The 144,179-nt window shown below is 35.4% G+C and overlaps 1 protein-coding gene across 5 annotated transcripts; it reads left to right on the top strand.

Annotated features, from left to right (window-relative positions):
• The first annotated feature begins 53,674 nt into the window (after positions 1-53,674).
• Positions 53,675-100,896, top strand: LOC131156986 (nuclear pore complex protein NUP98A). Of its 5 annotated transcripts, XM_058110781.1 has the most exons (14): positions 53,675-53,793; positions 53,896-54,036; positions 60,243-60,361; positions 61,484-61,555; positions 62,528-62,836; positions 65,211-65,795; positions 65,963-66,190; positions 66,265-66,914; positions 70,834-70,921; positions 71,019-71,079; positions 71,581-71,719; positions 71,968-72,084; positions 86,895-87,072; positions 99,790-100,896. In XM_058110781.1, the coding sequence occupies exons 4-14, from the start codon at positions 61,537-61,539 to the stop codon at positions 100,476-100,478; spliced, it is 3,063 nt and encodes a 1,020-aa protein (XP_057966764.1). In that variant the 5' UTR covers positions 53,675-53,793; positions 53,896-54,036; positions 60,243-60,361; positions 61,484-61,536; the 3' UTR covers positions 100,479-100,896. The 5 variants fall into 5 exon arrangements, with proteins under 5 accessions (XP_057966764.1, XP_057966765.1, XP_057966766.1 ...); XM_058110782.1 differs by having other exon boundaries at positions 53,683-54,036; XM_058110783.1 differs by lacking the exon at positions 53,896-54,036 and having other exon boundaries at positions 53,692-53,895.
• The last annotated feature ends 43,283 nt before the right edge of the window (positions 100,897-144,179 follow it).

Genomic DNA, 144,179 nt, shown 5'->3' with positions numbered 1-144,179 from the left:
ACCTATAATTTGATCTTGAGGTGATCTTTTACATACTTCCATTCTCTTGGTGATTCATGATTTTATATAGGTTTATCTTTTGAGGTTTCTTCATTTTCGTCTTTTTCTTCCTTGATTTCTAGATCATCTTCCTTTTGAAAATATCATCATTTTCTTCTTTTTTGACTTCTTTTGAAAAAGGATTTGATTCATCAAAGTTTACATGAATTGATTCAATGATGGTGAGTGTTCTTTTTTTATAGATCCTATAGGCCTTAGTATTTGTAGAGTATCCTAGGAAAATTCCTTCATCCGATTTAGCATCAAATTTTCCTAAGTTATCTTTGTTATTAAGAAAAAAATACTTACACCCAAAAACATGAAAGTAAGTTATGTTAGGTCTTCTTCCTTTCCATAATTCATAAGGTGTCTTGTTTAGACTTGATCTAATAAAAACCCTATTAATTACATATTAAGCTGTATTTACAGCTTTAACCCAAAAATACTTGGGTAAGTTATTTTCACTAAACATAGTTCTTGCAATTTCTTGAAGAGTTCTATTTTTCCTCTCCACAACTCCATTTTGTTGTGGGGTTCTAGGTGTTGAAAAGTTATGACTTATACCATGATCATTGCAAAAAATTTTAACATCTTGATTCTTAAATTATCTTCCTTGGTCACTTCTTAGGTTTGAAACATTGTACCCTTTCTCATTTTGAAGCTTTATTGCATAGAATGATTAACAAATTATAAGCTTCATCTTTGTTAGCTAAAAACAATACCCATGTGTATCTAAAGTAATCGTCAACAATTACGAAGATGTATTATTTTCCTTCTAATCTTTGAGTTCTAGTAAGACTAAACAAGTCTAAGTGTATGAGTTCTTGGGGTCTACTACTTGATATATTTTTCTTCCTTTTGAAGCTAGTCTTGATTTTTTTCCTAGTTGACAGGCATCACAAATTTTATCTTTGATAAACTTGGTATTAGGAAAGCCTTTAACTATATTCTTTTTGGTGAGTTTAGATATGAGATCCATGCTGGCATGTCCTAATCTTCTATGCCAAAGCCAACTATTTTCACTCATGGCAGCCAAGCAAGTTATATCTTGAGGGATCAGGCTATCAAGGTTCATACAATACACATTATTCATTCTATGTGTAGTGAATAGTATCTTATGATCCTTAGAATTATGTATTATGCATTTGTCTTTCTTAAACATTATTTCAAATCCTTTGGCACTAAATTGACTAATGCTTAATAGATTATGCTTTAGACCATTTACTAACAAGACATCATCAATATTGAGTGAAGAGTCTTTACATATTTTACCAATTCTGATGATCTTGCCTTTTGCATTGTCACCAAAGGTTACATATCCTCCATCCTTTTGAGTGAAAGAAATGAACTTTGATTCATCTCCTGTCATATGTCTTGAACTTTCACTGTCCAAATACCATTTTTCTTTAGACGGAGTGGACTTAAAGAAAACCTACAATAGAGGATTCATGTGGTTACTTTTGGAACCTAAACTTTCTTAACTTTCTTTAAGTCTTATCTAGTTTTTGTGTTTATCTTCCATTCATTTTTCACTTTGATGTACTTTTTCTTGAGTGGACAATTAAACATTATATGTCCTTTATTTTTACACATGTAGCAAGTAGTGTGCTCATAAATGTTTGTGGATGAAGTACTTGCATAGTGTTTAGATTGCTTTACAAAATACCCCATAAACAATTGTTTTTTTCTTTTGGTTGGTGTTCCATTGTAACCTACTCCTTCTTTATTGTTAGCCGTCTTTTGTTATCCTACCATTTTTTCAAAGTTTACTTTACCTCTAGAGAAGTTGTAAATAATTTTTTCCTTGTCTTGAATTGTGTTTTTAAGATCAATTTTTTCTAGCTCTCTTTTGCCATCTTCATTCACTTGAGACTTAGCTAATTTCTGAGACATGTCATTTACTTTCTTCTCAAGCTCATCAATTTTTAGGTCTTTTTCTTCTTCAACAATTTTCAAAGAATCAAGCTGATTTCTAAGTGTTTCATTTTGTTGTTTCAAGATTATGTTCCATTTTGAGACCTTGATGATATTGTTATGAAGAGAGAATAATTCAGCTTGAAGTTCTTTATAAGAAGGCATACTTTCATATGAATCATTACATGATTCATTACACAAATCTATGGAAAAAGAGTAGCAAGAGTTTAGCTCTTCGTTGTGCCCCATGAAGCACATATTTGCTACTGCTTGTTCGCTGGATTCACTCTCTGATTCACTTGATCTTGTGTCGTCTCATGTTGCCTTCATTGTAGGCCTCTTTTTCTTCTTTTCTTTCTTGAGTTGAGGGCAGTTCGGCTTGATGTGTCCAATCTTTTTATAGTGATAACAAGTGGGTGGTTCATTTTTGCTCTTGTATTCCTTTTTACTATTTTCACCTTTTTCAATTCTTGACCCTCTGAATTTTCTAATGAACTTCTTGTTTCTTTTAAAGAATTTTCCAAGTCTTTTAGTTATGAAAGCTAATTCTTCATCTTCTAATTCACTAGAGTCATCATCTTATTCACTTGAATTATCATTCGAGGCTTTTAGAGCTATAGACTTCTTATTTTTATTTTCAGTGCTTCTTTCTTTTATAGTCATTTCATAGGTTAGAAGTGATTCTATGAGTTCATCTAATGAAGTTTTTGAGGTTTCTACCTTCTGTTATTGCTGTGGCTTTTGGTTCCCAAATAGGTGGAAGTGCTCTTAGAATTTTGCGAATCATCTCATTGGTGGAATATGTTTTCCCTAAGGCTCTTAGTGAGTTTATGATATGTGTGAACCTAGTATACATGCTTGTGATGGTTTCCTCGAAGTTCATCCTAAAAGCTTCATACTACTGGTTAACATATCAATTCTACTGTCTCTAACATCTACAGTGCCTTCGTAGGTTACTTCTAATTTATCCCAAATTTCCTTTGCTGTGTTACACGCCATTACTCTATTGAATTCATTCGCATCAAGTGCACAATATAGGGCGTTTATTGCACTTGAGTTAATTTGCAGCATTTTGTAATCTGATTCGATTAGTTCTAATTCTTCTTTAGGTACTTCTTTTCCATCCACTAGTTTAGTAGGGATCAGATTACCATTTTTGACAACATTCCATGCCTTCCAATCCATTGTTTGAAGGTAGATTCTTATTCTTTATTTCCAAAAGGTCTAATTGAGTCCACAAAAAATGGGTGGTCTAATTGAGGATTGATCCTCACTAAAGGGAGCTACTCCTATTTGTGTCATCTAGATTTTTATACAGCTACTTGTTAGGATTTACTATAATCTCGCTCTGATACCAATTGAAACCTAAGGTGCAGTCTCAAGAGGGAGGTGAATTGGGTTATTTAAAATTTTTCTTTTAAGTCCCCTTTTGAAATCTTAACCTTTTACAATTCTTTTTAAAGACTTCTTATTTTCTTGTTGATTAGGCAATCCACATGAAAAACTTATGTATTCTATTCAATCCACATCCACAACATAAACAACCAAATAATAAACTATTCAAACCAATCAAACATAATACAAGCAATCAATTAATGTATGCCTTGCAGTATTCAGCTTAATTATTAGCAGCCCTTTATATAAATATGCAAGTCCTATATTTGGCCTTTGAACTGAAAATTAAAATAACATCCAATCACTCTTTTCAATAACTCGGATTTTAAATAAACCCTTAGTTAAAAGAATTTAGAAGTTGATCAACCAACATACTCCCTTTTGGTTTCCGCAATCAATAAAAATCAACTCAATCAATTTTAATCTTAGGTTTATTTAATATCCAAGGTTGTTTGTAAGATTAACACATCCACGCAGTTTATATTATTGCTGGAATTTAAAGAGAATAAAAGAAGAGAGTGACACGATGTTTTTATGAGGCTCGGCTTACCCCAGCCTACGTCCTCGCCTTAGGTTAACCACCTAAGGATTCCATTATAGCTTGTTCCTTCTGAGTGGAACAAAAACCTTTATAATAACCAACCTCTTTTTCAGGAAAAGAAACCTCTCCAAGCAACAACCTATGCTTGGTGCAACGATCCAACTATACCTTGAATCGTCAAAGATCTAATAGAAATGAACGGATATTTGCGTACAAAACCACTCTCAAACATAGAGCAATTTGTACAAGTTAAATCACTAATCGTACTTCAAAACCAAAACTAAATAGAAAATATGAATCTCAAGGTTTAGAAGTTACCTATGGTTCTTTCTTATTAATATTGAAATCTTAGTTGCAAATCAGAACCAAAGCTTTTTAATCAACCAGCAATTTCGTAGAGTTTCCCCCAACAAGAGTGTGAGCAGTATGAGCTTTAGGAGAGTTTTAGCGTAAAAATCATGTATTGCTTAAGCGTATGTTTTCATTGAGTAAGAGAGGTATTTATAGACTTCTTAGAGAAAAGTTTCCTCATTTAACAAGTTGACATGGAGTATTTAGGTAACTTTTCAAAAGATATTAAATCATAGAATTAATTTTGAAAAACTTCCCGTATATTTCAAAATTCAAAATCTCCGTAGACTCAGTCGGCTGACTCACTCAATTGGGTCACTTTTGTACTAGTCAGTCGGCTGGACAGGCGGCTGACAATATTTTGTCTCTCAAAAAATTAATTCTGATAAATTGTCAGTCGGCTAACTCAATTATGTTCAAAATAGTCAGTTGGATGGACAAACTAGGGAGTTAGTCGGCTGAATGATCCCAATTCAAAAATGGTCAGTCGGTTGTCCAGTCCTCTCTTTTTCATTTTTGATTTTTAAACTCTAGTTCATTTTGAAAAGCTCAAGTACCACTATTTCAAAATCATTTTCAAGGATTTTAGAAGAAATGGTTTCTAAGTCTTCTTATCCTAAAAAGCTTCACATATTTAAATAGTAATGAATTTGAAGTACTTACAAACATTCTTCTAAGCATAATCATCTTAATCACTAAGTTTTGCTACCTATTGAGGTTTAGTCTTTACTTCAAGTCCTGCTTAGCCTTTAAGCTCTTCATTTTTCATTCATTGCTTCAATATATTGAGAAACTTTCACTTGATTGACTTTGATTTCCAGCTTACTTTCATGATTAACCATGAGTGTCTTTTTACTTAGACCTGAAATAAAGTCATTCAACAAATCATGTTAAAACATCCTTTATTTGTTATCATCAAAATAAGATTGAAAATCCCAGTTAGGCCAACAGTATCCTTTAAATATGATCATAATTTGGAACAAGGATACAAACCAAGAAAAGGATGAATCTTTACCTGGTGTGATCATGGTTTGGTAAAGAGTCCTATGGATGGGATGGTGAACCAAAATAGAAGATTTTACATTTTAAGCATAAAGGGAACATTTTGATTCCCTCGCTAATTTCCTAAAATTTTGATTACGAGGGATGTCTTTTTAAACAAGGACTTGTGTAATAGGCATTTGTGATCATTAGTGCTTAAGCCTAGAGTAATGACTGCTACTTGTTCAAGGCTTTAAAGTTCAAGGATGGGTTTAGGATTAAATGATATATAGTGTGAGGTGAATCCCCTAAACCACACGTTTGTGCTATGGACAACAGTGGCTTAACTTAAGATGATTTATCTTTAAGCATGAGTTAAGCATTTGAATTATTTACCAAGCAAAAATACTAGTCCATTTTGAAGTGGATTTTCATTCAAGTATGCTACAGCCAATGTTTTCATATTTTGTCAAATCATCATTATTTTTCTTCATTAAGTGATTAGATTTGATATTTTACTTGACTTTTCATATTGGCTTAATTATCTAGGATTCTTAGTGTTCAATATAGTGTATAGTGAATGCATCTACTAAGAATTTTCATTTTAAGCACCAACCACTTCCCAAGCCTACACTCATCACTACCCTTAAACCTAGGAACTAAGGAAGAATTAAATAATTATGCAATATTAATTTTGATCAATTTTACCTTAGGTCCTACAGGGTTTGCTTTGTTGATTATCCATTTCATTTCTTTTTCCATGCCTCTAGCACCTCTAGCTAAACAATTAAACCTGCTATGCCCTTTTCTTTTATGTTGTAAACAAGTTTTGAATTTTCATAGAAGGCTATGTTTACTAATCTTATATTTCCATGATGAGCCATGTTTATGGGATTTATATGATGACCCTGAATCCTTTTCACAAAGATTTTTCTTTTTAATTCCTAAGGATTTATCATCTCCCATTTCTCCCTCCTAGTAGATTATTTCTAATATTTTCCTCAACTTTTTCTTCTCTAAGGTGGCATGATAATCTTTTAATTCCAGATCATTTAAACTTGACACTCCTGAAGTGGTGGTCACCTTTTCCTGGAACTCTCCATATTTCCTTTCCAGCTCATCCCAAATTTCTTTCGCACTCTTACATGCCATAATCTCAATAAAGATGTTAGAATCTAAAGCGCAATATAATAATTCCATGGCATATGAATTTGCATGCATATTAGTATCATTTTCATTAACGAGCATACAAATTCCCTTATCAATCACCTGCCAGACCCTCTAATTCATAGATTTTACAAATATGCTCATTCGAATTTTCCAAGTAGTGTAATCTACACCACAAAACAATGGAGGACTAGAAGGTGATCTTCCCTCAATGAATGAGGATACACCAATGTGAGTCATCTTGATCTTTTAGCAAAAACATTTAAGTCAATGCCACGAGACTCTGATACCAATTGTTGACATTGGTGTATCCCCAAGAGGGGGTAAATTGGCTATTTAAAATTTATTCCTAAGTTTAACTAATTCAACAGTAGTATTTCACAACCTAGGGTCTTTCTATTTACACATAAACCCAAATGCGCAGATAATATGCGAAAATTAAATCATGTGCTATAACATACACGTACAGGAATATAAAGTGCTGAGAATATAAAGTACACGCACGATATGTTATCGAGGTTCGGCCAATTGTGCCAACATCCTTGCCTCTTGCTCGCAAGCCTCAGAATTCCACTAATGCTCACTTAACGGGTGGAGCGGCACCGGTTACAATTAGGCCAATTCACGGGGCTGACCTCAACCTACACCTTACCAGGATGGTGCATCTAACTTTCTTAACCGGATCTAAGCCAATTTGGGACTATTTACCAGGGCTAGTCTCCCTCTTCAAGCTCATGCCTGGAATACAAAAAATGTGAAATACAATTTTTGCGTACACGAAAATATGTTTCATACACTAAGCAAATTATGTACCACTAGGTACAGTATAATCAATCAATCAATGCACATCAATAATATAGGAACTATAAGCTCAGTGCAAATAATACTACAACTCTCAAGATAATGTCACTAGGCAATTAAAGTGTGAGAGTGTGTTTGCAATCTATCTTTGAAATAATATATAAATATATATCAACCATAAATAGGGTTTCAAAGATTTTCAGAGAATGTAATCACAATATCTCTAAAATGATTTTCTCAAGATTCTAACACAAGAGATATTTAAAATCAAGCTTGTTAAAAAAATATTTCACAAAGCACAAGAACAAGCCTTTGAATACTTGCAACAACAATGCAACATTCACAAGCTTAAATGAGTTATCCCAAGATAATATTTATCAATGAAATAATTTGGGATCAACTCAAGCTAACTGTCTAAAAATGATTTCAACAATAATAAATGAGAGAGTCTACTAGCTTTAGAGTAATGTATGAAAACACAAATACATTCACTCTTCAAGTTGCAACAATAATGCAAATGAAGAGAATACAATAAACGCTCTCTTTATCAAAGATGGTTTTGCAAAGAAGAATCAAAAAGAGTGTGAAAATTTTTCTTGGAATGTTGAGTATATAGCAAAAGGGGTATAAAATATTTTAGAGAAATTTTCCAAATCGCTTTTGCTAATATCATACTAATCCTTACAAATGAGGAGGTATATATAGAGTTCTCCAAAATTATAACCGTTGAGGACATGTAGGGTATTTTAAGGATTGTTGTAAAACATATTAGCAAAGTTAACCTCGTTTAAAAAACTTTTAACCTTGGTAAAAAATTATCCAACCCGAGAGCACCGGTCGACCAAACATAAGGTTCGGTTGACCAAGTGACAGAGTTCAATCGACCGTCCAAAAAATAAACTAAGAGTTCAATCGACCGTACTGAGGGTCTTAAAGGCGATTTTCCTAAATCAGCGCAATTCGGTCGACCAGGTCATTTTGAACTAGGAGATTCGGTTGATTGGACAGTTGGGGCTTCTCCTGAGGATGTTCGGTCAACTAGAGCATTGGAGTTTATTTTCTGGTCGGTCAACCGAAGAGTCAATTGTTGACCCCTGGGAGGTTCGGTCGACTGAGCGGTCAACATGTTGACTCGGTGGAGGTTCGGTCTACCGAACATGTCATCCTTGGGCATTTCGGTCTTTTTCTTTTTATTGAATTGTCCCTATTTATATGATGTTTAACTTATTTTAATAGGATACTCTTTTATATATGCATAGAGACCTAAGGTAAGTCTAGGTCTTTTTTAGGACACCAAAAAAATCCGGCATCGGTCGACTAAGGTCATTTGATTTTTAAGTGATGTGTAAGGACCTAGAATCGTTCTAAGGCAGCTTGTAGTTCCTACATGCATGATATGCATTAAATATTACAGACCTTTTTCTCCTAATTACTATTACAGACCCAAATTGAATAATAATGAAATACAATAAAAATGATCTTCAGGGTCTTTATGCTTCACTTCATGTGCCATTAGTGTATCGGCGAATATAAACCTGCACATAAACTAGATAGCCATCAAATACTTGAGTATTTGCCATTTTCAAAATCGGGTGTGACTTATGAGGTCAACACTTCTGTAGTACGATTGGCCCCCTCAACCTAGTCCTGACTGTTAGGGAGCTCCTCGTCTCTCCTCTGGGCACAATCGACCGTCATTCCATACTCTATTTGAGATGTGTGGTTGCACTATCTGTACTGTATTAGCTACGCTACCGTGCTCTGTAATCTATTCTGGTCCATCAAGGATCTAATACTATATAATACTATGTCTATATATTACTATTTTACCATGATTCTGTATAATAACTGCAAATCATAGCTCTGTAATAATTGCATATCTGGTTCTGTAATAACTATAAATCATGGTTCTATAATAACTGTAAATCATGGTTTCGTACAAACTATAATATCATGGTTCTGTAAAAGTTGTAAAAATTTATGTATTAAATCTCTGTACTATATCTGCTATTTCTCATGCCACACAATTGAAATGAAACTTTTATACTATAATATGTATGGCAAAATTGTATTTTCCTTCTATATAAAAAATAATATATATCATTTGTAAAACTTTCCTATATTCCATAATTTCTGAATTTTCACAAACATATAACATATGTAAAATTCAAATCCCATAAACACATGTTATACTTTAAGTGATAAAATTTCCAAAATTAACTGGCTTAACTAATTCCCCTTAACTGATTATAGAGAGGCCTGCAAAAAAAACATGTTGTGATATGGATTGAATAATGAAGATGCACAGCAGAATAAATAACAAGTAAATAACATACAACCAGAACAAGAACAACACAAAAATTTACGTGGTTTGGCAAAGCCTACATCTACGGAAGCAATGACACACAAATTTCACAATGGAAATCATAATGTACACAATACATTTCTAAAAAATGATCACTCTCTCCTCAATAAATGCCTGCCCATAATAACATATATAGAAGTTCCTCGGAGGTCTCCCTCCATTTACCCAACCACCCAACGTTCAAAAATTCAAAATTCAGAAAAACTGCTGGTAGCCCAGGCACCTTTCGTCGACGAGTACATGGCTTCGTCAATGATCCACAAAAGATACTTCGTTGACGAGTATAGGGAGTCATCGACGATCCACAGATGATACTTCATCGACGAGAATCAGCTTTTGTCGACGAATCTAGGACTCTAAAATTTCCTGCTCTCGGTACTTTCTCATCGACGATTTCAAAACCTTCGTCGATGACTCATTGTTGTCCACTCATTGACGAAAACAAGGATTTTGTTGATGACCTCTACTGTCCTGCCCTTTATGTTTCTCCCTTTTCCTTATTTGCTTACAAAAACAAAGTATAAGAGTCACAAACAACAATATCCACCTTGGCGATTATATGCCCCTTAGGAGAATCCCGAAAAACATGAACTACTCCATCTTGAACTTGAAAACGCTTGGTTGGGAATATCTCCCTTCTATCACTTGGAGACATGGAGTAAGTCCAAGCAATGCTTGAACTTCTCTGAAGTAGCTGATTTAGTCAAAATTTCATTGTATTTTTAGAAGTGTGAACCTTCTCTAACACAATTTCACCTGAAGCAATCAATTCCCAAAACTTATGGAACCTCACATCAATGTGCTTGGTTCTAGCATGGTATACCCGATTCTTCGCCAAGTAAATGGCACTCTGACCATCACAATGCAGCACCACTCCATCTTTCTATAATCCCAACTCTCAGACTAAATCGGTAAGCTACAAGGCTTCCTTTGCAAGTTCAGAAACTAACATATATTCCATCTTAGTGGTGGACAATGCTACTAGAGATTGTAATATGGATCTCCAACATACCGGTCCTCCTACAAGGGTAAACACATATCCCGTTGTAGACCTTCTGTCATCCATATCTCTAGCATAATCAGCATCAATAAACCCTATAACTGAAAGACAACCTTGTTGCTTACTGAACAAGATGCCATATCTCGATGTACCCCGTAAGTATCTAAGTATCCATTTGACAGCTTCCTAATGTTGCCTTCCTGGATTAGAAAGAAACTTACTTACCACACTCACCGCATGAGCCAAATCTAGCCTTGTACATACCATGGCATAAATCAAACTCCCCACAGCACTAGCATAGGAGACTTTTGACATGTCCCGAATTTCCTCATCCGAACTTGGGCAATTTGCAGTAGACAACTTAAAATGATTCGCCAAAGGTATGTACTCACCGGTCTTGCGTCAAACATGCTAAACCGCTCTAACACCTTATGTAATAACCCAAAAAAAGGTTATACAAGATTAGTGGGGTGATTTCAAAAATAAATAAATAAATAAATAAATAATTAGTTAATTAATTAATTTAATTTAATTTTAAAAAATAATAATTAAATTTTAATTTTTTTATTAATTAAATAAATTATTATTATGAATTATATATTATATTATTATTATTATTTTATATTATATATATACATATAACACCTCTTGAAGCAAAAGCTTCAGGAGGATTCAATTTCAATTCACAAGCTGCACACCCCCAGAGTCTCTCGTCTCTCCTCCGTCATTCTCTCCCTCTCTCCTCATTTTCTCGACAGATACTCATCCGAACAAAAATTAAAAAATCCCGCTAGACTCCATCTTTCGCTGCCGTCATTTCTACCAAAACGGATTGGTCGTAGGAGCAGTGTAAGTGTATCTCCTGGGGTAGGCTAAATTTTCACTTTTACCTCAATTTCTTGTAAATCTTAAGTCTAGTTGACGATCAAACACCACCACAAGAATTTAGGGATAATTTTCTACAAGTCTAGCGAAACAAATTTCTCGTGGGGTCGTATTAGGCATAACTTCAAAAATTGGGATACGGGGGTTATTAAGGGGCTAATTATTATTTAACTAATGTAGATTTAAAAATGCTAGAATATTAGGCATTCTGAGGTTGAATTTGGGTTATTGAATTCAGGGTTCGGGTAAGCGCTACGGGTGTAATTTCGAGACCCTGTAGAAATAATTTATGAAATCAGGTAAGGGTGTTAAATATTAGTTTAAATGTTAATTGGGAGTATATGCAGCTTAGGGAAGGTTATATGTGTATTATTTTGGGAAATGAGTTAATTAATCTAGGGATAACGCAAATTGCAGGATTTGAGTTTCGGGCGCCAGGGGCGTAGGATCTGGGTTTTAACAAGACTCTCAGTGACTCAGGTAAGGGGAAAATTATAGTAGTACTTTGATATTATTGATTGAATAAATATGTGGAAAATAATGTTATGGTATTTTTCCTAATGAAATTAATAAGTTATGAATATTAGATGAAAACTGTGTGGCATATGACGCATATTGAAAAATGTGAAATATAATGATAAGTAATTTCTGAGAAAATAATGAAATGAGAATTATTGATATGTTAGTGGAAAAAAAAAATAAATGCGGTATTTATATGTGAATATAAATGATTTCTATAAAAATGAGATTGCGTAAATTACTGATATGGGTATTTTGAGAAATGTTGAAATTCGTGAAACACGATATATACTGTTATGAGGTGATGAAATGTGCACAGAAAATGATGAGAATATTTTTATTGAGATGAATTGAGATATACTGATATGAGATTAATGGTGTATATTGATATGAAAATATTGAAATGTGAAAATGAAAATGTGAATTCTGAAGTGTATATACTAGAATACTAGGGAAATATGAACATGGCAAAGTGTAAAAGCTGCAATGGGATCTTTGAAATATGATTAATGAAATGCCAATACCGCATAATGACTGTGGGTATGTGATAATGATAACCCTGATGGATGGTTATGGATAACCCTAATGATGGGTTGTGATATTGAGTACGGTACCGTCGTTAGTCGTGTGGTGCAACTACACAGACTCTTGGAGCGTGTGGTGTGATAGTCAACTGAGCTGTTTAGTAGAGTTGTTGTGCCCCCTGAGTTCGGATAAGGGCTATAGGTTGGTCAGTCATACTATAGATGCGAGATATGTGATATGATATTTTTATCTAACCGGGTTGACCAACCGCGGTTAGATCGAGCCTTCGGGCCGCACTACCTTGACCATGGGGGGAAGCATGGCGTGGAAAGAAAGATCCTCAGGGTAGCCATGAATTACAAATGTGATGTTGGTACTAGATACCAAGGATACTCATGAGCTGGATAGTGAAATGGAAATGGAAAGTACAAGAATGATAAAAATGGGTTAAAATGATAAATGAAAGAAATAATGGAAAATGAGAAATGGAGAACGATAAAATTGAGAAATGGATTTGTGTGAGTTAATAATATAAACAATTGAGGCGAAGTGAAACTCTCATCTTGAGGGCTTATTGAGTAAGGTGAGTGCCCTGATAGGTATCTGATGTGGCCATACCTGACTGCATAACTTGTTAAGGCAGAGGGAAGCTACCCATATGGGTGGGTAATCTTCCCTATTCTCAGGAACTTCACGGGTAAATATGTGTTGGAAATAAATGAACTTGGAAAATGGTTTTAAAGCTTATAAAAGCTTGTGTTGTATATCTATATGATTATGAGAATATGTATATCAGTGTATTTTCTCAGATGAAATGATAATTTGAAAAGTAAAGTGTGATATAACTGAACTCATATAACCACACACTATAAATAATTTATTCCTTCTTACTGAGATGTGTCTCACCCAAATTATCTAAATTTTTTAGGGAATAGAGATAGGCCTGGTGATAGAGCTCCAAGACCATAGGAGCTGAGACCCTGATACATAGGGTGAGTTCTTGGACTAGGGAGGTGTAATTCCCCTAGGGTTGTCTTGTTTTTGGGTATGTGATGGTAATGTATATATATGTATGTTGATACTCTAAGTATTGTATTCTGATTATTATGTATATATTGTCTTCCGCTGTTAAGTTGTATAAATGAAATAACTATTTACCTGGTACCCAATGTGGGTCGAGTCATGTGGGTGGTAACCAGGTTGTTGACGTGGCCGATTTGTGAATATTGTTGATGATGTGTGAATATTTGTTATTTTTTTTCTAAAACAAATTTGGTACGAAAATTGGGGTGTCATAGTTTGGTATTAGAGCGTAGGTTGCTAAGTTTTACAAACTTTAGTAGATAGTGGAATATAATACCTGAGTATAGTAATGGATTTTGAGGAAAATAGGAGATGGGTAGATTGGAATGTGAGTTAGTGATTGTTAGAGGATGAGGTGAGAATTTAGGATTCTATCTTGCGGCCTAGAGACAGGAGTACCAGGGTTGTTTCTATGTTTTTCTTGGGGTGACGATTTCAGGAAAACCATAGATACCATTGCTGGGTCTTGTTTCTGAGTGGTAGGACTGAATCTTAAATGGGGATTAAGGATGTAGAGATAAATGGTCGTAGAAGAGTAATTTATGAATTATAGCAGTGTATTGGTTGTGTGATAGTAATTGTATGTTAAGATTAATTGCTTTCTTTGCAGGATAGATCTAGGGAACAGTAACACAAGTGCGGGTGGTGATGGAGTAGGACCTTCCAGTATAGGTGATGAAGACCCTAATGTAGTATTACGTAGGGTTGGCTAGGAGCTCGGGGGAGTAGAGTTGCACGATCAAGTAGCTCACGCGTATGCAACCCCCATCTTTTGCTGGAGGAGTGGACCCCCTAATAGCAGTAATGGTATTAGAGCAAAGGGTGTTATTTGCCACATTTAAATTGACTGGGGAAGCAAAGCGCTGGTGGAGGTCGATGAGATTACTAGAGGAGTAGAGGTCTGACCTTATAGCAATGACGTGGAGTCGATTCAGGGAAATTTTCTTCGATGGTACTTTCCCGCTACGGTCAGGAGTGCAAGGCATTAGAGTTTTTTTATTTGACATAGGGGCCTTTGACGGTGCAGCAGTATGCCGCGAAATTCATTGAGCTATCCCAATTCACCTCCTATCTGGTTCCAAATGAGGAAAGGAAGGCGAGGAAGATTGAGGAGGGCCTGAGGCAGAATCTGTATGAGCAAGTGGTAGGTTTCCGAGCTCAGACCTTCTCAGAGATAGTAGACAGGGCTGTAATGATTGAAAGGGGCCTACAGAGAGACACAGCAGCACAGAGCCAGAGGTAGAGGCCAGTGCCTCCTAATTTTTAGGCAAGGTCCAGTCGAGGGTCATGGAGGAGATATGATAGTAGAGGTGTAAGAACCCGAACTGTAAAAATGGGTTAATATATATAAGAGAGGGAAATTTTGGTAAAGGAGCAGGTTCATCGACGAAGCTGGATTTTATCAACGAGGCCTTTGTTATTCTCGTTGATGAAATTCAGAGCCTCGTCGACGAGAAAAAGCCGAGGGGTTCAGGAAAATTTAAATATCAAGGTTCGTCGATGAAATCGCTATCTCGTCGACGAAATCTCTGAAGACCTCGTCGACGAGGACACCAACTCGTCGATGAAATCCTCCGGGTCAAAGGCTTATAAAAGATCTTTTGGGGGTTTACTTCTTGGCTAAGTTTTGGAAAAGCTCTCTCTCTCTCTCTAGAAATCTCCCTACACACTCTCTCTCTAGTTATCTTTGTCGTTTGTTGACGGATTTGTAAATCCAACGATACTGCGAGGATCAGTGAAGGATTCTCTACGTTTCTATTGGATTGAAATCTCATTTCGAAGGATTTCGGGTTTCGGGCCAAAGTTGAGGTAAGTCTCGATTTTCATTTTTGATTTAGTATATGTGTAGTAGTACGGATTATAAGTATGTTTTGTACTATGGTTTGTAGGTTTCGGAGTCTCGGTTCGTAGTTTTGAGGACCGTAGAGTTCATAGTTGGATTTCGGGTTAAGGTAAGGGGATTCTGTTTATATTAGTTCATTTTTTAAATCGGGATCAGTAAGCCTATAGAGTACGATCGTATGTATGTTTTGACTACTTATTTGGGAATATCTATCAAGTAAAAACACGGGATTTTCGGGTTACAATTTTTGGGAAAATTGGGGATTTCGGGTATCATCTCTATTTTGTTTGGAAAACTGTTGGTTGCATTAAAACTGTATTATTGAGGTGACCGTAATCCATATTTGCATAAACTGTATCCTTAAATTTGTAAATGATATGATTTGCCGTAAACCAAATAAGTGTGGTATGTTTGTATGTATGTATTTTGTTCCAGATATTTGTGAAACAGCTATATGGCGGCTAATTACCGTACGCTGAAATGTATAGGAACGTGAGTTCCAAAATGATTCCAGCAGTTTGTAAAATAGCCAGGTATCGATTAACTACCATGGGCGAGAGTGGCTGGCTCTATATCCGAGGTGTGAAATATCACCAGTATGTTTCGGCTGGTCACCGAAGGGTGTGTTCTACACCGTATGTAGCAATGGATTCACAGTGGGCCTAGGTCATCGCAGCATAGTTTGGCACGTGGCAATGTAATTGGGGTGAGACTAAGTGACCTTGTGTAGTTGCGTATGTAGCAATGGATTTACTATTGGGCTTGAGTCATAGATCTTCGTAGTTGCATGTGTAGAAATGTAATCGCTGTGAGATTAGGTGACCTTGTGTAGTTGCGTATGTAGCAATGGATTCACCATTGGGCCTTGATCGTCGCAGCATAGTTGCGTATGTAGCAATGTAATTGCTGTGAGACGAGGTGACTTGGTGTAGTTGCGAACTAGTGTGACGACACTGACCCTATGTATGTATGTATGTATGTTGGTATGTACTGGAATGGTTTTCTAAAAATACTGGAACTGTATGGAATTGTTTGAAAATGTACGAATTGTTTCAAACTGTATCGTATGTATAGTGTTATGAAGTACGTAAAATGACACTAGTATGCCACACACTGATATAAACAGTTTTCTTCCTTACTGAGAGGTGTCTCACCCCAAATGTACGTACAATATTTTTTAGGGCCTTCAGGTAGCGGTAAGTAGCATCCTAGCGTCTGGGAGTAGGGGTGTCGTAGCTACTGCTAGTACCTTTTAGGTACGAGTTTTGGTATCCAGGTTGTCGGGATAGTTTTGTAGACACCTGGGTATGTCTTGTATTGTGGGTATGTTATCCTAGTTTGTATAGACTCTGGTATGATACTAGTTGTCTATAAAAGACCGTATTCCGCTGCATATTTTGATGAGTATGGACGTTTGTATGTATGTATATCGGGCATCCGTTCATCCCACGGGGTCGGACCCTCTTTGTATGTGGTATCATGTATGTTTAAATTGATACAAAGACAGGTTAGGTTACTTAAATTCACCCTCAGGTCCCATTTTCAAGTTTGGGCCATGACAAGAGGGGGACGACAATAGGGAGGAGGATATCGAGCAATACAGGGCAGACAGATGCCCCCTCCTTATCCCAGATGTTTCAGGAAGCACCCAGGAGAGTGTCGAGTGAGGGAGGTTGTCTGTTATCAGTGCCACCAACCTGGACATATCATGAGAAACTATCAGGCACTGCCAGTGGTAACGGCTGCTCCTCGACCATATAGAGGGGGCTATCAGGCACCTTGAGGCGGACAGTAGAGGAATACTACTCCGGCGTGAGTTTATGCACCGACACTGGGAGATGCTGAGGTAGCAGGAGATGTGGTGACAGGTATTATTTGAATACTGTCATTTAAAGCCACTGCCTTGTTTGATTCAGGGGCGACCTATTCTTTCATCGCCTGGGAATATGTTAAGTTGTGTGAGTTTGAAGCTCAGCATTATATATTAGTCTGTCTATTGCTACACTGACTAGGGCTATGGGGATATGTAGAAAGGTATTCAGGGACTGTCTAGTGGGTATTCAAGGGAGGTCTTTGTCAGCTAATCTGGTGGTTTTAGAGATGCATGAGTTTGAGGTAATCTTGGGAATGGACTGGCTAGCTGCCCACTATGCCAGCATTGATTGCCATAAGAGAGAGGTAGTGTTCATACCTTTATAGGGACATAAGTACAGATTCGTGAGATCATGTGTGCGCACCCCACCTCAGTTACTATCCGTTATTCAGGCGCGTAGATTGCTATTAGAAGGCTGTTATGGATATTTAGCCTATGTGAAGGCAATATTAGAAAGGGAGCTGAGGGTAGAGGATATCCCGGTGGTGAGGGATTTTCCTGATGTATTCCCTGAGAATTTGCTGAGACTACCTCTTGATCGTGAGGTAGAGTTTGTTATTGATCTGGTTCCGGGTACAGCATCGATTTCGAAGGCGCCGTATAGAATGGCACCGGTAGAGCTGAAAGAATTAAAAGAACAGTTACAAGAACTGTTAGATAAGGGGTTTATTCAACCCAGTGTATCGCCCTAGGGAGCACCGATTTTATTTATGAGGAATAAGGATGGGTCAATGAGGTTGTGCATTGACTACAGGAAAATAAATAAAGTAACTATCAAGAATAAATACCCACTCCCGTGTGTCGATGATTTGTTTGACCAATTACAAGGGACACAAATCTTTTCGAAGATAGACTTATGCTTTGGGTACCATCAGGTGAAAGTCAAGGCGAAATATGGTCTGAAGATGGCATTTAGAACACATTATGGCCACTATGAATTTTTGGTTATACCGTTTGGTTTGACGAATGCTCCGACAGTGTTTATGGACTTGATGAACAAGGTCTTCCACCAGTATTTAGACTAGTTTGTGGTAGTATTTATTGATGATATACTGGTGTATTCAAAGATCCCAATGGAGCATAAGGTACATCTAAGGATAGTGCTTCAGGTGTTGAGAGAAAAGAAGTTGTACACGAAGCTCAAAAAGTGCGAGTTCTGACTGGAACAGGTTACCTTCCTTAGACACATTATATCCAAGGGTGGTATTTCTGTTGATCCGAGTAAGATTAAGGCGGTAGTAGATTGGGTACGACCAAAGAATGTACACGAGACCAGGAGTTTCTTGGGATTAGCTGGGCACTATTGCAGGTTTGTTGAGGGCTTCTCTAAATTGTCAGGCCCATTGACCAGATTGATCAGGAAATGAGTGGATTTTGAGTGGTCTGACGAATGTGAACAAAGCTTCCAGGAGTTGAAGCATCGACTCATCATTGCGCCTGTATTGAAGATTCCTTTAGGAGAAGCGAGATTCGTAATTTACAGTGATGCGTCCCATAAAAGGCTCGAATGCGTGTTGATGCAGCGAGGAAGAGTGATAGCCTATGCCTTACGACAGTTGAAAGAATATGAGAAGAACTACCCTACACATGATCTGGAGTTGGCAGCGGTTGTTTACACGTTGAAGATTTGGGGGCACTATCTATATAGGGGTAGGTTTGAGATCTTTACTGACCATAAGAGCTTAAAGTATTTCTTCATGCAGAAGGAGTTAAATATGAGGTAGGGGAGATGACTGGAGCTAATAAAGGATTACGACTGCACTATCAGCTACCACTCGGGAAAGGCTAATGTGGTCGCTGATGCTTTGAGTTGGAAATTAGTGGATTCATTTGTATCTGAAGTGGAGATTCAGCATCCGATCCAAATGGATCTAGAAAGGCTTGGTGTGGAGCTGGTAAAGGGTGATCGCTAGGCATTTATCGCTAACTTGGTTTTTGCAGCCAACTCTATAGGAGATAATTAAAGTAACTCGGAGGAATGATGCAAAACTAGTAGAGCTTATGGGGAAGGTACAAGATGGTCAGGGAACAAAGTTTAGCATCTCAGATGATGGAGTCTTAAGATTCCGTACCAGGTTATGCGTTCCTGCCGACCCTGAGATTAAGAAGGTTATTCTGGAGGAAGCACATTGGTCCCTGTATACTGTACATCTAGGTAGCACTAAAATGTGTATCAATGTTTGACGTGCTAACAAGTGAAAGTTGAGCATTAGAGACCGACGAGATCATTGCAGTCACTCCACATTCTTGAGTGGAAGTGGGAGCATATAGCGATGGATTTCGTCACAAGATTACCGTCGGCGTTACGTGGACAGGACGCTATTTGGGTAATGGTGGACCTACTGACAAAGACTGACCACTTTTTACCGATCAAAGTTAACTACTCCATAGACAGATTAGCTGAGTTATATATCCAGAAGATAGTTAGGCTCCATGGCGTCCCAATGTCCATAGTTTCAGATAGAGACCCACGGTTCACATCTCGTTTTTGGAAGAGTCTACAAGAGGCCATGGGTTCTCAACTGTCATTCAGCACAACTTTTCATCCTCGGACAGATGGGCAAACGGAAAGGATAATACATATTCTGGAGGATATGTTTCGAGCATGTGTGCTGGACTTTGGAGGTCGTTGGATACAGTATTTGCCACTGGTTGAGTTTGCGTATAACAACAGCTACCAGGCTAGCATTGAGATGGCACCGTATAAGGCGTTGTATGGCAGGAGGTGCCGATCCTCATTATACTGGGATGAGATTGGGGAGAGACAGATATTAGGGCCAAAGTTGATACAGAAGACTCATGATAAAGTCAGACACATCAGATACAGGATCAGGGCAGCACAGAATCGGCAGAAGAGTTATGCAGATACTTGCCAGCGAAAATTAGAGTTTAACGCAGGAGATCACGTGTTCTTGAAGGTGGCACCCGTAAAAGGGGTTATGAGGTTCGAGAAGAAGGGTAAGCTGAGCCTTAGGTATATTGGACCAATCGAGATTTTGGAAAGAGTGGGTCCAGTTGCCTATCGGTTGGCATTACCGCCGGTCCTATCTAGGATCCATAACGTATTTTACGTTTCTATACTAAGAAAATACGTCACAAACCCCTCTCATGTGATCAGTTATGAAGCACTGGAGTTGGGTGATATCTTGACTTATGAGGAAGTGCTAGTGCAGATTCTTAATTGGAAGAAACAGGAGCTACGCATGAAGAAGATTCCACTGGTAAAAGTTTTATAGCGCAATCATGCCGTTAAGAGGCTTCCTAAGAATTAGAGGATCAGATGCGCTAGAGATATTGATATTTATTTAGTGGAGTTCAAAGCTGAGCCAGTTAGAGAAAAGGTAAATAATGATGTATGTTTGTAATTTGATTTGTATAGTGTAGCGTATGATATATAAAGTTTTTAGTTTTGGAATATGAATGGTTTTGGGAGAATTTTGAATAGTTGTAATCTCCCAAAATCCTCTTTGTAACTACGGTGTTCCTCCACCATAAATGAGGGTAATTAATAAAATTGGAAGTGTTTTCTCTAAGGATGGGAAGCAGACGAATAGCAAATTTTGAGGATGGAATTTTTATAAGGCGGGAAGAATATAATAACTCTAAAAATGGTTATACAAGATTAGTGAGGTGATTTCAAAAAAAATTAAAAAATTAAAAAAATAAATATAAATATTAGTTAGTTAATTAATTAATTTAAAAATAATTAATTTTAAATTTATTTTTATTTGATTAAATAAATTGTTATTAATAATTAAATATTATATTATATTATATTATTATTATTATTATTATTATTATTATTATTATTATTATTATTATACATATACATATAACACCTCCCGAAGTAGAAGCTTCAGGAGGATTCAATTTTAATTCACAAGTTGCGCCCCCCTAGAGTCTCTCGTCTCTCTTCTGTTTCTCTCCCTCTCTCCTCATTTTCTCGACTGATACTCGCCCGATCAAAAATTAGAAAATACTGCTGGACTTTATTTTTCGCCGCCGTCATTTCTACCGGAGCAGATTGGTCGTAGGAGCGGGGTGGGTGTATCTCCTAGGGTAAGCTAATTTTCTATTTTTACCTCAATTTCTTATAAATCTTAAGCCTAGTTAACGATTACACACCACCATGAGAATCTAGGGATAATTCTCTACAAGTCTAGCGAAACAGATTTCTCGTGGGGTCGTCGTAGGCATAACCCCAAAATTGGGATAAGGGGGTTATTAAGGGGCTAATTATTATTTAATTAATGTAGATTTAGAAATGCTAGAATATTAGGCATTCTGAGGTTGAATTTGGGTTTTTGAATTCAAGGCTCTGGTAAGCGGCGCAGGTATAATTTCGGGACCTTGCATGCATAATTTAGGAAACCAGGTAAAGGTGTTAAGTATTAGTTTAAATGTTAATTGGGAGTATATGGAGCCTAGGGAAGGTTATACGTGTATTATTTTGGGAAATGAGTTAATTAATCTGGGGATAACGCAAATTGTAGGATTTGAGTTTCGGGCGCTAGGGGCGTAGGATCTAGGTTTTAACAAGACTCTCAGTGAGTAAGGTAAGGGAATAAATTATAGTAGTACTTTGATATTATTGATTGAATAAATATGTGGAAAATAATGTTATGGTATTTTTCCTAGTGAAATTAATAAGTTATGAATATTAGATGAAAATTGTGTGGCATATGATGCATACTCAAAAATGTAAAATATAATGATGAGTACTTTCTGAGAAAATAATGAAATGAAAATTATTGATATGTTAGTGGAAAATAAAGACATGTGGTATTATAAGTGAATATAAATGATTTCTATAAAATTAGATTGCATAAATTATTGATATGGGTATTTTGAGAACTGTTGAAATATGTGAAACAGGATATATACTATTATGAGGTGATGAAATGTGCACAAAAAATGATGAGAAGATTTTTATTCAGATGAATTGAGATATATTAATATGAGATTAATTGTGTATATTGATATGAAAATATTGAAAACGTGAAAATGAAAATGCGAATTCTGAAACGTATATACTGGAATGTGAATACTAGGGAAATGTGAACTTGCAAAGTGCGAAAGCTGCAATGGGATCATTGAAATATGATTGATGAAATGCCAATACCGCATAATGATTACGGGTATGTGGTAATGATAACCCTGATGGATGGTTATGGAGAACCCTAATGATGGGTTGTGATATTAAGCATGGTACTGTTGCTAGTGGTGTAGTGTAACCACATGGACTCTTGGAGCGTGTGGCATGACAGTCGATTGAGCTGTTTAGTAGAGTTGTTGTGTCCCCTGAGTCCGAATCAGGGCTATAGGTCGGTCAGTCATACTACAGATGCGAGATATGTGATATGATATTTTGATCTAACTGGGTCGGCCAACCGTGGTTAGATCCAGCCTTCGGGCCGCACAACCTTAACCATGGGGGGAAGCATGGCATGGAAAGAAAGATCCTTAGGGTAGCCATGAGCTATAAATGCGATGTTGGTACTAGATACCAAGGATACTCATGAGTTGGATAGTGAAATGGAAATGGAAACTAAAAGAATGATAAAAATGGGCTAAAATGAGAAATGAAAGAAATAATGGAAAATGAGAAATAGAGAATGATAAAATTGAGAAATGGATTCATGTGAGTTAATAATATAAACAATTAAGGTGAATTGAAACTCTCCGCCTAAGGGTTTACTCAGTAAGGTGAGTGCACTGATAGGTATCAGATGTGATTATACCTGGCTGCATAACGTGTTAGGGTTGAGGGAAGTTACTCATTTGGGTGGCAAATCTTCCCTATTCTCAGGAACTTCACGGGTAAATATGTGTTGTAAATAAATGAACTTGGGAAATGGTTTTAAAGCTTATAAAAGCTTGTGTTGTATATCTATATGATTATGAGAATATGTATATCAGTGTATTTTCTCAGATGAAATGATGATTTGAAAAGTAAAATGTGATATAACTGAACTCATATGGCCACATACTGTAAATAATTTATTTCTTCTTACTGAAATGTGTCTCACCTAAATTATCTAAATTTTTCAGGGAACTGAGATAGGCCAGGTGATAGAGCTCCGAGACCATAGGGAGCTGAGACCCTGATACACAGGGTGAGTTCTTGGACTAGGAAGGTGTAATTCTCTTAGGGTTGTGTTGTTTTTAGGAATGTGATGGTAATGTATATATATGAATATTGATACTCTAAGTATTGTATTCTGATTGTTATGTATATACCGTCTTCCACTGTTAGGTTATATAAATGAAATGACTATTTACCTAGTGCCTAATGTGGGTCGGGTCATATGGGTGGTAATCGGGTTGTTGACATGACCGATTTGTGAATATTGTTGATGATGTGTGAATATTTATTATTTTTTTATAAAAAAAAATTGGTACGGAAATTGGGGGGTCACACCTTATGCACATAGGTGCCTTGAGATAGCAATAATCTCCCTGCAGTCATGTCTCGGCGAATCTCAATCCCAAGTATTTTCTTGGCTGAATCAAGATCTTTCATGTCAAATTCCTTATGCAATAGGTCCTTTAACTGATTCACCTCATTAAATCTCTTGCAGCTATCAACATATTATCGACATACAATAACAAGAAAATAAGTGAGCCATCATCAAGTTTGTTCACATATATGTAGCAGTCATACTCACACCTTTTGTAGCCAATTTTGATCATGTAGGAATAAAACCACATATACCATTGCCTTGGAGATTGTTTCATCTCATAAGGAGATTTCATCAACCTATAAACTAAATTTTCGTTTCCCGGTTCAATGAATCCCTCCAGCTACACCATATAGATTTTTTCCTCCAAGTCACCACGAAGAAACGCCGTCTTCACATCCATTTGTTCAAAATGAAGATCATAATGAGTTACTAACCCCAACACAACTCTGATAAAAGTATGTTGGACCAATGGAGAAAAGATCTCATCATAATCTATCCCCTTTTTCTGTAAGTATCCTTTTGTCACCAACCGTGCCTTGAACTTTTCACCTTCTTTTTCTGATATTGTTTCCTTCTTTCTGTACACCCATTTGCACCTAATCTATTTTTTTCTATCTGGAAGTTTCACCAACTCCCAAGTTTGATTTTTATGTAGTGACTCCATCTCCTCAATCATCTATCTTTCTCCTGGACATGCACTGCCTCTTGAAATGTAGTTGGATCATTGCATTTAGTAAGAAAAGCATAAGACATTAACTCTTCAAACCCATACCTCAGCGGAGGCCGAATAGTGCATCTGGATCTTCTTAACAGAATATCATCGACTTGCTAGCTTTCCAAGCTAAAGCTCCCTACAACCATGGGACCATGATCATTTCCATTGCCCTGAGCTTCCAACTCCACTTGCACGATATGTTCATCACTGCCCTAGTTTTCTAGCTCCTATTTTTGTTCATCACATTCTTGAGTACGCTTCACTATAGCCTTCTCATCAAAGACTACATCCCCACTGATCACCACCTTGTTTGCCACTGGGTTCCATAGCTTGTACCTCTTTACACCTATTGGATACCCCAAAAAGATGCAACGACAAGACTTCAGGTCAAACTTAGACCTCTCCTCACTAGACATATGGACATAGGCTGGACACCTGAATACTTTCAATGTGGAAAAGTCTACTGCATCTTCTGCCACTTTACTCTCTAGTGATGCTTTTGGTGATCTGTTTACCAGAAAACAAATCATACTAACTGCCTTGGCCCAGAACTTCTTTGGTAGTCCTGTATTCAATCTGAGACACTGAGCCCTATCAGCAAGAGTCTGGTTCATCTGTTTTGCCACACCATTTTGTTGAGGTGTCTAATGAACTGTAAAATGTCTCTTGATGCTCTACTCTGCACAAAACTCCATAAACCAAGAATCAGCGTACTTGATCCCATTATCCAACCATAAACATTTGATTCTCCTCCCTGTCTGGTTCTCCACTTTACCCTTCCAAATCTTAAACTTGGCAAACGTACTTGATTTGTGACGCATAAACCCAAACCTTTCGTGAGTAATCATCAATGAAACTCACATAATACACATGTCCACCCTTTAATGCAACTCTAACTGAGCCCCAAACATTTGAATGTACATATTCAAGACTAGCCTTTGTATTGTGAATAGTTGGTCTAAATTTTGCCCTATTCTTTTTTCCAAGAACACATATCCTATAAAATTCCAGCTGACATGATTTCAAACCCTTCAAGAGTTTCCTCTTGTGTAGTTCCTTCATGCCATGTTCCCCCATATGCCCAAGGCGCATATGCCATAAGACGGTCTCATCTGATTCAGCGTTCACAGTTACAACTCCACCTACAACAGTATTTCCCTGCAACATGTAAATATTCCCATCCAGTTTCTACCCTTTCATTATAGTCAGTTTACCTTTCCATACCATCAAGACTCCACATTTGGACTTGCAATTGAAGCCATTACAATCCAAAGTGCCAAGATATATTAAACTCTTTCTCAACTCAGGTATATGTCTTACATTACACAATGTTCATACAGCACCATCAAACATCTTAATCTTTACATTTCATATGCGAACGATCTTGCAAGAAGCATCATTACCCATAAGAACTGATCCAGAATTCACTAACATGTAAGTGCTAAACCACTCCTTGTTCGGAGTCATGTGATAAGAACATGTTGAGTCAAGTATCCACGAGTCCGTTAGATTATCCAACCCTGCTGAAATTGATAGAACGTCACCATCCACTGAATCTTCTTCTTGAACAACATTCATAGATTTTGAAATCCTCTCATGCTTTTCAACATTTCCCTTCTTCTAATTTAGACATTTCGGTTTCACACGCCCCTTTTTACCACATTTATAACACCAAAATTTCCTTCTTCTTCTTGGATTGATTTCGGGTTGATTTCTGACTAGACCCATTCTTCAACTTTCCTTTGCCTCACTCATTGCTACCCTTTACCACAAGTCCTTCTCATTCATCACATATCTTCAACCTTTGATGAAAATTTAATAAGACACTTGTTACCTGTTCCAGATCAAGAGTTTTTTTTCCCCACGTAAGAGTGGTCATAAGATTTTTTTAGGTATGAGTCGAGGGCAAAGAATTTAACAACATCAAAGCCTTATCATCATCATCAAACTTCACATCAACCCTCATCAAATCACTTGTGATTTGGTTAAAAACATTGATGTGTTGATCCAAACTTAATCCTTCAACCATCTTAAGCCAATATAAACGCTGCTTAAGAAAAATTTTGTTATTGAGGGATTTAGACATGTACCGACTTTCTAACTTTTGCTAGATAGCCATTGGAGAATCGTCCTCCATCACCCAATAGTGAACTTTGTCAACCAAACATAAGCGTATTATATACGCTGCCTTTGCTTTCAAATCTTCCTATGTTACCTCATCCATTCCTTCCCGTTGAGTATCAAGAAAAGCCTTAGTCATTCCTTGTTGCACAAGAATATCCTTCACTCTCCTCTGCCATAAACCAAAGTTTCCGATTCCATCGAATTTGACAACGTCAAATCTTGCAGAAGATGATCCCAATGTCATAACAACTTTGCCCTGATACCAATTTATTGTGATATGGATCGAATATAAAGACACACAGCGGAATAAACAACAACAAGTAAATAACACACAACCAGAACAAGAACAACACAAAGATTAACGTGATTCGGCAAAGCCTACATCCACGGAAGCAATGACACACAAATTTCACTATGGAAATCACAATGTACACAATACGCTTGTAAAAAATGATCACTCTCTCTTCAATATATGCCTAGAATAACATATATAGAAATTCCTTGTAGGTCTCCCTTCGTTTACCCAACCACCCAACGTTCAAAAATTTAAAATTCAGAAAAACTACATGTAGCCCTGGCACCTTTCGTCAACGAGTATAGTGCTTCGTCGACGATCCACGGAAGATACTTCATCAACGAGAACAGGCTTTCGTCGACGAATCCAGGACTTTAAAATTTCCTGCTCTCGGTACTTTCTCGTCAACAATTTTAGAACCTTCGTTGACAACTCATTGTCGTCCACTTGTTAACGAACACAGGGCTTTCATTGACGAGCTTTGTTGTGCTGACCCTTCATGTTTTTTCCTCTTCCTTATTTGCTTATAAAAACAAAGTATAAGATCCACAAACAACAAAACATTATACTCTCGCCCGCAGCGTTCGGAACTCAAAAACCCTAAAATCATGTATCCCCTCGAATAATATCACATTCATATTTTCCCAGACCCACATACTTCATTTAATCAATGAAACATCAAACAATCAACTATTTATTACTCTTACCTCATTCCCTGAGGAAACACCCGTAGGGATCCTAATCTACGCCTGCGGCATATGCGCAACACCCTTGTATTTATAAATCCTAATCCAGTCACATTAACCCCAAAAAAAATTCTTTATTTAAAATTCTTTAACCCATATTCCTTAAATAATTAGCAAAACTCAAAAATAGCTTACTTACCCTAATTTTGGAGTGGTGCCCAAGTACCCCAAATCAACAATCTGCTCTGGTCAAATCACCCCTAGAACATCGTGGTGGTTCCTAATCGTCGAAACTGGCTAATACGGAGCCGAAATCGAAGAGAGAAGGGGATTGGGCCGAAACCTAGAGAGAGAGAGAGAGAGAGAGAGGAAAGGAGAGAAATTTTTTTTGCTGAAAAAATGATTTTAAGCCTATATATAGTCAGCTGTCCACATGGCCTCGTTGACGAGACATGTGTACTCGTTGATGAACCACAGAAGAGAGTTCGTCAACGAAGATTATAAGTTCGTCGATGAATAATTAATGGTTTGAAATTCCTGCTCTTGGTATCTCCTCATCGACGAGACACGTGTACTCGTCGATGAGTCCCTATTGATGCCCCTTTTTAAATTTCTTTTCTACTTTTCTTTCTCTTACTTTTCTTTTCCCTTTCCTTTATCGTTTTCATTATTATTATTTTTCCGGGTCTTTACATTCTCTCCTCCTTATAAAATTTCATACTTGAAATTTTCTATCTATCGCATTTCCAACTTAAGGGAAAAAATTGCAATTTTATTAATTACCCTCACTTATGGTGGATGAATACTGTGGTTACAAGGGAGGGTTTTAGGAGATTACAATATCCAAACAAAACTCTTCCAGAACCATCAAAATATAAAACTATTACATTTCACCAATTAACATGCACAAAATTATCTATATACATAATTTCTTACTTGAACCACTGCCTTCCTTTGACTGATGCGAAATCCCACTAAAACAGGTGTGGGTACTTCTGACGCATTTCCTCCTCTAAGATGGTTCTTTTAATTTTGGTATCTGCAGGCACGCACAATCTGGTACAAAACCTCAGAGCACCATCATTAGAAATAGTAAAATCGGCTCCCTATCCACTCTGTACTTTATCTCTGATCTTTACTAATTCTGTATCTTATATCTAAGCGATTTTAATTTTCTCCAGCAAAGTTGGTTAAGGTACTAGACTAGCAAAAAATGCCTAGTGATCTCCCTCTACCAGCTCCACCCGAAGCCTTTCCAAATCCATTCTGATCTGATATTGCATCACCACTGCTAACATAGAGGCATTCCCTGTTTTCCGACTCAAGGCATCAGCTACCACATTTGCTTTCCCTGCGTGGTAACTAATGGTACATTCAAAATTTTTAATTAACTCTATTCAACTCTTTCTATGTGAAGAAATATTTCAAACTCTTATGATCTGTAAAGATCTCATATTTCCCACCATATAGATAATGCCCCCAGATCTTTAAGGCGTACACCACTACAACCAACTCTAAATCATGTGTCTGATAATTCTTTTTATATTTCTTGAGTTATCGAGAAGGATATGCCATAACTTTTCCTTGTTGCATCAATACACATCCAAGTCCTCTCAGAGATGCATCACAGTAGATCACAAAATCTTCATCCCCTAATGGGATGGTCAAAACTGGTGCGGTAAGTGGATTTTTAGGTATTTCCAGTATTAACAGTTTTATCTGAGCTCAAATTTTGTATTGTAAGAGTATATACAAGTGTTTTGTGGAATAAAATTAGGGTGTTATATTTTCAATCTTAGGGTGTTTTGGGACCATGCAGGCATGGGTTGAGGACCCCAGCAGATATTTTTTCAAGAGTCAAGTATATTAAAGTTTAAAAAATTGTGAATAGGCAGGTTCAGGAAATATGAGTGAGATGATCTTTTGGGAAATTCAGTGATTTATTGACAAATTTTTATAAATGTATTATTTCAGGATTTTGAGGATAGTGCGCCGTAAGCGTGAAAATAGAGTTGGAGGCGAGCCTCCCAGCCAATTAGGTAAGGGAAATATGCTATGTAAGGAATTTTAGTATGGTTGTCAATAAATTATATGTTTTATCAGATTATTATACAGTACACAAATTATTAGTATATCAGAAAATACAGATTTTATAGCATGGGAATTTATTTAGTTAGTTGTGTAGCATGAGCTCGTAACAGATATGTACAAAATTTATACATCTTTTAGATATCATGTTTTACAGTATATTAGCAAAAAAATATCATTATATAGTTTTTAGACTATCATAATTTACAATATAAACAAATTACCATGATTTCCAAAACTTTAAAGTCATAACACTATGATATTACAGTTCATACAGTTCAAATATTACAAGCCAACTATTATAAATATTTCAGTTCAGTTATTACAGTATTTTCATATCAGTTTACGGTGTTAAGGTTATTTTGAAATCATGATGAAACAGTAAGATAATACATATATACAGTATTAGACCCTGATGAATTAGATCAGTTATCAGCAGAGTACGGTACCATTGCTATTTCAGATCAGTTTACTAGCTATCGTGCCACGGAGTTTGTGTCAAGGCTAGGCTAAGGATTGGCGAAGTGCAGTTTACCAGCTACCATGCCACGAAGTTTGTGTCAGGGCTAGGCTGAGGAGTGGTAGAAGTTAAATCATGATGTACAGTTTTCCAGGGTATTATCACAGTTACTTTTATGTATATAGATTTACAAAACAACAGCAGATATTCTATAGTACTAGAATTGTGAATAAATAGTACTCAGAGATGTTAGTTGTATTTTAAACTATATGAGTTTACGATGTACTATGAGATGTTTTGCTAGCTAAATTTAGTTTCAGTTCTTTGTCAGTATCTTATGTTTGTAAGCTTAGTTGCCACACACTAGTAATAATATATTTCCTTTTATTGGGAGTTGTCTCATCCTAATGATTTAATATTTTTCAAGTGATCCAGTTGGGCGAGCGAATCAGGCTCGCAGATAGAGAGGGTGAGTACACTACCCTATTTGTAGGGTAAGTTTTAATAGGAGATTGTATTATTGGGTAGTAACCAGGAGTTTTGGGTATATGATACTGGGATGATGTGTAATTATGTAATTATGTTTTTGAAAAAAACTGGATTCTGGTATTGTAAATATGGATGTATGTTTTTTATGTTTTCCACTACTTAGGTATGTAATATGAGCAGGGTTTCCTCAGTGCTCATATGGGGCCTGGGAGTTTATAGCAGATAATTCAGGGGTATCAGAATAAATAGGTAAGAAAAAAAATGGTATAATTTTTGGGTCGTTACACAATTGGCCTCCTCAACCTGGTCCTAACTGTAACAACTCGAATAATAATGGAATTTAAATAAAAGAGGAGGGGAAATGAAAACGGTAACAGAAGGAGGAAGTCGACTTCGTCGATGACATCGCATTTTGGAGGGAAAAACTAAAGGGAGTCAACGGGGATTCATCGACGAAAACTGAATTTCGTCGACGAAGAAATACCAAGAGGCGTTTTGAGCCGACTGAATTTCGTCGATGAGGACTGAATTTCGTCAACGAAATTAATGAAGGATTCATCGACGAATGACGTGGCTCATCGATGAATCCAGTTCTATAAATATGAAAAATTCGGATTTTACTTCATTGTTAAGCAAACAACTCATTTCTCTCTCGCCTCTTCGGTGCTCTCTTTCTCTCTCATCAGTTTTGGGTCATATTTACGCCAGATCGACAATCCGAAGTCACCACGACGCTCCTTGGGAAGTTATCTCCAAATCTGCTGGAGCGGATCGTTGGTGAAAGTAAGTTGGAAATCATCCCTAAGTTGAGGTAGGGCTTTTTAAGCCAAATTTGGTCTTATGACAGTTATAGGAAGTGATGTACACGTAAAAATACTGAAGTTTAATACTGAAAGTTTTCAGTTTCAGGGTATTGATCAGGAAACCCTATGGGTGTGAGATTAGAGTTTATAGGGGCTTTTCTCAGTAGCCAGGTAAGGGAATAAACTAAAGCAGTTACTTTCTTGCAAATTATTGTTATTTATGAGAAAAGTTATGTTCAATTAAAGCATATATTTTATCTGTATATTACGAAAGAAATGTATGTTTGAGAAAAATACTGTTATTATGTCGAAATGTATATATATGTATGAGATGCCAGAAACTATGATTTTAGAATACAATGCATGAGTTTTATACAACAAATGTGTGGCATGAATATTAATTTAAGTGGAAAAATATTATGATATGATAATGATACGAATGCAGTATGATTTGAGAAGTTATGAAAGTGTACAGTACATTATGATTCTGACAAATATATGATTAAATGATTATTTTCAGAATGACGTATATATGTATGATACCAGTGCAAGGCCATGTGTATGTATGATTTTGGCACAAGGCCGTATTGGCGCAAGGCAGTATGTATGTATAATTTTGGCGCAAGGCCGTATTTATGTATAATTTTGGCGTAAGGCCATATTTATGAAATGTTCGGCACAATACCGTGATTATGAAAAATGCTATATTATCATGTACTATATGTTATCAGAACTCGGATGTTAGTTTAGTTTAATTCAGGAGCTCGGTACCGTAACTAGTTATAGATCAGATATCTATGTTCAGACTTATACTAACCACCTCACGAGGGGGTAGGAGATAGATAGTTGGTGTGACTTTCAGTGTAGAGTTGTAGACGTCCACCTGGCAGTTCGGACTAGAGTGTAGTGGGTCCATCGTACTTATAGACATATTTGACTCGGCAATGGTCGGCCAACCATTGTCGGGTCCCACCTTTGGGCTGCACAACCTGTCATGGGGGGTAATACATGACATTAGCTAGCTATTCATCCTGGGTATATTTTCAGTATTACAATTATAGGAGATGTTTTATGTACGTTATGAGTGATTAGCAAATATGAAAATGTATGATTATTCAGTATGATATGATGAATGTTTTCCGATTTATGAAATATACTATATATGTATAAATGCATTAAATGTTCATGTTGCCACACAGCTGTATTTAATTTATTTTCACTTACTAAGAAGTGTCTCATCCCCAAACTAAATATATTTTTTAGGAGACCCTGAGTGACCGGCGGATCGTGGCCACCGTTAAGTTAGGGATATTACCCCGTTAAGAGGGTAAGATTTTTGTACTAGGGTCAGAATTATTTTGTGTTTGACCCTAGAGTTATTTTGATGTTTATGGGGATGTATAAAAATACAGTTTTATGATGTGTAGTAAACTCTGGTATTATGTTTGATAGATGGATGATTTAAATTTTGTGATTGCTGCTGCTTAGGTTTCCGCTATGATTGACAGGTGTCCCCGTTGACTTTCCCATTTATTATATTACATTTTATATTAAGAAATTGAGGGTCGTTTCACTAACTGCCAGGGAGCTCCTCGTCTCTCCTCTAGGCACAATCGACTGTCATTCCAAACTCTATCTGAGATGTGTGGTTGCACTATCTATACTGTATTAGCTAAGGTACCGTGCTCTGTAATTTGTTCTGGTCCATCAGGGATCTGATACTATATAATACTATGTCTATATATTACTATTTTACCTTGATTCTGTAGAAACTAAAATAACCATGATTCTGTATAATAACTGTAAATCATAGCTTTGTAATAACTGCATATCATGGTTCTATAATAACTATAAATCACGGTTCTGTAATAACTGTAAATCATGGTTCTGTACAAACTATAATATCATGGTTTTGTAAAAGCTGTAAAAATTTCTATCTTAAATCTCTGTACTATATCTGTTATTTCTCATGTCACACAATTTAAATGAAACTCTTATACTATAATCTATAGGGGAAAAATTGTATTTTCCTTCTATATAAAAAAAATGTATATCATTTGTAAAACTTTCCTGTATCCCATAATTTCTGAATTTTCACAAACATATAACATATGTAAAATTCAAATCCCATAAACACATGTTATACTTTAATTGATAAAATTCCCAAAATTAACTAGCTTAATTTATTCCGCTTACTTGATTATTGAGAGGCCTACAAAAAAACACTTTACTCACACCCACGGCGTTCGAAACTCAAAAACCCTAAAATCATGTATCCCCTAGAATAATATCACGTTCACATTTTCCTGGACCCACATACTTCATTTAATCAATGAAACATCAAACAATAAACTATTTATTGCTCTTACCTCATTATCTAAGGAAACGCCCGCATGGATCCTAATTTGCGCCTGCAGCGTATGCGCAATACCCCTATATTTATAAATCCTAATCCAGTCACATTAACCCCAAAAACATTCTCTATTTAACATTCGTTAACCCATATCCCTTAAATAATTAGTAAAACTCAAAAATAGTTTCCTTACCCTAATTTTGGAGTGGTGTCCAAGTACCCCAAATCAACAATCTGCTCCGGTCAACTTGCAGAGAATTACCCCTAGATCATCGTGGTAGTTCCTAATCGTCGAAACGGGCTAAAACGGAGTCAAAATCGAAGAGAGAAGGGGGTTGGGCCGAAACCCAGAGAGACAGAGTGAACGAGAGAAATTTTTTTCGCTAAAAAATGATTTTAAGCCAATATATAGTCAGTTGTCCATGTGGCCTCGTCGATGAGACACGTGTACTCATCGACGAACCACAGAAGGGAGTTCGTCAACGAAGATTATAGGTTCTTTGATGAATAATTAATGGTCTGAAATTCCTGCTCTCGATATCTCCTCGTCGATGAGACACGTGTACTAGTAGACATGTCCCTACTGATGCCCATTTTTAAATTTCTTTTCTACTTTTCTTTCTCTTTTTTTTCTTTTCCCTTTTCCTTTATCATTTAATTGTTATTATTTTTTTGGGTCTTTACAAGTTATGTGTGAAACGATTTAACAATTTCCAACTTTGAACCATAGGTTCTACGAAATGAGTCAAAAATGGGGTTCTAAATATGCATGTTTAGGACAAAAACCAACTATCACCACCATACTTTTAAGTAAAACGACATTTGGGGACTAGTCCTGCATGAAAAGTGCTAAAGGTTTCCAAGTTTACATCATAAGACCTTCAAAACAAGTCAAAAATGGGGTTCTATGCCCCTCGAAACGTGAAATATGCATGTTTAGGTCAAAAATCAACTACAACCACCATGCTTTTAAGTAAAATGACTTGCAGGAACTAGTCTTGTATTAAACGAGCCAAAGGTTTCCTTTGAATCGTAAGTCTTACAAAACAAGTCAAAAATGGAGTTTTAGGCCCTTAAAACATGAAATATGCATGTTGAGGTAAAAAATCAACTACTAACACAACTCTTGTGAGTAAAATGACCCACACGAACAAGCCTTGCATCAAACGAGCCAACCGTTCCCACATTTGATCAATAGGATCTACAAAACGAGCCAAAATTGGGGTTTTAGGAACCTAAAACATGAAATATGCATGTTTTGATAAAAAAAAACCAACTACTGCCATCACGATTTTAAGTAAAATGACTTGTAAGAACTAGTCATGTGTCAAGCAGGTTGATGGTTCCCAAGTTTGAACCATAAGACCTATAAAAAAAAAGTTTAAAATGGGGTTCTAGGCACTCGAAACATGAGATATGCATGTTTAGGTCAAAAACCAACCACTAACACCATGCTCGTGAGTAAAATGACCCATAATGTTAACTCTATGAGTTCGATCCCATTTTGATAATGACAAATCACGTTATTTCTTACTTGTGCACTGAGCTTATGAACAGGGTTAATTCTTAGCACGCACGGATGGTAAGGACACAAGGAAGCCATAAGGACTACAAAGATCATATAACATGATTGACACTTGAAGAGCAAAAGGGAATGAAGACCAATTTTCTTTATTGTAATTGCAATTCAATTTTTGGTATGTCATATTTATGGTCTGTAATAATGCACTGCATGAATGATAGGATCTTCTGCTCAAAAGACCATAGAATGACCATAGGAATCAAAACCCGTTAAGTTAAAATGCTATAACTTATTCACACATGGTTGAATAAGTTCAAAGACAAAAATAGGGCACAATATGCAAATTCAAAAAGCCCCGATCGACTGAACTTTTTAAGTTCAAATCACCTCGGCCGACCAACATTATTTATTAAATATTTTTTAAGGGGCTCAGGCGACGATCCTATTTATCACACATCTTCCTCAGCCGCCCGAACGAAGATCCCAATCTAACTCGTCTGCCTCGGCATACGGGCCCTCAAGGTTTAAAATTGACCGACTCACTGAGCTTAACCATTATGGTAACCAAACCTTAGGCTAGGTGACCGAACCTACGAAGGTTTGGAAAAGTGCCTTGGCTCGGCCTACCAACACAGTGATCGGTCAACCGAACCCTTAAGTTCTTTCAAAATTACTATGTTTGTTTGGGCAATTGGCCCATAGCCCTAGGCGACCGAACCTCTCGGATTTGCGTATTTTTACCGCGTTAAATAGGGGTTAATTTTAATTAAACTTTTCCAAAAATTCCCTCCATGTCCCTAACGATCTAAAATTAAGGGAATTTTATATATACCCCTCATTTGTCAAGATTAGCACATAATTAGCATTACAATTAGCAAAAATTCTCTTTGAATTTTCTTGATCTCCCATTGGCTATACTTCACATTTTCAAGCCGATATTTGATACCCTCTCATATTCTTGCCTGACAGAATCTTTTAAAACAGAGAGTATTATTTTCTTATACTCCTCATTTGCAAATTAATTACAAGTTGAAGTAAGTGTGTTTTTTTTTTTAGAATTGGTGTATTCCTAAGAGGGGGGTGAATTGGGTATTTAAAAATTTTCTTTCCTAGGTCAACTAACCAACAACAGGATAACACAACCTAGGGTCGTCTAAGCATTCCCCAATAACACAAATGAACTATTGAGCAAATATTTAATCTAATAAACCAATCTCAGTATTATCAATCATTCAATGCATATTAGTAAAACTATCAGAGCAATAAATAATAACATGTAGGTGCAGAAAATAAATTGCAAAAAAATAAAAGTTACACCAAATATGTTATCGTGGTTCGGCCAATACTGCCTACGTCCCTGCCTCAAGCTCACAAGTAAAAGGATTCTACTATGGCTCACTTAACGAGTGGAGCGACACCTAATACAATACTTTACAGGATGGTGCACCTAGTTCTCCTAACTGGGTCTGAACCAGTCCGAGACTTTTCACAGGGCAAGTCTCCCTCTTCCGACCACACGTCGGGAATACAACTAATAAAATATTTGTGTACAAATAAATTGCTTCTAAAACAAGCTGATGTGTACACCAATAAGCTTCATATGCACTCACGTATGATATAAAAATAAGCTCAATGTGAGTATGGTGGTTTTCTCATAAAATAACCTTTGTATAAAGATGTTTATGATAAGTGCTCAAAGATTTTAACCCAAATAAGAAATCCCTCCAAAAAATATTTTTCTTAATAAAGTGCTGGAGAATCTAGGGTTTATGACTTAAAAAAAATTTTGTAAGCACAAGCAAGTGAACCTTTGAATCTTGCAATGGATTTGCAAGATTCACAAGCAAGAAATAGTTTTTTTCCAAAGATGTTTATCAATGAAAATATATGGAGAAAACTTAGGATTTACTCTCAAGATAAAGATTTTAAAAAGAATGAGATATGAGAGGATAAGCAATATGATTTGTAAAAAATAAAATAAATAAGATAAAGAATACCCTCTTGAAAATGATTTTTCGAATAAATAACAAAGAGATGATGAAAAACTAGCTTAGGAAGATGAAAATATGATATAGAAATTTCAGAAGATTTTCTAACTAATCATCTTGCTAATTTTGAGTTATGATGGGGTATTTATAGACTTGGGTGAAAATATGATTGTGGACACGAAGGTCATTTTAGAGAAAGATTAATGATGTTTAATTAAAATTAACCTCGCTTACCTGCAATAAAAAATTGACCAACCCGAGAGGTTCAATAGACCATATTTAGGATTCAGTCGACCATATTACTATGTTTAGTCAACCGTGACCATTTTGAACAGGAGATATAGTCGATCGTATTAAGGCAATTTTGAACCGTTCGAGGTTCGGTCGACTAACAAAGAGGTTTTGGTCAGCTACTCATACAATTCGGTCGACAGTGGCCTAATAGAACTAATGATTTGGTCGATCGAGTGTATGGGGTATCAAGCACGTGGCAGTTCGGTCAACCGAGGACACTGTGTTCAAAATTGGACGGTCAACCGTAAAAAGTCAAAATGTTGACTTTTGTACGGTTCGGTCGACCGTATCATTTATACTGCGCAAGTTCGGTCGACCTAGGCTTAATCTCCTTAGCCAATAGTGGTCAAATCGACCATCATAGTATAACTAGACTGGTTCAGTCGACCGAGACTTTTTCAATGGTCATTTTAAGTCCTGATTTTTATTTGAAGTCACCCTTGTTCACATAATTATAACTTTTGAGTTAAAGGGGATTTGTTATGAGGTGCTTGGGGACCTAAGGTTAGTCTATGGCCTAGGTTTTTAAATTAAGTCCAAAAATCTGTCTACGGTCATTACTGAACTTTCATTCATACCATGCATGAGATGCATTATTACGCATGAAATAGAAAGACTAAATGCAATACAAATTGAATTTAAATATCTTCAATCTTCTTTGCTCTTGTGACTTCCTTGGAATGCGCCAGATGATGTACATGTTCTTCAAGTTTCTTCTGACTTCCATTTTCAGTCTCCTTATGTGTGTGTTCTGAAATAGTATATGTTCAAGCACTAAATATACACATAAAGTATTGGTGGTTTGTCAACATCAAAATAGAGGTCGGACTCAAAAAGTTAACAGTTTCTCATTATTGTGTGCATACATATATTATTTTGAAGCTTATTACTCTTATATTCTTGTATTGTCTAATATTTTCTTGAGAGTAAGCTAAAGTTCTTCTCATTATATTTGATTGATAAATATCATTTGGGAAGAACTCATATTAGCTTCTGAGTCTTGGTATCCTTATTTCCAAATTCGAAAGCTTGCTCGTGCTATTTGATAAAATACGTTTTTGCAAACTTGAACCCTAAATCTCTGTTGTGCTTAATACTTGAAAATTATTTTGTTGAGATATTCACTTAGAGTTTCAAAGTTCCTTTGATTATATACTGATTACATTATTTGAATCAAAGGTTATCACTCTCACATATATACAAATATATACACATTTATTGAGAGCTGAAATTCTGCGTAACCAAATCTCACTTGAGCATAAAATATTATCATCTGTGAGTGTATTGATTGTATTGATTTAGGTGTAATCCCAAGAGGGGGGTGAATTGGATATTTTAAAAATTCTTTGAAACTTATTCACCACTTAATCCCTATGTTTAAATGTAACCAGTTACTTATTAAGTTCGTGTGAGATTATTCAACAAACATACATGCTAGTTAGATATTGAAATGTAATGCGGAAAATAAGGAGATGAAGGAAGAGAGAATGCAAACATAGTTTTTACAAGGTTCAGCTAACCCGACCTACGTCCTTCCCTTGAGCAACCCACTCAAGGATTCCACTATAATCCCTACTCCTTAAATTGGGACGAAGCTTCCCTTACAATCCGTTGCTTACAAGAGGTAGAGCTTCCTCCTACTCCGCTGCTTACAAGAGATACAACTCCCTCCTCAAACCCAGTTCACAACCTAAACCGTGAATACAATGAAATCTGTAAAACACTCAAAATTGCTTCCAATAAAGCTCGTGAGTACAATTCAAATTCCTAATATATAATCACATGATGAAACTTGAAGTTCAAAATGAATAAAAAAAAATACAATCGTTTATGAATGATATGCTTCAACACGCAAATTCTCTTTTATCAAATCTTCCAAAATATTTGTATGAGTAATAACCTCGAAGACAAGATGCATAAATATCAAATATGATCTTGTTAAAAAAATTGTCTTGAATATTGTAAAGATCTAAATCAAAAATCTTTCTTTCAACTATTCAATTACACCACGATCTTTGTAATATGCATATATATATATATATACAATATGTATACCAAAGATAAAAAACCCAATGTAATATCTTTCAGAAAATATCCCTTAAATAATATATCGTTATGAACTCCAATGATATTTAATCAAGTGTTTTAATATCTAAAATATAGATCCTTTAATAGAACACACACTTAAATCACATCTATTTAACCAATGATGAAAACCTTTATTAAGTAGTGAGATTATCTAAATAATATATATATGAAGTATACTCAATATCTATTACTCGGCCTATTTCAACAATAGATTTTTAAATGAGTAGTTCTTTGAAAAAAATATATCAATGGCAAAATAAAACTTTCTCAAGTAACAAACTTGTCAAGAAAAACAATCTCTTTATAGTTAGGAACACTTAAGATCAAACTCTCAAGCGATATTCAATAACAGATGATGATATGAGAATCTCTTGAAAAACACTAAACGGTTTTACCAAACCCCAATACCAAGTTGAAATCAAGATGTGTAAATAGATTCCCTTTGATTTTCTGAGTTGATTTGCCCAAGCTTGATGATTGTTAGTTGAAGTGCAGGCAATTGTATATCAAGACGTTCAAGTTTCTCAACTCTCTATTCAACAAGATGTTCTCTTCTTTTCTCGTTTGTCTTAGCTACCACACTAGGGTTTAGATGTTCAATATATAGGTGCATAACCCTTAGAATCAATCTTGATCGTTGAATTAAAAAAATATCTAGCGAGTTCTCTTAATAAAAATTAAAATTTTAAGTTTTCTCGCAAGTTCAGGCAACTGAGGTCGAGTGCCCAGGCGATTGAAGTTTTGTAATGTTTCGAAAAATCAACTTGAATACAAGGTCAGGCGACTGAAGTTGAGTTCAAGCTCCTGAAGTGACAACTTCAAGCAACCGAAGTCTCAGGTTCAGGCGACCGAAGTGCCTCAGCCAGATTCTGTGTTTCACCATTAATTTTTCAAGCAACTGAACTTAATATTCAGGCTTCTAAAGAAATTCTTCAGGCGAATGAGGTTGAGTTCAGGCTACCGAAGTTCCCATTTTCTGAATTTTCTCTTTCTATTTTAAAAATATGTTTTGCTCTCTTTCTTGGCTCTTTTATAAAAATATTTTCCAGGGTTTTAAAAATATTTCTAAGTCCATGAATGTCCCCTAATAATATTCATGAAATGCATGAGTCCTAGAGTCATTCTAGGGTATATGTTGAGCCTCAAATTAAATCATATGAAAATGTAAATACATGAGCTCTAAATACGCATTCCCATGACATTCTTGAACTTGATGCTTGCATCTTCATTCTTGTACTCTTTGAGTTCCATGGATCTGCCAAGTTGTGTATACTTTATTCTTTATGGTTTTCATGACTTGTTATCCTTCCATGCATGCTTAAACATAATTCTTGTTCACAATCTCAATGCACATATCAAATACCAAGTGATTTGTCATTATCAAAACAGGATTGGACTCATAGAGTCAACAAATTATATTGTGCTTATTGGTGTACGTATCTTCTTTGCTTAGAAGCATCTGTGTTGTACACGAAATTTATATTGATTGATTGTATTCTAGGTGTGGCCTGAGGTGGGTCTTCTTCGCCCCTTTAAGGAGAAGTTGTGAAGGTTCATGTCAACCCTTTTAATCTGACTTGGAGTTTTCCTTGCCCAGTAAGGGAAGGGTGTTGTAACCAGTGCCACTCCATCCGCAAGTGAGCTTTAGCGGAATTCTCGGGCTTGTGAGCTCGAGTTAGTGGAATCCTCGGGTTTGCGAGCTAGAGGCAGGGACGTTGGCACAGTTGCTGAACCTCAATAACACATCTGGTGTCATTTTTACTTTATCTGCTTTACTATCTTTTGCCTACTTGATTAAATTTATCTAGAACAAATTATTTGTGAATTCATCTATCTGTTTATTTCATACAAGCTTTAGATTGACTCTAGGTTTGTGAAATACTGTTTTCTGAAAGTTTGACTTAGAATTTTTAAAATCTCCAATTCACTCCCCTCTTGGGATTACACTAAAAACAACACATAAGAACAAGCCTCGGATCAAACGAGCCAATGTTTACCAAGTTTTAACCATAAGACCTACAAAACAAGTTTAAAATGGGGTTCCAAACACCCAAAACTTGAAATATGCATGTTTAGGTCAAAAATCAACTATCGCCACCATGCTCTTTAGTAAAATGACCCATGGGAACTAGTCCTACATCAAATGGGTTGATGGTTCCCAAGTTTGTACCATAGGACCTACAAAACAAGTCAAAAATGGGTTTTAGGCATCTTAAAAGTAAAATATTCATATTTAGGTAAAAAAGCATTTAGTAACACCATGCTCGTGAGTAAAATGACCTATAAGAACAAGCCCTGCATCAAACGAGCGAACAATTCACAAGTTTGAACTGTAGGATCTACAAAACAAGTCAAAAATGGGGTTCTAGATACCCAAACCATGAAATATGTATGTTTATGTCATAAACCAACTTCCACCACCATGCTCTTGAGTAAAGTGACCTGTAGGAACTAGTCTTGCATAAAATAAGCCAATGATTCCCAAATTTGAGTTGTAGGACCTACAAAATAAGCCAAATGGGGTTTTAGGAGCCTAAAGCGTGAAATATGCATGTTTAGGTAAAAAATCAACCATTGACACCGCACTTATGAGTAAAATGACTTGTAGGAATTAATCTTGCGAAACTGGTCGTGTAGAAATAAGTCTTGTGCAAAACAAACAAAAAGTTTCCAAGGTTATAAACAAATCAAATTGATTTATTATTGATTTTTAGTTATTTTATTTATAATTTTAGTTTCTTCATTATGTTACTTCTCATATTTTTTTTGGTTTTTCCCCTTTGCAGATATGTTCAAGTAATTCGATTGGAGCCATGGACGTTTTTTGGATATATGTTAATACAATTATATTTTTGGGCATTCATGCTAATATTTTGGATGATTTGATGTAATAATATTTTGGATGTTTCATTTGGTATTTGGACCTTCTTTTTGAACATTGATTGTGTTTTTGAATGAAATATCAAATGCATTTTGGTCTTTTTAGTAGCAAGTTTTAAATATTTAAAGGTTTTTCATTATTGAAATCGTACATTAACTACATTTCATTTGAAAACAAAAAACAAAAAAAGAAGGAAAAAATAAGACTAATTTTCGTGGTAAAATATTATTGTTGCTAAAAGAATTGTCACTAAAAGTTACTATTACCAACAACTTTTGGGAACATTTTTTTGTCATCCCTAAAGATCTTTGGGGATGAAAATATTTTTTCACTAATTTATGTATAATGATAATTACCAATAACTTTCTTCCCTTCCCTATGTTATCTAGGGACGACTTTATTTCATTACCAATACTTTTACCATTTTTTTAAAGGGACAACATTTTTTCTTGCAAAAAATAGAGATAATAGCCGTTAGAATATTTGGGGACGAAATAATTTTGCCATCAAAGAATAATTTTGTGCAAAGAATTTTAGTATTAGTCTCCAAAAATATTTAGTGACACCCTTTTAGGAACAAAGATGCGATGCAATATTTTTGTCCCTAAAAGCCTTTAGCAACGTTTTTTTTTTTTTTTGACTTTTAGGGACAAATTTGGTTGTCGCTAAAAAACATTTTCTTTGTAGTGTAGCTCTATTGAGGTTAGACTAGTGTAGAAATAGATTTTCTTTTTGAGTTTGGTAGATATTCCATAATAATTCTCAATCTTTTATAATGACCCAACTTGTATGCCTTGTGTAGAGAGAGAGAGAGAGAGAGAGAGAGAGAGAGAGAGAGAGGAAACTGAAAAAGAGCTATGCAGGAGAGGATTATTATAAAAGGAAGTAGGAAACGATCGATAAAGATTTTAGAAGCTTGCCAGTTTGGGGCAAAAGCCCTAGCTTTGTGTTTGGGAAGGGGAACGAGGTAGGGAAAGATATGAAGAATGCTTGGTACTTGTCGTGTGTTCCTATGGATTTTTGTTGGACCATTCATTCTTTCAATCTCTCACAAGCATTTCATCAAACATTATACATACATTTCTCCATAAATTTTAAAATATACACATAATTATATTAATTGTTAAAACCCATAGTTAATGAATTGTAAATTATATATGCAGTCATGTGGAGTAGCATAAAAAGCCTTAAAAGCCTTACTTTGTATGGATGAAATTTATGATAAACCAAAAAATGCTAACACATTATTAAACATATATATAGGATTTTTAGTAAATGCATTTGAATGGATGAAATTTTAGGTTGAACAGATATGCTATTTGTTATCGGTGTGCAAATGAGATTTTATCGATTGTTCTGTTCTTCATTGAGGGAATTGATTAAAGAGGAAGTGTTGTTGAAGATCTGAGTGGGATGATCATTGTTAGGGGGGGGGGGCATTTAGAGGAGAACACAACAAAAAATGCAAGACCAACAAAGCTTGTCAGGCACATGACATAGATAACATTATGACAGTGCAAATCCAACAAAGAAGTTTTATGGCATAATGACCGTCGCAGAAGACATAACTAGAATAAGTGGAGGACAATGGGAGGTTGTTTGAGCAATTATAGGTGTTAGAGGGGTATAAGGATATATCGATCATTGGAAGAGAACGAATTAGACTATGATAACAAGAGGAAGAATACGGATTGGGTCACTAGATGACAATATAAGAAGATTCACTTTTGACATGAAATATAACTAATACGTAAAGAATAAAATTGATATTTTAATTTTTATCTTAAAATTATCTCAATTTTTCCTTTCTTATTTTGGAGGTTGTTTTAATATACTATTTGTCACCATGTCTGAGCATTCCTCCTTTTTTTTTTTAATTCTGGCTTTGATACCAGATATGCCCAGATCACTCTTAAAGCAAAGAAAAGTTTAAACAATTGGCAAGCAAAAGGATATAAGCATCGTAAACAGCATAAATTGAAAGTTAAGTATCTTCTTAAGATTTAAGGGATGACTAAGAGTCCGCTGGGGGGACTGGCTATTATGTCTGTTTAACTGATCAGGTCAGGCTTAACAGACAACCCTTGAGCAACCTTTGAGAATAAAACAATTAAATAATTAAAACAGTTTTTCTGATGCACAAGATCGAACAGAGTCGCAAGTGCAGAGCATACTTATTGGATAAATTGATAATTCTGAAATTCAAAGGCTTGTATTAAATATTGTAAAAATTTACAAAACAGAATGGACTTACAGAAGTTGAGAGGGATGGGAGAAGAGAAGAGTTGAGTGGAGCTCTAAGACTCAGGCTTTCTCTAAGAGAAATTAAACCCTCAACTTGGTGCGAGAAACAAATGAAGCTAAGCTTCTTATTTATAGGCAAACTGGCTCGGACTTGAAACGTTTTGGAGTCCGGGAAAATAAGTACGGGTGCTCTTTGGGCCCCATCATCCACTTAAAAGACACGGAATCCATACAGGACAAACGAGCCGACGCAACAAAGCAAAATACTTTAAATAAAGGTGACAGCACATGGACGGCTGCATTTGTGTGGGAACCCATCACCTTTAAATAAAATATTAACTCTGACAAATAAAAATACAACCCTGACCCCAAGTGGTGGATAGGTGTAAAACACTCAGACCTTGCACACTCATAATTTACAATAATAAAAGCTGGAATGAGTGGAATGCCAGTTGGGGAATCATGATAAATGACAGGATGGCCTGTCGCAGCTTTGGGAGATGCCAAAGAGGTCTTTGTCTTGATAAACAGTCTACTTCGAGGAAGTTTCCTCAGGATCATTCATAAACTTGTACCAGGATTCAATGTCGGATCCTAGTAGATTGAAGTTTGGAGTAGGTGGCGAGTCGGGTTCGGATCTGGACTCATCAGAAGCAAGTTGAGCAATCATCTTGAGTAAATTTGACTTTGTAGAAGATTTTGACTTTCTCGAAGAAAGTGAGACTGTAGACATCGTATCGTCTTCATCTTCAAGAATAACCTTCTTTTTCTGAATAATGGGAATTTCTGGACAAGATGACTTTGAAAGCCAAGCACGAACCTTTCCTTCTGGCATAATAAATTTGTCCCACCAACGAATTTTGAAGATCCTTCGTAAAGTTTTTGAGTGACCAAAAGAAGTGTCTGCTAGAGAAACCAAAACATAATCCCAGCAGAATATCCAGGTGATCATAAAAAACGAACAAAAGAAGAGGAGGCTTGTAGTCTCTTCAAGACGTCCTTTGGAATAATCAAGAGGAAGTTAAAAATTTTTTCTAAATAATTCAAAATCATTTTGAATTTCTTTTGGGAAGATACGAGCTTCTGCTCCGAAGTAAGAAAACCAGGTAAGAAACCATTTTGGAAAATTTTTTATAATTTTTTGATCAAAATGAACGAACTAGGAGTGAGTAAAATTTCTTACATAAAAAACATAATACCAGGCTTTCTGGTAATCTTGATAATAATAAGTTTGAGGAATAAAAACTCCTTTAAATTCTTTTGAAGTTCGAGGATGTTGTCCCCAAATGGAAGGAGAAATTACTTTAATAATTTTTAATTTTGAAAAATTTATTTTCTGAGGCTCTTGAAGATCATATGTATGATCAATGATAACTGAATTTATTTTAATAAGGATTAATTCGTAAAACCTTCTGTCTTTGATAATGTCAGAAGTGTCAAAATGACATCCTCTAAAAAAGCATTTTTTGACAACTTCGAATGGTTGAGAGGCATCCCATTCGATTTCAACGGGAAATAGGTCTTCAAATACATTTTTAGTAAAGTAACCCTTTGGAGAATCTTTTGATGGAGAAAGTCGAGGGGAAGACACTCTCCCTTCCATAATATCTTTGAAACTGGGGGCTTGAGGTTTTGAAGGTCTCTCAAGTGAAGAAAATCTATTTGTTAATGGGATTCTTTCTAGGGCCTTTGAAGAAGAGGCTTTGGAGTAAAGATCACTTGCAGTTTGTCTTCTGGCCATGATTTCCCTGTAGGAATTCTCTTAAGAAATCAGGTATTGAGTTTGAAGTCCCTTGGATAAATTCAATTTGAAAATAAAAAACCGAAAGAATTGCTTGCCATCTTGCAAAAATCTGTTTTGAAACAAGGTTTTTAACATCTTTTTCAATAATATTTTTTGTACTAGCGCAATCAATTCGAAGTAAAAATTCTTTGTTAATTAAATCATCTTGGAATTTTTGAATACATAAAACGATTGAAAGCATTTCCTTTTTAATGGTGGAGTAATTAACTTAAGGGCCTAACCAAGCTCCTGAGTGAAATCTGACTAAGGTATCTTTTGAATCAATTTTTTGTTTAAGGATACCTCCAAATCCATCATTAGTGGCATCGGTTTCAACAATCATAAAAGCTTCAGGGTCAGGAAGACTAAGGCATGGTAATGATTTAACAAGGGTTTTAACTTTAATGATAATTTGAGTACATTCTTCATTCCAAATTGGAGGATTTTTCTTAAGTCTTTTAAATAGTGGTTTGATTAAGACTCTAATATTTGGAATAAAATCCGCAACATAATTTAGGCATCCTAAGAACCTTTGTAATTGATTTTTATTGGTAATTTCATTCGGGAATTTGTCAGTAAATTCTAAGGATCTTTGGATTGGGGTGATTTTATTTTGATAAATTTGATGTCCAAGAAATCTAATATTTGTTTGGAATAACCTGATTTTTGGTTTAAAAACGACCAAACCATTTTTCTTAACAATATTGTAAAAAATGTTAAGATGCTTAAAATGTTGACTTATTGACTCAGAGTATATAAGGACATCGTCGATCTATACAATAGTGAAATTTGTATAATTATTAAAAATTTCGTTCATAATATTTTGGAATTCTAAAAGGGCATTCTTAAGCCCAAAAGGCATTACATTCCATTCGTAATGTCCGATAGTACTGTAAATGCTGTTTTATACTTATCCTCTTCAGCAATCTGTATTTGCCAAAATCCTGACTTCATATCAAATTTTGAATATATTAAGGCAGTATTAAGTCTGTTGAGTAAATCTCTTTTGTTAGGTATTGGGTAACTAATCCATTGTAAAGCTTTATTTAAAAGTTTATAATTAATAACAAGTCTTGGGGCTCCTCTTTCTATTTCAACTTGATTCTGAACATAGAAAGCTGCACAGCTCCAAGGAGATTTGCTTTTTCTAATTAGTTTCTTATTGAGTAATTCTTGAATTTCTTTTTTACAATACTCAAGTAATTCTTTATTCATTTGTATTGGCCTTGCTTTTGTAGGTATTTTTTCTTCATCAAAATTTTTAACATAAGGTAATTTGATAGAATGTTTCTTTCTATCCCAAAAAGCATTTGGGAGATCTGAACATACTTCCTTTTCAAGTTTTTCTTTGAATAAATTAATTTGTTTTTTGATTTTTGGGTTTTGAATTTGTTCTTCAATCTTTTTATGATAAATTTCTCTTGATAAAGATTTAATATGTTTTTGTTTATTTTGAATAAGATTTAATTTACTTATTTCTAAATCCTTAAGTGTATTAATTTCTTTTTCATGCATTTTGTCAATGAATTCAAACGTAATTTCTTGACTACTGATTGAAGTAAAAATTCCTCTTTCATTTACTGTGAAAGGGTATATCATTGTAAAGAAGGGTGTTCCAAGAATAATTTCTTGTTGCATATTTTTGACAAGTACAAAAGTAGTCTTGAGACAAATGTTATCTTTACAAATATGAGCGTTAGAAATTTTGTATTGTGTTTTGAGTGTAGAGTTTATTGAACTAAATAATTGTACTTTGGTTTTTTCGTAATAGCAGGTAGGAATAAGTCCTTCTTGGATACAGTTCAAATTTGCTCCCGTATCTAAAAGGGCACATCCTTTAAGAATAAAATCTTTGTTAATAACAATCTTAACCTCTGAGTACCATTTATGAATATTGACCTTTGATAAATAATGAAGAAATCCTTAATTTATTTGAAAATCATCTTCATCTTCTGAATTGATTTTCTCTTTTCCTTTATTATTGAATCTTTCAACTTTTGAATTCAAAAGAAGCATTTCTTGTTTAAATTCTTCATTTTGTTCTTTTAACTTCTTTATTTCTTCTTTAGTTTGGTTAACTTCTTTTTGTTAGTCTTGTATGGTTAAATCTTCTTTTGGTAAGATTTCTTTATCTCTAAATCTATTGAATATTTCTTCAAGATTATAACCTTCATCAATTTTAGGAAGTTTATCTTTTTCTAAATTTCTTTTTAATTTTTGTAAATACTTATTTTTGATTTCTGGTTCTTGAATGTGTTCAATCATTTCAAGAATAATTTTATTCGTTTTTTAAATAACATTAATAGATTTTGAGCATTTATTACATGAGCAAAATCCTAGATCTTCTTGACAAGATTCCTCTGAAGATTCCGTTTGATTTGACGAATCAGAACTTGTATTAATTTTATTGATAAATTCTTTATCAGATGAGCTTGAGCAAGACGTTTCAAAGTCTTCTGATTCACTATTAATGATTAAGTTAAGCATTTGTCTTTTTAATTTTTTCCCAATGTTAAGTTCTTTTATTTCTTGCTTAACTCTACAGTCTCTTGCATAATGTCCCTTTTTACTACATTTGAAACATGTTTTTTGATTCTTAAATTTTTGAGGTTTTGACGTTCCTTCAGACTTTTTCTTCTTCTTGTAATATTTTTTATCATAATTTTTGTAATATTTTTTGGATAGTTTATATTTTTTATGAACTTTCTTAAGATATTTTCTTGAAGGTGCTTGAATCTTTTCATACCCATATTGGGCACAGAAATCTCCAAGTTCGCCTTTGTTTCTTTTGAACTCAAATTTCATCTGAGATTGTATCTTAAGTTCATTACATAATTTAAGACCTTCGTGATTTATTGTGCAAACAATTTGGCCATAAGTGATTGATTCATAATTTGTTCCTAAAGTTTTTTTAACATGATCTCTCACTCTTTGAGCAAAGAGTTTTGGTAATCCACTAATGAATTTTTCTTTCCAGAATCCAGACCTTCCATCTGGTCTACTCATGACCTTGGCAATAAAGATATCTTTGTACCATTGAAAGTCTGATAATTTTGGGCAAGTAAGGTTGAGAAGAATAACACTATTCTTTTCATGTTGACTACTTTGTTCACCAATGAATTGTCTGAAAATTGACCAAATGAGTGCTGCAACAGCATCACTTTCTTGCGTAGGAATTCCATTCTCTTCCTTAACTTTCTTTTATTCGTAAATTTGTCTTTTTTCAAAGGGAGTGAGATAATGATCCCACCATTCTCTGAGGGTTCCAGTGAAACCATGAGAAAGAAGAGAAACAATTTGTTCCTCACTGGCTCTGTTTGAATGAAGTCTGTAGGCAATTGCTGCCATAGCCATTTGATGTAAAAAGGAATGAAGTTGATGTTCTGTTAAGCCATCAATTCTCCATTCATGGATTTCATTTCCTTGAAAGTTTCTTTGGGGAAGAAGATCATTTGATTCTTTTAATAAAAGACTTGGTGGTGTAGGTTTTTTGTAACAAGTTCTTTGACTTTGACTTTTTCAGTCTTTGATTTTATTTATGTCAAAGCTTTCTTCCGTAAAATTTGACTCAAGAGCATTAATTGCTTCTTCTTTGGTTATTGTATTGATTTTGAGGTTTGAAGTTTGACTAACCAATTCATCAATTCTTTTGATAAGTAATTCATTTTGTTTGTCGAAGTTAAAATTCTTCAGATTATGATCAACTATGTTAAATTTAATTGGTTCCTTAAGTCTTTCTTTTGATTTACTTGATTCACCTTTTTCATAAGTACTATTGATTTTAATTTCAACAAGATTTTCAAGTTTCTCTTCAATCCTTGTTGATTGGGTGGCTATTGATCTTAACATTTGATTTGTATAATTATTTTGACTAATTAATTGGTCAACTTCACCTTTACCTTTTGATTTTTTAAAGGGTGAGGCTAAGATTTCGTTTCCTTTGTAATTAAACTTGATTGAGTTTTCTGGGGGATGGATTGATTTGATAAAGTAATTGTAAGTAGTTTTCCAGTTTTTCTTAGGATTTTGAACTACATTAATCGTTTATATTTCTTTGACAAATTTGAAGAAAGGAATGTTTTCTTTAATTTGTTCCATCCTTTTAAACCATTCTGTCTTAATTTGTTCTTTTTCTTCATGATTAAATTTTTTGAAAAATATCCTTCTATTCTTTTCATTAAGTTCATGATAATAATCTCTTTTAATCATTTCCATATTTGGTTTGAATTCTTTATTGATAACCATAACATTCTTCCTTTGACTTTCTTCATAAAGATTTTCTCTTTGTTCTTCTGTTAAAATTTGTGATTCAGTTGGAGAACTTGATTCAGGAATTTCTTGATAATATCCTTGAGGTATTTCAGGACCAAAATCAACTCCTTTTAACTTAAGATTTGTTTGATGTGGGTCAACATAAGTGTAGAGGCTTGAAATACTCTTTCTTCCTAAATCGATTGGTTGTCTAGAAGTCTGTCTAAAGCTATGACTTTTTGTGAGTAAGGGTTGAAAGTTGATTTTAACATTTCCTTCTTGATCTTAAATAATTTTTTTGGCAACTGTCTTTTGTGTTTCAGGAATAATTTGATGATCTGTTTCATTTAAGTTTGTGAATTCCCACTCTCCCCTCGCCTGAATCTCATTCCATAGAAGTTTCTTGGGATGAGAGGCAAATGATTTTCTATTATAATTAGCTTGTAACATAAGAGTTTCTCCTTTTTCACTTGTTTGAATTGAATTTGGTAATATTGTTGAAGTTGTTGCTTTATAATAAATTTGATAAATAAGTTCAAGATTTGAACTTCTTGAATCCATATCATAACCTTTAGTTTGAATGTCTAATGTTAATAGTTTGTATAATGATTCATCATTAAGATTTGCCCTAATATTTGGATAACATTCAATATAAATCGAACCTTCAGCAATATTGGATTCTAACATTCCTAAAAGGGAGTCATTAAATTCATGATGCCTGGCATCACGAAGAATAACCCAAACTGGTTTGTTAAGTCCTGCTCTTGTTAAAAGGAATAATCCGACTTGAACCATTCCAATATGAAGTTTATCATATTTTGATCTAAGGGATTCTAGATCATCAAGACTAAAAAGTCTTTTCTGTTGTCTTGCTTCACTGGTTGTTAATGAGATTGATTTGTTAATAATTTTAATAAAGTATTCTTCGTCTTTTTCAATTGATCCTTTATGCTTAATAATTTGGCTTTCGGACTTTGTCATCTTCCAAATTTTATTTGAATCTTGACTTGGTAAACTTTTACCATTCCAATTTGATAATCTTCTTTCAATTTTACCAAGTGATATTTGTAATTCTTTCTTGTCAGATCTTTTGCTTGTTGCTTCTTGTTTATTCTTAACTTCTTTTAAGAATTTTCCTTTGTTCATGATACTTTAAACTAGTTTATCCATCTTCTTTCTTGGTTTTCAATTAAAATAATATGTTTTGAGGTTTTCCTAATAGGGAACGGCACCGAGACCACCCTAAACGCACTTTTGGCTTCAGTGGGTTGACCAACGGATTTTCACTGCCTTACCAACGCTTAGCGAAAATCAAAACATATAATTTTAATTGAAAACCAAGAAAGAAGATGGATAAACTAGTTCAAAGTATCATGAACAAAGGAAAATTAATAAACAAGAAGAAACAAGCAAAAAATAGAGATAATAGTTGTTAGAATATTTGGGGACAAAATAATTTTGTCATCAAAGATTAATTTTGTGCGAAGAATTTTAGTATTAGTCTCCAAAAATATTTAGTGACACCCTTTTAGGAACAAAGATGCGATGCAATATTTTTGTCCCTAAAAGCCTTTAGCAACGTTTTTTTTTTTTTACTTTTAGGGACAAATTTGGTTGTCGCTAAAAACCATTTTCTCTGTAGTGTAGCTTTATTGAGGTTAGACTAGTGTAGAAATAGATTTTCTTTTTGAGTTTGGCAGATATTCCATAATAATTCTCAATCTTTTATAATGACCCAACTTGTATGCCTTGTGTAGAGAGAGAAAGAGAGAGAGGAAACTGAAAAAGAGCTATGCAGGAGAGGATTATTATAAAAGGAAGTAGGAAATGATCAATAAAGATTTTAGAAGCTTGCCAGTTTGGGGCAAAAGCCCTAGCTTTGTGTTTGGGAAGGGGAACGAGGTAGGGAAAGATATGAAGAATGCTTGGTACTTGTCGTGTGTTCCTATGGATTTTTGTTGGACCATTCATTCTTTCAATCTCTCACAAACATTTCATCAAACATTATACATACATTTCTCCATAAATTTTAAAATATACACATAATTATATTAATTGTTAAAACCCATAGTTAATGAATTGTAAATTATATATGCAGTCATGTAGAGTAGCATAAAAAGCCTTAAAAGCCTTACTTTGTATGGATGAAATTTATGATAAACCAAAAAATGCTAACACATTATTAAACATATATATAGGATTTTTAGTAAATGCATTTGAATGGATGAAATTTTAGGTTGAACAGATATGCTATTTGTTATCGGTGTGCAAATGAGATTTTATCGATTGTTCTGTTCTTCATTGAGGGAATTGATTAAAGAGGAAGTGTTGTTGAAGGTTTGAGTGGGATGATCATTGTTAGGGGGGGGGGCATTTAGAGAACACAACAAAAAATGCAAGACCAACAAAGCTTGTCAGGCACATAACATAGATAACATTATGACAGTGCAAATCCAACGAATAAGTTTTATGGCATAATGACCGTCGCAGAAGACATAACTAGAATAGGTGGAGGACAATGGGAGGTTGTTTGAGCAATTATATGTGTTAGAGGGGTATAAGGATATATCGATCATTGGAAGAGAACGAATTAGACTATAATAACAAGAGGAAGAATAGCGATTGGGTCACTAGATGACAATATAAGAAGATTCACTTTTGACATGAAATATAACTAATACGTAAAGAATAAAATTGATATTTTAATTTTTATCTTAAAATTATCACAATTTTTCCTTTCTTATTTTAGAGGTTGTTTTAATATACTATTTGTCACCATGTCTGAGCATTCCTCCTTTTTTTTTTTTTAATTCTTAAAATACAAAGACAAAAAAACCCTTCTACAAATTGTATAATTCCGTACCCATGTCTCAGGCAACCCCCATTGGGTCACTAGTACGCCATTTTCCTTCTTTCTTTCTCTAGCTCTCATCTCTCCCGATGGCTTAGCCATTCTTCTCCGCAATCTGAGAGTTCATTCCAGGTGTATATTAAATCTCCACTCTCATTCTCTTTTTGATGCAAGATTTTCCCTCCTGTCTAGCTATCTTCATCTCCCCTCTCATTCTCCTCTGCACATCAACAGGTACTGCCAGCCCTAGCTCTGAAACTGGCTTCCCCTCTCGTTCTCTTCTACTTTCCCTCTTGTTCTCTGCTAAGTTAAAAGCATCGTTGGCCTATTTTTCCCAACGATAGAGGTCGAACCAGGATTAGCAAGGAACCCTGGGTATGTTCACCGAAAAGAAATCCTAAATATGCCTTACAAAAGATTTTTTTTGGCGTAGGTTTTGATTTATTCTTGTCTCGTGCTTTGATTTATTGAGTTACCTTGTTTATTATCTTGTATTGTATTTTTGGTGAATGAATCAATCAATTGGAGTTTCTACTTTTAACTGGTATTGAAGAGCATATTTTTTTCCTAAAAGATCTTGATACTAGTATTTTTAATAAGTTAAACGAATCACAACAACTAAAATCTCTTCATTTGAAGAGATCCATCCACTTTGGCTGGAGTGAGGAATTTTGAAAGCTTTTTCAGCTTCATATGTTAGAAGAGGAAGAATGCTATTTAGGCATGGTGTGCGCATTCAGTCAGTTATGAACTCTTGCCTTGTTGTTATTAGATCATCATAGTGGTTCGCATTAATGTAATATGTCTGCAGTTTTTGTTAGTTCATCATGGGATTGATATAATTCCTTACTGTGAAGATGTCAAATGAACTTTCCAGCCACTGCATTACATTTGGGTATATTGAACTCTATATAATTCCTTAGGAAAGGAATGCTATTTAGATTTGGTGGGCAATTGAATTGGATCTCCATAATAGGATTGTAGATGAAGGTGGAAATTTCTAAAATAGCTGTAAATATATATATATTTTCTGAATTGACAGTTGGGTATGTCTATTAACAGTTTTTTGTATATATTTTTATTTATTTTTTATTTTTTATAATCTGCACAAATTTTTATTTCTTGCATTGAAAATTTGAATAAATTAACAGAGCCTTTTTTTGGTGTGTATAGAGACATTGAATGTTTTTCAGCAATTTCTATTACACAGTGGCTATGTTATGTTATTCTTTTTATTTTCCTTAAAAACTAGCTGTGATTCTGTTACACAATGCAGGTACATGAAAGTCAGCCCTGTTCTTTTTACGAAAAAAAAATAAAAAATAAAAAACCTGGTTGTTTTTGAGTCTAGTAATTAATGATGGAAAAATATCCATTGGATGTTGGCATTTCTGTGCAAACTTAGAATTGTTGTAAAATAAACAGGGCAGTGCCCAATTCTTGTCTTGGCAGTTGTATGTAACATAGATTGTAATAAACTAGGAATTGATGGCTTATTTTGTTAGGTGGGCATTTGTGAGATTAGTCCTACATAGAAAGGTCACCATTAAGGGGGTTATAGTACGTGTTTTGGTGCATGTGTATGTGTGCGCTTGTTGCAGTATGACCAAGATTGAATTTTTCTAAGGGCCAGATGTTGGGTCAAAGAGGTTTCAAGGCAGCGTGAATTTGTATTAATTTGGTTGGTGGTTTCATATAGCATGATGTTGATAAACCATGATGTTCTTATTGCTTTTTTATACACCTTGAAATTTGTAACATTAAAGAAAGATGGGCTTTGCACAGGAGAAATGCGAGGAAATTTCATAGAAGGTTAGCTTCAAAATTGAAATCGACCTTCAGCTATCCTGAATAAGATCTTTCAGCTGTACCATTTTGTGTATCTCAGATAGTATTATTGTCCTGGAATGTGATTACTATGTAGCTGCATGAAATTAGGCTCCTCTTGGTGCTGATTTTTTCTGGGTTTTAGCCATATTGTTAGCCATGATGTTTCTGTTGCTCTTGAAAGATGAAATGTATTGTATTTGTTCCTGCAATTCCATTCCAGCTTCAGCAAGAAGAAATCTCATATCCAATGTACTTAATTTTGTGCTTTGTGCAAAGATATAATATATTGCTTTGGGCCCAGAGCTTCCCAAAAGCAATTAGAGAATCATTATTGAACTCCCTGAATAGTGACAGTAAAAAAAAAAAAAAAAAAAAAAAAAAGGAAAAGGAAAAATCCTTCATTGGGTTTCCAATGCTGATGTTCCCCCTTATTACTCCATTTTGTAGCCTTCTAAAGTTAATTGCATGTGAACTAGATTGTTCATTTTCCCAACTTGAATTCTCACATCAGAAATGAAACTTCTCTGTGATATGCATTAAGTCCAAATAGAGTATGAAAACAATCAAAGTGTAAAGCATCAAGTCCAAGTAGAGTATGAAAACAATCAAAGTGTAAAAATTTAAAAACAAAAACAGTAAACTAAATCGATGTCAGACTGTGTTTGTTTTGTTTATTTTGTTTTTTTTTATAATTATTTAGGGATTAATGAGTCACTGTATTTTAGTATGTTGTGGGAGTAGTTATCACTTTACAATTGTATTAAAATTTCTCTCTTTTATTCTCCTCTTCCCTTTCTACTCTTTCCTTTCTTCTCCTTTTCCTTCCCTTCATATTTCTTTCTCTCTTCTTCCTTTTCTTATTCTTGTTTCCCTTTCCCTACTATTTGGTATCAAAGTAGAATTCAAACCACACCCGCAATTGTTGAACACACTCGCAAACCAAATAGTATCTTTTATTGCTAGGAAAAAATACTTAATGCCTCTTCTTCAAACACCACATCACCAGAAATATTTTGTGACACCACCCCATCATCATAAAGCCTTCAACAAGTCTAATCCCAAAGTATGTTCATTGTTTGAAATCCTCTTACACACTAGCAAAAAAGATTTTTGGTTGTCACCCCTTGAACATGTCCCACTTGCTAGAATTTTGTCATCATGGTGGTGGCTCTCACCCCTTCAAAATGTTCCCCCTGCTAGAGTTTTCTCATTGCACCACCAGTAGCAATGGAGTGACATTCCAAAACCCATAGCAGGAAAGTCATCATCGGTGGATCATGTGCCAGCAACGCATCTAATTGCCTCTTACACTACTTCCGCTGCTGCAAAAAATTGCCTTCCTTGCAATATTTGATTTTCTTCACAAAATTTTAAAATGGTCTAGGTGAAACTTGAACTGTCTATGTTTGATCCACATTTTGGCGGATCAATTAATTATATCAACAACAAAGACCATGTATTATTGTTGTATTTTGTGGGTTATTTGAAAGAAATAGTTGGAATTTTGCAATGCAATAAAAAATACTGTGAGAAATTGAAGAATGTTTTCAGGAAATTCAATTTTTTGTCAAAAATTGGAAGCAAAGCTTGAGGATTTTGTAGGAATAGCTGTGATTGATTGCAAGTTTGTTTTAGCATAGTTGCTAAGGCAAGCATTAGACTTGATTAATGTTTATGTGATTAGGAAATTTAGTAAGATTGTATAGTTTCAAGTTTCTTGTTTCCTTTTAAAAGAAGACAAAAAAAAGGGAAAAATGTTATTGCCCCTTCATGCAAATACCTTTGATTAATTGTTTGGTTGCATCTTCCTTCATATCATTAATCACTTATTTGTTGCATCATGTAGGACTATGTCAAATCATGTATAATAAGATCATTAGAAGTGTGTATGCACTATTATAATTTTTAATATCATGTTAATTTGTAGTAACGTTTGTTCATCCTCATCATCGCTTGTTCAATTGCAATTTCAAATTTTTCACTGTCATTAATAGACAATGAGCACATCCCATGGAACTTACACAAATCAACACTCAAACTTTGTCTATCCATTTAAACACACTCCAAAACTTTGTAGAGTGAAAGCTTGAGCAACTCACTAAATAATTTTCAGAAGTTCTAAAGTTGTTGAGTGAGCTCCCAACAGTGAGACCTAGATGAGTCAATTAGGCAACCCAATGAGTCTCCATATTCCATAGGGTCAACCTACGGTATTCTTCCAACTCACGAGTTCATGAAACTCCCAACAGGATGAGTTAGGCCCCTAAACTACTTGGTAGATGTACTCAACCTTTCCAGCCTTGAGCCAATCTAGAGTTTAGGTTTGAAGAGAGTAGTCTTGATGAGATTGATTACGCAAAGTTATTTAGTATATCGTTTATGTAAGGAGCTTATGCTTTGCAGCAATGTTATAGATTACAGGTCACACAATTTTCAATGATCTTAAAGACAAAATTAGGAAAATAAAAGTTTTGGGTTGCATTATCTCAAGACAATTAAGGATGCCTATTAAAAGGCCCTTGCCATTGGCAACCTCTCATAGGAGATCCATTCAGGAGAATGAATCATGACACACTTAAACTTGTACATTGTTTAGACCTATTTCACAATCTAGAGTCATTTCTGAATTTGCTTCTAAGGAGAGCATTTATAGCACTGTAGAGCAACACCATTCTGTCACTTGTCTGGTTCATCTTTTACTGATCCTTAAGCTAATAATTTTTCAGTTCATTGTCATAGCTGTCGCCCTAGAGGGTATGTAGCTATTTGATGTCCTAAGTGAACTTTAACTTTGGAGAGTGAGCTAATTGATCCATATGAAAGTGAGGATCAAGTTATAAATGCCATTGAGTACTTTGATACATGAGAACTAATCATGAACCTGAATTTCTGTGCAAATTAATTTCAATTCCAAAAACCAAAGTTCTACTTGGTCAAAAAGCTCATTACCTGAATTCAGGAGTCCCATTAATTATTAAAATATCCAAGTTTGGGAGTGTCTTAAGCTTAACCTGAATTCAATGTTTAAAAATGCAAGCCTCCCATTGTGTTTCTCTTTTCCTTCTTCCTCTGATTTGTTCCCCTTTTAATGGGCTGCTATAATTGTTTATTGGGAGATTTTGGGGCAAAAGGGGGTTTGGGTTAGGTGTGACCTTGCATCTACAGAAGAGGCTATCTATGTGAGAATTTGCTACATTGACAGATAGCCTATTCACTAGTAAACACTAAACAGTGTTTACTGGGACCCATCCTTCCACCAGGTGTTGCACTAGTCCATATTCAACCACCTCCACTTAAGCTTGTCACGACAACTGAGAATCTATATATCACATGTCTGCGTCATCTGAACATCATATTCCTTGTCCTCTAGTGATAGCCTCTGGTGCAAAAGCGGAAACAGAGCATGTCCCAACAGGTACAACCACCAAAGAAACAGAGTGGGAATCTGAGATGAAACAGAAGTTTGAATTGATTGAGGAGAGACTCCATGCCATAGAGGGGACCAGGCAATTTGGGTTGGTTGATTCATTCAGCCTTTGTTTAACTCCCAATGTAGTTATTCCTCCAAATTTCAAAATGCCGGAGTACGATAAATTTAATGGCATGAAGCATCTGAATAGTCACATATTGACGTTGTGTAGAATAATGGCAGGGTATGCTCAAAATGATAAGCTACTCATCCATTCCTTTCAGGACAGTTTGACTGGAGCACCTCTGCGTTGGTACCTATAGTTAGACAAGACTAAGATCAAGACATGGGTAGATTTGGCTAATGCTTTCTTGGCACAATATAAGCATGTAAATGAAATTGCTCCTGATAGAATGTCTATTCGGAGTATGAAAAGAAAGTGAATGAGACTTTTTAGGAATATATCTATCGAGACATGGGTAGATTTGGCTAATGCTTTCTTGGCACAATATAAGCATGTAAATGAAATGGCTCCTGATAGAATGTCTATTCAGAGTATGAAAAGAAAATGAATGAGAGTTTTAAGGAATATACCTATCGATGGAAAGAAATGTCTACCTTGGTCCATCTGCCCATTGATGATTAGGAGATTTCATCATTGTTCATCAGCATTCTCTCTGACCCTTACTATGACTGTTTATTAGTGTAGGGTTATTTTGCCCCCTGGATTGTTCTTTTTTTGTGGTGTCTGCTGCATTGTGGAAGGTAGGCTCACTCCTCTCATAGTTTCTTCTTTTCTTGCCGATGGGGTTTGTTTCTCCTCTGGGTTATATTCTATTGTCTGTGTTACTGTCAGTATTTTTCTTTACTTTCAATTAAGTTGGTCTTTTATCTTTGATTTAATTTGATCTATGAATTTATATTCCCATTTACCATGATATCTAAATATGTTAAACAAAATTTTAATTATTATTTAATGTTCTTCATGTTTCTTTTGGGCTGAAATGTATTTGAGATGCCAGCCTATTCTTTAATTTCTGTATTTCTATTGTTATTAACAATCAAGTTAAGTTAGCTTGGTTTGCATATTTCTCAAAATTTGTTGGCTACATTGGAAATGTTATTTTTTACCTGGTTATTTGTTGTCGTGTGAGCTTTCTCTGTCAAAGTTTTGTTCTTGCCTATTTATAGTGCTTTTCTTAGTATATGGTAAAATAGTCAATATTACTGAAGCTTTGAAACAGAAGATCTTGCGAGCATAGAGTGTTAGTCAGAAAAAAGAGATTTAATTTTATGGCTAATCAAGAATTATTTTTGTTTACTATCATCATTGTTTTTGCAGAAACAAGATCCATAGCCATCTTTCCCCTTGGAGATTGGAGTTGATAGAGTCTAATACAAGCAACGTGTGGAGTACCATCTTCAAGTCTATTGATTTTTAATGCCTCGTGTAATTAAAAGGTAGCTACTTCACTATAATAAATAGCAGTTGTTATCAATTTTTGCTAAGCTATAGGTGATGAAATCAAATTAAGTGTTGTAATTTAGGTTTCTACTGGTAAAAAAAAAATGTGGATGACCCAAATACATAGAGTATGCAGCCAAAATTTCGATTAAATTGTATATACTTAGGTGACATCTAAATTTAGCAATTCAATACAAATTTGGACATTTACAATTTTTAAAATGAGATTTATAATTAAATGTATATTTTAATCCTATTTATTAGATCATATCCTGTGAATGATCATTCAATTTAATTTCATTTTATGCAAATATTTACTCATATTTATGTATTTCATAATGTGTTACTTATTTTTAGATTAAATTTCACATTCCAAATTACCTTGCGGCTTAGCATGGGCAAATTTACTAGTTTTACTAAAATATTACATTTTGACACATAAAGGCATTATGGTACTAAATTTTATGTAAATATAATTTTATGATATACATTAATGTCTATTTTGATAATCCATGCATTTAGATGTTTGTAATAATAAGGGTATTATGGTAAATATAAGGACATTATTTATTGAATATTATATTTGGCACATAAGGGCATTACAGTAAATTTATGTAAAAATAATTTGATAATATGCATTCATGTTCATTTTGATTATCCATGCATTTGGATATTTGTAATAGTAAGTGTATTATGGTACTTTCATTTAAATATGATTCCATAATATACAAAAAATGTTCATTTTTGTTTATCTATGCATTTTGATGTTTGTAATAGTAAGGGGAATATGGTAAATACAAATACATTATTACTAAGCATTATAGTAAGCTTAATATAAATAAAATTCCATTCCGCCAGTTTTATTGCACATAACAAACAATGGAATGGAATTTGCATTCCATTTCTATCTTGATTATAGAACCAAACATTGTGATGGAATGTGTCATTCCATTCCATTCCTACAAGGATTCTATTCTGTGAACCAAACATGTCGTTCATGGCAATGAGCTTCCCTCATATTTCGTTTTTTTTTTTTCATTTTATAGTATGTAAATATTAATCCATCTACCCTTACTGTATGGACTTTTTTTTTTTAATCATGTCCTCATGTCTTTCAGCTTGAGATTAAAGAGTTGTTACTGAACTTCTGACCAGAAGATTTGAAGGAAAAATGTTTTCAGGTGGTAATCGTAAGTGTATCTTACCCTGATCTTTGTATTTGCTTTTTTTCTGTAAGAATGCATATTCTCGAATGTTATCCTTTTTCTAACTCCTATATATATATATATATATATATATATATATATATATTTTGATTTATGGAAGGCTTTTAGCAAATTTAAACCTAGGATTATTTTAGTACGTATCTCTGTTTGGGTCATTGATGTCATATTTTCATTTTTATTTATTTATCTTCATTTTAATCTTGGAGATTTGCTACTCTGAGTGGTTTTTGTAGCTTCAATATTGTTGTCCATATTATTTCTTCTTGGTAAGAAGGCTTTTAGCATATGGAAACCTAGGATTATTTTAGTATGTATGTCATTGATGTCATATTTTCATTTTTATTTATTTATCTTCATTTTGATCGTGGAGATTTGCTACTATGAGTGGTTTTTGTAGCTTCAAAATTGGTTGTCCATATTATTTCTTCTTGGTATTTTTTCCCTACTTGATCTTTTCATTTCTTTTGATATAAGAAATTAAGAATTAAAATTTCATTATATATATATATATATATATATTGTAATTTCAGATTTCTTGCATTCTTATGTTGTTTTTCGCTCTTAAGTGTGTTCTGAAATTTTATGTGCCCTCCCATAAAAGAAGGATTTGGTATCATGTTTTATTTATCGTGATGAAAACTTCATTGCTGACTGTGTTTCTCATACTGAGCCTTGTGTGAAGGCAACTGAAGTTGTTTTTGTGGTTTTTGAAGTCGCAGTTGCAATGAAATGATTGTTCATGAATCATTTTATTAAGCTCTTTGTTTGGCAAAACAGTAGCATCTGTTTTCAGTTTGTAGTAGTATGGGAATGACATGCATTTGCTAATGTTTTTTAATGGGCAATGGCTGTTTATATGTAGTAGCCTGTTTGGTGTTTTTTTTTTTTTTTTTTGGGATGTGTATTGCGAATAATTGATGTTGAACCATTGAACAGCTTTTGGCCAGTCATCTAGTGGCCCATTTGCATCCCAATCAGTCTTTGGACAGACCAGCAACGCAAGCAACAATCCCTTCGCTCCCAAGCCCTTTGGCAGTACTACACCTTTTGGTTCACAGACGGGAGGTTCCATATTTGGCGGCACCTCAACTGGCGTTTTTGGTACAAACCAATCTTCTTCAGCTTTAGCTTCCACACCAACATTTGGTGCTTCATCTTCACAAGCTTTTGGAAGTTCAATGCCTACTTTTGGAGCTTCTTCAACTCCTGCTTTTGGAAGTTCATCATCATCATCATCATTTGGTGGTAAGAATATTGGGCGGTGTCGATAATTTTCTTGTAGTCATCTTTCATTGTTTAAGATGTTCTCTACTCTCTTCTCTCAGTCAATGATTTATTCTTTTCCTATCAAATAACATTTATATTATAGAAAGATGGCTACATGACATGCTTATGGACATAAAAAAAAATTCTTATGAGGCATGACCTTTTGGTGTTTTGGAGAGGTACTAGCATTTTAAAATCTTTCAAGCAATATTAGATAACTTTCTAATTACAAATTTGTACAAAGCAATAATTTTAAACACCAAGGAGCATATTTGGTGCACTTGTTGAGGTGAGGTCGTTTAACTTCCAATGAATAGAAAATTGGAAAGTAAAATGTCATTTTTTTAATAGCAAAAAAGAGATTCATTAAGAGATAAAGAATTTGCAAAAAGGAGGATAATAGATCTCCTTTTAAAGGCTGGGACGAACTAGAACCAAAAAAAAAAAAAAAAACAAGTAAACAATCAAAACCACAACTCCCAAAAATCAAACCAACAGGTTATGCCAATCTTCCTGAACGTCCAAAATGCTCATTCCCTTGAAATACCCAAAACAAACTCACCACAACAATGCCAAGGAATGAATCTTTTGCCAAAAGAATTACTAATTCAACTTCTTCCCTGGGAAGATACGTGCATTACGTTCCAGCCACAGCCCCCACAATATTGTGAAAGAACCCAATTTCCATAGTGCTGCCCTATCCTTTCTCCTTCAAAATCCACAAATCAAGTTTCCAAAATTCCCTCTGTAGATTCTGGACAAAGCCAACTTACCCCTAAAACCCCAAATAATTTATTCCATATTTTCCCAGAAAAATCACAATGTAGAAAGAGATTAGAAGCTGTCTTTGGCTTATTATAGCAAAACACGCATACATGTGGAGAACGTGTTGTCAATGGCCTCTTAATCTACAAGAAGCCTCTTAATCTACAAGAAATTATTGCTGTTGATTACTATTAAGGACGATCAACCAGATAAAAGCCTTAATTTTTAGGGGTACTTTGGCCTTCCAAATAACAGAATAAAGGGAAAAATTGGATTAGAATGGGTCAAGAACTCTCAAAATTGTTACAAGAAAATTCCCCTGAATGATCCAAGGACCAAAAGCAAACATCCATTCTTGAAGAAAGATGACAATAATTCAACAAAATCAATAAAGAGGACAGCTCAGCCAACTCCTTATCATTAAAGAGGTTTCCCAAAATTAAAATCTCAAGAAGCCAAAGGCCTATCTGAATCAACAGAAAAGACAGCAGTGTTTTTAGATGCCAACTTTCCAAGACCCAACCCGACAAATTTGACCCGCACAATCATGGCTTAGCTCACCAAATGGTCCCTATGACCACCAATACCTGAAATAAGAAATCTCGTATAATTTGCTCAATCTTGCTAGCAATCCCCGCAGAAATCTTAAAAATAATGGGATACTAGACAGACAAGCTTGGATAAGAGTGATTCTACACCCAAGATAGAAAAGAGCCCCCTTCCAACCATGTAAATGCTTCACTAGCCTTTCCACAATTGGATTCCACAAATTCACTGATCTAGGATTATCCCCAAAGGGCGCCCCAAGTATATCATAGGTCAATCTAGCACACCACAACCCACATCAGATGACCATTCCCTAGCACGCTTATCAAGCTCATTTATAACAACTAAACCATTTCTCCCTATGTTAATCTTAAGCCCAGAGGCCCCAGACACCCATTCAAAAACCCAAATACCCAAAGATCTCCTGAAAGAACAACTATGATCATTGAAAATAAAATGGTGTCATTGGCAAACTGATGATGAGAAATCATGACTCCCATTCTCCCCACTGCTAGCCCTTTAATCAGACCCCCATCCACCATTCTACTCAAAGTATCAACCACTCAAACAAACATAAAGGGGGAAAGAGAGTCAACATGTTTAATATCTGTTGAGGCAGTAAATGAAACATAGGTTCACGATTCAGTGATTCACCATGACTGGGAAAAAAACACATTAGACATACAATCCCTTATGCTCCGACACTGTCTCTCACCAAACCTCTTCCTTGTATAGTTTTTATCCAGGAAACTCCAACTAACTCTGTCATAAGCTCTCTCAAAGTCCAATTTAAAAATGAAACCCCTCTTCTTTCTCCTTTGGATATCCTCAACCACCTGATTAGCCACCAAAATGGCATCCACCATTTGTTTGCCCCCCACAAATGCACTTTGAGCACTAGAAATGGTTTTATGGTCTGGTCTGCTGTTTCATTCTTATTCTTGGTTTTATGTATGTGTCATCTGTTAAAACATCATATTTTATGGCTTAGGAGTTCTTCATTAGCCTTGAATTGACAAATGTCTTTGCAATTTTTATGTAGGAACTTCTGTATTTGGGCAGAAGCCTGTTTTTGGTGCCTTTGGGTCCAGTCCTACTCAAACACCACCTTTTGGAAGCACGTTTCAACAATCTCAACCTGCATTTGGAAGTAGTCTATTTGGTTCAACCACACCTTTTGGTGCATCAAGTCAACCTACATTTGGTGCGGCTAGCACTCCAGCTTTTGGTTCAACAAGCACTCCTGCCTTTGGTGCAAGCACGCCAGCTTTCGGTGCTACAAATACCCCAGCCTTCGGTGCTACAACCACACCAGCCTTTGGCTCTACAACAAGCCAAGCATTTGGTAGCTCCCCTGTCTTTGGATCTGGGGGAGCATTTGGTGCTTCTAGCACCCCACCTTTTGGTGTTTCAAGCACTCCGGCATTTGGTGCTTCAAGCACTTCGGCATTTGGTGGTACCAGCACTCCAGCATTCGGTGCATCAAGCACTCCTGCTTTTGGTGCATCCAGCACCCCATCCTTTAGTTTTGGATCAGCTCCAGCATTTGGCCAGTCAACGTCTGCTTTTGGTAGCAGCCCTTTTGGAGCTACCACATCTCCCTTTGGAGCTCAAAGTTCTCCATTTGGTGAGTCTTCTAAACATGTATGGATGTTTGTGCAAAGTGAATAGAACTGGATTTCCAGTAATAGCATCTCATTTCAAAGCACAAGGGCAGGTCATTCATAATTCATGCATCTTATGTTGCTCCATCATTGCTGACGTTTGTTCTCTCTCTCTTGAGCTGTCATGTAGGGAGCCAGGCTACGACATCAACATTTGGGAGCACTAGTTTTGGGCAGTCAGCCTTCGGGGGTCAGCGTGGAGGAAGTAGGGTAGCTCCTTACACACCAACAACTGAGGTGGATAGCGGCAGTGGTACACAACCCGCTGGAAAGTTGGAGTCGATATCGGCCATGCCTGTCTACAAAGATAAGAGTCATGAAGAGCTGAGATGGGAGGACTATCAGTTAGGAGATAAAGGTATCTTATATTGAAAGTTTGCTAAATTATTTGACTCCTACATTGTTGCAACATACTTCATAATGAAATTTCAGGGGGTCCATCACCAGCTGGTCAGTCTGCAGGTGGACTTGGCTTTGGTGCTTCCAGCACACAGTCCAACCCTTTCAGTTCCGCGCCACCATTTGCTCAGCCATCAGCAAATCCTTTTTCTGCATCAACATCTTCCAATCCATTTGCTCCGAAAACTCCATCTTTTGGCACCTCAGGCTTTGGAACCTCATCTGCTCCTGCATTCAGTTCACCCTTTGGTACTTCATCCACATCCAACCCCTTTGGGTCAAGCTCATCAGCAACACCTTCCCTGTTTGGAACGTCATCAACCACTGCATTTGGAACCAGCTCCTCCCCATCTCCTTTCGGTGTATCGAGTTCATCTGCTTTTGGATCATCACCTTCTCTTTTTGGTTCTGCTTCAGCCCAGGGAACTGCTGGATCATTTGGCTCTGGATTAAACTTTGCCAACACTCAATCATCGCCACTCTTCCAGTCCGCTGTACCTTCGCTTGGGCAAACTGGCTCTGCTTTTGGGCAGACTAACACTTCCTTTGGACAGAGTACTACCCCTTCTTTTGGTCAATCAAGCATATTTAATACACCGTCTACTGGCTTTGGTGGGAACCTGTTCTCAAGTACTCCATCACTGCTTTCTTCAAGCAATCCAATGGGCTTTAGTCAAACAGCTGTGAGTAATTTTGGAATTATTGCCGTTTGTTTTTTCTTGATAGCTGTCTTATACCAACACAAGATTTCTGCTAGGAAAGAATGCAACTTCAGTTTTCAGTTGTATATTTACCTTTTTTTGGGGTGATATGTTGCATTTATGGGATAGGGGTGCTAGAAACCAATGAGTTTGGGAGATTGGATTAAGAAAACTTAAAAAAATAATCTAATAATGTCAAAATGTATTATGTCCTTAAGTATAATCAGATTACTTCAAGAAACTCAAGATCTCTGCAAGGGAAGTCACGGTTTATGTCTTCAGTTGCATATTTACTGTTTTTCTTGGTGAGCTATGTTCCTTTTATGGGGTAGGAGTGGTCGAAATTTGGTTTTAACATGGGTGTGAGATGTTGGACTAAGCAGAATTAGAAAATTAATCTAAAACATCAAAATGTAATAAATTTAATATTATCTTTGGCTGCCTTTGTATAATAACTGAATTGGTATTTGATAATCAGGAATCAGCTCTGGGTATTAGGATCGGACTGGTTGATTCTGATTCCTTGTGCTTGGTTTGCTGGACATTTTGATTCCCATTTCCTGGAGGAATTGGAATTCCCCTTTAGCTTGCTTTTGATTCCTGCCTCTCAGTCCAGAATCATAAAAAAAAAAATTTAGAAGTACAATCATAGTTGTCGAGCTGAGATACGAATCGTGAATCAGAATTCCAATTTTGGGAATCTAGAATTGAGAATTGAATTGAATTGAATTGAATTGTAAGATTCAATTCAAATTTCAAAATCAATTCTAAGTGACATACATATATTGATTTATGGAAAAAAAAAAACAAAATAGTAAAATACATTTAAATTTTGACAATAATAAAAAAATCATATTCCATGTGTATGCTATCTGTATTCAAATGAAAAGTAAGAGAATGATTCATTAATTAAAAAGGGAACTTTATGATATTAAGGAAAAGAATCAAGAAAAAAATTGTATTTTTATTATTTTATTTATTTTATTTTATGGAGGATTACTTATGCTACTTGTTGTACTTCTTCTTCTTCATAAATCTTCTTTTTTGATATAAAAAACCTGAACTTCTGGTGCTCATCAGCGCCTAAAAACAATATTTCTTGCATATTCTTTCTTGAATTGATAAGAAAAAAAATAATTAACTTAAAAAAATGACAATATTTGGAGAGAATACTATAAGTAATACTTTTGAATCTTAACAATAAAACAAAACATGAGTACCGCCTTAACCGATGAGTACTCCTTTTCAGTGGCAGAACACTATGTTCATCCAAGAGTGAAGAATGATTTGTGGCGTAAGGCCTAAAGTTTTATTTTCTTCTCTTTTCTAGTGCAACATGACATAGATAAGTTATGGAAGGTATTTGTTTGTTAAAAATAAAAGCAATTAAAAAGGGAAATGCTGTTTTGGGTTTTGAACCAGTCTAGTATATGATAGGTCTAGTGTGAATCAATGGATTCGTTACATTCACTCACAAGCTTAGATTCATCAATTATTTAGTTGTTTTTAGATTCACTAGTACGATTCAAATTGATTTGATGTGGAATTGATATGAATCAAATTGTGAATCGCAAGATTCTAACAATGCTACATATACATGTACATAAACTTATGCTACATATACACATATACACATGCGACATATACATATACATGCACACACACGCACACATGCATACAAATGTACGCTCGTACGTATATATGTATTCATATGCACATACACATGCACATGCATACACTAGTATTTACATAAATATATTCATATGTGTATATAAATATAATACAATACATTATATATTATCATATAAAATTATATAATACAATATTGTTTTATAATATGTCACACAAAGTAAAAAAAATACATATATATATATATATATATAAATTTTATGATATTATTAAATATAAATATATAATGAAAAATCTAATAATAGGCATATGTTTATTGTAAGTATAAAATATCATCATCATCATTATTATGTAATCTTATAATATATGAAAATAATTGAATATTATTGTGTATAAAATATAGTGATATAAGCATGGGTTGATTATTGGTTTATTTTTCATTATTTTATATTATGTGTTAGAATAAAATATTATGTTAATATTAATTGAAAAACATAATTAATTAGAAATATATTATGAAATTTAATGATATATATACATTACAGTATATGAAATAAAATAATATATATATAAAATATAATGATATTATTGTGGTATGTTTATTTTTCATTCTATTATTATTTTAAATTAAATAATAAGTTGTATTATAATAATGTACTATCTTATAGCACTAAATGTATTTGCTAAATTGTTTAATAATAAATTATAATAATCATAAAATATAACATGAAATGTAATATTGATAATACAGTAATGAAATATAATGATAACAGAAAATACAATAAAGTATAATAGGCAAAGTATAATTAAGTTAATAATGATAATGATATTAATATTATCAGATGCTATAAAAAATTTAATATTATTAGAAATTAATTATTATATAATAATTATTGATTTATGATATTATTAGTTTTTATTAAATTAGATAAGTTTTTATACTATGTAGGGGCATATTTGACAAATCAGATTGATTCTGAATCTCATGTTTGCATATACCAAACGAAATAATTCAATTTTAATTCGCTTTTATGTTGAACTAAACGTGAAATGGGAATTTGTCATTATGTTTCTTATCCTAGTGCATTCCAATTCCAATTTCAATTGCAATCCCGATTCTGAATCTGACCCGGATTCTGATTCCAGTTGCGAATTAAAAGCTATCTAATAAGTTAGATTCAGGATCGGGATTGGAATGCACCTGGAAAAGACCGATCAGTTGAACTGAAGAATCGGTGGTTAGATCATTGTGGTCAAGACACACACACACACATCTATTTATATACATATATATATATATATATATATATGTATTTATACAAAGACGTAATTACATTTTAGTCAATTAGATATAAAAAAAATTAATAAATTAATTCATTTTTTTATAAAATATTTTTGATATTTATTATTATTTATTGAGGGAAACAAATATTGAAAGATAGAGATAGCTACAAAATTATCGGATTCAATAAATATTAATTTATCATTAAGTTAGTACTTAAAATAAAAACTAGAGCAAAATTTATCCCTAGAATCATCATCGTCATCACCATCACAAGTGACAACAAAGATGAAATTTGTTTAACTTTCTAATTTTTCTAAAACATTTTTGAAACATATTATTATACTTATTTTTAGTAAAATGAGGAGTGTAGGATATTTAAATTTTACATATTAACATTTAAATTTTACATATCTTTTCCATTATGTATATATGTATTTTTATTTCCCAAGTGAGGCATTCCCGTGCCTGGTCTAGTGGCGAGTCTGCTGTTCATATTTCCATGGGGTACAGGATTCAAATCCTATTGGCTGCATTAGCAGCGCATTTTTTCTTTTTTAGTGCAAGTGCGGGGCTGACCCAGCATTGAACTCAGTTTGATCTGGTTCGGTCCAGTTTGCTCTGGGTTGGTCGGTTCTGTACTGTGTCATGCAATGTCCGGTCCTTAGCTGTCACTTGGACAGGTCAGGTGACCTGTTCTGGTTGAACTGAGTTGGACCGCCCGTCCAGTCTGGATTTTAAAACTACGGTTGAATGTCATTGCTGGACTCTACTTTGCATGAATGCAAGGAATCAGTTTCCACGTGAAATAGATAATGTGTTTCGCACTTGCTAGTTCTTATGAGTTTTTTGAGAATATTGCTTGCTTGATGTTACAGCTTGAACATGACTTCTGTTGATGGTTTTTAGTGTTGTACTTATTCTGCATTCTGATTCCATATTTTAAAGTTATTGTAGACACATGTGATGATTCTTAATCTATTGCTGCAGCCTTCTCTCACCACACCTTTTCAATTGGCTCAACCTGCTCAGGCAACTGGTGCTTTTGGCTTTAGTAACTTTGGTCAGACACAAGCAGGTGACTTCACCAAATTAATTTTTTAGTGTTTTCTTTATGATATTAAAATTTGTTGCAGTTATTTCAATATGATGACTATATTTTGGTGCTTTCATAGCTGGTACAAGTGGATTTGGTGGCATGCCAAGCATCTTCGGTCAGAATACCTTTGGACAGTCGTATGTCTCACGTCCTGTAGCTTTTGCTCCTGTTTTTTCCTATGGATTAAAAAAAAAAAAAATTATTTACACATGGTCATCCATAAGGTTGTATGCTTGCTGTGTGCTCTCCAAAGTTTTACCTGTTGTCTCTTTGAATTTTTGGTCCATTTTAGTAATTTGTGGATGGGCTAAGCTGTTAGTTCAGTTAAAAACTATGAAGCATGAACATGGATACAGGTATCCAACTGGATACGTGTCTTGAGACCTTGAAATATCCTTCATTTCATGTAAGTGCCTGACACTCAGTTTTTCCATGTCTGACAAGTGTCCAGAAATAAAAATAGGCCTGACATGCTTGAGAAGTGTCTGGTTCATATTGTGTCCATGTCGAAAGAGTGCCACACTTCCCTTTGTTGAAGCATTTGATGCTTTAGAGGTTAAAAATTAAAACAGGCAATGTTATCCACTCCCGAGTCCAGACTGATTTACTGTTCTCTATATGTTGATTAATGTTCACAGGTCTGCCACACAGAGCTCTGCTATTGTACAGCCTGGCCTTGTTACAAATCCTTTTGGAACTCTGCCTGCTATGCCTCAAATGTCGATTGGTCGTGCTGGAACTGCATCTTCGATTCAATATGGAATTTCTAGCATGCCTGTAATGTGACCTGCCTGACCCATGGTTTATTTATACATTTATTTCGCTCTATTTACTATTGAGAACAATTGTTTTTCTTTTATAATGTACATCTCTTCCTGCTGTTCTGTTTTCTTGTGGCCATGCCCTAGAGTTCTGTTTTCAAGTAAAAGTGGCATGTGATTATTTGACTTGATATGGTTATGTATTCATTTATTTATTTTGGATATAATTGACTTGATTTGGTGTTATCGTCATTTTACTAACAGGTTGTTGACAAGCCTGCTCCTGTTAGGATATCATCATTATTGACATCTCGTCACCTGTCTCAAAGACGGATTAGGTTGCCTGCAAGGAAATATTATCCTAAAAATGATGCTCCAAAGGTGAGGGTGATTATTCGTGCAATAGTTGATAGTATGTTTCAAACAGTTTTATTTTGGTTATCACTCACTCCACAGGATTCAAATGTGCTTCAACTTGTCCTTATGGAACCTCCAATGCTACCAACTCCCACCCTCACACCTCCCTTAAAAAAAAAGAAGGTGAACTGCCTCGTAGTTTATTATCCTACAAACAAAAACAACAGCAAACCAAGCCTTAAATCCGACTAGATGGGGTCGGTTACATGAATCCTTTTACATCAATTTATACGATTGGATTGAGGGCAATTTCCTCAGATATAGGAAGGGCTATTAAATCCTTAGTCAGTATTTCATTCCAAGTTAATTTCAGTCTACTCCTATCCCGTCAACTGCCACTAAGAGTAGGTAGTTCACTCTTCCTCACTCTTGCACTGTTTGGCTTACGTTGCAAATGCCCAAACTGGAGCCTATAGTTTTACAAATTGGTGCATAATGGTTGTTATGTCCGTTATGTTACTATATTGGTGGCTTCTGAGAACATTACAGGTTTGAATGTCGGAGGTCCTCCAATTCACGACCAGTCTCATGGGCAGTTACAGGATCAGACTGGCTGTTTATGGGTAAAATAGGTTTTTGAGTCTTCTTTATTTTGCACTTTTTCCCATCAATTTAGAAGCTCAATTTTAAGTTGGTTTTATTTTAGTTAGTATTTTTTAATACAAAAAATTCATTTTTGGGTTTATTTTTCCTTGACATTTGGTATGCATTTTTTAATAACTAGCACTTAGATAAACCCAACTTTTTCTCTCTTTAAATTATATATGTTTGTATCCTAAGTTCTTTCAATTTTTTGCCTGTGTTTTTCTTACAGAAATTTTGGGGACAAAAGATGGCATTTTATATATTATATTTCTTTATATTTATGGCTTCTTAGTTTGAACTTCAGTTATAATCAATAAAGTAGTGAACAGTAGCAAATGGATGCTTCTTCTATCCAATAGTAACTAAAGCAACCAAGATGACATTAAATACTTTGTTTCTTGTCAGTAAATGAACTTTATTATTTATTAAAAGGGCATCAAGGGGTTGCCAACCCAGATTACAGTGTCATCCTTCCTGCAGGATGCCACAAAAATCTAAAATTACATTATGGTCATTCACTACAATCCTGCTATGCCAGCTGGAAACCACAGTAATTCACTGCTCTTTACTAGTCTGAAGTGGCGTAAGAGAGTTTTTGAAATCTCTCCTGTTTCTTTCTTTCCAAGCACACTTGAAAATTGCAAGAGGGATGAGAGACACAGCCTTTTTCTTCTCCCTGGTTGCCTGAATCCCTTTCCATGCCTAGAGCTCCTCTCTCACCAAACTGGTCCAAGGGCAATCAAAGAGGATATGCTCAATTGATTCTGCATCAGCCATGCGAAGGGAACACCTGTTGACAATGGTCAGCCCCTTTTTATGCAGATTGTCCAGAGTTGATATCTTTCCATGTGTTGTCTCCCAACCAAGAAAAGCTATATTTGTAGGGGCAGTCCAAGATGTGGTTGTAATGACCCCAATTATTTTCCCACCTTACAGATAGCTTTGAGGAGCATATTGGAGTTAGGCATAGCAAGCACGTGGGCGGGATTAGAGAAAGCAATTTGGAATAAATATTAGCATAGTATTAGCTAGAGAAGCTTTTATATTTTGAAATTTTTAAGAATGTCAATTTTGTTATTGGAGATATTTTTATAACACAGTTAATTAGTACTTTGGTATAAAAGTATTCAAGGTTCTATTTACTTCCGCTGTTTATATTTATTAATATTTATAGAAAGCCGCACCCCAGACCCTACCGGGTTATCAGAGCCTAGGTTATAGGTTCTGTAGACTCTAATGAATAATTTTTACCAGAGTATAGGCGTGAATCATGATATGGGTAGGACTGGGTAGGCTAAGATGCTTTTAATCTATTATTTTGTTACGCTAGATTTTAATTAGAATTATATTTAGCAAATTTCGATGACGAAATTTTTATAAGGAGGGGTGAATGTAATGACCCCAATTATTTTCCCACCTTACAAATAGCTTTGAGGAGCATACTGGAGTTAGGCATAGCAAGTACGTGGGCGGGATTAGAGAAAGCAATTTAGAATAAATACTAGCATAGTATTAGCTGGAGATGCTTTTATATTTTGAAATTTTTAAGAATGTCAATTTTGTTATTGGAGATATTTTTATAACACAGTTAATTAGTACTCTGGTACAAAAGCATTTGAGGTTTTATTTACTTCTGTTGTTTATATTTATTAATATTTATAGAAAGTCGCACCTTAGATCCTATCGGGTTCGGGGTGTTTCAGTGGTTGTTTCTATTGGTGAGAGTTTCCTGTAGTAGGATCTCACTAACATCCAATAGTTGTGTTAAATATAAATTTACTGAAAATGACTTAAAAGTCATTTAACGCATTATGATGTAGGAAAAGAAGTTTGCTAATGCAAAAAATGAGTTTATGGACATGGTGTCCATTACCCGTTACATAACGTCCGTGATGGCCACAACTGTTACACTCTAACCATTACAATTACACAGATTGCTACCTTTATTAAAACCATCCTTGATCCACCCTTCCCTTAGCTTATCTTCCACAAATGTATGTTACCAAAAATGTGTTAATTTATCTTTTAATGTTACACCACTTAATCAACCTTAGCATATTCTCATTTTGGAAACTTTTACGTTTTGGATGTGTTTCTTAATTGCACAACATTCGTATTCATGTAGCACGACTGGTCTTATAGCCTTTATAAAATTTTCCTTTTAATTTCAAGGATATTCTACGATCACATAGCATGTCAAAAGCACATCTCCTTTTTACCCAACTTGCCTTAATTATATGTACTACATCCATGGTCTTAATTTTCTTGAAATTGTTGAAATTTCGGTCAAAATTTCACTCTCCATTATGCTCGAAACCAAAATCACTGTCGATTTTTGTCTTGCATAATTCCCGTTGAAATTTTAACGAATTGTCCAAAATTCATTAGAATCTTGAAATTTTAGTGAAACTTGTCGAAATTTTGTCCATAGAATTAAGTTTCCTTCGAATTCAAATGTTAATTTAGACACAAACTGAAATTTCTCTTTTAATTTATCTTTTTCTTTATTGAAACAAAAGATTATTACAAGGGCTTTTGAAGTTATATGAAAAATTTAAACTTCCAACAACATTTTGTATGATAAGTACTATTTAATTGATTTATGAATTTTACTTATGCTAATTAATATGTTTAATACATATATTACAAATATGTTTAATATGCATATTATATTAAAATTATTGCACCTTAGACACAACATAGATGTATATTTAATTTATAATCTATTATTAGTCTTAAAATTTACATTATTATGTTTTTTTAACCTTTTCTATAGTTTCATGAAAGAATTCCATGCTTTATACTAATTTCCATTGTTTTTTTTCAAATTGAAATTGAGATTGACATTGAAATCGAAATTTCTGTACTATTGGTGCTTTGAAATTTTGCTTGAAATTGAAATTTAAGACCTTGAATTACATCTTCCTCAATTTCTCCTTCAACTTGCATAATAGATTCAAGGTATCAAAATCTATTAGTTCTATTAATTTATTGACGTTTAATATTTTCTTCAAGATTCCTCCTACCATGACTGAAATTTCATTTCATATATTGTGTCTATTTTAACTTATCTGAAACTCTTGATTCTAAAGCTTCCTCTATAATTCTAGCTTACATTTCATCAATGTGGACAATATCATGTACAGCCAACATAAACCATAGAACCTCTCATTTTGGATACTTTTAGTAAGTTCATCAATAACTAATGCGAAAAGGTAGAGGCTCAAAGCAGATCCTTGATGTATACCTATTGTAACTAGAAATTACCTAGATTCTACCGCATGATGATGGTCATTACTCTATCTTATGTATCCTTACTGACATTAGTATCCTATTGCATACACTCCAATTTTTTTTTTTTCCCCTAAAACCTAGCTTAGAAATTCTCTAGGTACCCTATCATAGGTGTTGATTTAGGTGTAATCCTAAGAGGGGGGTGAATTGGGTAGTTTTAAAATTCTTTCAGATTAATTACCACTTAATCCCAATTTCTAAGTTTAACAAATTAAATGTAGGAGTTTGAGGCTGATTTAAAGTTATTTTATCAATGAATTCCTTTTTACCCAATTAAGTGCGTGTGGAGTTATTCAACATACACATGCAAGCTAGATATTGAAATGCGATGCGGAAAATAAAAAGATAAGGGAAGAGAGAAGGCAAACGCGATTTTACGAGGTTCAGCCAACCTGGCTTACGTCCTCGTCTTGAGCAACCCACTCAAAGATTCCACTATAATCCCTGCTCCTTAAATTGGGACGGAGCTTCCCTTACATCCGCTGCTTGCAAAAGGTACAACGTCCTCTTACTCTGCTGCTTATAAGAAATACAACTCTCTCCTCAAATCTGGTTCACAACCCGAACCGTGATTACAATATAATTTTCAATCTGCAAAACACTCAATGTTGCTCTAACAAAGCTAGTGAGTACAATTGAAATTCCTAACACATAATCATATGATCAAACTTGAAGCTCAATATGTATGTAACGATATAATCGTTAATGAATGAATATTCTTCAACACACAATTTCCCTTCTTATCAAAACTCCCAAGTAATGATATAATTAAAAGCTTTGGAGAAATTATGATTCGAGTTTGACTTCTTTAATGCACAAATATCAACCGTGATCTTATCAAAAGATTTATCTTGAATATTATAACGATCAAAATCAAGAAGTTTACTTCCAACTATTCGACCACAATGCGATCTTTGTAATATGCAAATATATATAAGATATGTATTCCAAAGATCAAAAACCTAATGTAATATTTTTTAGAAAATATCCCTCAATAATATATCGTTATGAACACTAAGGATATTCAAACAAGTAGTTTTGTAATATTAAAAATATCAAGTCTTTGAATGAAAACTCACTTGACTCAAAAATATCTAATCAATGACAAAAGCTTTTCTCAAGTGATAATCTTGTCAAAATGATTTAATATATGCACACTCAAGATCAACCTCTTAACAAATATTCAAAATTGGATTTCGCAATGATAAGCTCTTTGAAAAATGGATATGAATCAGCAAATCAGTTTAGATAAAGAAACTCTATGAGAATAACTATTAATGAGCAGATCCATTTACCAAACCTCAATACCAAAAATGAAAGCTCAATGATAGCTAGATGGCCTTTTGAAAATTGAGATAGCTTTAGCTCCGATTTAACTTTGAAATCCCAGGCAAAAGTTTCAGCAATATGTTCAAAGTTGTGCTAAACGTGCAATCAGCTCAATCGTATGCCAAATGTGTTTTCTTTTCTCTTCTCTTCTTGTTCTTGTTGATCTTGGCTGGGGCACTAGGGTTTAGATGTTCATTATATAGGTATCTTGCCCGTAGAATCAATTTCAACCGTTGGATAAAAAATTAGCTCGCGAGTTTTCTCATTAAAAATTAAAATTTTAAACTTTCCTGCAAGTTCAGACGACTGAGGATAAACACCCAAACGACTGAAGTTCCTTAGAGTTTCAAAAAAATAACCTGGACATAGGGTCAGACGATTGAAGTTGGGGTTTAGTCCTCTGAAGTGTCGGGTTCAGACGATTGAAGTCTGAGTTCAGTCTTCTGAGGTGCTTCTGTCAGGTTCTGTGTTTCACCATTAATTCTTTAGACGACTGAACTTAATTTTCGGTCTTCTGAAGAAATTCTTCAGACGACTGAGCTTAACTTCGGTCTTCTGAAGTTGCATCTTCAGGTGACTGAATGTTGAGTTTGGTCTACTGAAGTTACCAAATCCTGGATTTTCCTTTTTAGTTAAAAAAATCTGCTTTGCTCTCTTTCTTGGCTCCTTTATAAAACTATTTTTCGAGGTTTTAAAATATTTCTAAGTACATAAATATGCCTTAATGATGTTCATGAGATGCGTGAGTCCTAAGGTCATTCTAGGGTATATGTTGAGTTTCAAATTAAATCATATGAAGTGTGTGAATACATAAGTTCTAAGTACCCATTCCCATGATGATCTTGAACTTGCCACTTGCATCTTCATTCTTCAACTCTTTTAGGTCCATGGATTCTGCCAAGATGCGTATGCTTTAATTTTCATGGCTTTCATGACTTGTCATCCTTTTGTGCATGCTATATATTGTTCCTGTTCACAATCTCAATGCACAGATCAAATACCAAGTGATTTGTCATTATCAAAATATGATTGGACTCGTAGAATCAACAATCTCTTCCTTTTTGATGATGACAAATACATGAGCAAAAATATATAATGGGTTACGCCTAACAAGGCTCCCCCTCAAATAATGCATCTAATATTCAATAAGTGAAATATGTTTATGCCAAATGAAATATGCTCATGTTTATACATACGTTGTTTAGCCTGATTCTTCTTCTATAGCTTGATTTTTCCCCCCCTTTACACAATTAGGTTTGCTCACAATTTTTCCATAATTTTTGCTTTTTGCTCCTGATTTTTCTCCTCCTTTTGACATCAACAAAAAGATGTATAATAATACATGAGTGGACATAATCTTGTACTCTTATCCTTTGTTTAGTCTTAAAGTTTTGAACTTATTCAACCATTAGATTTGAAAAATTTTACTTCTCCCCCTTGCTAGCTAATGCATAAAGTTGTGTCATTGAATGTAAATTGCATTGTGAACATACACAATGTGGCGACTTTCAAAGGTTATGTGATGATTAACATGTATTAATTAATGTGAGACTGAATGTGATACCAATTGTGAAAATTAAGTAACGTTGCTCTCCCTGAATTATGTCATCTAATATAATTTTAGGCAACCTCTCGACTATGTATCAGACCTAATTCACGCTTAATTTGGATAAACCTATCCTCTGCAAGTGGTTTCGTGAATATGTCTGCCCATTGTTCATCCGTGCATACAAACTCAAGTGTCACATCCCCTTTTTGTATATGATCACGAAGAAAATGATGTCTTATTTCTATATGTTTAGTTCTTGAATGTAATATAAGATTCTTTGAGATGTTTGTTGCACTCGTATTATCGCATCTTATAGGTATTGTACCATAGTTTAATCCAAAAATCAGTTGTTGCTTCATGTATAGCGTTTAAGCACAACAACTACCCACCGCTATGTATTCTGCCTCAGCTGTGGAAAGAGCTACTGAATTTTGCTTCTTGGAAAACGAAGAGACTAACAAATGTCCTAAGAAATGACATGTACCACTCGTGCTCTTCCTATCTACTTTGCTACCCGCAAAATCAACATTTGAATAGCTGATAATCTCAAAAGATGTATACTTGGGATACCATAATCCAATTTCCACGGTTCTTATCAGGTATCTTAGTATTCATTTAACAGCTAGCAAATGTGACTCTTTTGGTGCTGTCTGAAATCTTGCACACAAACATATGCTAAACATTATGTCAGGTCTGCTGGCAGTTAGATATAGTAAGCTACTGATCATTCCACGATAAAGCTTGACATCTACTGGTATACCTTGTTCATCTTTATCTAATTTCAAAGAAGCGCTCATAGGTGTACCTAGTATTTTTCCATCTTCCATATTAAACTTTTTGAGTAGATCTCTAATATACTTCGACTGATTTATAAATATTCCATGTTTCACTTGTTTGATTTGAAGTCCTAGGAAGCAATTTAGTTCGCCCATCATGCTCATCTCAAATCCATTTTGCATAGTGCTAGCAAACTCATTGCACAAGTCTTTATCTGTGGCTCCAAATATGATGTCATCTACGTATACTTGAACTAGGAGCAAGTCATCTTTCTTAGACTTTATGAACATTGTTGTATCTATCCGTCCTCAGATAAATCCATTTTCTAATAGAAATCCGCTTAGCCTTTCATACCAAGCTTTAGGAGCTTGCTTTAAACCATACAAGGCTTTTGTTAATTTATAAACGTGATCTAGATTCTTATGGTTTTCAAAGCCTGGGGGTTGTTCTACATATACCTCTTCGCTTATGTAGCCATTTAAAAATGCGCTCTTGGCATCCATTCGATATAACTTGAAATCCTCATAAGCAGCATAGGCTAAAAACATTTGAATGGCTTCCATTCTAGCTACAGGTGCAAAGGTTTCTTCAAAATTTATTCCTTATTCCTGGTTATATCCCTGAGCTACTAGTCTAGCCTTATTTCTAACAACTATCCCATGTTCATCTTTCTTGTTCTTATATATCCATTTTGTTCCAATGATTGTCTTATCCTCAAGTTTAGGAACTAATGTCCATACTTTATTTCTCTCAAACTGGTTTAACTCTTCTTGCATGGACAACACCCATGATTCATCCTCAATTGCTTCACTCACATTCCTAGGTTCTTTTTGAGATAGAAAGGCAAAATGACTAATCATATTCCTAAGTAAGGATCGAGTGGCTACTCCACATAATGGTTCACCTATTATTTGATCAATGAGATGATTCTTTATGTACTTCCATTCTCTAGGTGGTTCATTAACCTCATTTTCAATTTGATTAATTTTAGCAGATGGTTATTTAGTTTCACTTTTCTTTCCTGAATCATCTTTAATGGATAGTTTTTCAAATTCCTTATTTATCTCAATTTCATCTTCATCAGTTCTTTTTGAGAAGGGATTTGACTCATCGAACACTACATTGATGGATTCTATAACGGTTAATGTTCGTTTGTTGTATACTCTATAGGCTTTACCATCTAAGGCATACCCTAGGAAGATCCTTTCATCTGATTTCACATCAAACTTTCCTAGATGTTCGTTATTTCTAAGTACAAAACATTTACAGCAAAAGACATGAAAATATGATATGTTTGGTTTATGGTCATTCCATAATTCATACTGAGTTTTATCAAGAGATGGTCTAATCAAAACTCTATTTAGAACATAGCAGGCGGTATTCACTGCCTTAGCCCAGAAATACTTAGGTAATTTATGTTCGTTAAGCATAGTTCTGGCCGTTTCTTGTATAAACCTATTTTTCCTTTCAACTGCACCATTCGGTTGTGGTGTTCTAGGAGCCAAAAAATTGTGAGCTATTCCTAACGAATTGCAATAGTCTTCCATGCTTTGATTTTTAAATTCTCTACCCCTATCACTTCGGATTTTAGTGATAGTATATCCCTTTTCATTTTGGATTTTCTTGCACAGGTTTATGAATTGTTCACATGCTTCATCTTTATGACCTAAGAATAATACCCATGTATATCATGAAAAATCATCAACTATGACGAATGCGTATGATTTTCCTCCTAAACTTTGAATTGGGTTTGGACCAAATAAATCTAAGTGTAGCATTTGAAGTGGCCTAGTAATGGAGATTTCTTTCTTCTTCTTAAAGCTTGTTCTTGCTTGTTTTCCTAGTTGACAAGCCTCACAAATTTTATCTTTGACGAATTTTGTTTTAGGCAATCCCTTAACTAAGTCTCCCTTAAGTAGTTTAGATATTAGGTTCATGTTTGCGTGTCCTAATCTCCTATGCCAAATCCAACTAATTTCATTCATAGCAGAGAAGCATGTCACACTCTGTGAGGTTAAGTTATCAAAACTGGTGGTATAAACGTTTTCATGACGCTTCGCAATGAATAGTATCTTATTATTAGTTTTGTGTTCAACAATGCACTTGTTAAAGTTGTTATGTTCAAAAGACATTTTGTAACCTTTATCACACAATTGGCTTATACTCAATAAGTTGTGCTTTAAACCATCAACCAGTAAAACATCATCTATAATTAATGATGAATCATTACCAACTTTACCTACACCTGTGATCATTCCCTTAGCATTATCCTCAAAAGTGACAAATCCTCCATCCTTGAGTGTGATGGATGTGAACTTTGCTTTATCCCCGGTCATGTGACGTGAACATCTGCTATCCATATACCATCTGTCTTTTGAGGAGGATGATCTTAAGCATATCTGTAAGACACAATCAGATAACTACTTTTGGTACCTAGATTTTCTTGGGTCCATGGGGGTTAGTACTAGATTTTCCTTTAACCTTCCAAACTTTCTTAATTTTGACATCTTTATTTTTGAAAGGACAGTCAAATTTTATGTGACCCAGCCTCTTACATTTAAAACATGTAATATTTTTATGATAGTTTTTAGATGGAACATATGATTTTGACTTTCTTACAAAATATCCCATGTAAAGATGTTTTTGTTTTAGGTTTTCCTTCCCATTAAAATCAAGACCTTCATTCTTTAGGGAATTTCTTTGAGCTCCTAGGAGTTTTTCAAAATTATTTTGTCCTTCAGTAAATTTGCAGATAGTCTCAGATTTATCTTTCACGTTCTTTTCTAACTCCTCAATTTTCAAATCTTTGTCTTTCATAAGTCATGCATAAGTTTCACTTTGACGTTCAACTAAACTTGAAAGTCCTTTGACTTTATTTTTCAAATCAGAAATTTTCTTAGTTTTCTTCTCAAGCATTTTAATAGTGTACAAATATTCTTGTTTCAATTCATTTTATGAAAGCATGCCATCCTTATTTTCAGAATCACTAGAATAATAAGAAGATGATGAGAATGATGATTGTACCTCAAGGTCATCATGTGCCATTAGACACAAATTTGCAATCTCGTCATCACTGGATTCAGATTCTGAACAACTTGTGCTGTGCTTATCCCAACTGACTTTTAGCGCCTTCTTCTTTTTCTTAAAGGCTTTCATTAGTTTGGGACACTCAGGCTTGATGTGTCCAACCTCTCTACAAATTGTAGCATGTTGGTGGATCCTACTTCTTTTTCTTCATGCTTGACTCTCCTCTTTCAGATTTTGAGTTCTGGAATTTTCTGTTGAACTTCTTATTCTTCTTCAAGTACTTCCTGAACTTCTTTGTTAGCAAGGCCATGTCGTCATCTGATTCTGAATCACTTCCCTCAATGGAGCAGTGAGATGATGCCTTAAGTGCTGTGGCTTTCTTTGCTTTGCTTTGCTCATTCTTCCTCTCATTTATTGCAAGCTTATAGGTAATAAGAGATCCAATGAGTTCGTCAACCGACATCTCCTTGAGATTTCTCCCTTCTGCTATTGCCGTAGCTTTCGCTTCCCAAACTGGAGGTAGTCTCCTGAGTATTTTCTTGATCAACTCATAAGTAGGGTAAGTTTTTCCAAGTGCATTTAAGGAATTTGTGATGTGTGTGAATCTAGTGTACATGGATTGAATAGATTCATCAGCAATCATTCTAAATGCTTTATATTCACTGGTGAGCATGTCTATTCTACTATCTTTTACTTCCTTCGTACCTTTATATGTATCTTCTAATTTTTCCCAAATTTCTTTAGCAGAGTTACATGCCATTACCCTATTAAATTCATTTACATCTAATGCACAGAAAAGTAAGTTCATTAGAGTAGCATTTATTTATATCGATTTCCAATCTTCCTCTGTATACTCATCTTCAGTTTTGGGTACATTTACTTTATCAATTACTTTCATAGTGATATGATTTCCCTTGGAAACAATTTTCCACACTTTCCAATCCACGTTTAAAAGGTATATACTCATCATTCTTTTCTAGTAGGTGTAATTTACATTGCAGAAAATAGGTTGTCTAGTGGACGAGTGTCCCTCACCGAATGGAGTTACACCGATGTGTGCCATGTGATCTTTTTACAAAAGAACTATTAAGTCTATGTAAACCGTCTCTGATACCAAATGTTGATTTAGGTGTAATCCCAAGAGGAGGGGTGAATTGGGTATTTTTAAAATTCTTTCAGATTAATTACCACTTAATCCCAATTTCTAAGTTTAACAAATTAAATGCAGGAGTTTGAGGCTGATTTAAAGTTATTTTATCAATGAATTCCTTTTTACCCAATTAAGTGCGTGTGGAGTTATTCAACATACACATGCAAGCTAGATATTGAAATGCGATGCGGAAAATAAAAAGATAAGGGAAGAGAGAAGGCAAACGCGATTTTACGAGGTTCAGCCAACTTAGCCTACGTCCTCGCCTTGAGCAACCCACTCAAAGATTCCACTATAATCCCTGCTCCTTAAATTGGGACGGAGCTTCCCTTACATCCGCTGCTTGCAAAAGGTACAACGTCCTCTTACTCTGCTGCTTATAAGAAATACAACTCTCTCCTCAAATCTGGTTCACAACCCGAACCGTGATTACAATATAATTTTCAATCTGCAAAACACTCAATGTTGCTCTAACAAAGCTAGTGAGTACAATTGAAATTCCTAACACATAATCATATGATCAAACTTGAAGCTCAATATGTATGTAACGATATAATCGTTAATGAATGAATATTCTTCAACACACAATTTCCCTTCTTATCAAAACTCCCAAGTAATGATATAATTAAAAGCTTTGGAGAAATTATGATTCGAGTTTGACTTCTTTAATGCACAAATATCATCCGTGATCTTATCAAAAGATTTATCTTGAATATTATAACGATCAAAATCAAGAAGTTTACTTCCAACTATTCGACCACAATGCGATCTTTGTAATATGCAAATATATATAAGATATGTATTCCAAAGATCAAAAACCTAATGTAATATTTTTTAGAAAATATCCCTCAATAATATATCGTTATGAACACTAAGGATATTCAAACAAGTAGTTTTGTAATATTAAAAATATCAAGTCTTTGAATGAAAACTCACTTGACTCAAAAATATCTAATCAATGACAAAGCTTTTCTCAAGTGATAATCTTGTCAAAATGATTTAATATATGCACACTCAAGATCAACCTCTTAACAAATATTCAAAAATGGATTTCGCAATGACAAGCTCTTTGAAAAATGGATATCAATCAGCAAATCAGTTTAGATGAAGAAACTCTATGAGAATAACTATTAATGAGCAGATCGATTTACCAAACATCAATACCAAAAATGAAAGCACAATGATAGCTAGATGGCCTTTTGAAAATTGAGATAGCTTTAGCTCCGATTTAACTTTGAAATCCCAGGCAAAAGTTTCAGCAATATGTTCAAAGTTGTGCTAAACGTGCAATCAGCTCAATCGTATGCCAAATGTGTTTTCTTTTCTCTTCTCTTCTTGTTCTTGTTGATCTTGGCTGGGGCACTAGGGTTTAGATGTTCATTATATAGGTATCTTGCCCTTAGAATCAATTTCAACCGTTGGATAAAAAATTAGCTCACGAGTTCTCTCATTAAAAATTAAATTTTTAAACTTTCGCGCAAGTTTAGAGAACTGAGGATAAACACCCAGACGACTGAAGTCTGAGTTCAGTCTTCTGAGGTGCTTTTTCCAGGTTCTATGTTTCACCATTAATTCTTCAGACGACTGAACTTAATTTTCGTTCTTCTGAAGAAATTCTTCAACGACTGAGCTTAACTTCAGTCTTCTGAAGTTGCATCTTCAGGCAACTGAATGTTGAGTTCGGTCTACTGAAGTTACCAAATCCTGGATTTTCCTTTTTAGTTCAAAAAATATGCTTTGCTCTCTTTCTTGGCTCTTTTATAAAACTATTTTCCGGGGTTTTAAAAATATTTCTAAGTCCATAAATATCCTCTAATGATGTTCATGAGATGCATGAGTCCTAAGGTCATTCTAAGGTATATGTTGAGCCTCAAATTAAATCATATGAAGTATGTGAATACATAAGTTCTAAGTACCCATTCTCATGACGATCTTGAACTTGCCGCTTGCATCTTCATTGTTCAACTCTTTTAGCTCCATGGATTTTGCCAAGATGTGTATGTTTTAATCTTCATGGCTTCCATAACTTGTCATCTTTCCGCGCATGCTATATATTGTTCCTGTTCACAATCTCAATGCACAGATCATTATCAAAACAGGATTGGACTCGTAGAGTCAACAATAAACTTTCTCTATCCTAATAAAAACTACATGTAAGTCCCTCTTCCTTTCCCTAAAATTTTTCCTCAATCTTCTTGAAAGATATATAGCTTCTATAGTTGATCTCCTTGGCATAAAACCAAATTGATTTTCTGACACCTCATTTCTAACCTTAACCATTGTATGACTTATAAGTTTGATTTTGCAATACTTATCACAATTTTGAATATCTCTGTTATTTTGGTATGTTGGTATTAATGTGCTTTTCCTCAATTCGCTTAGCATTTTCTTAATTTTAATAATTGTGTTAGATAGATTAGTTAACCATATGATTCCATTATAACCTAGGCATTTCCAAACTTAAATTGGGATGTCATCGGATCCTATAGCTTTTCCATTTTTTATTTTTCTTAATGCAAAATTAACTTAAATACCTCTAATTTTTGCGAATAAATCTCTAATTTTTAGCCTTTTCCTTGTGTGTCAATTCTAAGTTTAACCCATTTACTTGGTTTTCATTAAATAACTTATTAAAGTTACTTTGCCATCCCTCTTTTATGTCTTCTTCTTTTACCAAGACTATCATTATCATTTTTTTGCATACATTTTACATTACCTAAGTCTTGCCCTTTCTTTCTCTAGCTTTAGCAAGTTTAAATGTCTCTCCATGTATTTATTTTATTATCCTCTTTCCTTAAAATGATGCACCAAATGCGAGGTGTTTATTCTTGTGAAAGTTGATATTTCGTTCTCTAATGGTTGCTAGTGACCACGTAGGATTCAAATGTGTGTCAACTTGTTCCCTTTATAGAAGCTCCAATCGCTTAAACTCCCACCCTCACCCTTCTTTTGGGGGAAAAAAAAAAAATCAAATGCCCTTGGCATGAACACCACATTTTGTTTTGTTTTGTTTTGTTTTATCTTATTTTTATTTTACACTCTTGTCTTAATTGATGTATGCAGGTGCCATTTTTCAGTGATGATGAAGAAACACCTAGTACACCAAAGGCAGATGCCCTTTTCATTCCCAGGGAGAATCCAAGAGCTCTGGTTATTCGTCCGATGGAACAATGGCCTTCAAGGGCTAATGCAGAAAAGGCAGCTTCTTTGAAGGATACACCAACAGAAGCACATGAGAATGGTATATTTTATTCCACTTTGCACTATATAGTTAACATAGATGGCATGGTAATAGAATTATCTTTATGACTTCTTCAAGGGGCCTAATTCTGTTGATGATAAACCAGATATACGGTAGCTCAATCAAGTTCTGCTAGTATTGTTTTATATGAAGTCCAAATTGTATGGGTTATGCTCTTCAATTTGAGTGTTAACTCCACCTTGATATAATGAAGATCTTCTAAACAACTTTGTGCAATAGCGTATCTCTCTTAAGGTTTCTGATGCCCGTATTTATCACCCTCAAGGATTATGAATCAATACTAATGAATCTTTCAATCCAGCCGTCCTTGTCAGAATCAATACAAAATTTTAATTATAGAAGAGAGGACCAAATTAAATTTTATCTCCTAATGTGATTAAAGAATTTGAAAACTACAGATGGGATGTTGTTAACATTGTAGAGGTGATCACTGCATTTTGCAGGAATCTCTATTTTGAGAAGTTTTGCCACATCCTATGATAGAGGGATTGATTTATGCCTTATCCTGGTGTGCACAGTTGGAGTGGCTGGAGAGGGAAGAGGTGGAGCTTAAGAAGGGCATTTGGCATGGATAAAGAGAAAGCTACTGGACCAGATGGCTTCAATTTTACTCTTTTGCGTTGTTGGAATGCGGTTTATTGTTAACACTAATTATGGGAATTTTATGCCAATGTGGTGATTTCTAAGAATGTAAAATCACTTTAATTACAATATTTCCTAAAAAGGACCCTTCAATCAGCGATGAGGATTTTTAACCTGCTGGGTTGGTTATGAGTTTATTTAAGATTGTTGTGAAAGTTCTTAGTGATAGGCTTAGGGAGGTGGTAGGGATCCTATTTGTAGCTCTCCATCTGCTTTTGCTGATGAATCTTCTATTAAGAATCATTAAATCCTATAAATGCTTGTTCTGATTCTGACATATTATGGAAATTTTTTAAATGAGACAAATTATGGTGCCATCCTTGTGGGCAATGAGGTTGTTGAAGATGTTAAGGGCTAGGAAGAAAGGTTGTGTTTGAATCACATTTTGAGAAGGCTTGTGATAGGGTGAGTGTTGGAGGTTTTTTAGAAAGGAAGGGTTTTGATGAGAGGTCAATGTGGATTTGGGGTTATCTATCTACTGTGTGCTTTTAGTAATTAAGAATAATTATTAATGGAAATCAAAAAGACTTGACTTCAGCTTGGTGATTACTCTACCTTTTTTATTTTGGCTGCAGATGTTTTGAGTTTGATGATTGAGAGAGCTGTCCATAGAGATTATGTACAGGGTAATGCAGTGGGGAGGGGAAGTTGTGTTTGTGTCGCATTTGTAGTTTGCTGATGATAGTATTTTATTTTTATCTGATGATTGGTCCTCCTTTTGTAAGATTTTTACTATTCACTGGTGTTTGAACTAGCTTTTAGGCTTAAGTTAACTTTGGGAAAATGTGAGTTAGGTGCTTTTAATTTGAGACATGAGGCGACTTCAAGTTTTGCTCTGTTTGCTGGTTGTCAGGTAATAGAGTGGCCTACGACTTATTTAGGGTTCTTGTAGGTGGTACTCCTTGGTTCGTGATGCTTTGGAATGCCGTGGTTGCTAAGGTTTCTATTTGTGTTGATGGGTGAGGGTGCCTACTTTTCCCTTTGGGGTGGGGTGGGGATGGTTTCATCTTAAATTTTAGCTTGCTTTTCTTTGATTCCCCTATTTTATTTCTTTGTTAAACATTCTAATTCGAATTGCAGTTTTTTGGAGTGGATAGTGATGGGTTTGTGGTTAGGACCAGGTAAGAGGAGTGATCGTCTTGTGAGTTGGGATGTCTGGGCTATTATATTTTCCTCTGAAAATCAGTCCTCTTTGGCATAAAGTAATCAAGAGTAACTAGGTTGTGTGCAAATGTGTGGAATGCTAATACTTGAAATTTGTTTCAATGGTATTTTTCCCTTTACGTTCATTGTATTCAAATTTAAAATGGGAGTGGTTGTCAGGTTCGTTTTTGAGAGGATCTTTGGCTTTGGAGTAGTATTTTTTGTATTTTTTCATTATGCCATCATTCACCTATCTCTTCTTTTATGTTTGTCAATAGGGACCTTGTTTCTTGGGTTTTAATTTTTACAGTAATATTAATGACAGGGATGCTGAGGATCTCTCATTACTTGTCAGTTTTTTGAAGTCTTTTTGTTCTTACAGTTGCATGTCTGGGTTTTGAGTTTGGATGTTCCTGATACCTTCTCTTGTAGTCCTTTCTGTTCCCATCTGATTGAGCCATCACATTTCTTCCCTTTTGTTAATTGTTTGTGTAAAGCTAGGGTTCCTTCATATTTTGAGACTTCTGTGTGGATGGCAATTCTTAACTGAGTTAACACCAACAATCTGTTGTGGATGAGGTCTTGTAAGGCTCTGTTTTCTGATGTGTGAGATATGTTGTGCAAGTGGTGAGACTCATGCTCATGTCTCTCTTTATTGTTCTTTGGCTTGAATTTTGGAATTGGATTTTTGGCCTGTTCGGGGCGTACCGGGTTTGTCCTACTTCTTTGGAGGTTTTTTTGTTGCTTGATTTTAGAGGTTTTGGAGGTGCAATGATGTGAGGAAGCTATGGTTTTGTGTAATTTTTTCTGTCTTAAGGGTCATTTGATTGGATAGAAATTCTCATATTTTAAAATATTAGGATCTTTTTTTTTTTTTTTTGGATAAGAGAATTTTATTAAGAATTGATACAATGTACAATAGGATGAGGAGAAGTGTTCTCAAAAGAAGTGACCAACAACCAAAAAATGTTACAATAGAACTATGGGCCCAAAAACATTTCAAGAGCACCACTCTATCCCATAATAAACAAGGACAAGTTATGTGCCCCTTAAAAGTTCTTGTGTTTGTCTCTGGCCACATAGTTTTGAACATAGTCAAAACTACCACGTCTCATAAAATGCAGCCCTTTTTTCTTGACCTAATATCCCAATAACTGACAAGCAAGTGATCTCTCACATTCAGAGGTGCCACCGAAGCTTATCCAAGGTAAGAGAAGAAGGCATTCCAAGGATAGGATGCCACCTTACAATGTAGAAATAGGTGAACATTCGTTTCAATGGACTCGCCGCAGATCAAGCACATGTTAGGATTGAGAGACATATAGAGCCTTTGTATTTGTAAGACATTAGGCATAATTGAATATTAATCCTATTTAGATTCATAAGCAGATGAAGCTCTAGATCTTCAAAGGAACCTTAGGCCTTAAGGGAACCTTAAGCCAAATAATTGTAAGCTTGTCAACTCCTTTCATTAATATTCTTGAAAAAATGGAAATTCCACGAGAAAGAACCCCCCTCATATGAAAACAATGAGATGATAGATTCATTGTGGAGAGAAGAAAGCTTAAAACAACTGAGCCACCTTCAGCTCCAAAGAATCCCCACTCACCCAAACATCCTCCCAAAAATGGCCGTATTCCCATTTCCCGCTTTGAATGAGTGAGAGGGAATGAGCTTTCAGGGCATGCTTCCGTCTCCCATCCATTTCAATGGGCACCGTATTTACTTTTAATCACTTGCTAGAGGGAGTTCACTTCCAAAGGAAACCTCTAGAACCATTTTACCAATTAGGGAGATGTTTTTTTATACCACATCGCCAAGGCCTAGTTCCCCTTCAAATGTGGGTTTTATAACAACCTCCCAACTAACTAGATGGCCTCTCTTACTCTCCTTGGAGCTCGATTAGAGGAAATTAGGCCTCAAAAGAGCCATAGGAATTTAAGGGCACTCTAAAAAGATTAAGGAAATAGATAGGGATGTTGGAAAATGAAACAATAATAGAGTGACATGACCTTGAAGGGACAAGTATGCCCTCTTCCAACCTACAATCTCCTACCCACCCTATCTCAATCATAAGGTCCTACAAGGACGAGGAATTTGGATTGTGCCCCATGAGGATGACTAAGATAAGAAAGCAGCCACTCAAGGGAAACAAACACATATCGCCAAGGTTTTGAAACTTCCTAAATCCCTAAGCCCTAGTTATACTTAAACGTGTCACGCCACTTTTACACGAGTTGATTTTTAAATCCGCAATCTTCTCAAAGATTTCTAGCAAGTCAATGACCTTGAGAAATTTAGCAACATTGTCCTTGAGAAACAATGTGGTGTCATCGGCAAGGAGACAACAGATCCCCATGCTTAAGCCCCTGCGTAGCCCTAAATAATTCTCTAGATTGACAGTTGACAATAAATGACAATTTGGTCGAGCTCAAACAACCTTTGGTCCACTTTCTCCACTTCCCCCAAACCATCTTGCACATTTATCTAAGAAGCTGCAATTTCCTATATCATATGCTTTCTTGAAATCTAGTTTATATCAAAGATTCCTTCCCCCCCCCCCCCCTCACATCCTGAACGACCTCATTAGCCACGAGCATGGCATCTAAATTCTTGTCTTTCTTATATAAAGGCCGACTTCAGCATAGTCACTGTATCCCTAAGACCTTTTGAAGTCTCTTATACAAGACCTTAGAGACAATCTTGTTCAGGCTGGTGACAAGATTAATAGCTGTGAAGTTCTGCACTTAAAGAAAAAAGCTAGCAGCCTATTCATTTGTCTAAGCAAGATACAACTTATTTGAAATGGGCAATTCGTAAAAGAAAAACTTTCTGTGGGATTCCCTCATTTCTTTAGTTCCTTATCTTGTCAATTGCCAATTCTCATTGACATTTACTTGAAAAATGGCCATCATGAACCTATTGGATCCAAGAGCCTCATCTCCACTCATCTCAAACACAATTTAAAAAATTTCTTCGGCCTCTAATGGTTTTTCGGGCCACTCCGCATATCTTGTCTCAATGGGGCTCCAATCGAAACTCTCCACGATTGGTTGGATGCTCCTAAAAAAACAATTGTTTATAGAAGTTGGTAATGTCATCCTTGATCTGACCAACCACTCACCAAAGTCTTGATTCTGGATCCAATTCCTTGATAAGATCTTTTCTTTACTCATGCCACCCTATGGAAAACGATGGAGTTGCAGTGCCCATCGACCCATTTCATTCTCTTTTTTTGATAGAAATTCTTGCGCTCCCTTGAAAGGAGCCATCCAACTCATTGCATTGAGTTTATGTCCTTGCCCTAACCTCCATATCCAATAAACTGCAGTCCTTGAGTTTTTCCAACCTAAAAATTTGAGAGAAGATGTTTTTCGTCTCTTTAAGATCTCTGTATTCCAATGTTTCACCTTCTCCTTGACGTATTTTAGGTTTTTCATCAATTTAAATCCCTTCCATTCCTTATCCTAACACTTACCTCACCATTCATTCACACACACTCGAAAGGAGGGATGCTTTAACCATGTATCGTTGAAACATAAAAGGAGTGGGTCCCATTGAATTGCAAAATTTATGAGTAGAGTGTAGTGGTTGGAGGAGGGTCTAGGCAGAATTTCCTGCCCTAAATATGGAAATGCGTCTTCCCACATATTGGTAAACAAGATGGAAAGGAAGCCTGTCTATCTCTTGAAACCAGCCATGTAAAGCAGTCATTGCTTAAGGGGATGCCCCTAAGCTCGAAGCCTAGAACAAGAAAATAAAACCTCCTCATACTCGCAAAGATCCCCAACCCCTTATGTTATATTGAGAGCTTTGTTTAACATTGAAATCTCCCCTCCCCACTCCCCCAAGCCAATGCAATGGCGAAAAACACGAACTAGCTTGTCCAAGCAAAAGTTTCACAAAAATTTTGAGTTTGGACCATAAGCTGATGTGAGTCACCACTCCTTGAAGCCTCTAATATCTAACAAGACCAATAAGGAGAAACTTATCGAGGCAATTTATAGTGGAGGCAACCCTTGTGCCCCAAGCCACAATTTGGCCCCTTTTTCTGGATAAGGAAAAATTGTATTAAGAATCAGAACAATGTATAATGGAGGGCAATGTTGGAATTGGTGTTTTCCCTAGGGCGGGGGGGTGAATTGGGTATTTAAAAATTTTCTCTTAGGTCAATGCAAATTCCACAAACAGTATTACATAAACTTAGGGTCATTCTATACAATCAGAAATCTAATCAAATATTCAAAGTTCAAACAATTAAACACATGTACATCATATAATAAATCAAACATAAACAAACATGCGCTGAAATTGAAAGTGCGGAAATAAAATAAATGGCCGATACAAAATTTGTTATCGGGGTTCGGCCAATACTGCGTACGTCCCCGCCTCAAGTTAACAAGAAAGAGGATTCCACTATGTGCTCGCTTAACGTGTGGAGCGTCATCGATACAACACCCTCTCCTTACTGGGCAAGGGAATACCCTAGGTTTGATTCACAGGGTTGACCTCAACCTATACAACCACACCTTAGAAAGGTGTAACTGGTTTTCTTAATCGGGTCTAAATCATCCGGTGCTTTCTTAACTGGGTCTAAGCAATCCGGGACTTTTCACAGGGCAAGTCTCCCTCTTTCGACCACACGTCGGGAATACAACAAATATGAAATTTTGTACAAAGAAATGCTTCTCAACAAGCAGATGTCTACGCAATAAAGCTCAAATACACTCACGTATAATATTGAATAAAAGCTCAATGTGAGTGTGTGGTATTTCTCAAAATGATTTAATAACCTTTGAAAATGATGTATATGATAATGCACTTCAAAGATTTAAACCCAAATAAATTTGTCCAAAAATATTTTCAATAAAAATTATAGGAGAATCTTTGAATTTACTCTCAAAATATGATTTGAAAAATGAATAAGATATGAGAGTAAAAGATTATATGATTTGTAAAAATAAATGCCCAAATGAATGCTAAAAAACAATGCTCTCTTGTAAGATTTATCAAAAGAATAATAAAAGAGAGTAAAAAATTAAGTATAAAATTTGAGAAAATTTTTGGGCTAATCAAGTCCCTAATTATGAGTAATGAGGGGGTATATATAGATTTTGGCCAAAATATAATCGTTGGGGACACGCTGGTCATTCTTAAAATTGTTTAATTAATTTTTAAGCGTGTTTAAGCATTTAAAAATAGTCTGACTTGAGAGGTTCGATTGACCTAGGCACGGGTCAGTTGACCGAACCAAAGGCAACACAGAACCCTTCATGGGTTCGGTTGACTGTGACAAAAGGCCGGTCGACCACTCATAAGATTTAGTCGACCATGGTCACTTTGAACTAAAAGATTGGTCAGCTGAGGGTAGTTGAAAGGTCAATATTAAAGGGCCGGTCGACCGTGGAAGCCACATTCAAACTGGGTCGGTCGACTGAGCCTTGGTCAATAAGTTGACTCTGAGCAAACAGTGCTTTGGTTGACCATTGGATTATAAAAGAATGGTCGGTCGACTGAGGGCATTTAATTATACTATTTTGCCCTTAATTTGACCCAAAAAATCCAACGTCGGTCGACCGAAGTCTTTCTATTATTCATTTTTAGCCCTAATTTTTTTTGACCCTAACCAATTAGTTATTAAATTTTTTTTTCATAAAAAGTGTTGTTTCTTAAGGTCTGTCTACGGTCATCCTAAGCTTGACATTCACATCATGCATGCTATGCATTATTAAAGATCAAATAGAAAACAAAAATGCATTACAAAATAAATCAATAAATGTCTTCTTCTTTTGCTCTTTGATTTTCCCATGAAACACATTGGATGATATGATCTTTATGTTCCGCCTAGCTTCCATATCTTCCTTATGTGTGCCCTAAAATGTTAAGTTTGCTCAAGCACTTAATACACACACAAGTAATTTGCGGTTTGTTATTATTAAAACTAGGGATCGAACTCAAAAAGTCAATAGGCAAGATGTCCTCAAGATACTAAAACCCCAAGAGATAAATTACAAAAGAATAGCCTCACAAATTTACAATCCCTTTGAAGGTCGGGCATTATAAACTTAAAAAAAGAAGAAGCCAAAAGCAGAAGCCTACAAAAAAAAAGCCAAGAGCACCATTGTAACCCATAAGAGCATGGGGATGTGCACCTCCTGAATATCATTGTGTTCCTCTTGGTCCAAAGAGTCAGGAAGAGAGTGAACATAGATCCATCCCATAATGCACAACTCTCTCTATTTGAGCCAAAACCTCAATGCTTTATGAGCAAGAAGTCTCCCACATCATGCACATATTAGGATTGAGAAACATATAAGGCCTTCTAGTCTATAACATTTCTTGCATGTTGATCCTATAGTATGATAGTCTAAATAAAGGTTCAAATTTTGCAAGAACCTTTGCCTTCCAAATGATGTTCCAAGCTAAAAAAGATTGGAAGAAGGGGTTTTTAATAGATGTGGGAAAAAATATTTAGAAGAGAGCAGCCCCGAAGAATCACCCTTCCACACTCTCTTATCCTCCTAGTGTTTGGTAGGAAACAGCCCAGCACAGAGAGCAAGGCAGTGGGTTCATCAACCTCTGTTTCATTGACATTCTTGGAAAAAATGGAAGCCCCATTGAACAGATCCTCCTCAGAAGTAATCAATGATCTGAGAGGTGCGTTGTGAAGAGACGAAGTCTTAAAAAACGAGGCATCTTTAGCTCCAAAGAAACCTCACCCACCCACACATCCTCCCAGAAGCACACCATATTTCCATTTCCTACTTTGGAGCGGGTTAGAGGAAAGAACTGCATGAGAAATAATGACGCTTGCATGGGAACTTCTCGCAAATCACCAAAACCATTTACTGATTAGGGAGATGTTTTAATATATCAACTTGCCAAGCCCTAGTCCCCTTTGGATTTGGGTCTACTAACCTTTTCCCAACTAAATAAATGCTCTTTATTTCCCTCCCTTTGACCAGCCCACCCAAAAAAGTCGTGCATCAATCTCTCTAAAACCTTGGCAATTATCAAAGGCACTCTTAAAAATAGAGGTAAAAGAAATGTCGGAACAAGAGGCACTAATGAGTGTGGCACGGCCACCAACTCTCAAGGGCCAAATATGTCCTCTTTCACTCGTCCCATCTCCTGCCCACCTTCTCAATCACAAGGTCCCAAAAGGCTGTGGAAATTTGAGTTGCCTCCAAGTGAGAGACTTGAGATATGACATCGGACACTTGAGGGAAACATGTCTTGCCAATGAATTTACACTCTCTAGATCCTGAACACCCAAGTTGATACCAGCCACCCCACTCTTGGGTAGTTCGATTTTTAAACCCGAGATCTTCTTGAATATTTTCAACAAGATAACGAATTTGTGGAATTTTGCTACATTGGCCTCTAGAAACAACATGGTATCATTCACAAATCGAAGGTGTGACACCACCCCCCCCCCCCCCCCCCCCCCCAACATATTAAGGCTTTTGATCATCCACAAACCTTATTCACTCGTGAGCATCCAACTTGGTGTCCATTGCTAGAGTGAACAAGAAGGAGATAATGGATCCTTTTGCCTGAGCCTCCAAGTCACTCTAAAGTATGAACAATTCTCTAGGTCAGCCATTAACAGTAATGGATAAGTTGGTGGAGCTCAAGTAACCTTTGATCCATTTCCTCAACACCACTCAGAAATCTTTCATGCATACCACCTTATCTAAGGATCCCAAATTTTTTTCTTTCTTGTGTTTTTTGGAGGGTTGTCATCCGTCCAATAGCAAGGACATTTGGTTTTAGGTGATAATTGAATTATTTGGTTAACTAATTTAGAAAATTATAAGAACTATGAAAATGCCAGAAGATAGGAAGAAAAACACTTTATACCTATATACAAAAAACAAAGGAGATATTAGAAAATTTAATGACTATCGTGGAGTTAAATGTATGATTCATACAATGGAATTAGGGGAAAGGGTAATCGAGCAAAGGGTAAAGTCAGAAACAAGGGTTTCTGTTTTGTTTTATGCTTGGTAGATTAATTAAAGAAGATATATATCTATTAAGAAGATTGTTGGAAAAGTTTAGGGAAAATGTAATGGGCTTGCACATGGTTTTTATTAACCTAGAGAAAGCCTATGTTAGGATACCTAGGGAAGTTTTATGATGGGTAGTAGGAAAAAAAGGAGTATTTATTATATACTAGTGATGTTAGTAGGGATATTTTTGATAGCCTAATGGCATAATGCCTAGTGTGAGGATTACATAGGGAATTTTCGATGAAATAGGTGTATATCAAGAGTCTTTGACTCCTTGTCTTTGTTGCATTTCTTGAGGATGGACTTCTAGAAGTTACATAGAATATGTTGTTTGTAGATGATATAGTTGATGAAATAGGAGATGGAGTAGAATTTAAGTTAGAACCATGGAGAGAAGTTGGAGGTTTTAAGATAAGTTGAAATAACAAAATGTATGGAATGCATTTTTTCAGTGATGGTAGGAGGAATATTGGAGAGAAAATAAACTTGATGGTTCAGAAATTTATAGCACAAATATGTTTCGATACCCTTGAATTTATTATGCAAGCTAAAAGAGAAATTGATCAAGATGTATTAGATAATGTTAAAGTAGGTAAGATAACATGGAGAAGTTATTCAAGCATGTTGTGTGATCGTAATACCCGTACCCTTAAAATTTGAAGGAAAGTTGTATAGGACAACTATAAGACTGAGTATGATATATGAATCAGAAAGAAACATTATATCAAAAAAATAAAAGTTGCTGAAGGGACGGCTAAGGTGGTTGAGTGATATAACTCCAATAGATAAATTAAGGAATTAACACATTCTTGATAAGTTAGACAAGGTGGTAATAGAAGGGGTACAGGTAGACTTGAATAACTCAGAATGAGATAGTGAGTGAGGATTTAAAAGCCATTTGTCAGACAATTTTGCCCAATATCGTGCTGATTGACAAAACACGATCCATGTAGTCAACCCACCTAATGGAACTATGGACTTGGTTGTTATTTATTTATTCATGGAAACCTGTCCTTTTTTCTGTCACTGTTGTATTTGGAAGGCCAATGTCTCTTCTAAAATTAAGGCTTTTATTTGGTTGGTTGTTTTTAATAGACTTAACACCATCGACCTGTTGCATATTGGGAGGCCTGTTGAAGGCATTATCTCTGGATGTGTGTACTATGTTTTGGAAGTTCAGGGTCTGCAATAAGAAGTTTGTTTTCTGTTTTTCAGATTGGGTTTTCCTTGAACTGGTGTGGGATTGTTTTACAAGATTTCTGGTAGTAGTGGTGGCTTAGCTTTGCTTTTTGGAGTTGTCACTGTTTTGCTGTTTTGTGGGGTATTTAGTTGGAATGGAATGCACATATCTTTGCAAGGAAGAAGAAGACGTGTTCTATCTATGCTTTGGGATTGGATTCATTTCATGGCCCCATTTTGGGCATTTGCAGCAATTGTTTTAACGGGGTGTGTTTTTGGGATTAACAACAAGACTAGCTGGCTTTGTTATTTTTATTATAAATTTTCTCTTTTATTCTCTTTTATGCATAGGAGGATTTCTTTTGCTCCTTTACTCATTTTTTTTTTTTTTAATGAAATCTCTTCTCTTTCTATCCAAGTAAAACAAAAAACTTTTTTGTTCAATACAACATTAATGTAAATCATAAATGGGTATTTTTGTTTATAAAAAATTTTAAATCTAAGGATGTTTTATTCAAATACAATGGTTTACACCCTGTGACGCATTTTTTATTTTATATATTGGGGTTCCCTTGTAATTATTTGACTTCATAAGATGCTTAATGAGGTAAGTTGAGCTTGAATGCATGTATCATGTCAGAGAATTACACATGATTTACTACAATATGATAAGCATCTGAGTAGAATTTAATTACTTATATTATTTTATAAGTTAAATGTGCATATCGAGTTTGGTAATTATTTTATATGGATGAGCTGAAATTTTAAATCATTGTATATGATTTTAAATTTTATGAACAGTGTTAAAGTCTTTATAATTAGCAAACCTTTGAACATGTTAAATTATTTGGGGACACGTCTGAACTCATATATTTTTCCTTCATATCATTCTATTAAAATTTTATGAGTTAAATGAGTTTTTTCATTTTTTTAATTTGAACTGGAGGTTTCCAATTGTGGAATATTTAGTAGTAAATCTTAGGCCAGCATCCTTTTAAAAATATTTTTATTCTCACATTTGTCAAAACTTCATGGATAAATGTTTTTGAGTTTGATTGTCTATAATTTTGGGAAAAATATTCTTTCATGCGGTACATAAATTAAGGAATGAACATATTCGTGGTAAGTTAGGTGTAGCTCCTATAGAATATAAGATAAGGGAGGGACGACTCAGATGATATGGACACTTGCAACGTAGGCTTTATAGTGCATCTGTGAGGAAGAGTGACTTAGTTATTGTAAGGGGCAGTAGAAGGGGTAGGGGTAGACTTAAAATAACTTAGGAGGAGATAGTGAGTAAGGATTTAATATTCTTGAATCTATCAAAAGAAATGGTCCATGATTGCATAAATTGGCAGAAAAAGATTCATATAGCCAACCCCACTTAGTGGGACTAAGGCTTGGTTTTGTTGTTTTGTTGTTATTTTATGCGGTACATAAATTGATTTTATTGTAAGCAACTAAATATGTAATAATGGAAACCATAGTCACCAAAAAAAAAACCTCTACATCACCCTAGTGAGCCAAAATCAATATACGGGCCTCCTGTTGGGGAGAATTATCTTTTTGAATTATGTTTCATCTGTCATCACAAAGACCCAAAAATTAATCTGCATTGCCATCATAAATTTGAAAGTTACTGTAATAAATGGAGGCGAAAATTTTTTTCTTGCTATTAATGCATCGTGTTTATCTTAATTTTCTGTGATTGTTGCAGAAACCCAAGCTGCAAATGGCCTTGTCAAGGATCCCATTCGTCCTGTCAAACCTAATGTGAGGCCTAATGGAGTCCATGATGACAATTCCAATCAAAAGGGAGATTCATATATTACACTTACTGGACACAGAGCTGGTGAGGCTGCCATCGTGTATGAACATGGTGCTGACATTGAGGCACTAATGCCAAAGCTCCGACACTCAGAATACTACACAGAACCTCGAATTCAAGAATTGGCAGCAAAAGAAAGGGCTGAACCTGGGTTCTGTCGTCATGTTAAAGATTTTGTGGTTGGACGACATGGTTTTGGCAGTATCAAATTCATTGGGGAGACAGATGTGCGGAGGCTTGATCTTGAGTCTCTCATCCAGTTTAACAACCGAGAGGTAATTGTGTACATGGATGACACCAAAAAGCCTCCTGTTGGACAAGGTCTAAACAAGCCTGCTGAGGTAACACTCTTGAACATAAAATGTTTTGACAAGAAGACCGGATATCAGTATACCGAAGGGCCAAAAATTGAGAAATACAAGGAGATGCTCATGAGGAAAGCAAAAGACCAAGGTGCTGAATTTGTGTCCTATGACCCAATTAAAGGTGAGTGGAAGTTCAGGGTCAACCATTTCAGCATGTACAAGTTCGGAGATGAGGAAGATGGCCTGAACCTGAGTGTTGCCTCCAGTAGCTGATTCTTCAAGTTTCCCGCTTTAGGGGAAAGCGTTTCGTTTTTCTGCACTCTGAGAATCGGTTGATATGGATTTGTATAGAATTCACTGTGTTGTTTTGTGTTCTTCCGATTTTGGTTTTTGGGTATACCCATGCTTATGATGGCGCTGTATCATGTGCTTTAGTGTGTTGTGCCTTTCTGTCCTTTGCTGGGTGTTTTCTTGATCTTGGTTTCCCTTTTTTCTCTTTGCCTTTTTTTTTAGTTGGGGGGTAGGGGTGGGGTGGGGAGTGGGACTTCCCTGCCCATTCAGGTTCCCCATATTTTCCAATATTTTTAAAGATAACATATTGGTGGCACAATATTTCCATATTTGCAGTTCTGCTTCAAGTTGTGAATGCTCGTGTTCCATACAATGAATCTATTATGCATTTGAACAAGAATTCCATATTTGCAGTTTTGCTTCAAATTGAGAATGCTTGCGTGTTCTATGCAATGAACCTATTATGCTCGTCGTGAAACTATGTTTTGGTGTTTGCAGGGGTTGAAATAGTTTGCTGAGGACTATTTAGTCAACAGTGCAACTACTACCTGTACCTGCTGTCGGGGTATTATTTCATGTAAGCTGGTTATAAAATGGAGTGCGTTTTTAAAAATGCCTTTCTCATATTTGAGTGTTTTCCGTTTCCAAATACGATTTTTTGACAGTCGTTGTGCTCTTATGTTTTATGGTAATTTTGCAGTGTGTTCAGCCTTGGTACTTAATTGTAAATGCTCGCATTAATACATAACCATACATTATTAAGTTTATTTTGTTTTTCTCTAGGGAGACCTTGCATGTTTTAAAAAGCATACATTGTTTGGAGGACTAAATAAATTCAAAAGCACCTAAGCAGTGTTTCGGATCTTATATTTTTAAGCATGAATATTATTCAAATTTATATTAATTTAAATCCGACGTCTCATTTTCATGTTCTCAAAAGTAAGGTAAGCTAATGGTTGAGTTTTTGAAAAATTAATTTTAAACTAATTAGGCTTTATTTGTTTACGAATGTTTATTTATAAGAATAGATTAGTTATAGTAGGATAGTTCTAATAATTATCTAAAAATATATATCGTCATAAAAAAAATTCTTACTTTTTTATGAATTAAAACTTCAAACGTTTTTTCTTCTCTTTTTTGAAATTGTTTAGATCTTAATCCAAATGTAGCATTAATTGCAAATAGATGGATAGAATTTTAAATTGAGATAAAGCAGATTTAACAATTTTCTTCTGCAATCAAACTTGGCAAAGTTCAAGTACATCGATACATTTGTACTAGTGAGTACAAAAATTAGTAGCTGAATAAAAGACTTATTTTTTAGTGAACAGTACTGAAGTTCTTTGGAGGGATGAATAAGGGACTAGCAGTCTATATCTTTGGTTGAAGGGAACAAGTAAATGAAGTTTCTATTATGATTATGATCTAAAAGGTAGTTAATAATAAAAGTTCCCATAAAAAAGTATATTGTGCAAAGTTATGTTCAAAGCACCAACTTTGGCTAACTTGCAAGAACAATATAGTTGAATTTGAGACAAGCTTATAATCTTGAAGGAAGTTAGGACTCTTTTAGACACACGTTGAAGTTAGGCGGTGAGTGGGTAGCGACAGAAGGCGATCGAAGGCTCGGGCTGTCGGTGACACCTTTGTAGCAGCAGGCATTTGCAACCCAAAAACCTAGCTGTATTTTGTGGGGGACGATGACAGTGCACAAGGGTGCTCCCCCCATGTGCACACGCATTTATTCTTTTTTCCTTTTTTCTTTTATTTGTTTGCTGTAATTAGTTTTATATTATATTAAATAAAAAATCCAAAAAATTGAAAATATTTGAAAAAAAAAAAAAACCATTTTTGATATAGACGATTAAAAAAATTAATTCAAGATTAAATTAGATTAACAATTTGGAGAATCATACTATCGATCTCTTCCCCCCTCTCTTCCTAAAAAACGCTCGTCCCTTATATTTGTTTGTGTATTTTTTCTCTTTTTTCTAGGGAAGGTTTAAAACAAGCTATTTGATAGAAAAAGTAGGACGGCCTAATGCCTTGTCCCTTACCTCCCCTCCAAAAAATAAAGCCCTAATAGCTTAGCAAATTAGATTCCAAAACCAAAATATTTGAACACCATTGAGTATCATCATTCATTGCATGACCCAAAATATCCGCCCAATTCTCTTCACTTTTCCATACACATGCCAAAAAAAAAAAATGATTGAAGGGAAAAAAAAAAAAAGTATGATCCCACCCGTTGAAAACCTTTTAATTAAGTACTATTCATTGCCTTTGATTGGTCCACAACACAACCAATAACACACAAGCCTGCTTAGACCATCCTCTCACTTTAAGATATCAAGCTCTTTTTTCAGCCACACTTGCGGCTTGTAATCTCCATATTCCAGTGTTAATTTACTATAAAGTTGGATTATAATTAATCAAACTCACTTTCCCGGGATTTCCCATGATTCATCAGGTCAAACCACCAGATTTGGTTCCCAGCATATATTCTCTCTTCTTCTCCTTTTGGTTTTTATAAACTTCATCTTTATCATCTTTATCACGCCCAATCAGACCCTGGCGGATCCGGCGCAAGATGTAGGAATAACAGACGAAGAAGCAGAGAAGAACTGCTGCAAAAAATGCTCTGGATCGTATTTCAATTTTCTGTGTATGAGAACTGTACATAATGCTGTTGCTTTATACAGGGAAGAAGCAAAAGAAACAAATTTTAACAATCAAACAATATTCTAAACAACCTGTACAATTACATAATGATATTTTACCTCCAAGTGTGGTTCAAGTGATAGTGTGGACTGTAAGAGTGTCTCTCACGAGGTTAGGTATTCAAACCTTTCCGGGCTTGTTTTCGCTCCTGAACTCCTGAATTTATCTTCCCTGGAGTTGTGAGGTCAACTTCAAGAGGCGTAGGATTAGTCACGTAGACCGTAAAACGGACGCATAGATACCTAGTGCATAATCCAAAAAAATAAAAAAATAAATGGGACTATTTTATAAATCTCCTGAACAATTATCATCTGAGGTGTGTCCTTCTGATATGGGGTGTGGCTGAGTTGCTGCATGAGCATAGGACTGCTCTGATACAGGATACCACAAATCCTAGCCCCAACTATTCCCATTAATCTTCTAAAATCTTTGACCCTCACCCTCTCTTATAATATTACTTCATCATCCTCATACAACAAAATTAACAAATCCCTTAATTTGCCTTTTCAATTCCTTCCATATATTCACCCTTTTTGACTTTCCTACTGAACCTGTCCTTTTCCTCTTCTATCTTTTTTTTTTACTTTTGGATTGATCAAATCCATCTTTCTTCATGCCTTTATTTGCTTAAAAAAATAAAAATAAATAAAACTTGTAATTTTTTTTTTCCTTTTTCAGATTGATGAAGTCGTGTGTTACTAAATTTTTACTTTATTTATTTCTTCTTTCTTTGAGATCTGAGCATCAAGTAGTGACTATATAAATGAATCACTATTAAAACAATTACATTTAAATCCATGTCGACAATATCATATTACTTTATTTATTTATTTTTATTGGGTACATTGAATTAAAACAAAAAAGTTTCAAGGCATGTGCATTAATTTTAGAGCCATCCTAAAAAAAATATCTAATTCATTTTTCTCTTATCTAATCATACAATCAATCAAAAAACATATAATGCTTTCTTTTATCTAATCATATGTTTTTTAAATTTCACACAAATTTTATTTTGCAATCAAACTCGACTTCTTCAAAGTTCAAGTACATCGATACATTTGCACTACTGAGTGAGTACAAAAATAAGTAGCTAAATATAAGCCTTATTTTTGAGTGAAAAGCGCTAAAGTTCTCTGGAGGGATGAACAAGGAACTAACAGTCCAGACTTTGGTTGAAGGGAACAGGTATGTTGGAATTGGTGTATTCTCAAGGGAAAGAGGGGGGGGAGGGGGGGGGTTGAATTGGAAATTTAAAATTTCTCCCTAGGTTAAACCAGATAACAGCAGTATTTCGCAACCTAGGGCCTATCTAAATATTTTCCATTGACTCATTTGAAAAATGAGCAGTTCGGAAGCTATCCTAAGTATAGGAGTTCTGTCGTATAATATTCAGCCCAAATGTTAGATCATTTCTTCAAGGAATGCGGTTAAATTCTAAATTTTATGTGTTTCCAATCGAAAATAAAAAGTCATTGAATTCAGTTCAGGTTCGGGTTTTCTGGTTTGGTTGAAATTTCTTTGACAAATTAAACAAACATGTAATTTAAACTCTAAAACATAACGTGCATTGGATTTAATAACGAGAAATGGAAATCCTATGCTCAATTAGGCCAGAATTGAAGCATGCACTTAAACTCCGGAATAAAAACTAAAGACGATAACTTTAATACGTAATTAAAACATGCAATAATGAAAACTCAATCAAACTCAAATGCGAACAATAAAAACTGAACTTTTAACAAAATCAAGAACTTGAATCAAGATAAAAAATTAAATGCAAACAAGAATTCGAACAAAAATTAAAGCTTTAATGACTTAAACAATAACTAAATATGATAAAAATAAGAACTTTAATAAGACTAACTCTAAACTAAATCGAACTTCGACAAAATTTTTATTTTAAAGAAAACAACTAATTTAACTTCTAAAAAAAAAATAAATTTTTTTCTTTTTATATTTTAGGAGATTAAACCAAATTTTAATCAATTAAAACTAACTTGAGTAAAAATTAAACCTAATGCTAATTATTAATTAAGAGAAAAAATAAAAATAAATAAACTTTAATAATAATAATAATAATAATAATAATAATAATAATAATAATAATAATAATAATAATAATACCCACACAAAGATTCAAAACTTCATACTTTAACTAAAACTCAATGAAAATAGCAAGGTTCATTTAATTATTAAAAAAAAAAAAAAACTAAATAAAAGGAAAGGAAAGAAAAAAAAAGGGAGAGAGAGATGCTCGGGGTAGCAGGTGGCTAGCCGTGGTTCGGGTCTGCAGGTTGTAGCAGTAGCCGTGAGTGGGGAGAAGGGCAGCCTGGCCGCAGTAGGCTTCGAGTTGTAAGCCTCCAACAATAGCAACACCAGCAGATACAACAGCAGCTGGCTGTGGGAGACTCCTCTCGGGCAGCAGCCGATTCAGGTCAAGGGGAGGCTCGGCTGTGGCAGCAGTAGGGCACGACAAGAGCAGGGACTCTCGACAGGCTAGCAGCAAGGACTGAGAAGGATGGCTTGAGCAGAGAGCAGCATAAAGAGAAAGAAGAAGAAGAAGAAGAAGAAGAAGAAGAATAAGAAGAAGAAGAAGGCAGGGAGTGGCCGGAGCAGAGCAGGTAGCAGCAGCACAGGGAGGAGAGTACAATTGAAAGGAGGGGGAGAAGAAGAAGAAGAAGAGGAAGAAGGAAGAGAAGAAGAGAAGAAGGGAAGAAAAGGGAGAAGGAGGAGAGAAGAGAAAGGAGAATGGAGAAACTGAACCGAGAGAGACCGAGAGGAAGAAGAGATAAGCAGGTAGGTTGTTGTGTGAAGGGAAGTGGGAGAGTGAAGGGTTGAGAGAGTGGGGTGCGCCCAAGAAGAGAAGGAAGAAAGGAGATTTATAAGGGGAGGAGGCTACTGTCCTACCTAGCCAAGGAGAGGGTCTTGACCCGGCTGCATGACCAGGTCACATCAGGTATATATATATATATATATATATATATATATTTTTTTTTTCTTCTTTAGCAAACACGGATGATTTTGACCATCTTAGAGCCCATTTCTCTTGAAGCTCAAAACACAGAAGTTGTAAATATTCTTCTCGTCTTTCTCCAAGATTTCAAATCGTCTCGATCGGAACTTGTACAGGAAAATTATACGCAAATTACAAACTGGTACTAGTTTTAGTTCCTGATAATTTTCTTGCGATAAAAAAATACCAAAAATTCATAAATTACTCAATAAAACCGAAATATTATAAATAGGACACCGTGTTAAAATATTGAGAGTAATTAGGTATTTAATTAAAAATATAAGCCCCAATGCATAAATTAAAATGCCTAATTACGCAGTTTAAGCGCGTAATCATACTCTCCAACTAACGTTTTGTCAGTCTCTAGCAAATAACGTGAATGATTTCAAGGGCGGTATCCACAAATACTAACTCCAGTAAACATGAAATTAATGCCCATGCAACACAATCATACCGTTTCTCATATAAGAATATAACTGAATTTCACACAAGATCGTTCATATTCAATGCACACAATTCCGAAGCACATCACTCATGCAAGTTTCATCATTACATAGCATTTAAGAAGAGTATACTCACATGAAGTTACCCAGCGGTATAATTCAGAGTTAATGCGGTAATCTAAGTTTGAGTATAAACAGGTGAAATCTCGAGGAATGTGTGATATGTGTGACTCATTACGCCTAAGATACCAGTAGACACCTACAAAAAGGTCGTTTTGATTCGGCCTAGTTGGTATACCATAAAAAACACTCAAAAGAAATGGGTTCTCTTGTCATATGTGAGGAGGAGTGTCGCGATCAAACGTCCCACATATTGCAAGGAACAAATGCTAAGTGTATGGAAAGGACTAGTCTAAAAAGGATCTAACTTATTTGTGAGGTGTCGGGTCCTTCACCCTAACATCTTCTCACCTACTCGCCATGTCCAACCGAGACAATCCTAGATCAAGTTATTCATAAACTTGGTGTAAATACATATGAGGTATTAAATGGTTGAAGAATCTTCATACGTGAAGAACATGTGTTGTGTCCTTGACTTTTTTGTGCATTTCTATGGAGCATGCATTAATCTTTCATTTCATGTGCATTTCTATCTGTCTTATTCTTTCTTTTGCTTATTCTTCAATTTCTGTCTTTTCTTGGTTAATTAGGACAATCATTACACTTCTTTTATTATCTTCATGCCACTAATGGGATTTAAGCTCGAACAGTGGTCTATGAACTAAATCTATTTCTAGGGGTGGTTCAATCTTCACATCTTGAGTAGGCTACAAGACCTAGGTTTCTATCTCTCCACTATGTGTCACCTATAGCCTAGCAAGTAAAAAACATAGACTAGTGTACAAATAATGGTCCAGAAGAAAGGAGAATCGAGTTTCATAAACTCTAATTTGATGTTAACACTCAAAAGGACGATAAATAACTCAAGGATATCTCACAATGTGTCATAGTCACCACGGGTGTTCTCTCAGTGCTCACAAGGAACCCTAAGTGTAATGAATCATGTGAATGTGTCTATTTAGTCTCATGAGATGTCGTGTAAATACAAGAATTTATATAGCCAGATTAACACGAGTGTACTACCAATCAATTCTTCATGGAGTTACAAAGTCATATAAAGAGAAACTACATATAAATGACTCAAGTGTGTAATTCTTAGGTTATATGCAAGTATGTGAAGGGCATAAGTTAGTGTTAGTGAACTTCGTTGTTCTGGACATGCAGCAGCCTATTTCCATCATATATCAGGCTCATGTTATTCTTGGCTGACCATTTCTTGCTACTTCTAATGCCTTGATTAACTGTTGAAGTGGAGTACTCAAGCTCACATTCGGAAACATGACATTGGAGATGAACGTGCTTAATATGACATCGACTAGGTATGATGATTTAGAGTTACACACATTAGATGTGGTAGATGACTTATATATCTTAGAGTTGTTTTTGGCATTTGGTTCTGATGATGCATTTGAGAATGAATCTCCTGAGCTACTTGAAGTATATGATGAAACAGTTCCTTTAATTAGAACGTTGCTAAAATAAGAGGGGCAGTCCACTGAGATAAATGCAATACCAATTCGTGAGGAGCGATGGAGACCGAACCCCACCATGACGGAGGTGTTAAAGAAATAAGTGCTAAAAATGTTAGACATCACTTATCCTACTACCAATTGTGAACTACTTTGCCACCAATCAAACTCCAGAACATGGGATAATGCAGGATAAGCAACAGTTCTTTATAGAAGTCAAGATCATATTTGAGAAGACGTGTTGCCCTAACTGAAAAGCCCGATTCGGGAAATTGGTTGATTTGCTTCGAGCTTACCGAACTGCAATCAATAAAATTTTAGGGATGACTCCATGCTGGTTGATTTAAGGTAAGACATATTATGTACCTGTTAAGATTCAGCATTATGCATTATGAGTTATAAAACAGATTGACTTTTTACTTGATAATGCCGTAGGTTTGAGAAAGTTGCAGGTGTGTGAGCTTACAGAATCCAAGAGGAAAGTCTATGAAAAAGACTGTAGTGACCCGAAGAATAATAGTATTTTAATAAATAGAGGAAGAGAAATGGAAACAGAAAAAGAAGGAGAAAAATTTCAGAAATTACTAGGCTTCGTCGACGAATGCAGGATTTTATCGATGAAGGTCTTCAGGATCTCGTCGATGAGGTCCCGTTTCGTCGACGAGAAAATACCGAGCGAAGGATTTTGGGCTATTCTGAATTTCTTCGACGAAGGGTAAGGTTCGTCGATGAATTTACTGAAGGACTCCTCGACGAGATGACGTGTCTCGTCAAAGAATCTGGCCCTATAAATAGTGAAAACTCGTATTTTTATGACATTTCAATGCTCCTCTCTCTCTCTCCCTTCTCTCTCCTACGGTCTCTCTCCCTTCACTCTTCGATTTTGGCCTCTCCAGTCGCTGGATCGACAATCCGTAGCCACCACGATGCTCCTAGCGAAGTTCTCTACAAGTCTGCCAGAGTGGATTGTTGGTGAAACGAAGTTGGATTTCATCCCAAATTTAGGGTAAGATCTTTTAATCCATTTTTGGTCTTCTGGCAATTATAGGAAATGATATAAGCAAAGAAATATTGATATTCTGTTTTGACAAATGTTGTTTTTAGGGTGTTGTGTAGGAGGCCCTGCGGGTGTTAGGCTAGTAAACCATAGGGGCTTTCCAGTAGTCAGGTAAGGGAAATATACTATGTTAGGAAATTTTAAAATATTATATAGTTTATTAAATTATGAATATTATGTATTAAAGTATGGTGTGGCTTGAGAATATGAATATAGTACGAAGATATGCTTTATGAATTTCAGTACCATGATTTTATGAATTTCAGTACCATGATTATACGAATTCTGATACCATGATTATACAAATCTTAGTACCATGATTATACAAATTTCAGTACTATGATTATGCAGTTTTCAGTGTTATGATTATACAGTTTTCAGTACCATGACGTATGAATTACAGTTACAGTTTATTCAGTATAGTGGTTATTACAGTTATTTCAGAATCATGGTAAATCAGATAGTTGTATATAGAAATATATTATATAGTATCAGACCCTGTTGGACCATACAGCAGAGCACGGTATCGTTGCTACAAATATTTATGTTATGAGTGCAACCACCTATTTAGATAATAGGTGGTAGTAGGTCGATCACCTAAGCCCTTGACGTGGACAGACTCTCCATTTGATATGGGTTGAGGTGGGCAGATCAAACCGATGGAGTATAGTGATTTACCCTAGTCGGCCAGCCAGTGTAGATCCCGCCTACGGGCCGCACAACCCTGTCATGAGGGGTTAAATCATGACACACAGTTATCCACAGGGAATGTTTTCAGTTACTATTACGTATATACAGATTTACAGGAACAGGGAACATACTTATGTACACTAAAAGTACTTTGAATAGTAACCTACAATACTATTATGTTAAGCAACATGGAAAGGGTTGTGAATTTTATTACTTGTACTGTATTTACATATTTAGTTATGCATGATTATATGAAAAAATATTTTCATAATATTGTAGCTCATTTTCCACACACCAGTAATAACATATTTCGTCTTACTGAGCGTTGGCTCATCCTAGTATTGAATCATTTTTAAGGTGATCTAGGTACGCGAGCAGACCAAGTTTGCAAATAGAAGGGCCACAGTACTGACCTATTAGTAGAGAGTGAGTATATTTTTGGGAGTGTTTTTGTATTGCTCTCACTAGTTGAGAATATTTTGAGAACAGTGATATATGTAAATTTTGGGAAACTTGTTAGCACTCTGGTATTGTATATAATTATATATGGATATGTTTATTTAATTTCTGCTTCTCGCTGCCTAGGCTAATGATTGGGTTTACCCTAGTATGGTATCAGAGCATGTAAAATGTCGTTGTATATATAAAAAAAAATAAATAAAGAAATTAAGCAGGTCATTACAGTTTGGTGTTAGAGCCTAGGTTGCTAGGTTCTGTAGACTTTAGAGTGCAGCAGAAGCAATACCAGAGTATAGGAAAAGGATTTGGGGTTTGTTCGGTTGTCTGGATATAGGATTTCCATGGTGGTTTCTATGTTTTCCCTAGGGCGACGATTTTAGGAAAATCATTGTAAACTATTGTCGGGTCGTGTGTCTAGGTGACAGAACTGTATATTGAGTTAAGGTTAGGAAAGGTAATTAATTTTGAGTTGGTACACGATAAGTCCGTATAGGAGATAAAGTGCTTAAGTGTGTTTTTTGTTTTTAGGATTGACGCAGGAAGTAGTGGCACGAATACTAGGGAGGATAGGCCAGGACCTTCCGACATAGGTGGAGGAGATACAGATGCGGTACTGCATAGCGTCACTGAGTAGGTGATGGATGAGATGGCCAGGAGCTTGGCTGTTTAATTGAGCAGTTTACGCGGATGAAGCCCCTATCCTTTGCTGGAGGAAATGACCTTATTGTAGCTAAGAATTGGGTCCAGAACATTGAAGAGACATTGGCGATGCTTCCATGTACGGATGAGCAGAAGGTAGCATTTGCAACATTCAAGTTGACAGGGGAGGCAAAGCGCTGGTGGAGAGTAGCGCGTCTGATAAAGCAGCAAAGGATGGTTCTAGTTTTAGTGACGTGGGGCTGATTAAAGGATCTGTTCTTCGAGCGATATTTCCCTACTATCATTTGGAGTGCGAAGGTAGTAGAGTTTCTGCATTTGGTACAGGGGCAGATAACTGTATCCTAGTCCGCGGCTCGGTTTGTCGATTTTTCGCGTTTTGCTCCACATCTAGCACCTGATGAAGAGAAAAAGGTAAGGAAATTTGAAGAGGGGCTAAGGTAGAATCTGTTTGAGCAGGTGATTGGTTTCAGGGCTCAGAAATTCACAGAGGATGTAGATAGAGCTGCGATTATTGAGAGTGGTATTCAGAGGAGTGTAGCAGCTTAGAGTCAGAGGAAGAGGCCTGCGCCTCAGGGTTTTCAAGCTGGCTCCAGTAGGGGTCCATGAAGAGGAGGTTGTGATAGGGTAGACCAGAGGCAAATGGCAGGACCTCATGGGAACTAGGGTGCGGCAACTTACACAGTGTGTCAGATGAGCAGGAGACATCATTTGCGGGAGTGCCGGGTAGGTAAAGGTGTATGTTATCGTTGTGGGAGACCCGGTCACGTGGTACGTGAATGCCTAGGTCAGCAAGATCAGGTCCCAGCTAATAGACCCTATCAGGGAGGAAATCAGGCAGCTCGAGGAGGATACCAAGCGCCTTGGGGTGGCCAGCAGAGGAATGTGGCCCCAGTGCGAGTATATGCTCTGACGCCGGGGGATGCAGAGGCTGCTACAGATGTGGTGACAGGTACATTTACTATTTTATCATATCCGGTTATTGTTCTTTTTGACTCGGGTGCTACTCATTCTTTCATTTTTGCATCTTATGTTAAATTTTCTAAGAGTGAGACCCAGTCATTAGATATAGCGCTTTTGGTAGCTACACCATTAGGATCAGTGATCAGATGTCAGAAGGTACTTAGAGGCTATCCGATAGAAATTCAGGGGAGAGTACTACAAGCAGATCTTATTGTGTTTGATATATGTGGGTTCGATATAATACTGGGTATGGATTGGTTGGCTGTCAATCACGCCAGCATTGATTGTTCCGGAAAGAAGTAATTTTCAGACCTCCTGGAGAGCAGGAATTCAGATTCGTTGGTTCATGGATACGTGCTCCAACACAGCTGGTGACAGCCGTACAAGTGAGTGGATTACTCATGGATGGAGGTCAAGGGTTTATAGCATTTGTGAAAGAAGTATCTGAGAATAAATTGAAGATTGATAGCACCCCAGTAGTACGAGAATTTCTAGATGTTTGTCCAGAGGAGCTACCAGGGTTACCTCCTGTGCGCGAGGTGGATTTTCCTATAGATTTACCTCCAGGGATTGCGTCGATTTCTAAGGTTTCTTACCGTATGGCTCCAGCTGAGTTGGGAGAATTAAAAGAACAGTTGCAAGACTTGCTGAACAAGGGGTTTATACGATCCAGTGTGTCGCCATGAGGAGCTCCAGTGTTGTTTGTAAAGAAGAAAGACGGGTTCATGAGGATGTGTATTGATTACAGGGAGATAAACAAGGTTACTATTAAGAATAAATATCCTTTACCCCATATCAGCTCCAGGGTACACGGGTATATTCCAAGATTGACCTCAGTTCCGGGTACCATCAAGTGAGGGTAAAAGCAGAGGACGTTGCGAAGACAACCTTTAGGACCAGGTACGGGCACTATGAATTTCTCGTTATGCCGTTTGGTCTGACGAACGCCCCGGCCGTGTTCATGGACTTGATGAATAGAGTTTTTCACCAGTATCTAGATCAGTTTGTAGTAGTTTTCATTGATGATATACTAGTGTACTCGAGGAGTTTAGAGGAGCATGAGGTGCATTTGAGGCAGGTGTTGCAGACTCTTAGGGAGAAGAAGCTTTATGTTAAGTTTACCAAGTATGAGTTCTAGCTTAAGAAGGTAGCATTTTTAGGCCATGTGATCTCAGGGGACGGTATTTTAGTGGATCCCAGCAAGATTGACGCAGTAGAAAATTGGACTAGGCCAAGAAATGTTCAGGAATTCAGGAGCTTCTTAGGACTGACAGGTTATTACCGCCATTTCGTTGAGAGATTTTCAGTTTTATTAGGACCTCTCACGCCGTTGACTAGGAAAAATGCCAGATTTGTCACGCCCCGAACCCGAAAATGGGACTCGAGGGTGAGAATGTAAACTAACCTGTCCCTGTATCTGACAAAATATCCAAAGATACAGTACAATAGATGAGGGTCCGGCCCCGTGGGGTTCTTAGGCACTCTAGACACATCCAAATACAATCATATATGCAGCAGAAAAAGGTCATTCTATAACAACATATGCAGTACCATACTAGAGTCTATACAAGAGCAGAACATGACTCTATCAAAACATATAAACAGGTGCCCAAATACATCTCAAAATGACAACCCATCAAAAATACAGTCCTAGCACTTACCTAAGCGCTAAACGCAGTACACTGGCTATTACGCTCCCTACATCAGGATGCCAGTTTTGGTTACTCAAAGGACCTATAAAAATGTACGTACAGCAGGGATGAGACACCTCTCAGTAAGGAAGAACACAGGTTATATCAGTGTGTGGCATTTGAGTGTTATCATGATACAACATACACGCAGTTAAATGCATTCCAGTACTAATTTTCACAGTGCATACACGCACCCATACACATACACATACACATGATCAGCAATCCTGGTGTCATCACACCTTTCGGTCCGAAGCCAGCCCGCGACTACGGCTTTGGCCTGTAGCCAACCCACAAATATGGCGCCACCGGTACATGGCTAGTCCCCGACTCCCATGGCATCGTACCAACGCTAAACTGGTGGATCCACACCTTTCGGCCTGATCTGCCGAAATAGGCTCACGCCCTCAGATATAGAGCCAGACCCTCTTGCCCACATGGTAGGTGGTAAAATACATGCCCTCGGTTATAGAGCCGGACACTCTCAGTACCTAGAACAATTTCGGAACCACGTTCCTACTAGCATTTCAACATATCGCACACACATGCATGCTCATATAACCAAACAAACCACACTCATTTGGTAATCTAAATCATGGTTTTCCAAAAAAATACAGTTTAAACAAGTCAAGGCACGACCATACCAATATCATAGTATAAATCAACATATAACCGCGGTTTTCAACAAAACCAGGGATGCAGCTCATCGCCCCCTTTTTCCCAAAACTGTAATAATGAAAAACCCATAATTTTCCCCTTTAGATCCCCCCAAATGAGTAGCCAAAATACACACAGGACCGTGAACCATAGTTCCACCGAGTTCGATTTCAAAAATAATCGATATAAACACAGTTCCTCATAACTTTTCCCCGAATAGCAAATCCCAAACTCCAAGGCCCCTAAACAACGAACCGAGTTCCAAAACCTACAAATCACAATACATAATATGCTCACATGACAATTTTCTACAAAACTACCGGATCAGAAATGAAAATTGAGCCTTACCTCGATTTTTCGCTAAAACCCAAAAATCTCTTAAACGAGATTCCGATTCATAGAAATTGTAGGAAATCCTTCCACAATCCTCGTGGTAACCTCAGATTTCCGATTCCATCAACGATTGGCAAAGAAATCTAGAGAGAAAGAGTGTAGAGAGAGTTCTAGAGAGAGAGAGAGAGATAGGATTGAAGTTTTCTTAGTGAGGAAGTAATGAAATTTCATATTTATAGCCCTTTGACCCGACCCAATTCGTCGATGAAATGGTGTTCTCGTCGATGAATCTTTCACTGACTTCATCAAAAAATTGGTGGCCTCATTAATTCGTCGACAAATCTAAGATCACTGATTTTTCCGAGACTCCTCGGCTTCTCCTCGTCGACGAGTCTCTGAATTTCGTCGACGAGAAGAACAAAGGCTTCGTCGACGAAATATGCCAAGTTCCCAATTTGCCCATCTCTTATTCATTTAAACCCAGTTATCATGGTTTGGGTTCTTATAAGATTTGTGTGGGATGAAGAATGTGAGCAGAGCTTCTAGGAATTAAAGCATCGGCTCGTCATTGCACCAGTTCTGACGATTCCATTAGGAGGTGATGGTTATGTTATTTACAGTGACGCATCTTTGAAAGGGCTTGGTTGTGTACTGATGCAGGATGGTAGGGTGATAGCATATGCATCCAGGTAGTTAAAAGACTATGAAAAGAACTATCCTACTTATGATCTAGAATTGGCTACAGTTGTACATTCATTGAAGATCTGGAGGCATTACCTTTATGGTGAGAGATGTGAGATATTTTCTAATCATAGGAGCCTAAAGTACTTATTTACACAGAAAGAGTTGAATATGCGGCAAAGGAGGTGGTTGGAACTCATCAAGGATTATGACTGCACCATCGGTTACCACCCAGGTAAAGCAAATGTGGTAGCTGATGCAATGAGCCGTAAATCAGGAGACACAGTACAACTAGCAGTGGTAGTTTAACATTTGATTCATATGGATTTAGAAAGAATCGGTGTGGAATTAGTGGAGGATGATCCTCAGGCGCTTATTTCCAGTTTAGTTGTACAACCCACATTATATGAAAAAATTAAAGCTGCTCCGAAAGATGATCCAAAGTTAGTGGAGGTGTTTGCCAGAATACAGGATGGTCAGGGAGAGGAATTCAGTATTTCTGATGATGAGACTTTGAGATTTCGCACCAGATTGTGTGTGCCTGCAGATGACAACATCAGGAGAACGATTTTAGAGGAGGCACATAGATCCCTATACACTGTTCATCATGGCAGTACGAAAATGTATAGGGATCTGCGAGATTATTTCTGGTGGAGTGGCATGAAAAGGGAAATAGTAGAATTTGTGCAGCAGTGTTTGACGTGCCAGCAGGTTAAAGCTGAGCACCAGAGGTCAGCTGGTCAGTTGCAGCCACTTTTTATTCCTGAGTGGAAGTGGACCACATATCCATGGATTTTGTTACTGGGCTACCGCTAGGGTCGCATGATCAGAATGCCATTTGGGTGGTGTGTTGACCTTATTGGTCATGCCCGGTTTTGATTATGACAAATACTCATTGTATCTAATGCGTGTTTGAGGTTTTGTGCAGGAACTAAGACTATTAAGATCAAGATGTGCACAAAGCAAGTAAAGCCTGAAGACCAATTTACAATTCAGTATTGTAATATATTTAATTGGTCTGTAATAGTAAGTAGGTATTTGATTTGTAATAAGCTCACACACATCACATGTATGATTTACTACGTAAGCTCAAACAAACCATGAATGAGAAAAGACCTTAGAAAGACCTTAGGGTTTTCCCTTCGGTCGACCGACACCAGACTTTTTTGGTGTCTTTAAATTGGACCCCAAGTGACCCTAGGACACACACATTTACATATTTGTTTGTTAGGCACTTGAATAGGGCTTGTATGTTTCAAAACGGGACCGAAATGCACACATGGTGCACTTTCGGTCGACCAGTCAAGGTAGTTCAAAAGGCCCTGGTCGACCGAAACCTTCCTAGGTCAAAAGTTTGACCACCTGGTCGACACAAACCAGTTTGTTCAAAGAGACCTGGTCGACTGAAACCCTCCTTGGTCAACATTTGACCATCTGGTCAACTGAGCACTTTTGTACTCCAACTACCTGGTCGACCGGAGGGTCCTCGGGAGAATTCCTAGGAGTATGGTCGATTGAACCAGCCAGTTCAAAATGGCTTGGTCGACCGAACTTCAGAAAATTGGAAAATCTCCTTCTCCTGGTCGACCAAGACCTCAGTTCAAAAGTCCCCTGGTCGACCGAACCATATGAGACTTGGTAGACCGAACCTATTTTGGTCGACCGGACCTCTCGGGTTGCCCTAATTTTTTACCATAGTTAATATTTTTTAAATAGGGTTAAAATGCTTTAAACATCATTAAACTTTCCTAAGAATACCCAATAGGTCCCCAACGGTCATATTTTCTCCCATGCCTATATATATGAGATCATTTGAGAAAATTAGATATAGATTAGACACTTTGATTAAGGAAGAATTCTCTGAAAAATAAAAACCCTATACTACTCTTTTTCTTACTCAAATCACTCATACTTGCCTTCTATTGTTGCCTACATCATTTGTAAGTTGATTGAGTGTTTTGCTTAAATAGGTTTGCTCTCCTTGTTTTATTTGCTTGACACGATTTTATTTGAGAGCAAAACCTAAGGATTCTTAGGGGACTTTGTTGATAAGTCTACCCTGAGAAGACTTTGTTGGATCTTCCAAGCTTGCACCTTCATTGCAATATCCTGAGAAGATCTTATAGTATTTTGTTTGCAAAAATATTTTCAAAATCATTTTCAAATATCTAGTGTGCTTTATATTGATAAATATATTTGAAGAGATATTTGTTTATGAGATAATGGTCTTTGTTGCAATATTCTTTCACTCATATATTATTTGCTGACTACAAAGATTACCGCATCTTTTGCAAACCGAGCATATACTTCATTTGATACTCACATGCTTGAAATATCCTGCTGATTGAAATACTTGAGACTAGACATCTTTGTGTGAACTTATTTATTGAACATATCTTGTGATACAAAGATTGTTTGTGTGTCACTCTCACATACGCATTACACTAATAGAAAACACCTTTGAGAGTTGAACCTCTTAGACCACATTGAGCTTACATATTGAATCATATTGTGGTGTATGTTATTGCGCGCATCTGGATACATATATGCTTTACACGAAAGCACAATCACTGTACCATCTGATTATATGCGCATTTGTTGTATATCCAGGCATGGGCCTGAAGAGGGAGACTAGCCCTGGAATAGTCCTGGATTGGCTTAGACCCGGTTAGGAAAGCTAGGTGCGTCGTCCTGTTAAGGCGTGTAGGTTGAGGTCAGCCCTGTGTTAATTTGACCTGGTTGTAAACGGTGCCGCTCCACCCTTAAGTGAGCTATTAGTGGAATCCTCTGGCTTGCGAGCTACAGGCGGGGACGTAGGCACAGTTGGCCGAACCTCGATAACATATCTTGTGTTTGTTTATGTTTCTGCAGTTTATACTTACCGCACATGTATGTTATGGGTGAATGATGCGTATGACTTAATTTTCACATTATACTTATCTACGCATTTGGAAATTGTATAGACTGACCCTAGGTTGTGTATTTACTGTTGTTGGATAAATTAACCTAGGTGAAAAAGTTTTAAATTCCAATTCACCCCCCCTCTTGGGAATACACCAATTCTAACATGGTGGTTGATAGGTTGACAAAAAAAAACGCATTTTCTGCCCATTAAAGTCAGCTATCCTATGAATCGGTTAGCAGAGATATATATACAGGAGATTGTTTGACCCGATGGAGTGCCGGTATCCATAGTCTCGGACTGTGATCCACGTTTTACATTGCGGTTCTGGAAGAGTTTGTAGGAGGCACTAAGGACTCAACTAGCATTCAGCACAACTTTCCACCCTCAGACTGATGGTCAGATTGAGAGAACAATCCAGGATTTAGAAGATATGCTTCATGCTTGTGTGCTAGACTTTGGAAGTAGCTGGATTCAGTTTTTGCCGCTAGTTGAATTTACTTATAATAACAATTATCAGACTAGCATCGACATGACACCCTACGAGGCATTATATGGTAGGAGATGTCAATCTCCTCTTTTCTGGGATGAAGTAGGTGAAAGGCGAGTTTTAGGTCCAGAGATAATTCAGCAAGCATGTGATAAAGTTCGACTTATTCGAGATAGGATCAGTGCAACACAGAGTCGGCAGAAAAGCTATGCAGATACTCATCGCCGAGAACTAGAATTTGAAGTGGGTGATCATGTATTTCTGAGAATAACTTCACTGAAGGGGATTTTGAGATTTGGGAAGAAGGGTAAGTTGAGCCCTAGGTTTATTGGCCCTTTTGAGATACTTGAGAAGATTGGACCAATAGCCTATCTGTTAGCTTTACCGCTATCTCTATTTCAAGTTCATGGTGTATTTCATGTTTCTATGCTAAGGAAATACATCCCAGATCCTTCCTATATCATCAGCCATGTGGAATTGGAAGTCAGTGAGGCTTTAACGTATGAAGAGGCTCCAGTACAGATTTTAGATAGGAAAGAACAAGAATTGCGCAACAAGAAGATACCACTAGTGAAAGTTCTATAGAGAAACCAATCGCCCAAGCGATTGAAGAAGCCTCATGGGAGCTTGAAAATGAAATCAGAAAAAAATATCCCTATTTATTTGATGAATTATAGTATTGATGTATATGCTAAGATGGTAATTTTATTTTGTTGAGTCCAGTGTAATTGTAATGTAGAGTATAGGTTAGGTAGTATTTTGGTTTTGGGGAAAATTTTATTTTATGGTTGTAATCTCCCAGAACTACCCATGTAACCACGGTATTCCTCCACCATAAGTGAGGGCAAGTAATAAAATAAGTAGACCATTTTCCTTTATTGAATGATGGAGAGTATAGATAAAGATACAGACAGTAAATATCAAGGACGAAATTTTATAAGGAGGAGAGAATGTAGTGACCCGAAGAATAATAGTATTTTAATAATAAGAGGGAGAGAAATGGAAACAGAAACAGAAGGAGAAAAATTTCAGAAATTACCAGGCTTCGTCGATGAATATAGGATTTCATTGACGAAGGTCTTCAAGATCTCGTTGACGAGGTCCCGTTTCATCGACGAGAAAATACCAAGCGAAGGATTATGGGCTACTTTGAATTTTGTCGACGAAGGGTAACGTCGTCGACGAATTTACTAAAGGACTCGTCGACGAGGTGACATGTCTCGTCGATGAATATGACCTTATAAATAGTGAAAACTCATATTTTTAGCACATTTTAGTGCTCTCTCTCTCTCTCTCTCTCTCTCTCTCTCTCTCTCTCTCCTTTCTCTCTCCTATGGTCTCTCTCCCTTCTCTCTTCGATTTTGGCCCCGCTAGTTGTCGGATCGACGATCCGTAGCCACCATGACGCTTTTGGCAAAGTTCTCTGCAAGTCTGTCGAAGCAGATCGTTGGTGAAACGAAGTTGGATTTCATCCCAAATTCAGGGTAAGACATTTTAGTCCATTTTTAGTCTTCTGGTAGTTATAAGAAATGATATAAGTAAAGAAATATTGATATTCTATTCTGAAAAATGTTATTTTCAGGGTGTTGTGTAGGAGGGCCTGCGGGTGTTAGGCTAATAACCATATGGGCTTTCCAGTAGCCAAGTAAGGGAAATATGTTATGCTAAGAAATTTTAAAATATTATACAGTTTATTAAATTATGAATATTATGTATTAAAGTATGGTGTGGCTTGAGAATATAAAATATAGTATGGAGATATGTTTTACGAATTTCAGTGCATGATTTTATGAATATCAGTTCCATGATTATACGAATTCTAGTACCATGATTATACAAATCTCAGTACCATGATTATATGAATTTCAGTACTATGATTATGTAATTTTCAGTGTTATGATTATACAGTTCTCAGTACCATGACTTATGGATTACAGTTACAGTTTATTCAGTATCATGGTTATTACGGTTATTTCAGAATCATGGTAAATCAGATAGTTGTATATAGAAATATATTATATAGTATCAGACATTGTTGGACCATACAGCAAAGCACGGTACCGTTGCTACAGATATTTATGTTATGAGTGCAACCACCTATTTATATAATAGGTGGTAGTAGGTCGATCACTTAAGCCCTTGATGTGGACAGACTCTCCATCAGATATGGGTTGAGGTGGGAAGATCAGATCGATGGAGTATAGTGATTTACCCTGGTCAGCCAGCCAGTGTAGATCCCGCCTACGGGCCGCACAACCCTGTTATGAGGGGTTAAATCATGACACACAGTTATCCATAGGGAATGTTTTCAGTTACTATTACGTATATACATATTTACAGGAATAGCGAACATACTTATGTACACTAGAAGTACTTTGAATAGTAACTTACAATACTGTTATGTTAAGCAACATGGAAATGGTGGTGAATTTTATTACTTGTACAGTATTTACATATTCAGTTATGCATGATTATATGAAAACAAATTTTCATAATATTGTAACTCATTTGCCACACACTAGTAATAACATATTTCGTCTTACTGAGCGTTGACTCATCCTAGTGTTGAATCATTTTTGAGGTGATGCAGGTAGGTTAACAGACCAAGCTCGCAAATAGAAGGGCCACAGTACTGCCCTGTTAGCAGAGAGTGAGTATATTTTTAGGAGTGTTTTTGTATAGCTCTCACCAGTTGAGAATATTTTGAGAACAGTGGTATATGTAAATTTTGGGAAACCTGTTAGCACTCTGGTATTGTATATAATAATATATGGATATGTTTATCTGATTCCTGCTTCTCGCTGCCTAGGCTAATGATTGGGTTTACCCCAGTATTGTATCAGAGCATGTAGAATGTCATTGTATAAAAAAAACAAACAAGGAAATTAAGCAGGTCGTTACAAAGACTGCTTAACAAAGAAGCAGATGAAGTTGCTGCATTAAATCAAGGATAAACAACCCTTCCCAAATCAGCAAGACCCTCTCTGCAACTCTAAATACCACTTGTTTCCTTGGAAGCTAAGATCCCTATGTGGCTCGTATATCGTTGAACATGCTTTTTCACACGGCACAGTAGAACTGGTGGATCCAATGAATGATAACAGAGCCATGGTTAATGAAAAGGAGCTCAAGCCTCCCACGATCCCCTTCGATCCCAATAAAGAGGTGTTGCTTTTGCAAGACCCTAAGGGAGTCCTCTGACCTTTCTATCTTAATGTTCTTCTTTTTTATTTTTTTCTTTTCATTTTATTTCCTTTATGCTTTCACATTGAGGACAATGTTCCACTTTAGTTGGGATGGATGAGCATTTGCATGTGACACTGTGCACGTTTACTTGCTGGGTTTTATATTAATTTAAAAAAATAAAAAATAAAAATAAAATTTGATAATAATAATAATAATAATAATAATAATAATACCAACACAAAGATTCAAAGCTTCAAACTTTAACTAAAACTCAATGAAAATAACAAGGTTCATTTAATTATTTAAAAGAAAAAAGAAAGCAAAAAAAAAAACTAAATAAAAGGAAAGGAAAGAAAAAGAAAGAAAGAAAAAGGGGAGAGAGAGAGAGAGAGAGAGAGAGAGAGAGAGAGAGAGAGAGAGAGAGAGAGAGAGAGAGAGAGAGAGAGAGAGAGAGAGAGAGAGAGATGCTCAAGGTAGCAGGTGGCTAGCCATGGTTCGGGTCTACAGGTTGCAGCAGTAGCCATGAGCGGGGAGAAGGGTAACTTGGCCGTAGCAGGCTTCGGGTTGTAAGCCTCCAACAGCAGCAACACCAGCAGGTATAGCAGCAGCTGGCTGTGGGAGACTCCTCTTGGGTAGCAGAAAATTCGAGTTAAGGGAAGGCTCGGCTGTGGCAGCACTAGGGCATGGTAAGAGCAGGGACTCTCGGCAGGTTGGTAGTAAGGGCTGAGAAGGATGGCCTGAGCAGAGAGTAGTAGAAGGAGAAAGAAGAAGAAGGCAGGGAGTGGCCGGAGCAGAGCAGGTAGCAGCAGCACAGGGAGGAGAGTACAACTGAGAGGAGAGGGAGAAGAAGAAGAAGAGGAAGAAGGAAGAGAAGAAGAGAAGAAAAGGGAGAAGGAGGAGAGAAGAGAAAGGAGAATGGAGAAACTGAACCGAGAGAGGCAGAGAAGAGATAAGTGGGTAGGTTGCTGTGTGAAGGGAAGAGGGAGAGTGAAGGGTTGAGAGAGTGGGGTGCACCCAAGAAGGGAAGGAAGAAAGGAGATTTATAGGGGGATGGGGTTACTGCCCTACCTAGCCAAGGAGAGGGTCCAAACCTGACTACATGGCCGGGTTACATCAGGTAAATATATATATATATATATATATATATATATATATATATTCTTCTTTATCTTCCTTTTCTTCTTTAGCGAATATGGATGATTTTGACCATTCTAGAGCCCGTTTCCCTTGAAACTCAAAACACGGAAGTTGTAAATAATCTTCTTGTCTTTCGTTAGGATTTCAAATCGTCTTGATCAAAGCTTGGATGAGAAAATTATGCGAAAATTACGAATTAGTACCGATTTTAGCTCCCAATAATTTTCCTGTGAAAACAAAAATGCCAAAAATTCATAAATTGCTCGATAAAACCCAAATATTATAAATAGGACACCGTGTTAAAATATTAAGAGTAATTAGGTGTTAATTAAAAATATAAGCTCCAATGCATGAATTAAAGTATCTGATTACGCAGTTTAAGCACATAATCACCCAATATCACAGATAAATTACTAAGCAAATATTTAAACACCAATCTCAATAATTTATAATCATACAAAATGCATATATAAAATAATCAGAGCAATAGACAATAGCATACAAGTGTAAAAATTTAAAGTGCAGAAATATAAAACTAACACCATATATGTTATCGGGCTTCGGCCAGTACTGTCTACATCCACACCTCAAGCTCACAAGCAAAAGGATTTAATAAATTGCTCATTTGCAGGTGGAGCGACATCGATTACACTATCCTCTCCTTACTGGGCAAGGAAATACCCCAAGTCACATTTACAGGGTTGACCCAACCTATACAACACATTATAGGATGGTGCACCTAGTTCTCTTAACTAGGTTTGAACCAGTCTGGTGCTTTCCTAACCGGGTCTAAGCAATCCAAGACTATTCATAGGATTAGTCTTCCTCTTTCGACATGTCGGGAAATACAACAATGATAATTTTTTGTACAACAATGAATGCTTCTATAACAAGCATATGATGTACAACAATTAAAGCAAAATAAATGCACTCGCATATGATAAGGATTTATGCTCATGTGAGATTGGTCAAACAATATATCAACTCACAATAATATGTGCATCTTTGTGTATATGTGTGAGTGAGTGAGATCTTTGAATCAAACTGATATGATCACAATATGAATACTCAAAGATTCTCTACAACCCTAAGCAAATATCTCAATAAGATTTTTCAAATATCAATCACAATAGATATTAGGGTTTATGGCTCAAAATTTTTTTTGCAAGCACAAGCAAGTGAGCCTTTGAATCTTGCAAAGGATGTGCAAGATTCACAAGTAAGAAATAGTTTGTCTCCAAGGAAATTTATCAATGATAATATATGGAGAAAACTTAGGATTTACTCTCAAGATAATGATTTGAAAAATGAATGGGATATGAGAGTATAAACAATATGATTTGCAAAAAATAAAATGCCCAAGATAAGGAATGCTCTCTTGAAAATGATTTCTCAAATAAATAACAAAGAGAGGATGAAAAACTAGCTTGAAAGAGTAAAAATAAGATAAAAAAATTTTAGAGGATTTTCTAGTTAATCATCTTTCTAATTATGAATTATGAAGGGATTTATATAGAGTTGGGTGAAAATATGACCATTGGGGGACATATTGGAGATTTTGGAAAAGTGTAATAAAAAATAACCCCTGTTTAACCTCAGTAAAAATTGGTCAACCCGAGAGGTTCAGTCGACCAAGACTGAGGCCGATCGCCCGAACACTCACAAAGAATTTAAAGCTTAAAACTAGTTCGATCGATTGAGGGCAGGGTTCGGTTGGCTGAGCCAAGTAATTTCCAGAGCTTTCGTGCTTTCGGTTGCCCGAAGAAAGGTTTGGCCTGCTGAACTTTGAATTTTGGTTGACTGAAGCAATTTTGACCTAAATATTCGGTTGGTTGAGGACGATAAGAAAAGCCACTTTCAAGGTTCGGTCGACTATAGACGATTAGTTCAAAAATGGGTCGGTCGACCGAGACAAGTCAAATATTTGACTTTCACCTGTTCGATCGAGCGAAACGTTTATAACGCAAATCAGTCGGTCGACTGAGGCTTAGTTAAACTTTTGACTTTCTGGCTTATTGTCTGCTTAGCCAACTGGACTTTAAATTATGCCCAAAAAATCCACCATCGGTCGACTGAAGTGTTGACTTTAGTGTAATTCCAAGAGGGGGGGGGGTGAATTGGATATTTAAAAATTTTGTTCCAAGGTCAACTAACCAGCAACAGTATTTCACAAACTTAGAGTCAATCTAGTGCAAGTATAGAATAAATAGATGCAACTGCAATTAAATTACTCGAGATAAATTTAAACAAACAAGCACAATATAGAAAAGCAGGTAAAGTAAAGATGACACTAGATGTGTTATTGAGGTTCGCCAAATGTGCCTACGTCCCCGCCTCTAGCTTGTAAGCCCAAGGATTCCACTAAAGCTCACTTGTGGGTGGAGCGACACCGAATACAACACCCTTTCCTTACTAGGCAAGGGAAACCCCAGGTCAGATTAATAGGGCTAACCACAACCTTTACAAACAAACCTTACAGGTTAGATCAACACCCCCTTAGACCATGCCTGGAATACAACAGAAAAGCAATACAAATTTTGGGTACAATATCAATACTTCTCCAATAAGCAAGTATGTACCAATACAATTATTGCACTTCAATATGATAGGATTTATAAGCTCAATGAAGTTTAATATAACTACTCTCAAGATAATGTCAATAGATCTAGTAATATTTGAGAGTGTGTTATGAATGAATCTTTGAGTCAAGATATGTATGTATGTACCAATCACAAGTTTCAAACTCAAAGATCTCAAGAGCACAAGCAAATATCTCAAAAATAATTTTTCAAATAAGTATAAGAGATATTTGGATTTAGCTTGTTAAAATTGGTTTTCATAGTAGCACAATACAAGCCCTTGAATCTTGCAACAAGAATGCAATACTCACAAGCCCTAGAGAGTTTTCCCAAAGATAACTCATGAATTACATCACAAGGGAAAACTCAAGCTTACTCTCAATAAAATCAATATCAAACAAATAATATGAGAGTGTAAGCTTATATGGGTAATCTTTAAAACACTCTTGCTAAAGGATTTTAGTAAGAAGGATGAATAAGAATGGGATTTTTAGCTTGTATGAGGAAATATGAGTATTTGAAAATTCAGAGGATTTTTGCTAGTTATGTTTCCTAATTTTATGCTAATCAAAACAAATGAAGGAGTATATATAGACACACCAAAAATTATAATCGTTTGGGACTCAATGGGTATTTTTGAAAATATTAAATTAGGTTTAATAAAAAATAACTCAGTTTACCCTCGGTAAAAATCTCACCAACCCGAGAGGTTCGGTCGACCATATTGCTAAGTTCGATCGATCGTGGTAATTTTGAACTAGGGATTTAGTCGACCGTCTTAGGGTGATTTTGAACCCTTCATAGGTTCGGTCAACCATGGCTAAGGTTCGGTTGACCGCTCATCTAGGTTTGGTTGACCGTGGCCAAAATGAACTACAAATTTGGTCGGCCGAATAGCTGGGGTTCAGTCACGCTTCGGTTCGGTTGACCTAGGAAGATATGCTCATTTTAGAATGGTCGACTGTGCGAAGTTAAAATGTTGACTTCCGAACGGCTTAGTCGACCGTGGCTAAGTCTTTTCAGCCAACAAAGGTTTGGTCGACCCAATTGAGTATAACTAGGTGGGTTCGGTTGATCGGGGCCCTTTCAAAGATTATTTTAGGTCTTGATTTTTATTAGAATTCACCCCTGTTACTGATAGTATAACTTTTAAGTTATAGGGGATTTTTCATGAAGTGTTTATGGGGACCTAAAGTCAATCTATGGTTATTGAGCTTATTAAACCTATCATGCATGTGATGCATTAATTATTACAGACCATATTACAAACCCAAATGAATTAAACAACAAATACAAATGAAAATATTTGGTCTTTATTTCCTTTGCTTCTCTAAACACCACCATATGATGTGAGCATTGAGTTCTTTATGGCCTTGTCTGAATCTTTACCATTTCGTGATAAGAATAGTCCTGCACATAAACTCATGGCACAGGTAAGATACAAAGATATTTGTTATTTTCAAAACGGGATATTACCTATAAGGTCAACATTCTCTCCCTTTTTGATGATGACAAATACTTTAAGAAAAAAATGGGTATAGCCATGAAAGGTTCCTCCTGAGAATATGCATAAAGGAATTTATAATAAAGCTCAAGCATATGAGGAAAGGAAGACACAAATAATTAGTCATGCAATCAAATTGTTTACCCAATTTTTCCTACTTCTCCCCCTTTTGGCATCAACAAAAAGGCTAAGGTAGAAAAGATATAATCATTTGAAAATAACCTTAGATAGAAGCTTATAGGCATGCAGTGGATAATAGTCATTCAAATACAAGACATAGTTTTAGGAAGATTTTTAGAAATTTCGGCAGCATGTCGTCAGAAACGAGAGCATTTTCCCAAAAAAAATCTGTATATCAAAGACTTGATTGATTTCAACAAATAGTTTACAATATTTCACATCAATCAACTCAAGTAGTCTAGTAGGGATCAAAGTGGTTTATATAATAAGTACATTACTTCCAACATCCAAAAGACAATATAGTCATACAGGGCAAAATGGATAACAAAAATGATCTCACAAAGTATGAAGTATATAAATAATTGATGTGAGAGAATGTTTAGATTTTCAGAGTCGAAGTTTTCTAAGTTAAGTGGCTCCCCCTCAGATTATGCACTCAATCATACTTCTAGGTGGCATCTCTACTATGCATTAGACCAAATTTACGTCTAATCTGTATAAATCTATCCTCCTGAAAAGGTTTTGTGAATATATCAGCCCATTGTTCATTAGTGCACACGAACTCAAGTGCCACATCCTCGTTTTGCACATGATCACAAATAAAATGATGTCTAATTTCAATGTGTTTGGTTCATGAATGTGAGATGGGATTCTTTGAGATATTGAATGCATTAGTGTTATCACATTTTATTGGAATTGTGTCATAATACAAACCAAAACCCATGAGTTATTAATTCATATAAAGCGTTTGAGCACAACAACTTCCAACTCTGAGTTTTGTTTCTTGGAGAACCAAAAAACTAGAGATTGTCCTAAGTAATGGCAAGTTCTGTTAGTGCTTTTTCGATCTACTTTACTACTGGCAAAGTAAGCATCCATGTAACTAACAATCTCAAATGAAGTATGCTTAGGGTACCATAATCCTAATTCAAGTCCCAACAAGGTACCTAAGCATCCTCTTAAATGCTGACAAGTGAGACTCCTTAGGTGCAACTTGAAATCTAGCACACAATCAAACACTAAACATAATATCAGGCCTACTAGCTGTAAGATACAAGAGACTACCAATCATGCCACGATAAAGTTTGACATCAACAGGAATACCTTGCTCATCTTTGTCAAGTTTAGTAGAAGAGCTCGTAGGAGTTCCTAGAATTTTACCATCTTCCATATTAAATTTATTGAGCAAGTCCTTAACATATTTTGATTGGTATATAAAAGTCCCATGTTTGTCTTATTTAATCTGGAGTCTTAGGAAGAAGCTTAGTTCACCTATCATGCTCATTTCAAATTCGTTTTGCATGCATTTGGCAAACTCATTGCACAATTCATCATTTGTAGCTACAAAGATAATATCAATAACAAGGGAAGGTTCCTTACCAACCTTACCTACTCCGATGATTCTGTCCTTTGCTTTGTCCCCGAAGGTCACAAACCCTCTTTCCTTGGGAGCAATGGACGCGAACTTGGCCTTGTCGCCAATCATACATCGTGAATAGCCGCTATCTATATACCACTTGTCCTTAGATGAGGACAACCTTAAGCAAACCTGCAAAAATATTTAAGTAACTGATGCTAGTCCCCCAATTTTGTTGGGTCCAAAGGGGTTAGTACTTGGTTCACCTTTGACTCTCCATACTTTCTTAATTTTCATTTTTCTATTTCTAAATGGACAGTCAAATTGAATATGACCATTATGTTTGCAATTAAAACATGTCACTTGCCTGAATAATTCTTTAGGTGGAATGTGGGTTTTTGATTTACGAGTAAAATGTCCCAAATAAAGATCATTTCGCATTATGTTTTCAATTCCATTAAAGTTGAGACCTTCTTTACCAAGCGAATTTCTTTGGGCCCCAAGAATTTTTTCAAAATTGTTTTGGCCCTCTATAAATTTATAGATAATTTTGGAGCTATCCTCCAATTTTCTTTCAAGCTCAACAATTTTCAAATCCTTTTCTTTAAGAGATGTAGCATGGGACTTCGTTCCAATTTCAAAAAGTTTTGACCAATTTTCCCATTTTTTTTCAAAGTATCATTTTCCTTGGTCATCTTATTTAGCAATTTAGAGACACGAATATATTCATACTGCAATTCTTTATATGTAGGCATGCTATCATAATTAGAATCAACATAAGAATAGTAAGAAGATAAGGAGTAAGATGATAGTACCTCATCATTGTATGCCATCAAGCTCAAGTTAGCAACCTCAGAGCCACTAGAGTCCGTTTCTGAATCACTGCTATTATGTTTGTCCCATGATGTGCCGACTTTCATTGCTTTCTTCTTTTTCTTTGATTCATTTTTCAACAATGTGTAGTCTGGTTTGATATGCCCAACTTTGTTACAGTTGTAGCATGTGTGAGCATTTGATTTTTATTTTCTTTTGCTTGACTCTCCCTTTTCAGATGTTGAGCCCCGGAACCTTCTAGATGATTTGCTATTTTTTTTCTAAAGAACCTACTAAATTTTTGGGTAAGCATAGCTATATCTTCTCCTGACTCTGGTGCATTACATTCACTAGAGGTGTTAGTAGATGTTTTCAAAGCAGTTACTTTCTTTACTCTATTTTGCTCATTTAATCTCTCATTAATAGCCATCTCGTATGTGATAAGTGACCCTATTAGTTCATCTAGAGTCATTGTCTTTAAGTATCTATCCTCGGCTATAGTAGTAGCCTTTGCTTCCCAAATAGATGGCAATCCCCTAAGTATTTTTCTAATCATTTCATATGTGGGATATGTTTTACCTAATGCATGTAATGAGTTAGTGATGTGAGTGAAACGAGTGTTCACACTCTGTATGGATTCACTAGTATTTATTCTCTAGTGATCTTATAAGTGATTTCTAGTTTATCCCATATTTCCTTAGTTGTTGTGCATGCCATTACCCTATTGAATTCATTTGCATCAAGTGCACAATATAAATTATTCATAAAAGTTGCATTTACATTTATTGCTTTTAAGTCATCATCATTGTATTCATCCTTAGTCTTAGGCCCGCTAACCTCCTCTACAGTTTTCATGAGAATATAATTTCCTATACATACCACTCTCTACACCTTCCAATCAATGTTTTGAAGGTAAATGTGCATCCTTTGTTTCTAGAAAGTGTAGTTCGCACCACTGAAAACAGGAGGACGCGTGGACGAGTGTCCCTCAGCCAAAGGGGTTACACTAAGATGAGCCATTATGATATTTTTGCAAAAAAATGATTAAGTCGAAGCAACTAGGCTCTGATACCAATTGTTGACTTTAGTGTAATCCTAAGAGAGGGGGCGGGGGGTAAATTGGATATTTAAAAAATTTTCTTCCTAGGTCAACTAACCAGCAGCAATATTTCACAAATCTAAAGTCAATCTAGTGCAAGAATATAATAAATAAATAGACTCAAATGCAATTAAATTACTCTAGATAAATTTAAACAAACAAGCACAATATAGCAAAGCAGGTAAAGTAGAGATGACACCAGATGTGTTATCAAAGTTTGCTAAATGTGCCTACGTCCCTGCCTCTAGCTCGCAAGCTCGAGGATTACACCAAAGCTTACTTGCGGGTGGAGCGACACTGAATACAACATCCTTTCCTTACTAGACAAGGGAAATCCTAGGTCAAATTAACAGGGCTGACCCCAACCTTTACAAACAATCCTTACGGGCTATATCAACACCCCCTCAGGCCACACATGGAATACAACATATAAGCAATACAAATTTTGTGTACAATATCAATGCTTCTCCAATAAGCAAGTATGTATTAATACAATCAATGCAATTCAATACGATAGGATTTATAAGCTCAATGAAGTTTAGTATAACTACTCAAGATAATGTCAATAGATATAGTAATATGTGAGAGTTTGTTATGAATGAATTTTTGAGTCAAGATATGTATGTATCTACCAATCACAAGTTTTAAACTCAAAGATCTCAAGAGCACAAGAAAATATCTCAAAAATAAATTTTCAAATAAATATAAGAGATATTTGGATTTAGCTTGTTAAAAATGTTTTTCACAGTAGCACAATACAAGCCCTTGAATCTTGCAACAAGAATGCAAGACTCATAAGCCCTAAAGAGTTTTCCCAAAGAAGACTTATGAATTAAATCACAAGAGAAAAATCAAGCTTACTCTCAATAAAATCAATATCAAAAAAATAATATGAGAGTGTAAGCTTATATAGGTAATTTCTAAAACACTCTACCAAAGGATTTTAGCAAGAAGGATGAATAAGAATGAGATTTTTAGCTTGTATGAGGAAATATGAGTATTTGAAAATTCAAAGGATTTTTGCTAATTATGTTTGCTAATCTTATGCTAATCAAATGAAGGAATATATATAGACACTACAAAAATTATAACTGTTTGGGACTCAATGGGTATTTTTGAAAATGTTAAATTAGGTTTAATAAAAAATAACTCAGTTTACCCTCGATAAAAATCTCACCAACCCGAGATGTTTGATATCCGTATTCAGGGTTCGGTCGACCATATTGCTAAGTTCGGTCAGTCGACCGTCTCAGGGCGATTTTGAACCCTTCATAGGTTCGATTGACCATGTTGACTCTATGAGTCCAATTTGGTTTTGATAATGACAAATCACTTGGTATTTGATCTATGCATTGAGATTGTGAATAGGAACTATGTTTAGCATGAACGGAAGGATAAAAATTTATGGAAGCCATGAAGATTAAAGCATACATATCTTGGCACAATCCATGGAACCCAAAGAGTACAAGAATGAAAATGCAAGCAGCAAGTTCAAGAACGTCATGGGAATGGGTACTTAGAACCAATGTATTTACATTTTCATATGATTTAATTTAAGGCTCAAATCATAAACTAGAATGACCATAGGATTGATGCATCTCATGAACATCATTAGGGGATATTCATTGACTTAGAAATATTTTCAAAACCTTGAAAAATACTTTTATAAAAGAGCCAAGAAAGAGAGCAAAGTAAAATTTTAAACTAGAAAGAAAAAATTTAGGAAATAGGAACTTTAGACGACCGAACTCAACGGTCAGTCACCTAAAGTTGCCACTTCAAAAGATCGAAGTTAACCTTATTCGTCTGAAAAATTTCTCTAGAAGACAAAAGATTAAGTTTAGTCGCCTGAAGAATTTTTGGTGAAACACAAAACCTGGCATAAGCACCTCAAAAGACTGAACTCAGACTTCAGTCATCTGAACTCGACACTTCAGTCGTCTGAACCCCAAACTTTAGTCGTCTGACCTTGTGTCTAGGTTATTTTTTTGAAACTCTAAGGAACTTTAGTCATCTGGGCCTTTAACCTCAGTCGTCTAAACTTGCTGAAAAACTTAAAAATCTAATTTTTAATAAGAGAACTCGCAAGATATTTTTTGATTCAACGGTCAAGATTGATGTTAGCTTTACCGTGATCCCAAGACGGGGGGTGAATTGGTATTTTTAAATTTCTATCCCCTAGGTGTTCCTCCTAACAGCAGTATGTTCATAACCCTATAGTCAATCTAGTGCAAGTAATATCAGAAGTTAATTAAAGCAGTTTAAACAATTATACATGCACCAGAAAGCAGTAATGAATAGGGTAACACACAGATATGTTATCGAGGTTCAGCCAACTGCCTACGTCCCTGCCTTGGCTAACTAGCACAAGGATTATCACACTAACTTGCTCACTTAAATGGGTGGAGCGACACCTATACAAACCAAGTCAAATTAACACAGGGCTAACCTCAACCTTTACACCAATCCTTACCGGGCTGGATTACAGCCCCCTCAGGCCATGCCTGAAATCTCTCAAATATACAATCAAAAGGTACAGTATAAGGGTGCTTTCACGTAAAGCAAATTTGTACCACAAATGCTCACAATCACAAACACCACAAATGATTTAAAATGTAAGCTCAGTGTGGTCTAGATAGTTTAACTCTCAAAGGTATTTTCTATCAGTGTAGTACGTACGTGAGAGTATCAATGACAATCTGTGTATTTCAAAATGTTTCAATCAAATGTGTTCACACAGAATACCAAGCAAGCCTCAAGAATATCAATAAGAAAAATATCTCAATCACATGAATATGTATATGCTTGGATTGCAAAATAGATAATCTTTGTATTCAGCAAATGATGTATATACTCGAATAAATATTGCCACAAAGATTAATGTAACAAACACAAATATCTTTTCACAAATAGTTCAATAAAGGTTCCACAAGATATTTGAGTAAGTTTGAAAGAATTTTTGCAAGCCAAAAATCAATACAAACTTCCTAAGATGTTGCAATGAGAATGCAATGCTCCGAAGTTCAACACAAGTCTTCTTAGGATAGGCTTATCAGAGAAGCCTCCTAAGAATACTTAGGTTATGCTCTCGTGAAAAAATTGATTCACACACTCACCAAATGAGAGAGCAAACCTCTAATCAATAACACTCAAATACACTTACAAATGATACTGAGATGAAGTAGGTAAGTTTGAGTGGATTTGGAAGTAGTATAAGCAGTAGGGAGTATTCAGCTTGAGAGAGAAATATGATTTTAGTTTTTGCTAATCACTGCTTAATTCTCCCAAATGAAAGAATATATATAGACATACCAAAATATTTGACCGTTGGGGACCTATTAGAGATTGTTGAAAAAGTTTAATGACATTTTAACCAATTTAACCCTGTTTAAAAAATATTAACTGCGGTAAAAAATCAGGGCAACCCGAGAGGTCTAGTCGACCAGAAATGTTTCGGTCGACCAAGTTTCATATGGTTCGGTCGACCAGGGGAGTCTTGAACTAAAGGCTTGGTCGACCAGGAGAGGGCGATTTCTCAATTTTCTGAGGTTCGGTCGACCAGACCATTTTGAACTGGTTGGTTCGGTCGACCAGACCGTTGGGATTTCTCTCGAGGACCCTCTAGTCGACCAGGTAGTTGGAGAACAAAAGTGCTCAATCGATCAAATGGTCAAATGTTAACCAAGGAGGGTTTCGGTCGACCAGGTCTCTTTGAACAACTTGGTTTGGTCGACCAGGTGGTCAAACTTTTGACGCAGGGAGGTTTCGGTCGACCAGGCCAAAATGAACTGACTTGGCTGGTTGACCGAAAGTGCACCATGTGTGCATTTCGGTCCCGTTTCGAAACATATAAGCCCTATTCAAGTGTCTAACAAACATATGTGTAGATGTGTGTGTCCTAGGGTCACTTGAGGTCCAATTTGAAGACACTGAAAAAGTCCGGTGTCAGTCGACCGAAGGGAAAACCCTAAGGCCACACTAAGGTCATTTTGCATTATGATTAGTTTGAGCTCACAAAATAAACCATATTTATGATGTGTGTGCTTATTACAAACCGAATACCCTAATTACTATTACAGACAAATTTCACTAACAAAATATTACAATCAAGAATATGAATTTGTCTTCAAGCTTTGAGCTTTCACGTGCCATTAATGATCTGCTAATATGAACCTGCACATAAACTAGATATTCATTAAATACAGGAGTATTTGTCATTATCAAAACCAGACGTGACCTATAAGGTCAACAATTGATTCTAAGGGAAAGATACCTATTTATACATCATCTAAACCCTAGTGTTAAGGCTAAGATCAATAAGAATAGAAGAGAACAAACCTTTGGCATTCTCTTGAGGAGATTGCATGTTTAGCTAAACTTGAACACGCTGCTGAAACTTTAGATTGGGATTTCAAAGTTCTTACGTCGAATCTGAGCTAAGGCTACCTCGATTTTCAAAAGACAATCTAACAATCATTGTGCACTCCTTTTGGTATTGAGGTTTGGTAAATCAATCTGCACGTTAATATTTATTCTCATAAGAGTTGTTCATACATACTGATTTGCTTGTTGATATATATATATATATATATATATATATATATATATATATATATATATATATATCTTTCAAAGAACTTTTCATCTCAAAATTAGTTATTGAACATAAGCTGAGTGATTGATCTTGAGTGTATTTATTTATAGATTATTTAAATAAGATCACTACTCAAGAAAGGTTTTTGCCATAGGTTAACTAATTTTGATTCAAGTGTGTATGCCGGCTCAATATTTTAGATATCCTAAAACGACTTGATTAACTATCCTTAGTGTTCATAAATATTTATTTTATTAAGGGATATTTTCTGGAAAACATTATATTCAGTTTGTCATCTTTGGAAATCATATTTTATATATATATATATATATATATATATGTATATATATATATGTATATATATATATGTATATATATATATGTATGTATGTATATATATATGTATGTATGTATGTATTGGAAAATTACAAAGATCATTGTGTGATTGAATATTTGAAAGAAAGTTGTTGATTTTGATTGATCTAATACTCAAGACAAAGTTTTTGAATAAGTTCACATTAGATATATTTGTGCATTTTTGGAAAGTGAACTAGAACTCTAATATTCTCCAAAGCTTCTACATAAATCATTACTTGGGAGATTTGATAAAAGGGAAATTGGTTGAAGCATTTCATTCATATAACGATTGTATCATTTCATTCATACCGAGCTTCAAGTTTCATCATATGATTATGTATTAGGAATTTTGATTGTACTCATTAGTTTTGTTAGAAGCAACATTGAATGTTTTGCAGATTTGTTATATGATTGTAATCACTGTTCGATTTGTGAACTAGGTTTGAGGAGAGAGTTGTATCTCTTGTAAACAACGGAGTAGAAGGGAGTTGTACCTCTTGTAAGCAACGGATATAAGGGAAGCTTCATCCCAATTTAAGGAGCAAAGATTATAGTGGAATTCTTGAGTGAGTTGCTCAAGGCGAGGACATAAGCCGGGTTGGCTGAACCTCGTAAAATCGCACACAAAAGGAGTTCATTGATATAGTAATTTAAATTAGCTTCAAATCCCTGCCATTAATTAATTAAATATAGAAATAGAGATTAATTGGTAAATAATTTCTAAGAATTTTTAAAATACCCAATTCACCCCCTCTTGGGATCACACCTAAATCAACATTTGGTATCAAAGCGGGTTTACATAGACTTAATGGTTCATTTGTAAAAAGATCATGATGGCTTATTATGTTGTATCCTCATTTTGTGTGGGACAAATCTCTGCAAGACTTCCAATGTTTTATGGTGAAAATTTCACCGAGTGGAAAATAAGAATGACTATTTTTATAAAATCAATGGATTGGAGAATTTGAAGAGTAATTGCTTAAGGAAACCTAGTTCCTATGAAAATTATTGATAATGTTGAAATCCCTAAATCTGAATATGAGCTCAATGAGGATGACATGAAATTAATGCAAATAAATTTCGGTGCTATGAACATTCTATTGCTCGGTTTAGATACTAATATTTTTCATGAAATCAAGTCATGTCAAAGTGTTAAGGAGATATGGGAAGAACTCGATATGAGATTTGGGGAGACCAAAGGAAAGAAGTCCTCTACTTGGGAAGATTCATGCTCAAATGATCAGGTAGTAGAAAACTGTGGCCTTGTTGCATTAATTGATGAAGAGGTACACTCTACTCATTCTACTTCTCATTCAAATTTTCAAAATGATTCATGCAATGATTGTGATACATCTTGTGATAATTCTAGTAGTGAATATTATGATGAATTTGATAATGATAACATGCCATCTTATGAGGAATTACAAAAGGGATTTGCTAAGGCTTATAAAAGTTTAACAAAGATGTCCAAAAAGAAAATAACGTTGGAAAGTGAAAATAAAGACTTAGCAAAACAGCTAAAAGAGTTTCGAGAGTCTCATACTTCTTCGAAAAATGAAAATATTGAAAAGGAATTAGAAATTAAGAGATTAGTAACCAAGAATGAGGCATCACTGAAAGATTTGGAATCGATAATTAGTGTTGAAAAAGAAAAGGATTTGAAAATCATGAAATTAGAAAACAAGAGTGATATGATGGCAAAAGAGTTGAAAGAGTTAAGATCCAAGATTTTGAGTAATAATGCAAAAGATCTTAAAATTTATGAACTTGAGTGTAAAGCAAACAAAATGATTGATGAATTGGTTAAATTACAAGCTGTTTGCAAAGGCTTAAAGAATTTAAAAATTCAAGACCTGGAAAGAAAGATAGATGATCAAACTAAGATCATCCACACATTTACTAAGGGAAAAGAAAATTTTGACAAGCTCCTAGGTTCTCAAAAGATGACCTTAGACAAAGAAGGTATAGGCTACAATGGAATTGAAAATAGGGGAAGAAAGAACCTATACATGGGGTATTTTGTTAAAGTGTCAAAATTCTATGCTAGTACCTCCTCCGGTCCGTATACTCACACCACCTGTGTATTATGTAAAAATAAAGGACACATTAAATTTGATTGTCCATTTAAAAGGAAAGGTGTGAAGCTCAAATAGGTTTGGCGAGTCAAAGGAAAATGAGTACCAAACAAACCCCAAAAACTTCTTTTTAGACTTTAGGATTGAGAAATTAGTGAAAACAACCACATAAACAAAAGAGGGTCGTGATGACTAATAGGCTTGGGAATAGTATATGCTTAAAATGTAAATCTTAGTATGTATATCTACTACACCTTTATTATATTAAGAATCCTATGAGAAAGTTAAGTTAATATGATTACTTTAAGCAATATATCTAATCTAACTACCTAATGCTTTTATATCGTAATGATTGGGTAAAATGTTAAAATATTGAATAGCAAGCATATCTTGATGTATTCAAAGTGAAGGTTGAGAGATTAACTGTTAAAATATCAAGAACCTAATATCCTTGCAATGAGTAACAAAAATCATAACATTAAAGAATAAATCCACTTCCAAATGAATTAAAGCATTGTTGTTTAACGAATAATTCTTAGTGCTTAACACATGCTTAAATATTAAAATCCCAAGGTAAGCAGAGTATTTCCATTGCATAAGACTGAGCCTTAGGAATAAATCATATATTAAAAATCATCTAATCCTAAACTCATTCTTGGAGCTCAATCATCATTCTAGCTACAAGCACTGATAAATCATAAACACTATATCTTTCAAGTGCCTATTAAAAGATATTCTATTATAATCAAATTAGTGGAATTCTCCAAGGGATCCAAATGGTCTATCAAGACATTTTCCCTTTGTGCTTAAAATGTAAAAATCCTTAATATTGATTTGTGATTAGGCAATATCCTCCACAAGAAATCTTTATCATACCATGATCATATCCGGTAAGGATTCATCTATTATAGGCTCGTACCCTTGCTTAAAATAGAAGACATACTTATAAGGTACCGTCCAATAATTGGATAATTAGAAATACCTAAAGAGCAGTATTCAAAAATTTATATTCTCCCAAAATTGCTCTTTGGCCTATGTAGTTGGATATATTCACTTTCACGAAAATATTTTGAATATTGTTCACTCATAATGAATATTCTTCCGAACTTAATGATAATTAAATTGTTAAGAATATTTGCAAAATCCCACTTCACAAGCTTTCCAAACTTCAAGTCAAATCTATTAGAAGATTTTTAATATGTCAAATGACTAAGTTATATGCGATAGGTCTCAATCTATAGGATAATACAAATGACTAGGAAACCTATGCGTTGAGATTCATAAAAAAAGAAGCAAAATATGCTTGTGACCTTGAAGTAAAATTATTTATGTCTTTGTGGTCCTCTAAGCTAAAGCAGGTAAAGTCAAGTTTAAATCATTCAAAATCTTAGAACACTCAGCTAAACTGGTGAAGAATGATTACATGGAAATGACATAAGAATATGATGAGCGTATAATTGAAGGGGAGCATCTCGAAATTATTTCCTATTTTGTTATGCTTACCAATATTTCTTGTGCTTAGATGTGCAGTGAACTTTCTGTGGCATGCACTCAATTATGATGATCCTATTGAATACTCTAAATGAAAAATATACTGCTTTGTCACAAACTCCTTGAGTTAACCATATGATCTTGTATTTGCAATGCATTGATATGATTAGGCTCTGTATGGTTAGTCCTTCTAGTTATAATTCTCTTCGGAATGTACTTAAAGCAAATATTTATAATACAACTTGTTTTGAAGATCCAAAAGGTGAGAGATATATACTAGAGTAAATTTTGGATGAGAACTAAAGCGGGAAAGATTTTTTATTGCATAATCTATAATGTGAATGAGCTTAAATAAATAAAACAGGGGAGAGCTTTTCTGAGCTGAAACAAATACAGTTGCCTAGAATTATATTAAATGGCATAATTCAGGGGGAGCAACGTCGCTTAATATTCACAATTGGTTAAAAATTTCACTTTCGACTCATTTGTTCTCATTTGATATAACATTAGTCAACATTAGGTATCACATTAATTAAAATTTGGTATCCTCACATAATCTTTAAAGTTTGGCACACTGTATATGTGCATATTGCAATTTACATTCCATAACACATATTTACGCACTAGCAAGGGGAATGGTTGATGTCAAAAGGGGGAGAAGTAAATTTTTTTTATATTAAAATCTAATGGTTAAACAAGTTTTAAAACTTTAAGATTTCAAATGGGAGAAGAACATAAGGTTATGTCCACTAATGTATTCTTATTATACACCTTTTTATTGATGTCAAAAGGGGGAGAGAAATCAGGAGAAATATCAGGAGCAAAAATTGTGCAACGGGGGAGAAGGATAATAGCAAACATTGTTGGAAAAATCAAGTGCAAAAATTGTTGGCAAAACTAATTGAGTAAAGGGGATAAAAATCAGGCTATAGGAGAAGAATTAGGATAAACCACTTGTGTATGAACATAACCATATTTCATTTAGAATCAACACATGTATGAACATGAACATATTTCATTTGACATGAGCATATTTTCATTTATTGAATATTTGATGCATCATTTGAGGGGGAGCCTTGTTAGGTGTAACCCATTATATATTTTTGCTCGTGTATTTGTCATCATAAAAAAAAGGGAGATTGTTGACTTTATGAGTCCAATCTGGTTTTGATAATGAAAAATCACTTGGTATTTGATCTGTGCATTGAGATTGTGAACAAGAACTATGTTTAGCATGCATGGAAGGATAACAAGTTATGGAAGCCATGAAGATTAAAGCATACATATCTTGGCACAATCCATGGAACTCAAAGAGTACAAGAATGAAGATGCAAGCAGCAAGTTCAAGAACATCATGGGAATGGGTACTTAAAACCAATGTATTTACATTTTCATATGATTTAATTTGAGGCTTAAATCATAAACTAGAATGACCTTAGGACTCATGCATCTCATGAACATTATTAGGGGATATTCATTGACTTAGAAATATTTTCAAAAGTCAAAAAAATACTTTTATAAAAGAGCCAAGAAAGAGAGCAAAGCAGAATTTTAAACTAGAAAGAAAAAATTCAGGAAATAGGAACTTCAAATGACTGAACTCAACGGTTAGTCGCCTGAAGTTGCCACTTCAAAAGATCGAAGTTAACCTGAATCGTCTGAAGAATTTCTTTAGAAGACAGAAGATTAAGTTTAGTCGCCTGAAGAATTTCTAGTGAAACACAGAAACTGGCATAAGCACCTCAGAAGACTAAACTCAGACTTCAGTCGTCTGAATCCGACACTTCAGTCGTCTGAACCCCAAATTTCAGTCTTTTGACCCTATGTCCAGGTTATTTTTGCGAAACTCTAAGGAACTTTAGTTGTCTGGGCCTTTAATCTCAGTTGTCTGAACTTGAGGGAAAACTTAAAAATCTAATTTTTAATAAGAGAACTTGTGAGATAATTTTTGATCCAACAGTCAAGATTGATTCTAAGGGAAAGATACCTATTTATACATCATCTAAACCCTAGTGTTGAGGCTAAGATCAATGAGAATAGAAGCGAACAAACCTTTGGCATTTTCTTGAGGAGATTGCGTGTTTAGCTCAACTTGAGCACACTACTGAAACTTTAGATTGGGATTTCAAAGTTCTCACGTCGAATCTGAGCTAAGGCTACCTCGATTTTCAAAAGACAATCTAACAATCATTGTGTACTCCTTTTGGTATTGAGGTTTGGTAAATCAATCTGCACGTTAATATTTATTCTCATAAGAGTTGTTCATATATATTGATTTGCTTGTTGATATATATATATATATATATATATATATCTTTCAAAGAACTTTTCATCTCAAAATTAGTTATTGAACATAAGCTGAGTGATTGATCTTGAGTGTTTTTATTTATAGATTATTTAAATAAGAACACTACTCAAGACAAGTTTTTGCCATAGGTTAACCAATTTTGATTCAAGTGTGTATGCAGGCTCGATATTTTAGATATCCTAAAGCGACTTGATTAACTATCCTTAGTGTTCATAAATATTTATTTTATTGATGGATATGTACTGGAAAACATTATATTTAGTTTGTGATCTTTGGAAATCATATTTTATATATATATATATATATATATATATATATGTATGTATGTATGTATGTATTGGCAAATTACAAAGATCATTGTGCGATTGAATATTTGAAAGAAATTTGTTGATTTTGATTGATCTAATACTCAAGACAAAGTTTTTGAATAAGTTCACATTAGATATATTTGTGCATTTTTGGAAAGTGAACTAGAACTCTAAAATTCTCCAAAGCTTCTACATAAATCATTACTTGGGAGATTTGATAAAAGGAAATTGGTTGAAACATTTCATTCATATAACGATTGTATCGTTTCATTCATACTGAGCTTCAAGTTTCATTGTATGATTATGTATTAAAAATTTTGATTGTACTTACTAACTTTGTTAGAAGCAACATTGAGTGTTTTGCAGATTTGATATTTGATTGTAATCACGGTTCGATTTGTGAATCGGGTTTGAGAAGAAAGCTGTATCTCTTGTAAGTGGCGGAGTAGGAGAGAGTTGTACATCTTGTAAGCAGCGAATATAAGGGAAGCTCCGTCCCAATTTAAGGAGCAGAAATTATAATGGAATCCTTGAGTGGGTTGCTCAAGGCGAGGACGTAGGCCATGATGGTTAAACCTCGCAAAATCGCGTTTGCCTTCTCTTTTTCCTTATCTTTTTATTTTCCGCATTGCATTTCAATATCTAGCTTGCTTGTGTATGTTAAATAAATTCACACACACTTAATTGGGTAAAAAGGAGTTCATTGATATAGTAATTTAAATTAGCTTCAAATCCCCGCCATTAATTAATTAAATATAGAAATAGGGATTAATTGGTAAATAATTTCTAAGAATTTTTAAAATACCCAATTAATCCCCCCTCTTGGGATTACACCTAAATCAATAGACCATGGCTAAGGTTCGGTTGACCGCTCATTTAGGTTCAGTCGACCGTGGCTAAAATGAACTACAAATTTGGTCGGCCGAACAGTTGGGGGTTAGACACGCTTCAGTTTGGTCTACCTAGGAAGATACACTCATTTTAGAATGGTCAAAAGTGCGAAGTCAAAATGTTGACTTCCAAACGGTTCAGTCGACCGTGGCATTTATACTGCCATAGGTTCGGTTGACCATGGCTAAGTCTGTTGACTCTACGAGTCCAATCTTATTTTAATAATGACAAATCACTTGGTATTTAATTTGTGCATTGAGTTTATGAACAGGATCTACATTAAGCATGCACGAAAAGATAACGAGTCATGGAAACCATAAAGTAAAGCTGATACATTTTGGAAAGCACCATGGAACTCGAAGAGTACGAGAATTAAGATGCAAGCGGCAAAATTCAAGAATATCTTGGGAATGAGTATTTAGAACTCATGTACTTACATTTTCGTATGATTTAATTTGAGGCTCAACATAATTTAGAATGATTTTAGGATTCATGCATTTCATGTGCATCATTAGAGAACTTACATGGACTTAGAAATGTTTTTAAGTCCTGGAAAACTTGTTTTATAAAAGACCCAAGCAAAGAAGCAAAGCATAATTTTAAACTGGAAATGAATAATTGAGAAAAAGGGGACTTCGGTAGCCTGAACTCAACCTTAGTTACCTGAAGAATTTCTTTAGGAGCCTGAAGATTAAGTTCGGTAGCCTGAAGAATTAAATGGGAAATACAGAACCTGGAAGAGGTACCTCAATCACCTGACCCTGGAACCTCAGGCGCCTGAAGTTGTCACTTCAGGAGCCTAAACCCACTTCGGTTGCCTGAACCTACGGGAAACTTAAAAAATCATATTTTTTATTAAAAAGACTCGCGAGCTATTTTATTGATCCAGCAGCTGAGATCAATCCTAAGGGTAATATACTATATATTCTGAATATCTAAACCCTAGAACACATGTTAGACACACAAGAAAGAGAAGAACACACATTGTTGAAAAAAGATCGAAAATTTGCTTCTAGTGCTATACACTTCAATCTCTAATCTTCAAGTTTGGGCAAATCAACTTAGATTTTCAAAGGGCATTCATTCATTCATCTATACTTCAATCTAGTATTGAGGTTTGATCTTTCAAGTTATTATTCTTACAAACTTCTCATCTCATCTCATTGCGTGTTCTTGACTATCATTAGAAAAGTTTTGATCTTGAGTGTGCATAGTAGTATAAAAATTGTTTTTGAAGAGATCATTACTTGAGAAAGTTTATTTAACTTGGTTGATTGATTTTTGATTCAAGAGTATAAAAATATACATGTATTTTTCATAGTGCTTATTATTATTATTGAAAAACCTATTTTTGATTACATGATTGATCTTGAAAGTACCCATACATATACATAGTTATTCTAAACAAGATCATTACTTGATTTAGATTGTGTGATTGATTGAAAGGTTTGATTTAAG

Source organism: Malania oleifera, chromosome 6, assembly GCF_029873635.1.
Source record: "Malania oleifera isolate guangnan ecotype guangnan chromosome 6, ASM2987363v1, whole genome shotgun sequence".
Lineage (NCBI taxonomy): Eukaryota > Viridiplantae > Streptophyta > Magnoliopsida > Santalales > Ximeniaceae > Malania > Malania oleifera.
This window is presented reverse-complemented; position numbering and strand designations above follow the sequence as displayed.

Coding starts and splice junctions, on each gene's coding strand:
- LOC131156986 (XM_058110781.1), top strand. Junction 62,837..65,210: donor ATCATCATCATCATTTGGTG/GTAAGAATATTG, acceptor ATTTTTATGTAG/GAACTTCTGTATTTGGGCAG. Junction 66,915..70,833: donor TGGGCTTTAGTCAAACAGCT/GTGAGTAATTTT, acceptor CTATTGCTGCAG/CCTTCTCTCACCACACCTTT.